This window comes from Rhyacophila brunnea, unplaced genomic scaffold, assembly GCF_057557595.1.
Source record: "Rhyacophila brunnea isolate RB1 unplaced genomic scaffold, BYU_Rbru_1.0 scaffold_2, whole genome shotgun sequence".
NCBI classification, from domain to species: Eukaryota; Metazoa; Arthropoda; class Insecta; order Trichoptera; family Rhyacophilidae; genus Rhyacophila; species Rhyacophila brunnea.
In genome coordinates, this window is record NW_028232859.1 from 16,468,858 (window position 1) to 16,587,477 (window position 118,620).

Below are 118,620 nucleotides of genomic sequence, written 5' to 3' on the forward strand. Positions count from 1 at the left end.
TTGCATGTGGTAGATACAAATAATGTCATTTGATTAATATTTAAAAGAATATGTATTTCAGGCAGATGAATACTTTTTGAATGTGACAGCCCTGAAGGTTTACTGTGGAAAAACATCTCTGCAAATCGATGCTACTAAGTCTGCTGGTTAGACAATAAAATTACTATAAACATGAAGTTCGATAGTTTTGACAGAAAATGTCATAGTTAGAGTGATACCGGCAAGAGAAAATGATGCAATAGGCTTCATCTTCATGGAAAAGCAGTCGAAAATAATAACGATAATTAAGTTTACCCAACGTAATTTATGCGCAGTAGAAATAATCACAATCTGCGCAATTTTAAGGTTAAGTTGTTCCACTATATAACATGGCATTCCATTTTGTCATAAAACTTGCCTCGATTAGCAATTTACTTAAATATTTTTTGAGTTATAACTTAAGAATATAACAGTTGCAGGTGTTCCCAGAATACTTAGTCCAGCAAGTAAATATTTTACTGAAGTCCTCTTACGCACCAAGCACTTTCATCGTATCTTTCTCATACGAATATTTCATTTTACCCAACCAGTGGCTTGTTGGGCCAATAGCCCCACCAAACTAGGGGTTTTGTGGTTGTGATAAATTTTATTTTTGCACTCATCTTGGGACCCAGATCTTTTATTTAAGCCATCAAACACCAAGAGGTTTCCGCAAAAAACAATACAGAATTATACATATTATATTTATTATGTCCCCACAGTGCCAGAATGCATATCTGTGGCTATGGGCGCAGGCTCGAACTTGCAAAAATCGATGTTTTATTTAAAGTATGGATGTAATAGGTTGGGTGAATGGCTAAAAACCATTCCTCGTAAAAAGTCTAATAAGATAACCTCCACTACCCAGGGGCAAAAATAGTAATCTACTTATACCCAATAGTACGGATTAGGTACAAACTTGTTGAATTCGGCATTAAATATATTTTAAATATTCTTGTTGAGACCTGACTCTTGAAGGTATTTTCTCTTTTCCTTTCATATCAGAAGCTATTGAGATTGCAATTCAAGAAGGCATAGTGACAACACCAGCTGGAAAAATTATCCGCGGCCAATAACTAAGAAATTGATTTGTCATAGAGAATGTGAAAATAAGTAGAGATGACGATATATCCATTAACAATGAAAATACCAATTATAATAATTTATCTGACTTTTGGAATTTGACAAGTTGGAAATGGTATTTGAAGTACCTATTTGCGGAAAATATTAAATGTATCACAAATTTAAAATAATAAATAAAACAATGTGCTCATTAGAAAAAAAACAATTTATTTTAATCTCCCATCTTCATATTTGGACATAACATTACCTAGGCTTATTTAAAATAGTCTACACAGGGGGAGGGCAGTCTCAAACAATTTGAAATATTACCCGGAGGAAATGTCACCACTCCATTCGGCGACAGCCATTTTTACTGACAACAAAAATGTCAAACGCAATCATAATTCACGATTCCTTTGCCATTTTTTTTCGTAAAGAAATTAAGTAAAACGATTGAGGAATGTTCAACATTCAATTCTAATGTGTCGTGTTGAATCATTTAGAGCTTTATTACTTTTACACAAAATGCTAAAAAGACACTAGAATAATTATTTTTCATAACACGAAAGAAAAATTGCATTGGAAATATTGATGTAAAATTATTGGAATTGTAATAATGACCATAGACCAAAATAAATGCTGGGTCATCCATAAAGCTATCACCAGTAAAAAAATACCAGGAGGCTATTCAAATCATTTTATGTGAATAAATATTACTATTACGAGTTATAATATTATTACAACATTCATTCTCACAGAAAATACTGGCAAAAAATAATGCAAGAAGGAGGACACGACCTTGTCACAATTAAAATTGCACTCGTACCTTCGAAATTTGAAATTTAAAGAAAATATATAATAGTCTGTAATGATTGCAAGAATTTTTAAATGAATTTGAAATGAAATGATAACATTACGTAATTTGAATACGGAAGGGTGGTGAATTCATTATGTATTAAAATAATTTCATGGGAAGAATAAAAACAATAACAATCAAAATTGACGTATTTAGCATATCACTCGCTCACACACACGCCACGCACACACACTTCAGTTTCTGAGATAAAGTCTTTTAAACGGCGGGACAATTCGATCGCCACCGCCAAATCCAAACAGAACACTTCCGCACCGAGAACCCACAAACACTGACAAAACTATGCATCGGTTACTTGCCAATTATATTTTTATCACTACACCATATTATGTACTTAAACTCGGATAATCTCATAATATTTTTCAACAATATTATATTAACAAACTAAATCACCTGACATAAACAAAGTTTACATACAATTCACATGAGTTGTCTGAAAATTAATAAATAAGTTATACAAAATATACAAATACAAGAGAGCATAATTCGATTACGATTTTATAAATCCATAATTTTCAATTGAGTGATTAGAGTTAGTAGATAAAATGTGAAATTAAAATAGTTTGCATCACCGAGACATTTCAAAATACATTGTACGTAAATAATAAATATAATAGCGAAGCAAGTAACCCGGAAAGACTAACGAATAATTGACTAAATAAATAATCTAGCGCGGGTGCGGGTGCTCATAACCGGTTCTCCATGCGGACGAATCCTTTGTACGATAAGTGTTCAAACGGCAGTCCATTGGAAAGTGTTCGAAGGAAGTTACAGCTCGTCTTTCATGTCTTCATCCTCGTCCGAGCCTCCGGCCGGAGGAGGGGCTCCTCCTTGGCCTTGGTACAGTTTTGAAATGATGGGTTGAACGACATCTTCCAGTTGCTTCTTCTGTTTCTTGTATTCCTCCGCATCTGTGTCTTGATTTTCTTCTAACCATTTGATCGAAGCATCTATCGCTTCCTCCATCGTACTCTTGTCATCTTCGGAAACCTGAACAGAGGAATAGTGTATTTAGTATTTTTTAAAGTGATAGCACAAACAGGGGCAAATCAATTCAAGTAACATGGCAGAGTAGTTGATGATGGAATCAAAAAATGTGTCAAGATTTTTAATATGTAGATCGTTATTTCAAACATCTATTAAATTTTCTAATTTCGAAAAGTATCAAGATTAATATAATTAAAGCGAAACAAAAATTCAAATTCATTACTAAAGCGGACACGGTTGCCAGTATAACGCATAAATACATAATCAAATGAAAAGAAATGAAATTCAGTCAGAAAACACAACACTATAATGCTGTTTAATAGAACCTTTATTAGGCTATTAGGCTAAGCTATATTCACAGAATAAAATGTATCTACAATAAAGTTAGGTCATTTGTAAAGAATAAGAGTAAAAAAAATGTACCTAACCCATATTCAGCTGATATGTTAAATGTAAATAATATTTCTTAAAAACAGCTGAATATACATAACATCTCACTATACTCAATCGGGTTTAGTTTGGCAATTAGCTGGAATAAACATGCTGCCCTGCTTTAATAATTCCCTCACGCAATGGCTAATAAGCATTTCGTCGTTTCCATTGCAAAATTGTATATCTGCAAAATCTCAAGTTTACAGGGGAGCATAAAAACAGTTTAAAAAATGTATGGCTCTTAAATCAATTCAAAAAAGGTTTTCATTGTTGCATGTGTTGTAAAGGCGATTTTTGCGGTTTTAATTATACAAAAATGTAAAAAATGCATATTTTGCGGATATATAATTTTACAATGGAAATGATTATTTATTACAGTAACACCGTGGTGAGTAATATCATCATTGGCGGGTATTTCATTTTAATGGCTTTTATTTTTAATTTACAGTGCAGTTGTGTGTTCTAATAATATCATCAATGAAGAAAAAAAAGTTCATGAAATCATAGGTAAACTGAAGAGAAGATGTTAAATAAAAGATAGGGACAGCATGTCCGATTTAGCCAGCTGATTTTGGATAGGATAGACATAGAATTAATATTATTGAGTGAGAAGTTTTCTGACCGAGTTTCACATTTCATCATCAGCCATGTGCTGCATGAAATAAAAACAGTCATGTCAGTCACACGATAAAACACATGACTTGTTCATGCACTATTGTCACACACTCCAAAGAAGTTTCCCAACAGATTTATATTAACGAGAAATGGTAGTTAGCCATCTGTCTTAGAATCTATACCAGGCAATTAAATAGATAAATTAATGAAGTTAATCTATATATGCAGAAGTAAACTGTATAATTAAGTAAATAAACATACCTTAGCTCCGAGCTTTTCTTTATCCTGAAGTTGGTTCTTGAGTGAATAGGCATAGCTTTCCAACTCATTGCGAGCCTCGACTCTCTCCTTCAATTTCTTGTCATCATCGGCAAACCTTTCGGCATCCTTGATCATTCTCTCAATGTCATCGGGCGTCAGTCTGTTCTGGTCGTTGGTGATGACAATCTTTTCCCTGTTTCCGGTGCCCTTGTCTTCAGCAGATACCTAACAAGTAAACGTTGCAACATTTGAAACTGTGTTCTTGAATTTGTACTGTTCATTTAGTAAATACACGTACGATATGAGAAATTGCCGAATTACTGATGATTATTGATATTACCTGAAGGATACCATTGGCATCGATCTCGAATGTGACTTCAATTTGTGGAATTCCTCGTGGCGCTGGAGGGATTCCTGTCAAGTCGAACTTTCCTAACAAGTGGTTGTCCTTTGTCATGGGACGCTCGCCTTCATATACCTGAATTAGGAAAAAAAACATTGAATTTGAAAACAGGAGATCATTAAAGGAATAATGTATATGAAGTCATAAATGTAAATTTATCATGTGCAGTTAGCATTAGAAGTATTCATCAATTATGATAAATAAATAAGGGTCTCACCTGAATGGTGACAGTGTGCTGGTTATCACTGGCCGTCGAGAAGATCTGTGACTTCTTGGTTGGGATGACGGTGTTTCTGGGAATGAGTTTGGTCATCACTCCTCCGACGGTTTCAATACCCATGGTTAGAGGGTTCACATCCAATAAGACAATAGCGTCGGTATCTTGCTCGCCTGTAATTAAAATTATATTTGAATATACGCAATTCAACTTATATGAAATCAATTTATATGAAAGATTTGACAGAGCCAATTTCAAGAAAATAATTTCAGTGGTCTCTTTTTAGTTATTGAATAATATACTGACCGCTCAAAACTCCCGCCTGGACGGCCGCTCCATAAGCAACAGCCTCATCGGGGTTGATTCCTCGAGATGGTTCCTTTCCGCCGAACAATTCTTTCACAAGTTGCTGCACTTTAGGGATACGGGTGGACCCTCCTACCAAGACGATCTCATCAACGTCCTTTTTGTTCATGTCAGCATCTTCCAGCACTTTCTGCACGGGTTTCATGGTGGACCTGAAGAGGTCCATGTTGAGCTCTTCGAACTTGGCCCGAGTGAGGGTTTCGGAGAAGTCATCGCCTTCGAAGAAGGATTCAATCTCGATTCTGACCTGGTGACTGGCGGAAAGGGCGCGCTTTGCCTTTTCCACTTCTCTCCTGAGTTTCTGAACGGCGCGGTTGTCTTTCCTGATGTCTTTGCCCTTCTTCTTCTTGTAAAGCTTGATGAAGTGGTCCATGACTCGCTGATCGAAGTCCTCTCCTCCCAAATGAGTGTCGCCGTTAGTCGCCACCACCTCGAAAACTCCGTTATCGATGGTCAAAAGGGAGACGTCGAAGGTACCGCCACCTGGAAAATTCATCATTAGATTATTAACTAATATTTATATATATTAACAAGAATTTAATAATTGTACCATTAAAAGCAAGATAATATATTTGGTTTTTTAGTGGGAATTCAAATTGAATTATGAAAATATTTTAATAAGCGAGATGTTTAAATTACCGAGATCAAAAACTAGAACGTTCTTCTCTCCATCTTTCTTGTCCAATCCGTAAGCAATGGCTGCGGCGGTGGGTTCATTGATGATCCTCATGACATTCAGTCCGGCGATGACTCCCGCGTCCTTAGTGGCCTGTCGCTGAGCATCATTGAAGTAGGCAGGCACTGTCACTACGGCGTGAGTCACTTTCTTTCCCAGGTAAGCCTCCGCTGTCTCCTTCATCTTTCCCAACACCATGGCGGAGATTTCTTCGGGGGCGAAGATTTTATCACCCTGTCCTGTAGCCACTTCCACGTGAGGTTTGCTGTTCTTTTCGACAACCTGAAATAAGATACACAAATGAGTCATTTTGCTTTATTATTTAATTTCATCATTTCCCAAGAGTTTCATAATAAGATAGAGCTGTATGAAATTTTAGTAGGTATTAAAATAGCATCTTTGGAATGTTTTTATTGTGGTAATCTAAGCAAAATTAATATTTTATATGTTGGCAGATTGTAATTGAAACAAGACAGCTCGTTTATACCTATGTTTTCACTTTTTGATACAAACAACATGCACTTGTCATATTATGCCATATAAAGGTAAAACAACATGAACTTCATAAATTGAGCATAACAATACATATTATTGATTTGTGGGATCAACTGTTTCAGTGAACCTAAAATTGTATTGAAATTTAGTTGAAATGTTTACGACAAATGGATTCACAATCCAAAATGAATTTTGGTTAATTGAAACTGTAAACCATGAGAGGTTTTTTCGTTACATTAAATTGGCAAAAGGTTAGTCTTAATTGCTCAATACATGTAATTTATAAACTTGAAGAGGGTAACTGATGTTGATAATACCTTGAAAGGGAAGAATTTCACATCATGCTGAACGGCAGCATCTGACCATTCTCTGCCGATAAGCCGCTTCGCATCGAAGACTGTGTTCTCGGGATTGGTGGTCAGTTGGTTCTTGGCAGCGTCTCCAATGAGGCGCTCGCCTTCCGCCGTGAAAGCTACATACGATGGTGTGATTCTGTTACCTTGGTCATTGGCGATAATTTCAACTCGTCCATTCTTGTACACTCCAACACTGAAAAAATTTATGTCACAATGAGCCAATACTGAAAAGACCTTTTTAGAATATTGAATTTCAGGCCATATAATCTTGCTTGATTGATTCGTATTTATACACTTAATTGTCTGCAAATTGACACATTAAGTTTTAACAGTTTCCAAATTGCAAGAAAATTTTGACATGCGCAATATAATTTATAAAAATCAAATTGAAATGAGAGGCTCATTACAAATGAGCAGTTATGAGAGTGGGAAAAATGTTTGTTGCCAGGTAGCCATTTACTTTGACAGCTAAGATAGGTACGTCACATGAAGGTAGATAGTATGTAAAAGACGTCATTTCGGTATAAGAAACTAATTAATACTTTTAATACGTTATTAGACGAAATTCTTTCAGCCAACAAATACATGTGTGTAATGGAATAATAAGTAAGTAGCGAGGGGTTATTTAACAACGTACATATTGATTTGATGTATGAAAATGGGTTTTTACCATGAATATGTTGTTCCGAGATCGATTCCGACTACTGTGCCGAGATCCTTGTCCTTTTCCTTTTTTTCTTCGGCGAAAACTGCCACTGCTAAAAAGCAGAATGCTCCCAGTATGCACAATCTCATTTTGACGGGTCTGTCACTTTTCAAAATGAAAATCTATACAATCTGAAAATAATTGGAAAGGTAAGCTTAATGAAAAGTAATATGAGAGAATAAGCTAGTGGCGACGGAGAAATTATAAGTTTAAAAAATAGTTATTAAAAGCATACAATCGCAAAAGGCTACGAATCCACGACTGATGACGTATTCATTTTCGAAATAGATTTTTTACGTGTAACTTCAGAATTTCTTTATAATTTCTAATAATGTGAGTGAGTCTTCATGAAGTGTCCGTGAAATTAATAGAAAACATGACTTATTAGCGGTAGATTTGATATTTGGATGACATGGCACACTTGATCCGGCATATCAGCCTCCATGCCGTCTTTCAAATATCACTGGAAATATGAATAATGACCAACAAATCTTACATATTCAAGCACAACACTGCAGTCAACAGTTAATAAGTGACTTTTTGACATTTACCTGTGTATTTTAATGCGAATCGCGTACAGAAACACCTTTTAAAAGACAATGTCACTCATGCTATGTCTTACTCGGATATTGAAAGAAAACTGACTGTTCCGCGATGCCGCTGCACATTATTTAGCGCTAGTGAAGATCGTGGATCGTTTTGATTGGTGTAACGAAAAATGACTATTCGAATGAATATTTTTTATTGGTCCAAATTCTTCGAGTTGGCTCAACACCATTGGCCCACGTTCGATTCCAGACATTTCTTTGCGATTTCTCATAATTTTTGTACAAAGAAAACTAGCGCGGGATTTAAAACACAAAATTTGATGAAAATTTCATCCTATTCAACGAAACAATAATAAAAAATACGCCCAATATATATAATAAAACATTAACAATATAGTAATCGATTAATATAAGAAAATTACAATTAATTTCAATAACTAACAATATTATTTTCCTTCAGTGAAAGCGAACATTTCTTTGAAACATTGAATATGGCAGAGCAGTCAAGTTGTATTACGGATAACGGGACATTTCAAAACTATTGGGCGTAATCAGGTCAGTGTTGAGTGTTCATCATCATCAGACTATAAAATGTCGTCATGGGCGGCTGGTTAGACGAAAATAAAGGTACCTATATACTAATTATAATGTATAATAGATATATGAAGAAAAGTTAATCCTTAGTTAAAATTGTACAGATACTATAGATCTATTTCAAGATATTCCAAAAATATATTTTCCATTACTGCTATTCCAGACACAGCATATTGTACTACGAAGATATTTTGCAAAATATTCAAGGGGTTGGAATATACTATAGATATAGGAACGGGAAACAGAAAAAATATCACTTGGTGGTGCCTATACATTTAAGGTCCTCGGACTAAATTCCTATATAATATCGTTTCCCTCCACCACCCACCATATCTGCACACCCGTTATGTGAACCCATACCGTGGCGTAACGAACGTCAAGTGCCCTTCAAAGTTGTGCTGATAGTGTCCTAGGAGCAACTTTCCGAGACCTTGGTTTAGCGTGCACATGAGTCATATTATGATTTAATATTATTATGGCCAAACCTCGATAATAGGAGAATTTTTAGTTCGCCGTATCAAGACAACCTTCCAGTTAAGAACCAATAACCTGAAACCAATGTGTCTATCTCTATGTACTACTTGATATTTGGAAAAAAAATGTTTTTTCGCCGTCGGGAGGCTAATATTTTCGGATTTCAAAAAATCACTCCATATTGCATAAAACTTTTCTAGTTAGGGACAAGAGCCCATATCTAAGGGGTACTCTCTTGGCATTCGCTCAGCCCATAGACTAATATTATACTTAGCTCAGCCTATAGTTTTTTTTTTTTTTTTTTAATTAATTACACTTTTGAATCCACTTTAGTATCCAGATATTCATTCAAGCTATCAAATTACGTTCATAGGTTTTTGCATAATTTCAAATGGATACCTATATCCTATACGGTGGCATCCCTAGGCAAATTGCCGCCCATAAGCAGACTTAAAATGCACTCCTTTTCGTTTTTAGTTTCGTTAGGTAGGTACCTACTTACCTATTTTATTATTTTCAGCTATCTAAAACATACAATTAATACACTAAACATATTTAAATTGGCATACACACTTCATGGACCCTACATCCTGAAGCGGGCCCCTATCGCTACCCACATATCGCTAAGTTTAAAGGCAGTTTGATGCTCTACAGTGGCGTTCTCCAAATGGTGTGAGAGGCAGATTTTTTAACACGTCACAACAACCAAAAATTGCATCGCATAACCATACCTATATTTTAAAATGGTAATAAACCTGAAAAAACTTTTTACAACTTATTAGAGAAAATTAATTACGATGTGTGTTTATCTCTTTTATCTGGTCGACCGCCACGCCGCCCCTCCCCCCTCTGCCCAGGACCCTAGGCTAGAGCCCTGTCAGCCCCCCCCCCCCTAGTGAAGACCATGCACACCATAATATTATTATAACTACTGAAAATTAGATCAGTTCCACGAAACCTACTCTAAAACAGAGATGGTTTTAGTTACGTGGAGGTCTGTGTAGCACTGAGTTTGCGGTATTCCCCCATTACTTATATTATATTGTATTACAATGGGTACAATAGGTAAAAAAAAATATTAGGATTTTATTTGCTTCGATTATTTTTAAACGCTGTTGATCCTTTCTAATAAGGCGACGGCATCGTCTGCTTTAAAGAAAAAACGCCACTGCTTTTAAGAGATGTAAAATTTGTCTTTATCCCTTCTTTCGTCGCCTTTTATAATGTGCTGCCCCTATGCAACGCATGACTTGCCTACGACGTCACTGTGTATATTAATTTTAAAAATTAGTTACCTGGTCATAAATAATTGTGCTCAATAAAAATTACAACCGTTTCCGAAACACAGGCCAATCTTTGGTTTCAGAAGTGAAAGTATTTTTCATGGATTTGTCAATATCTATGAAATCTTGCATGATGTACTTTTTTATTATTCTAGCTGTTTCTTTAGAAAGCAACAAACTGTGAATTGAGTAAACAGTTTTACTAACGAAACAGAAAAAAATAATTTTATCTAAACGGCACAACAATAATCTTGTTGTTATTAACGTTTTTTAAACTATGGCCTGCTATATTATAATAGCAGCCGTATCATTATGACAAAACCAGCTTCAAGCTAAGAAAAAATAAGTATATATTAGGTACCTACTTGCTTATCCCTCCACCACGTCTCCAAATCTCGTTATTTGGATGTATACTGTCGCGTAACGAACGTTAGGAGTGTCTCATGAGCAACTTATTGATATATCAAGATATTGGTTCAGCTAGGTGTGCGTGATTCCTATTAAGCATAAAGCCCATTGACGCAGCGAGTGCGGCGCTCGCGCAAAATTTCTACAAGTGGCGCGTAAATCATCAAAAATACAACGTAATCAAATACGCCAGCGCCCACTGGACTTGACGATGCCTTGCGCCCCGCTTGCCGCATGAGTCACCGTTTTTCGCTTCTCGGCGATACGATTTAATGAAAATACAAAGAAGTCCATTCATTGAACACGGCTACCAAAATTACGCTGCTCGAGGCGTCGTCGATCGACGGGAGAAAAGCAATTATTTAATAACAGGGAACTCTTTGTTCCGTGTCCTATATTTCGCTGGTTGAATAATGTCGTCGTAAATATTTATTACAAGTCCCGAAATAATATAATATTTTTATTGCTTTGTTATGAGAGACGCTGTAAAAATAATTATTTTGTGCTGCTTATTACATAGGTGAAGGGTAATGCGCAGCGAGAGACGTGTGATTATGGTTATGAATAAACACTTAATACGCCGACTTCGCCCGCTCGACGCGTTCTATGGGCACCATCGCTTAGGGTCAACCCTTGACGAGAAAAAACCTTCTCGCATAACGTAAGCCGCCGCATTTTTTTTGAAATCTGAGAAATTTTCCCTTGAAGAAACCATGTCGTAATGACCAACTGAGGGTCGAATTGACTTGAAAAGCCTTTTTAACCGACATGAAGACACTCCCAGAGGATGAGATCGCCATCCAGCAGTTCGCCACGTCATGGCTTGGTTGCAAAACCACTGTGACTGGTTAATAACTGAGAAGTCAAATGGTCTGGAGTAAATTTCATCATCTACATGCACTACTGGACGAAAACATTTTCTTGGCTACGTGTTAAAACTGTGAACTAATCCTCAACCGCAATTCCGTTATAAGCTCCTCACATTTAGTAAACAGCGCCTGGAAGCGTAGCCAAGATGTTTTCGTACAGTACTATAATATATTTGGAAAAAAACAAAGGATGTCCTGCAGATGCCGTCATGAGATTTTATAACTTTTTTATAGACCAAACCAAACCTAATATAATCTTAGTTTGTGATAATGATGCATCAAAATGTATGAGAATTTAAAATTAACATTACCGAATCGAAAAGCCTATGCGCCGAGAGAAAAAGGTATTTATTATTATAATTGTCTACATGGAATAAACTGTTTTCGTAATATATATATATATATATATATATATATATATATAAGCTCATGACGGCATCTGCGCCACAATTAGGTACCAAAACAAATGCGTCTGTCTGTCCTTGAAAGAGGCCTCTCTGCCACTCGTGATGGGGGATCATACGCCATCGAGCGCACCAGGGGAGGGGCTCTATGTTAGAACTTGCGAGTGCAAGCTTCCCGGTCGAGATGACGTCATATGACATCATTATGACGTACTACCGGAGTGATAATAGCACTCGAGAATATTACGCTACTCCGACAGCGGCGCTATTCATTGTCACCATACACATATAGGTGTATCATAATAATATTTTCTATGGTTATTCTGTGCGCGGTCGGCATGCCTCGAGCGTGACGACACAATTACGTCATCTCGTCTGGTGCCACACGTCGTCTCGTGTGGCACCAGACGACATGACGTAATTGTGACGTCAGCCAATACATGCCGCCCGCTTGAGCGTGTATTGGCTGACGTCACAATTACGTCATGTCGTCTCGTGTGGCACCAGACGACATGACGTAATTGTGACGTCAGCCAATACATGCCGCCCGCTCGAGCGTGTATTGGCTGACGTCACAATTACGTCATGTCGTCTGGTGCCACACGAGACGATAGTTAGGAAATCGGGCTGCTGGAGGTAGCGTTATTGCGACACATCTGCCATGTGAATCTGAATGTGCAAGTCTAACATGAGCCCTCCACCAATGACAGGAACGCGTCTGTGGATGATTTTCCATTGCGAAGAACTTGGTACTTATTACACATGTTCCTCAATTAGTTTAAAATTCTTGATCAGCTCCTCAGAAATTAGCTATCATTACAAGATAGATGATTCTGGTGGGTCCCAGATTCTTCTAATAACTCTCTCCACTTGTTACTGTCCAAAAAAGTTTCAAGTCAATAATACCTATAGGTATAGTGCGAAATCTTTACGGTGATAGGCGGCGGTTGGAGAACTACATCCTCTCCTCTCGCGTTTCACCACTTACAATACTTCGAAATCGAAAACCATAGACAAGATACAACACGAAAGATTTCGCAGTCTATCTTGTTTGTTGTTTGGATGTTTTTTCATTTCATGACATCTCTAGTTGTCCTTAGGGGCAATCCATATATGACATCACGCTCTAGGGGGGTGAGGATGTCTGATATTTATAATGAGATGATTTGTGACGAAGGGGGGGAGGTCAAAAATGTGACGTAATTTACAGGGGATAAAAGGTTATGGGACGATGGGGGGGGTTAAATATAGCCAAAATCGTATGACGTCAGATTATGTTGGCGGCCCCGTATGTAAATCAGCTGGTTTTCAATTCGGTAGTGTACAACTGTACATCAAGCAAACTTTGGCCTATCAGGAATTTGTCACTAGAAAATAAAGTCAACTAAGTACCTCTTGTTATTCTCATCATGGCATTATTTTATGTAATCCACATGTAGGATGTAGGTAATAGTCAGTGACGTCCCGTGGGGGTAGGAAGGTCATGCGTTGCATAGGGGTGGCACATTATAATGGGTGGCGAATGAAGAAACATATACAAACATTACAACTTTTAAGAGCAGTGGCGTTTTTCCGTGAAGTATACGATGCTGCCACATCATTATAAAGTAGGTACCTAACCTATCGACATCTTAGTTTAAAAATTCCTAACAAGACAATTATTATTGTATTGTTATACATATTGTAATGGCGATTTATTGCACAAACAACACTTTCACAAGGGTGCCTCCAAACCTGTCAGCGCCACAGACCTCCACATACCTAAAACCACCACTGCTCGAGTGTGTATATCAATTTAAAGATTTTTTGTGTATCTATCCGTGAGCCAAAAATAAATAACCATGTAGGTACCTAATGAATTTGCAGACAATTTAAAACTAAAAATGAAAGGATACGGCATTCTAAGTCAAACTAAGGGCAGCACTTTGCCTAGGGATGTCACTGGTAATAGTGTTACAGGCTCATTTTGTTGTTTATTCGGATTTTAAATATCGATCAATTTTTGGCCTTCAGTTTTATTTTTACCTATTATATTTTATTACCCACGGTGGCTAAACTGAAAAGCCCGTTAATCTTAGGTTTAATGTCGAGGCCAGCACCAATATTTCGAGATGGTTTTGCTGCGGCTGAGCAGATAAAATTCAAGTTATGTTTTAAAATGTATTTGGTCTAGTGCAGCGATGGCAAATACGTGGCACCCGCGCCTAACTTTGCACGCTAGAAGTTTTCGACGGCACGCCAACAAAATAAATTCCTTATATTTTTTAATAGGTATTCAAAACATTTATAACGGAAAAATATAAATTCAAAGGGAAATCATGTTAATGTATATTGTGGCAACACTGGACAGTTGATGTTACAGTAGGACACCAGAGTGCCACACTCGATTTCTGTGGATGGGTGCGATACCCGAGAGATGCAGGTTCGATTCCTGCGGGGGTGTCTTACTTTTTTCAAAAAGATTTTTGCTATTGGTTATAATATATTTTTTCAAAAGTGTTTTCAAAATTAGTGTGTTAAATATTTCCTTATTTTCTTTCATTTCATGTGTATCATTTTTTTTATATATTCAATAAACAATATACAGTCGAACTTGGTCGAACGAGGAAGATGGGACTGACTGAATTTGCTCGTTATAAGAGTTACTCATTATATCAGAGAATAGGTATTTTTAAATGAGCGGTCACATAACACAAAAAGTTGCAATTCAAACAAAAATAAACAATTAGTATTTATTTACACACCCATTACACACATATTACATTTTTCTGTCAATCCACTTTTTTTATAAAATTGATTCTTGTTTCATGGTTTTCACTCTCATTGTTCTTAAATTTCCCCTCAAAGCACTCAACCCTTTAAAGGCCGGCCACACGCTCATGCTTCACTACAGTATTGCCTGCGCAAACCGGTTTGCGCAGGCAAACCCGTGCGTGTGGACGGCAAAACTGTACACCGCGCAAACCAAAAACTTGCTTGAAATTTTAACTGCGCAAACCGAGTTTAACAAGCCGCGCTCAGTTCGTCGACGGTTACGGTCTTTTTTCATTCATACTTATTTGTTTTCGTTGGATTAAGAATACCTAATATTACACATATTATTGTTGGTACGTTTTTTAAATTCATTAAACTCTGCCTAAACAAAATCACAATAGATAAAAAAAAATATTATATCTATAAAATATTCATATTTATGTATGATTTAATTGCAAAATTTTAGATATTTTATAGATAGACTAGTATTTTTTGACTATTATCTATTATGGCTTGGTTTTCGCAAGGTTTAATTGAATTTTTAAAACTAACCAACACCATCTGTAAATTGTAGTCTTATGTCAATGAAAACAAATACGTATGACTGACCAAGTTTAGTGTGCACCATTTATGACGGATCTTAACAGCGTACTTCCACCCTTTGCCACTAGTCAGTGACGTCCCTAGACAAAATGTCGACACTGGGCAGCGCCAAAATCTCGCCCCATTTTTTCTACAGTATTTTGTGCCATCCGTGCACGGTGTCGTTTCTTGTCACCATGGACGTCGAAGGGCAGCGGAAGTAAACTAGACATCGCGAACTCGACAAAAAATACAGTCATTAATTAATACATTTTGTTTCCAGCCAGTGAGCTGAATTTATTAATGGAAAGATATTTTCGTTATTACAAAGTTTAAGTAGCTATTTCTATATATACGAAATGATTCTCCTCGATTTGCCGCCCTTCGAGAAACTGTTGCCCCCAAGCAACGCTCTATCTGCATACCTCCATGGGACGTCACTGTTCTTATTCCAATAATTGTTGAATATTTCTAATGCGGTGGTATTTAGTTATTCATGGTGGGGTTTATTGGCTTAAGATACTTTTAAAAATTTGCCGAGAAAAATCAATGAAATACATATTTCTTTTTATTTAGATTTTTTATGTAAATCATATGATTTTCAGTTTTTTATTAATTATTTTGATTTATTAATAAAGCAATAATATTATCCACCGCTGTATATTCGAAAATTAATATATCGATTCAGCGAACAGTCATACTCGCGCTCCGATACTAGTAAATAATTCCGATACAATTCCGCCACTTTTCTCCGTCACTGTATTCCGCTACCTTGCTCCGCCACCCTCGCCGATTCGATTATAATACGATCCTGCGACCTTCGTTGAAACGATTTCGCCATTTTCGCCGTTTCAACCTGCCACCTATAGACACTGCATCACCGTTATTATCGCCCATCCGGAGGATTCCTGACGAACTTCTGCCGCCACTAATAGTATTTTTTAAGATTCGACGGCCGAATGATTTAGAACTCTTCTGAAGCCTTCATAGCGGGAAACAGACCCGTAGCACAGCGCAAATAATCACATTCAGTTATTGTTACCGGTATTTGTGCACCAGTTCGTCAAAGCAAGCCAAGATGAGCAGGATCCCCTCGCTCGCTGGTTTGCTGAACCCGGACTATTTTATAAAGTCTCTTTGTTTTCTGTCCATCTCATTTAGCTAGTCGCCACACCGGGCCCCCCTAAGCCCGGGCACCCAGGCTAAAGCCCTATCAGCCCCCCACTTGTGGGGGCCATGACGTAGTGTATGTAGGTAACTGCAATTACATTTATTACTAATATTATCATATCGTTACAGGTTGAACCAGATGCTCATAGAGACATGGTGATAAAAAAAATTAACTCTTTGCAAAGCTCATACCGCAAAGAAATGAAAAAGGTGAAAGAATCTGAAAGATCAGGCGCTGGCACTGACGACATATATACACCATCGTTGTGGTACTTTAACCTGAAATGATATAATTAAAAACCTATACATTTTCAACCGAAAATAATGAGTAGGTAGCTAATTACTATTTTATTTTTGGACTATAATTTTGGTTCGCGTACTATACTATATACACGTATCAAAAATTTACTCTAATAGTAAAAAAAGTCGCCTTTCGCAAGTTTACTTCAAGATTATTAAAAGTGTAAAATACTTATGTGGTTGTGGAATACCTACAAATTTTTGATTATAGTTTGTCGATATTAAATACTTCGAGTAGATGTAGGTAGGTACTCAACAATACGCTGAATACTAATTTTTACCTCGCGGAACAACATTTGGGAAACTCTATGGGTAAGAGGACCCGCCAACGATCTTGGCCTGGGGGCCCCGCTTCAGGATGTGGGGGCCATGGCCTACCCCCCACGGGACGTCACTGCCACTAGTATATATTATATTTAAGCAAAAAATGCTGATTTATATGCGAGTGTATGTTTCTTCTAAATAGCCATTGTTTGGTCCACTTGGATCGGGAAGATTATTTCTTTTATTAACCAATAAACAATAGAAAAGCGCTTGTGACAAAAACAAATCGTCACTTGACACGACATTGCTGCGATTCCGAAAAACAGTGTTTTCACGACGACGACTTCTGTTGTAACGTAATGAGGTTTGCGCAGTTTTACTTGTGCCGTGTGGCCAAGCGAGAGTGTTCCGTCTTTTTTGCACAGGCAAGACCGCGCAGGCAAGTCGCTGCCGTGTAGCCGGCGCATTAAAAGACTCTTGGGTGTTTATTATGCATTGTCCAGAGTAAGCATAATTATGTAGAACATAAAAAATCTGAAAATGATCGTAAATATCCCCGAAACAAGCAAGGCATTAACAAATTACAAAAGAAGTTGTTTATTGTAATGAACGCTGGTAGGTACCTACTGACTTCACAAACCTTGCATTTTTTACATGCAATTTCAACCATATTATGCGTGGATACTTTTTCAATATTGTCGGTGAAAACACCAATTAGGTAGGTACTTAGACACTTAACTAGTGCCGTAAACGTAATCCGTTCCCGGCGGCATCGGTCTTCGGTCGGATTTTATTGCTTAGGGTCGAAAATGTTTTTAAACGATCGACACATTAACAGTTTTAAGAAAATTTTTGACGATATTTTAGCTTGGTATACCCGATAAGTGGCTCGTTATAAAAGTGAATAAATGTATGGAGAAAATCATAAACTAAAATGTCAACGAATGTTTTCTCATTACATCCGAGATCTCTCTATGCCTGTGATTGTAATAACCGTGTTCGACTGCAGTTACCAATGTACCTAATTATTTTTTTTTATATTCAATAAATATGATTTAGATTATATCATGTGTATACCTAAAAAGGAATGGAAATAAGGTATTAAAAAAGGTACAAAAAAAGGCGGAGGGGGGTACCAATATTTCGAGGACCGGATTTGACTCGCAGGCCGTAGTTTGCCGACCTCTGGTAGATTGAAATGAAGAATCAATAAAATAAATACGCAGTGAATATAATATCAACATATTCTTTATTAAGTTAATCTCCATATCACCAAGTATAAATTATTGTATATTACATTTTAAAAAAAAACCAAAAAGACAACAAATAAATACCAACACTTAATAATCAAATATAAAAATTGTGTGCCTACCAAAGATGTTAACACCCTCCCTCCTTCTATAGGGTTCACCTCTATAGAAGGAGGTCTCTATAGACGAAATAATAATAAGATAATCAATGAAAACCTCATTATCCACACATAATATTTAGTATGAAATTCAAATAAATATTATTGTCAAGTGTGTCCCATTTGTTAATTTTCATTTACCTAAAGGGGCCCGTAAACGAGTCGCAATTGTGCTGTCCGCATAGTGCCGTTAATAGTTCCGAAAAACACGAAAATAGTAGTCAATGCTGCCGACTTTATCCATCTATTGCCCATAATTGCCGGCTGCACGGTTAGTCAATATATCGATTATCGAACGCAACCGAAAATACGGCAGTAGTGCCCAAAAAAACATATTTCCTTCTCGTTCTGCTCCATTGTTGTTTATCTCAAATCACTTGCACGCACAAAATATATGGCCTCACTTGCCCGGCACTGATGTAGGGTCATACATTACCCAGCAACAGTATTGTCTGATATGGTGCCGGGTAACTTTTTCTCCATTTTTTTGGCAATACATAGTGCTGGCAATGTGAAATTTTTGATGCTCGTTTACGGACCCTGATGTGTTCATTGTATTATTTATTATGGTAATGACTTAAGCCATATAAAGGCTCAGATTCACAGAAACAATATATAATGGTCTGTAGGAAAGTAAATTAATTTTATTGTTTTAAAAAGTAATACGATTTCCATGTATGAACGTATTTTCTTGAATAGTCGCAGCATGAGGAATAGAGATCATTCCGTCTCATTTAAAATTTTTATACTAAAGCCTACGATAATGGTGTTCCAACTGAAATACCCATCGACTTAAAAAACAATCTGTGGAATTTAATAAAATTTATATTTTCATTTAGTAAAATGTGCACGGGGCTGATGAGTTTATAATAATAACAGTTCAATTATAAAAAAAAGTTGTCATTGATTCCCCGTTACATTGATTAAAAACGGTTAGAAAAAATAGTATAACAATAGTTTTATCATAAATTACATTTCTTAGATGGTAATAGCAAAAACTATCACATTTTCAAAATAAATGCCTTTAAAAAAATACTTCACTAGTTACAGTAGGTACTCCTTATTTTCCAACACTAAATTGGTATTTTTGCAGTGTTATTTAGAGAGATGATTATATAAGAAGCTAATTTATTAATTGCCTAACTATTTATGTAAAAGTAATTACGTACAACTAATTGACCCCAAAATTAAGTAATAGATACCAGAATTTGAAAATAAAAACAATTATTATAGAGTTTTATCTTCATTTAACCATTGTAAAATTTGAGGCGTGAAGTAGGTAATTATGCAGTCTGCTCCTAAAATCAGAAGAATGTATATATATATATATTATATATTTCACAATGAGGTTGAATTGTATTTTTTTATCAACCAACAATAATAAACATATTCTTTGTAGATAAAGATGTATTCATTGTATCTATCTTTGATATTTGATTAATGTAGGTATACAATCTGTAATTGCCAGTAAATTGTCATTGGGACACCAAATCATATTTGCTGGTAAACTTTACCCAATGCTGTATCAACACGTCCTCGAATTTTAAAATGTATAACATTTAAACAAAGTGAACTTATTTACAAATTACGTGTATTTGTTTTAATCATAAACTCATTTTATATTGATTACTATATTGTTTTAGTATTTTTAAATGAGAAAAAACTATAACATTGGTAGGTAGCTACTTAAAATGTATTGTACAGATAAAAGTTAAACATTATTATTAAAACACATGTTATTACATAATAGTGTTTTATAAGTCAGTTTAAGGTGAATGCGCCACCTATCAGCAGAGGCATCTAGCGGTATAATATAAAGCTTGCAATTTGTGACATTTTGTTATTAATTTACATTTTAAACTGTTTTAATTAATAATATGTATCAAAAACCATTAAATAGAAAAATATATTTTATTTAAAGTTGAAGATAAATCAATTAAAAAAATGTTATTAAATGTAAATTCTTTAAAGGATCTCATCTTATTATTACATACTTACTTAATCTGGCGCTACAAACCATACGGGTCCACAGTCAACTGTCCTCTGGCAATCTCTAGCCCGAGCTCTCTCTCTCCAGTTAGTCACGCTCGGCCTCTGTGTCCCCCTTGATGTAATCCTCTCATCTCCTCAGAAGGGCGGCCCGGGGGCCGAGTGCCTACGAGGGTTCCTTCATAAAATTTATGGAGAGCTTTAGATTGCACCCTCATGGAATTGACACTGGGCTTAAATTGTTCAGAGTTCAGCATTCGGACGGATGCGCCATCTTTGGTTTTCCTTAACCGGTTAAGGTATTTTTTGGAGAATTTTATTAATACTTGGATAGCCTTCTCTTGTTTCTCTGTTAGGCTCCAGGTTTCACACCCATACAGAGTGATTGGTTTCACGGTCACGTTGAATACCCGGAATTTTATCTTTATCGAATAGTTTGGACTGAATAGACTCTTCAGTGCGAAGAACGCTGCAATTCCACTCTTAAATATGCTGGTAAGAATGTTGAGTTGCCCACCAAAATGTTTTCTGGGTGTCTATTCTTCCTCGGGTGTCTACTATTAAGTGCTTGGTCTACGTTGGTGGTCAACGTTAACCTTTCGCCGCTTCCTCAAGAGGAGTATCTTATTAATACATATTATTTTATGGTCATGTATATTATTAAAATTTTGTTTAATAACTTTTCTTTAATTTATTGTAAAGATTTTTGACTCTTAATTTTAATTTTTTTATATTTATTTAAAAAAAAAAACAGATTTTTTTCGAAAATATAAATACTTAACTTGAAATACTTTTTATTTTAAATTATCAAAAAAATCCCAAATTGCAAGCTTTCATATAATAGATATATTCGATTTTCTTTTTATTATACACATTATGTTGTGACAAGATGTACAATAAAATCGACCGTGTATAAAAAATTTGAAAAATATTATATTCATTCAATAATACATAGTTGGAAAGACTGGTGCTACAGCTCAGGTCCACGGCCAACTACACAACCGTCAACTGTTCTCCAGGCATTGCAGACCTGAATATTCTTTCTCTATCCACAGTCCGTCACACTCAAACTTTTCGCACCCTCCTTGTCTACCTATATGCTTCAGGAGCAGCCCGGGTGTTGAATGCATACTGAAGATCCCTCAAAAACCTTGTATTTATTTAATTAAATGATATGTAACAAGAGTTTCAAAATTCAAATTTACCCGCTCGCCTGAAAGATACCAACACTTCATTGAGCATAGTTTTGAGAGCATCTCCTTCACCCATCTTAGATAACATCGCATACTCTCCAGAAACCTGTAAAAAAAAAATATATATATATACAGTGAAACCCCGATTCTACGATTTTCAAGGGACCCTAGGAAAAACGATAAATGCGGAATAAGAATATAATTTTAAAAAAAAACTCGTTTTTCCCCTGGATTTTTTTCGATGTCTTGAATTATTTTCAGTTTTTCAGCTAGAGTTCTAGTTTTCTTCACGGGGTGCATTTTAGTTGCGACTTCGTGTCGATATAAAAATTCGTGATACGAGATGTGAGGCAAGCCTGAGCGCCGACCGACCTGTGCAAACAAAGCGACGCTACTGAAAGGTCTGTATGTATCATAAACAATTCTACGAAAGCGAAATGAAAATTATTCAACAAAAATGGTCAATCGGGATAATATTTGTGGCGGGACCATAATATTTAGACGACAGATCGAGGAAAACAATAAATCGGGAACGGTTAATGCGGGATTATTTAACATTATTCTTATGGGTGTTTGGCGGGACTTTCAAAAATGAACGATCCGTGCGGGAAAACGATTTATGCGAGAACGGTAGATCGGAGTTTCACTGTATACAGAGTTTATATAATATAAATATATTATATAAACACTGTTTATCACAATGTTTTTGTTTACAGGCAGACGTATCTTGGTCTGGACTTGTACTGTATTATGGGCAAATTGAAAGATCTTTACAAAATACTTTTTTAAAATCATAAAATTATAAATTTTCATTTTATAATGCACGCAAATTTAAATAGGTAAGTACACAATGTACAAAAAATACGCAATCGAGGTGAATACACCACCTACTAGAGGTACCTAACAAAAAATATGAAGCTTACAAATTCAGACATTTTTTGATAGCTTACATTTTAAAGTGTTTTAATAATTAATAAATACATAGGTATACAAAAATATTAAAAAAGATAAATATTTTTTATTTAAAGTCAAAGATCAACTTACATTAAAAAAAACATAAAATGCGAATTTGTTAAAGATCCCATCTTATTATAATATATTATCAACATCAGAAAGATGTCCCTCTGAGTTTTTCAATCATTCAAGCTATGGCTTTCAGTTTTCGCAAAGATTGGAATACTCGATTAAAAGAAGATTCTAATATGGAATTTCAAAGCCAGTAAAGGCTGGTTCGACAAGTTTAAACTGAGGTATGTATTCTTTACATAATATTAAATTTATTCGAGGAACTGCAAATGCTGATAAAGATGCTGCGAATGAATTTATTTCCTAATTATCCAAAATATTTTTTAATGCATTTTTTGACATTTTTTTTACATTGCTCTATTTTTGTACATTCAAATTCGTACACATTTTCAGGAACCAATTATGTACGAAAATCAAGGACCACCTTTATGTGGTTTTTTTGTGATTGTTTTACTACTGTATTTGATAACCTAGTGGTATGTTGTAGAGATGTATGTAATATAATTTATAAGGTTTACCTGATATACAAACAATGGATAACTGGGATGCCTCTCTTTGGTCTGTTTGACAATGTCTAAATATGGTAAGCCCGGTTTAACCATCAACATGTCTGCACCTTCTTCCACATCTCGGTCCTGTACAAATTTTCATTTATTTATTTATGAACACATAAAAGACAAATTGATAAAAGTTCTAGTACATAGTTATCCTGCAATTCTTTCTATACCAAATTTGTAGAAAATTATAATAAATTTCCAATACAAATTTTTCAAAAACTACGGTAGACTTGTTTATTAATTTTACATTAAATATGTTCAATGGTTATATGTACGGTAATTAAAAAAAAACTGTACAATGGTTTGTTCATATGAGCCAAAATTGATTTTTCATTAATAAAATTCGAACAAACGACACTGGTCATCTGTTACTACCACAGTATTTTTGTTTTCTAACTGACAATTCAATTTCAGGTTTCATTGATGTGTTTGATAATCTTTGGTTAGAAATAAATCATAAGTGTGTCTAATTTAATTATTGTATAGATATATATGTATGAGATAGCTTTTTGCAATTTCGAGAATAATATCATCATTCGTCATTACTTCATTGTAAAATTGTAGACACTATCGGTGAATTCTGAATTCAAATTGATACATTTTTTATGTCAAATAATGCGTCAATGACATTGAGCTACTTTACAAGCTGCTTGTTGACGAATTTACTTGCCCAGTGTCATCATCGAACAAGCTAACAAGTAGATTATAAACAATTTATCGAGAAAAGTTGAAAGCCGGTCAACTTTACGCGCTACACGCTGGCGTGTGGGCCTACTGCGTCTGCGCAGTAGAGCGATGGTAGAGACCTGCCGGTAAAGAAACGAACTACTCAATACGTCTTGTCATATTAGTACCAAAGGTGACGGTTTCAACTCCCTAGCTTGTTGGCTTCTGAGCGAGTGGAAAGTTTTGTGTGTCATCATAGCTGACTCACCCACTTTTAAATTCTCCAACACGCAGCTTGTAAAGTAGCTCAATGTCATTGATGCTTAATTGAAATAATGACTTCAGACAATTTTGTTGTTTTGTTACCAAGGTTACCGAGTGTTAAAAGAATATAAAATGAAGGAGATACATAAATTTAAATTTTGATAATGTATGGGAAACTTCAAATGTTCATATCTTGTGAATTAAGCCACACAAACACTTTAAAATAGATGAGTTGATCCAAATTTTAGCCAAGGAATCTCTAGTAAAAATTTATCACTTTCCAACTGAAACAATATTGTAATACACACACAAAAATATAATATGGATCTTGGGGCACAAGTTATATTGAATTTTCACAAATCTATAGTTTACAATATCAATCTGTTTAATGTACTCACCGCAGCTCTCGCAGCTAACCCAGAGCTCCCGGGAGGTAGTTGATAACATTTCCTATCACCAAATGCCGGAGATGCCTTGGCTGCTTCACGGAATGGTCCGTACATTGCCGATGCAAACTTGCATGAGTAAGAGAGAACTGAAACCTAGAAGTTACATCAATCGGTAGTAATATAACAATGCATGCAATTGAAATCGCCAGAAAAACAATGAGGTCACCTCACGTGTACCGCACTGCATCGGCACTCGCATGATCCATCATTGAATTTACAGAGATAGTGATCGTTCAAAATATTCTCCAGAATGACGAAACCATAGACTAAATTTGTCATCGTGACAGTATGAAAGTACGCAACATGCAACATAATGTATTTGGCGTATTAGCCTATCGAAATTTTCATATAGCAACATGTTTCCAGAACATTTTTTGTGTGGTGGGATCGGTAACCGTAGAAATCTTAATATTTTGTGTTTGAAGCATTGAACACTTTTTTTGGAAATAAAATGCAAATGGCGGCCTGCTGTTAAAAAATCAATTTGTAGAAATAATAAAAAATGTAGATACCTACTTATCCACATACCTTATTGTGGATTCCTTCCTTTGTTAAATATCGCTTGATGGCGCTGATTCGGTTGTCCATCATATCGGAAGGTGCCACTATATGTGCACCTGCAATTAATAAGAATGATCTATCATGATTGAATAAGGTTAAAATCATAATAACGCATACAGCACAATTGAACTGATAACCAACTGATAAGAAATAAAAATATATATAAAGTTTAGACTAGGTAGCTAATTAACCCTTTTACCCCATCAAGCCTAAATATCAGCCCACCCTACTAACGCTAAGTGGGATCAAATCATCGTCCCCACACTTGTGAAATCAAATTATAGCGTGTTCAAATTTTTGTGTATTCTGTTCGCCTAGTGTGGAAAGAGGAGGAGTTCATCCATTTACATTGTATTAGCCATGACTAATGTAAGTTACGATGGTCGGCAGTATTTATAATATGTGTCAAAGCAAACCTTTGCTTGTATTGAATGGTTGTAAAAAATAATTACATCACTCAATTGTTACAAAACAACTTTACAGATTTCTTTTGGTTATTGTATATTTCATATCGAAACATAATATTAGGATTATGACTGTTACAAACAAACAATGCCAACTCTTCTTTTGACATTCAATTCTTGCAAAAATATTTTCATTTCCTTATCAGTACCTTGACACTGCACTGTAATATTTTGTAGAATTCTCTTGTGGTTTCGAGAATGGGATTATTCTTGAACATCTTGATACCATACAATTATATTTTTGCCCATCGTCTTTAAAAAATTCTATTTCATAGAAAAATAATAAAATGTTCATTATTTTTTATTATTACGTTTTTTTTAGCCCGTATTCTTACTTGTCCGGTACAAATCTTGCAATCGATTTTTAACTAACTTCCCGACTAGCTAGACATTTGAAACTTTTAGAATATATCAGAACACGATGCCAATGCATTTTTTTAATACTTTTAGCTATCTTTAAGTAGAATTGAATTCATTTTCAGTTAATTCTGTTTTGTATGAAAAGTTATTTCGACACCATTATTGGTTCTAAATAAAAATAAAAAATAAATCAATTAAATTTACCTAGCTTTTCAGAAAAGATTAGTATGTACTTAAGTTGTTTTTAGATTAGTTTAGTATTTAACACACCTGCACAAAATGAATATTAATATTTCAATAATGCAAGTTGTGAACATTTCAATAAATCAACACGACTTAGAGGGCAATTAATAGTCATTAACAACAGAAATCTGCGAAGATGTCAGTTGCGTATGTGTGCGCGGGAGAAAATGCAACATTGTTGTTGGGTTAAAATTTAAGTGTACAATGACATACCTATGTCAATATTGAAAATGCTAGACACACTAGTTTTAATACCTTTTAATTACCCATTGAAGGTTTGGGAAGTTATTTTAGGATAAACTATAACAAGAATTTGTAATAACAGATATTGTTATAATTAACTATTTCTTTTATTCAACAAATAATTCACGAGATTTTAAGAATGTATCATTCTAATTATTGAAAATACATAATTTTGAAAAACACTTTCTGAGAGAGTATATTATAACCAATAGAAAAAATCTTTTTTGAAAAAAGTATGCCACACCAACGGCGAATCGAACCTCGTATCTCCCGGGTTTACGCCCCATCCGTCGCATTTTACCATTATGCTATGGCGTGACATACTAATTGCGACAAATTTAACTATTTGTCAATATTAATACCTACTCATCAGCGCTCTTCCAAATCAAGCTACTTTGGCAATCGATTTTTGTTTCTTAAATCAAAGTAGGTATCTATTACTTCGATTACTAACCGACGTTGTGGATTTCTCCAATATTTTTTTATATATTATTATATATAATATTTTTATATATTAGCTTGATTTGGAAGAGCGCTGATGAGTAGGTATTAAAATTGACCAATAGTTAAAATTTGTCGCAATTAGTATGTCACGCCGTAGCATATTGGTAAAATGCGACGGATGAGGCGTAAACCCGGGGGATACGGGGTTCGATTACTTTTACTTACTTTTTTCAAAAAAGAATTTTTCTATTGGTTATAATATACTCTCTCAGAAAGTGTTTTTCAAAATTATGTATTTTTAGATATTATTATGTTGGCATTGTTATACTAGTATCATTATTTACAGTATTATAAAAAGTAATTTTTCAAAAAATTACCAGCTTTGGCATAGGCAAGGGCGACCTCAGCAATCCTTTCCATAGATAAGATATGATCGATGGTGCCATCTTGTTTGAGAATTCCACAATGGCCATGGGATGTATAAGGGCAGAGACAGACGTCACAAGCGATCAGGAGGTCAGGAAACAGCTTCCTCAGAAGAGGAACAGCTTTCACAACCGGGTTGGTAGGGGCGTCTGCCATTGAACCTGTTGAATCCTGCAAAAATCAATTAATTTATTGTGTTAGGATATCTCAGTAGTTTTGATAAGAGATACTCAATGCCTATGATGGTTTTTACTCAATTTTTGAATACCTATGGAGTCACATTATTTTATTCGATCATGTTTTTAAAAACGTTAGTTAAATTGCAAGTAATCCAGTTTGAAGTTCTGCTTAAACACAAAAAAAATCATCTCAGTACAGAGGAACCGCAAACTATAATTTTTTCGCACATTCTCTTGCGAAAAAATCCTCAAATTATTTTGAATTATATCTGAAAGCGCGATGCAGAGCTGCTAATTAGGCACATCATAGTTAGACGTATATATGTAGTCTACTTTAAGTAACGGTACATATCTCCTATTGTTATATGTACACACCTTACCTATTTTCACAAGGTAGCCTCTGGAACGTATCCCACTAAAACCTCCAGAATGTCTTCAAATACTATTAACATTGAATGCACATTATAAACATAAATGTATATATAATACAGATGTAACTATTTCAAATAAGATATTCTTTAACACGTATTTAAGTTTATTCCATATTTCTCCTCACTCCACAATTGTAATTTTGTTGTATTGTTTGTTATTTGATTCAACAGTACCATTCAGACACAACAGAACTTGTTAACGATCCATACTTTTATAATGGGACAATATAGTAGTATGGTAAACATACTTTTCCCTCCACCACCCGCCATGTTTCCACACCCGTTATGCAGGCATAACGAACATTAGGTGCCCTTCAAAGTTGTGCTGAGAGTGTCCCAAGAGCAACTTCCTAGAACCTCGGTTGGCGTGCACTAGAGTGTGCATGATTAGTATGGTACACAAGCAAAGATGTTGAAGAAAACCTTCTTCTGTATAGCCTAAATGGATGAAAATAAAAATGATGAAAACAAGGACCACCACTCCAAGAATGAAATTAGCTATAAGTAAATTTCGCAATTTTTCCAAACAGATATAAAAAGGCGAATATTTTGCCAACATTCTGTAAACCTAAATGAAGATTTTTAATATCTTTTCAGGTTGCATAGTTTTATCCATTCAACTGATTTTTTTTATGAATTTAGTGTCTTTAAAAGAAAATTATTCTTTATTGAAAAACCAAGACAGGAAATAAGTGCACCATTTAGAAAGTTTATTTTGAAGAATTAGTCCAAAAATTCAAGAATAAAGCAATAACATACTTTTAGGAGATCAGTATTAAAATAAAAATTTAAAAAAAATACAAATTAATTAACCAATAACTAAAATAATTGGTACAAGTCGGTTTACAGCAAGCCAGGCGGATACCGCGGCAATTTTCATACACGACTTTGGCAAAATTCATGAATTCAAACCTAACTTAGTACATAGGTTATCTTCAAAATTTGTTTCCCGCTGGCTTCCTGTAAACTGACAAGAACCAAATAATCATATTATTTTATGTTTTCACATTTTTATATGTATTTTAATAATATTAATTTCATTGAAGGACCTGAAGGCCTGAAGATGCCAAAAGTCAATCCCTGGGTCACTGAAACCAACCTTTATGCAAGTTTAGTGTATAATAATATATTCAGAAGAAAAACTTTATTAATAGTACCACTAGTATATCTTTTTTTTACTTGTGTAAGTAGGCAGGTAAACCTTCTGTTGTTGCAAATATGTCAGCAGTTATCTGAAAAACCGTATTTTGCATTCGTATTTTTTAAACTTACTTACATTTATAACAATATACGATATGCCGATGATACTGTGCAGATTGCTGATAGTTTAAAGAGTTTACATCAACTGGTAGAAAAGGTTAATGAGGTCAGTAATTCTTATGGTTTAAGAATGAACCTCAAGAAAACAAAACTTTTACTAGTATCAAAAGCAGCGACACCAGACACCAACACAAATTTTGTCATTAACAGCGAACCAATCGAACGTGTGACCCATTATAAATATTTAGGTACATGGGTCAATGAGAAATGGGATCAGTCTCAGGAAATAAAAACTAGAATTAAGATCGCAAGGAGCGCCTTTCTCAAAATGAGACGCCTCCTTAGCAATCGAGATATTAACCTAGGTCTGAGACTGCGTATGGTACGTTGTTATGTGCTCTCAATTCTTTTCTATGGTATGGAAGTATGGACGCTAAACCAAGAGATGTCACGGAGACTTGAAGCTTTCGAGATGTGGCTGTATAGACGCATCCTCAAAATTCCTTGGACTGACCGGGTGACAAATGTTGAAGTTTTCAATCGAATGGGGAAGGACCGAGATGTTCTACGTAGTACCAAAACCAGGAAACTACAATACCTCGGCCACATTATGAGAGGACAAAAATACAGCATTCCCCAACTTGTCATTCAAGGAAAGATCAATGGGAAGCGTAGCAGAGGATGGCGCCGCATTTCGTGGCTTAAGAACCTCCGTGATTGGTACGAGTGCAGCTCCACCAAACTGTTCCGGGTAGCAGACGACAAAAATAAGATCGCCTTGATGGTGGCCGACCTTCGCTAGGGGATGGCACAATAAGAAGAAGACATTTATATCTTCATGTAAAATAAATCAGTGAATATTACACTAAACTTTATACGGGGTTAAAATTAATTTTTATTATTTTATGTTTTATAAAAAGTGTTCGCATCAAAATCAAAAACAAAAATTGGCATCTGTAAATCTAAGTTTTGGCCGGTCAGCAATTTTAATAGAAAAACTGAAATGTCATTTTGACATTTAATGCAGATGGTAGCGACTTGCCTGCGCGGTATAGACTTTTGCAGCGCTTTTCGGTATGCGTGCTTCAGTTTTCCCGTCCATACACACGGGCTTCCCGATACAAACCGGTTTGCGCAGGTAAGTTTGTCGTAAAGCATGAGCGTTTAGTCACATATATTGATTTCTATAGTAACGCATGATTATGACAATTTAATTGCTAGGACCCCCTTAGCAACTAATGATAGTGTACACAAGTCATTTATACCCAACAATCTAATTATGAATTAAGTGATAAGTTATATATTATTATGAAAAAAAATTAATCATATCAATATCTTATTCAGAATTCTAAATGTTATTCACCCATTTTAATAATAAAATATGATAGTAAGTTATTATATTAATGCTCGATGAAAACAAACCAACTCAGAACCAACGACACCATATACCTAATTATTGTATGTTGTATACATATAAGTTGTGGAACCTTGGTTATATTATCAGGAACACCAAAAAGAAGAACTGACTTGAGGCCAATGTCCACCAGAGATTTGAGTGCCTTCTTTAGCTGGTTGATGCCATAACGGTAAACATTTGACATGCTACCAATCGGCTGCAATGCATCATCATCATCTCTGGAATAAAGATTACCAAAAATTATGTTATATTGATAGTACTTATTATGGTGGATGTATGTGGCAGCGAAGAACTAGGGACCTATAAGAGTGGAATGAGCTAGGGGAGGCCTTTCATCAGGCAGTGGATCGACCGCGGCTGATTATGTTGATGATATTATGCTTTATCAGGAAAAGGCATGCATGAATAAATGAACGGTGAAATTTTTGAACAATGGTTAGTATGGAAAACATTTATTCCTGTGAACTTGTTTATTGTTTCCATTTTTCAGACTTATTACATCCCCAATTAATCTGGATAATCAAGGTTATTCTGTATATATTCGTCTTGGACCATCCTTTTTTGTTTTGGCGGAATCTCGGGAAACACTTGGCTCATACTAGAGATCATAATCGAGAATTCTTGTTTCAAGAAACCTAGTAAGAAAAAAATCATAAACTTTTATGAATTGTCGTGGATGCACTAATATGGCTCACAGAAGCCTGGTTGTGAATTACTGTGTTTCGGTGGATACGTATCTAAATAAAGTTATAAAATTGAAAGCTTACGTGATGAATATTGGGTACATCAGGTTATGTGGAGCAATGTCAATATTGGGTTGTTGCAAATGACGGAGTGTTGGATGAAAGAAACCACTCTGCAGAACATGACATGATTTAAATGACATCTAAAAAAAATAATTAATAATTAATTAGGTAAGTACTTACTATTTAGAGTAATTCACCCTATACAAATTTTTTGATACAGTTCGGTTATGAGAAATACATCGGAAAACACATTTTGAAAATAGTCGATATACTGAATTATTTGTTAGGTTAACCTAACCAACCCAACCTAACCTAAACTAACAAATAATCCAGTATATCGGGTATTTTAAAAATGTGTTTTCCGCTGTATTCCTCATAACCGAACTGTACCAATTTTTTTGTCAAGTTTTAGGATAAGTACTTACTTACTGTATAACAATATGTGTTGAGTCATTCAGTTGAATATTAACTCGGAACTGCTAGTTATAAGTAAATTAGTAATATAATCATTTTATAATCTACCTAATCAATTAATTAGGTGTTCAATTATTCAATTTGTATAACTCTCGAGTAATTAGATTCAGCTAATAACTACTAACTGTCAACATGTATTTATAATTTACATGTAATTGTAATGATATAATTCTTACATACAAATATATTGATTACCAAAAACACAACTAATCCAGCTCATTATACAAACACTCGACTTGCATTTAGTGTTGAATTAAATCATTATGTGCACATTTTTCATTGATAAATTTATTTAAAAAAAAAGCATTGAAACCTCACTAATAAGAGGTTAAATTCGATTGGGATTATATAAAACAATTCACTCACTTTAGATATATTTAGTTCGTACACAAACTAAATATATAAGACGGCGGTAAAACTTTTACACTACACTTTTCATTGTTTTTTTTAATGTAATGAAAGTTAATGAGCACGATCTCCCGTAAAGTTATTTCCTTGTTTTGACATTTGATCTTTTTGGTTGAGCGAGCGCCGTCAGGTCAAAATGTCGCCAGTCATTTATTTACTTTGACGTTAACCGATTCATAATAATTTGTTAAAAATAATCTAATTTGTGTAGAAAAACGGTGATCAAGAATTTGATAAAAAGTATATAAAAATTTATTATACAAATTTCATGTAGATTTTACGTTTCCTATAATAAATTCAAGGTTTTATTACTGGTAACATCCATATAAGGGTCTCACTACCGGAAACTATAGGAAGCAAGACTGGATTCAAAAATCCAGTTACGTAATTCATTCAAACTGTCTGTTTAATGCTAATGAATAATTGAATGATTGGAAATTATAAAGGAGACACTCTAATGATTGATACTATCAGACTTTATTTGCGATGAAAAAAATGATAAAAATACACAATTTTATAGTTTTTTTTACTATGATAGGTCAATAGAAAGTGAACGTACCTACATATTCATTAAAATAAACGTTAAATGCGGTATGATATTATAATAATACGTATTCCACAGTACCTATTTAATATAGCTGCGGGTCTATTAATATATTATAACAATTATAATACCTCAATACATAATGTCTTGTGTATAGAATAGACCCGCTGGACTGGTTAAGTCCGTCTAGCAGTGGACTGTCGTCTTGCTAAAAGATTATAATTATTCATTTTCTTCAATATCACGTTAAGTGGCTAATAGTTTTTTTTTTTGAAAAAGGTCGTGAGAGCAATAATTGGTTCCTGTTTATTTGATGCTTTTGAACTTCACTTATATTGTAAGAGTGGCGCTTATGCATTTGATCGACGTTTTAGACGTCGATTTTGAATGGTTTAGAGGCATTTCTGCTTATGTTCGAGCTTTGTATAGCACAGAGAGTAAGAAACGGGTCATTAATCAATCGTCATCTCAACAAATATAAGGTATGAATAGTGGCGGTTTTGCTTTCATATCCCTCAATATTGTCATATGATAAAATTGTAGACAGGTACGGCATAACTTAACATTGTTTAATTAGGGTTAGCGCCCGCGATGGGTAGGTGGTAGGATGAAACTTTACAGTTTAGAGCAATCCCGCGTCTACGTTTCTTATTTTGGGAACTTTTATAAAAAAGGTCAATTACTGGTACATGGTCAACTACCGGTACATTTACCTTCAAGTATGTAGGTGTTTATAATATGTATTTTCACTGCATATATTATGCTATCTAAAAATGTACTTTATAAAGTAGGTTTGTTTTGTCTATTTTTGTCCATCTACATTTTCTTCTGTATATACCAGATAAGTTGGGAATGCAAACGCTAATCGCCATCACACGACAGTCTTGGATCTATTAACTTACTATTTGGGGAAGCCAATGTATTTAAAAAATACAAAGCCTCTTGAATGTCCTTAAATATTACCAATAATTTTTAATGTGCGGTACTTTTGCATGACAAAATTGAATGCATATTTATAATACAGACGTACATTTTGAAGATAACGCATGTATTATTCTTTGACACGAGCTCAAGTGTGCCTATCGCATATTTCTCCACACTCAAGAATCGTACAGTATTACAACTACACCCGGTAGGATATGCACTTTTGTGTTTCCTGCGGGTCTATTCTATACACAAGGCGACTATCAACTGCTAAAGTGATAGTATGTATTTATTACATATTTGTATTGAGGTATTATAATTGTTACAATAAGTTAGCCGCCTAAACAGTAAAAACTGTCTATCTCGCTCTAAATTTTATCACAGCCAAGAGAAGTGCTGTTAATATAGCACTTATTGCAACAATTACAACCTTACAACTTATTGTAATTGTTACAATACGTGCTAATACTTTGATACAAACCTACCCTAAGTTTGATAATATTTATCACTTTATAAGTATTAATGCCCATTAATACTTATACATTATAGGTATTAATACCCACTGGTACCTACATATTATATCGTAAGTATAATGTAGTTTTTAAATTATGTTTATATTTTTACGCACATAGTGTAGGTACCTATAGCTATGGTTTTTATTTTAATATATTTACATAGATAGATTCAATTATTTTTTAAGCGGTTCATTATCTAACCCTGTTTGAGAGGATTACTCTCTCGGCTTCGTTGTCCATATCCATGCTGGGTCGTCGGTTTTTGTCCGAGGCTGCTGTGATGGTGTTATGTTAATAGGTTCTTTTTAAAGAGGTAAGGTGATTATTCCAGCGCTCCCGAGGCCTGTACCACGAGGGCCCTGAAGGTAGGCTCGACCGGATGTTTCTATCAAGGATTTTCTTCCCTCAGCCAGAAGGCCAATTTTACGGCGCCGGTAACTCACCTTTCGCCCCCTGCTATTAACAAACCCTTATGCTGCATTGCCCGGAGGTCGCCGCGAGGAGGCCAGCAGATGTGACTTGCTGGCAGTTTGACATTTCCAAACTTTTGCTATGAACACATTTACTGTCGTCAATGTGCCAAGTTGGGGTCAACCAACCGTTGACCACCAATGTTGTAATTATGTCTGTCCTAAATATTTAAACATGCAATATAGGTAGGTACATTTTTTTAATCTAACGGTTTAAACAGGAAACCACTAACCGGGTAGTATTTTCCCTCCAAGGTACCACATCGCCGTTACATTTATTAGTCTGATTCTTCAACAACATCGAATAAAATATAATTGGTAGGTAGGTATCTAATCTTCGTTTTTGAACCATGAAAAATCATCAAATCCAAGATTTTTTTCCATTAATGAAAAGCAAATTGTGTTTTAAATTTTTATCAATAATTTTAATTAGTTATAGTAATGCTAAGATAACATCGGTACCAGTGGCGCATCCAGGATTTAATATTGGGGGGGGCCCAAGGAGGAGAATGTAAATTAGTCCCATAGGCTCTTTTTCTTCTTCACAGCCTAATTTCTCATTTATCGGTCTTTTGTCTATTGCACTCGGTGTACCTACACCATGGTCCCCACATCCTAAAACGGGCCCTCAGGCTAGGATATTTGGTGGCCCCCCTACCTACCGCTAAGATTAAAGGCAGTATGAAACACTAAATTAACGTTTTCCAAATTGTGTTTTAGTTCAAATTAAGGGTACCTACTTATACAGTGAATTATTGGCGTTTTTTAATACATCTACTTTAATAATGGAGCTGTCGAGTATCGACACATAATAATCAAAAAATATATTGCACAATTATATAAGTAATTGAAAATGTTCATGGCCATGAAGTATAATAGCGCCGCAGGCGACTTTTTTTACTATTAAAGCTAATTTATGATGTGTTTATCTCACTTATCTGGTCAACCCGACACGCCGGGCCCCCCGGCTAGAGCTCTGTCAGCCCTCCCAAGCTATGACCTACACCACTCCGGAATTCGGGTGGACACGGAGAATTTTTTTGACAGTTCCATTAGGGATTGGGTTTCTAAAAAAACCCGGCATTCTCGAAATTTTTGTGTTAGAAATTAAAATCTAAGAAATTTTTCTATAAAGGTGCTGGTGAATTACATTCTGATAATTTTTATTTTGGGGGGTGCCAGGGCCCCCTGCCCCCCCCCTGGGTGCGCCACTGATCGGTACTAATAATTAAGAACGATACCCATTCTCACTATACATCTATAAAATTTGGTAATCAACATAGATACATAATAAACATCATAATCTTAATTATTATATTATGACATTTCATCTTAAAGCTGTGTAGTTATGTTACAATATAGCGGACCTCGAAGTTTGGTTTTTGTTTTTTGTCTCAAAAGACCTCCATCACAAAAACAATATGGAGCACTATAAAATTACCAAAACTATTTAATGCAACATGCGCATTGATGTATTTGATTTTTTTTAATATCCGCGAAATATTAATCGAGGTTGAAAACACTGTTCTACACAATGTTTTGTATTTGAAATTAAATAAGAATTTAAGTACCTAATCTTGTATTTTTTTTAATAACACACGATTTTAATTATGAAGTAATTCTCATTTTTATATTTAACTCAAAATCAATGAAATTGTATAATTATAAAGGAAGGCTCAGGCTGTTAAGATCCGACATAAAATAGTGCACAATATAAGATAATAAAACGAAAATTAGGTAGGTACATATCGACCAAAAAAAACAAAAATTCCATCAATATTTTATAGGCATAAGACAGTGGGAGATGTCGGAATTGTTGTATGTGTAATTATGTAACTCAGTTTTGTTTTGATAAATTAAGTCTCGATTTAGAACTATGAGCTAATTTAAACGCCAATAAAAGATACCCTCTCCCCACCTATGGCGTAACGTCACATGTGGACGACCCCTTATTCATTGAAATAATGTTGTCATTTAGCACTACTAAAATTCATGCCAGAGGAGTCTTTCACACATAAGTGGAATAGATGCTAACCATTAGGGTCTCAAGAAGTGAACTATGAATATTGTTGAATCGTTTCTTGCGAGTTGTATCAATTTTAACAAGGTCAATTTTTTTTTATGACAAAAATTTTGGTAGACGTCGCATCGCAGAAGAGGCAAGACCCTCAACAGTACCAGGACACAGCCCGCCAGCACCCGTCTCCCCCCCAACATCGCTAATAGGTATGTTTCCATCAGCATTTCATTGTGATTGATTGACTTTGTGTTGAAATATAATTAATGTTTACTGAAATTTCAATTTTTTGCCAGTTGCACCCGGCTATATTGCATGGAAGTGTTGTGGCGGCAAGGGTGCCAAATAGGTATCACAGGAAGCTCGAAGATCTGCGTGCATAACTTCAAGTGAAATAAAAAGAATAATAGAAGAACTGCCCGAGGAAAGCAAAGACATTGGGTGGATGCCTGTGCCGAAAATGAGAGGTGGTCTGAGGAAAGAATGCATGCCGAAATCCTAAAATTATAGTCGTATGTAGCTATATATTTTAAATAGCTCTACAATTAATTGAAAATCTTAACCTCATGAGGTTTCTTAACATACTTTATATTCCGAGAAATGTTTGTTAAGCCATTATCTAAACCAGTGGTCTCCAAATTCAATAAGGATGTGAGCAATTTTCAGAAATTTAAATTGTCTGGCGAGCTACTTATACATGTTACTTCTTTATAATTTTTAACCATACATTACTTCAAATAAATTAGGACACGGGACTTCCAATAAAACATAAAATGCGTACCTACTTTTATTATTTATTTTTATAAACAAAATAATTATTGAAAAATATCTTGAAATAAGTGAGTAAAAGTAAAAATAATTAGTGAAAAGGATGGCATTCACCATCCTCCACAATTTTTTCAATTCTCGGTGAGTACCTTGTCACTCCCACCTGAATGCAATTATCAAGATGTACATCTGTTTCTATATTTACTTTTAACCACCTTCATAGTGGAAAATTGTTCATAATTGAAAAGTTGGTTCACATAAGTAGGTATAACAAAACAATGCTTTCATTTTGAGCGCAATTCTGGTAGCTCGCGAGCGACTTAACACTCACCTGAAAAAACAATATGTAAATATGCAAGATGCGGGTCTCGAACCCGCGATCCATAAGCGGACATGTCATTCACCTATCGTGGGTAATTTATATTATTTTGCAGGATCCAGTTGGTGTCTTCATTTAAGTACTTATCTCAGTGGACACTATATTATGTTTTGTTGAGGACCTGTAGATCAATAATGATCTTTTTGTAAATTGCATCAAGAACCAAAAAAAATAAAGACATAATATTGGATAGAAGCAGTCATAATCAAAGGGTAAGAGGAGGTAGTAAGAAATACAAAAAATGATTTCTTTTCAGAGTCTGGTATATTTTCATCTCTTTCTATAATAATTGCAGATTCAAACATGTGAACAATGATTTTTAAAACACATTCTGTTTTAATAATTAGTTATAAATTAATGAATAACATTTTTGAGCATTTTATTTGGGATATTTCATTAGGTATAATAATATTTACACTCGAGACTATACATACATAAATAAATATTTCACATTCTTACGCTTATTGCTTTGTATTAAAAAATAATGCTTCCGCTAAAATCTAGCTTTGATAATGTACAAAACCTAAGGTGAGGTTAAAGTGTCAATGTACTAAAACTGGACCCAATACCTTTCCCTACAAAAGTTTTTATTTACTAAGCCCAATATAATCTATCTATACCTACCATTATATATTTTGAATTGTTAACAACTTTACTGTGTCATGTCAAGTTACTAATTAGAAAGTCATAATATTATGCAATGTAGGTACTAAAAATCAGAAACAATTTGATGAATATAACATTATTAAGAAAGTGTTTGCGTCAGTCACAGTTTTAGTTCTCATTGACACTTCCAAATATACATCTGTTTCAGTACAAAAAATCTAAACATAATTATTTTACACAATCAGTCGTGTTGAATATACAAGCACATAATAATCTTTGCTATAAATATCATTCTTTTAATACAATTGTAATAGTTTTATTACGAATGTGGCAGTACGAGAGCTGAAAGTCAATTTACATACTATGTACCAAGTTGTAAAAGAATTAAAACATAGCATGTCAATTATTGAAGTTTATAGGAATTAACATCATTAGATTTCAGTATATTCAAATACAGCGTAAAAAAATCAATTCTTCAGTCCAGTGGTGCCCAACCCCCTCTGATTAAAAAACAATAAACCCTCTGACCCTGCCACTGATGTATATTATATATCCCTAAGAAGTTAAGTAATGGATGTTATTGAACTATCATGTGATAAAATATGATCACATTTGAAACTTCCTATTGATGTGCATTGAGTTTTTCCACGGTTAATTAAATACACACATAATTACTATTTAATGGATCCTAAATCAAACCTGCTTTGGCTCATTGCCCGACAGCAAACAAGCTAATAGATCATGTAAACCTCATAAACCCCATAGATCCCCTTTTTTTCAGAAGACAGTAGAAACTGTAAAATTTTCATTTTAAATAGATGTATGAAATTCATAAAACGTAAATAATGAACAAACTCTACAAAATGAAAATGATAAGACTTGTTATGGATCTAATCTATTTATAAGTTTTACAAGATAACCCGGTGTTAGGTTACTATTAAAAAAATATTTTTATCTATAATATAAATCTTAAAATGATATTTTTGTGACTTTAGCAAAACCTAGTTTATGCCGACCCCCATATGACATTAAATTCATTGAATAACTGTTGTATCGTACATTTTTTATGATACTGAAGGATATAATATAATAATATGACATGAAATGTTTACGTTGCAATATTCAACTCTCGTTCAACTCTCAATGCTATAAGGAAATATCATCAAGATCCATTCAGTTTAGCCACAATGTAAATTAAAATATAATGCGTAACAGTACTCTTTTGCGGCAGGCACCAAGCACTCGAGGGTCGACCATCCTAAGCAAGCCTTTAATGGTAAAATGAGTAATGGCGAATGAGTGAATGCAATTAATTGATGATTAGTTACATATTATCTACTTAATTCTGTATCTCGGTACCTGGCACCTGCGACTGACGGTGCACTGAGGAGCACTTTAGGACTTACACGTAACATAATATACATTAAGTTTTTGCTGCCAACTTAATTGACTATTTTTTTTTTAAATCTTAGTACCCTAGAAATTATTATTTGTAACTATTTAATATGCACGCATGGCACCGAATACCTTAAACTTTGCAGTAAATTCAATTAGAAAAATTGATATATTATATTGCATGCAAGTGCAATTATCAATGAAGATCGATCATTGAAATGCAAAGAGTATAACTGTGTATGAAATATTATATTATGCTAATAAAGTTTTGATTGAAAGTTTACACTATGAAAAGATGGCTATTGTCACTATGAAATTATTCATGTATTGAAAAAATAGTACTCGATATTCATTATTTGGGCATACATTTGTAAAATAACTGATGACAGCAGAGTTTGCTAGTACATTAGTGATATTAAATACAATATTCTTATTTCTTACACAATGAAAAGCATTTTCAAAGTAATATTATTTATATTATCTAGCAAAGCACTCGAAGCTCTTCATAATAATTGTGTAATTTAACATGAAAAAGAATTCACACAAACAGACAAGGCATTCTGAACACATTGATTGCATTAAATTTTATTTACTAGACTTATAACAATCATACAAGTAAATATTATGTATTATTTTGCAAAAATAATATATTCAGACATAAAACTGTATGGGAAAAAAAATAATCTTGTCAGACTTGTTTAGACGGGTGCTTTCTGCTTTCCACACTTTATGTTCTTTGGATCATATTCACAGAGAAAATCTTGACACCCTATTTTTTTTAAATGTATAAAAATTTTGCGTATTTTTACAGGAAGCAATAAAGGATTAAATCTTAAACTTTTTGCACCCCCCTCTGAACTAGTTCGCGCCCCAGGTTGGAAACCGCTGGACTCTATACGATATTGGAATAGATGGACTATGTGTAGTTTACACTGCAAAAAGTTTGAACTCGGAAATGTAAAATGTAGTACATATAATTAATTGATTAAGTCTGATACTCCAACATTTCTATATAATATAATTTATTTAATACTTTTATAAACCAAATAATAAATGTTAAAAAATGTTTACCATAACATAAAACAATGAAAATGGATATGAATAGCTTTGAACAAATGGGATAAAAATTATAAATTATCATATTATAATTAGCTGATTGTTTTAACAGCATAATATTACTATGTAAAGAGGATTAATATACTTAATATAAAATGTACCACTTCCTAAAGCTTCTGATGAATCTAATGTAAGAAGACAATAGGTAAAGAAGAATTTTAAACAAAGTTATGCTTTTCCTTCTCGCCAGAGATTTTTCAAAAATACGAAAAAAATGGGAAATATAAATGACAAACATAAATTTGCGCAATTTAATTTGTGATTGAAATCAATGACAGACACGTAAGAAATTAAAATTTATAATATTTATGCAGTGTTGTCGATAAAATATATCACTGAAATTAAAATAGACAATGTTAACCCATTCTCTGCGTCCAACGCAACTGGTGGGTTACCCATCAGCTGGCCATTAGATATAATTAGCATGTTATTTAAATGTGGTAATTAAATATTAATTAAAAGGTCCGCAGCGAATGGATTAATAAATAATATTGGATTATTTTTTCAGTTAGATAATCTTTTAATAATATTATGCTTTGATTTTTTTGTAAAAATATAAATGGAAAATAATATATAATAACAAAATTAATTCACAGATGTCAATTTACTATAATATTGTGATCGAGATAAAATAACCTAAAAATATAATCACAAGAGTAGAAGCCTCGCCTCGCACACTCGAAAAGTTAAAATAAAAACATTCCAGGATGATATTGCACTGATTTTATAATGCATCGATTATTAACTAATATTCAAAATATATTTTCTTAATTAAAAATAATTTATGTCGGCGATACATTTGTATCTACTTAAAAGTTCTATTTTTATATGGCAACAAAAAAGTGCAAATTATGGCAACAAAGTACGACTAAAATGTCCCATCAGACTAATAATTACGGGAAACTCCTGTAGCGAATGATACTAATCCGCAGGTATAATGGAGGCATATAATCAACAAAATATTTTAACGTAGAGTCAAACCATCTGCATAGTTCTCGCATGTATAATGTAGGTAATAATTGAAAGAACTTATGTTAACCACGCCCCTAATCGAGAGCTTAATGTGAAATATGTAGTTGCACTAGATATATCAAATCAAAAAGTTTTTTTTTTTTTGGGTGACCAACAGAAGAAAAGAATTCATTTAAAATGTAAATATTCACACAACCGCTAAGTATGTATGTGAAAATAGTATTTTTTTTCATACATAAAAGTAAACATTTTTTTGTCAAAAATATGTAATCGTTATAATAAGAAACACCGACATTAAGTATTCAGTACGGGTTTAATTATAATGGAATGGCAATAAAAGTTCCCAATATTATCGATTAACACTTCCAAATACACTGTTTATTGAAAATATTATTTTTAGAATTTCAATCTTCAAGTACAATTCAATATACAGGTGCACAGCGTTACTGTCCGCGACCTGCGTAAATACATATGCCTCGTATAGAGTGATAATGACCACAAACAATCAAAAGATCAATTCAGAATGATAAAAGCACTTTGGGAGCTACTTACATAATATTTGGATACCAATATTTTAAGCGTCAACCGTACTTCTTTTACATAAACTATTTTTTATGTCTCATCGCATGAATATGTGTTGTAAATTTTCAAAATCTGCCAACTCAATATCATATTTATTAGTAACCGAATTTTGAAATTGTATATTTCAATCCTGGGTCTGGCAAGTACACATATTGTTTTTCAATTTGTGTATGAGTCAGAGTATGAACCTAATAGGTTGAGCAAGTGGCTTCTGATTTCTCGTAAAAACAAAATCTGTTAATACAAACCCCTGCTCTGTGGAGGCCCATATAATCTTATTAGGATCGGACATGGTCAAAGAATATTTCACTTTCAACATTAACGGTAAAGGCAATATGACAGACAAATTGACGCCTGAAAATGGCTGCTCGATCCAAATTAGGATGATTTGGAAACTTACAAATCATATAACAGTTGACTTATGATTGTTACATTAATAACCGCAAGCACAAAACCAAGTATCGATAAATATTTAGCTGTACATTTACAGCAATCGTATTACATGTTCAGGTTTATGAAATTAGCTATCGATACAAGACATTTTTGGCAATCTAGTGAGTTTCATTGTATTTTTTTTAACTTGAGTGAAAACCATAAAACCAATAATAATGGTATACATTATACAACTTACGTAGGTAATTGAAATGTGCACATTCAATGATGAATGCATAATGGATGCAGTTTGTGACAATACAATAATAATAAACTACTGCACTATTCACAAAGGATACAATTAACTTAACTAACCAACAAAAAAATGTGATCGAATGGGAAAGAAAGTAGTCTACAACATAAAAACGTCAACTAGACTCGACTCATCCATGAAATATGCGAAAAAGTAATAAAAACAAAGCTATTGTTGCGATAGCACAACAATCCATTTATAATCCAATTTATAGTAAAAAAAATTATGATAATTAAACAAATATTTTAAGAATTTGTCAAATTGTTGTTGTGTGTGGCTTTATGTATATGTGTGTGCGTTATTAATGTATCACCATCAGACTTTTATTACAAACAATACAGTCACAAGAAGCATTCTAGCTGTCTAATAAAAATTCTGGTAGAAGATAAGCTTCAGTTAGTTTTAAAAGTAGAAAAATGTTTAGCCCGTATGGGAACATTAAATCACTAAAAGCGAAGAAGGCTCCCCCATTCGATTCGTCTGTAGAATGCATCGAAGCTGAAAGAGAGACTCGTTAGAAGGACTCATATCTCGCGTGACAAGACAAGGCTTCGGCGAGTCTCCGTGCAGATGCGACGGTCTCTTTTCACTGACGGCGGCACATTCCAAGGGGTCAGGTAGACGGCGGTCATCGACTTTGACTAAGTGCGGGTGAAAGTGAGGTTAGGTGGGTCTAGCGGGCAGGGGGGACGCGGGGAGGCTCCACGATTCCGCACCGCGCCTCGGTGGCGGCATCGGGGCTGCGCTGCCGTACCTGAACACATTAAATCATCAATAATCGATATAGACTATTCAACATTTTATTTCATTAGGATATTAATTAGCCAACTTTACATGTTGTGATTCATTAGAATTGGTATATTTAGATGGAATGGAGAGATAGGCAGTATTGCTGCTTGACCATATAATATACAAAACAAAAAAGAAAGCTTTTTACATATTTATGGGAAGATAGCGAATGTTGGAAATATAAGTCACAAATTTATACAAAGATATAACACATATCTGCATAACAAATTTTGAAAGGAACGACTGAAAATATGTAGGTACCTTCATAATTTTAATGACAAAAATATTAAACTTTTTCAGTTGATGGTTTTTTTTACTAGTAAATCATTTGCGATTTTCTCTAATTTAATTATTTTCGAGTCTGACTATTTTTTTCATTTTAACAATCTAACAATCTAGGGTACATTTTTAAATTGAAGTGGTGCAGTACCATTGAGTAACAAATAGGGCTAGAGACAGGATATTGTCCGGCTATATATGTGGCCATTTTCTATGTGTGATACGGACAAGATACAAAGTAGAACCTCAATTATTATCCGGGATAGTCATCATCCTGGATTGATTTAGTTGTACGACACAATATAATATTGCATAAAGTTTCTGTACAAAATATTTTATATAAGTATCTAAATTTATTGATAAACTGAATTTTGTTTTCAAACACACCAGTATGATTTGTGAGTAAAAACAATAAATTAGGAACTCATTCGGATGTCAATATAAACAAGCGCTTATTTAAAACTGCATAAATGAAATGAAGCGATTAATAAGCAAGAAAGACATTGTGAAATTTTTGCAAATTGCTTCAAGCATTTAACAATTTCAGTGCAGCCAATATAAAATGAACAGACAAGTTTAAGGATAACATTTAGTCATGCATGGTGGCAATATTGACTACAGTACACATCATTTCTCCAGCTGCCCTATTCTATGAATTATGTTTAGTGTTAACACGAATAAAAACACTTTCAGGCGCATAAATAAACAATTAATTAAATAATTATTATAAATATAATAAATAATTATTGTGACCATTCACATTATATTTGCTTCATTGCATGTGGTTTTTGAATTATCATTGTATATTCTTCCTCCATTCATTGACATTTCGGGCTTGTTGCAGAGCCCATTCCTAAGAGACAATCGTCACTGTTCTGGCAGAAAACACTAATTCGAAAAAATTACATATTGAGTTAGTACCAAAATGTTCCTTATTTCAAACTTTACCGTTTGGAAACCTTCTTAATAAATAAACAGTCTTTATTTTGAAGTCATCCTTTTTACGATTACTTAATAAACTCACATGATAGACCATTATTTCAAACATTTTTACAACTTCAAAGTCAAATTACTCAAAACTAGTATTCTCCAGTTAGTGTGTTCTGCCAGAACAGAGACGCAATGTAGTGAAGCATACTGTTCTAAATACGTCAAATAGTGTTCGGTTTAGCTGACACTGAACGTTACTCAGAGTAAACAATTCGTAAATTGGAACCACAGATGCCAGATAGGAGATTGAATTTTGCTGAAAGAGCTGGAAGCCACGACGTTTTCAAATGTAGTTGTCGACCTATTATTATTGTCAGGGTTTCGGTATATTTCAGGCTCTCCTTGACTAATCCCTTCAACCAACTTCGTGTTATTAGTAAATACGACTGCTAGAATAAGGTTGCAGGACTAGATAATATGTATACTTACATACAAAATTGTGTTTATTAAGTGTTTTTTTGTAGTATTTCTAAACCCAGAACGTCTCTACCTACCCATCACATTTATATCGACACTCCATCACAGAAAATATCAACCATTGTAAATATACAATAGAGATAAACCATTGTTGTGACATTTCCATGACAAATCCATTCATTCGGAAGGTTTATATCTGACAAATACTGATTATTACTTCTGGATATTGATTGCTAATTACAAACTGGAATCAATCAATACACAAATTTAATTATCTATGAAGAGGCATAAAGTGGTTTACAAAATAAATCAATGCATTGGTGCCAAGTATTTTCATATAAGTATTTAGATTCTTTGTGAATAGTAGTGAAATTATGTGCTCATTGATAAAAAAAATTACCGTATTAGCCCGAACATAATGCAGTCTAAGCTTGAATGAGGATTGATAGGACAAATTAATAAATAATTGGGAAAGAATACTACCCTATCCAGGTTGGTAGCAATGGTACAATTCTTGATACTATTTTTCAGAGATGCTGGACTAATTTTCTGCCAGGTGGTCACAATTCATTCCCCTGGAATTAATGGTTTTTCTAACTTCTGACAGATTTGATTTCTCTGCTCCACCATCACTTTGAAGATTATATCCTAACTTCTTCGATGCATTTATTGATTTGAAATTTTGTCGATCCTTTCTTCACCGCGTCATAAATATTCACTATCAATATATTTTTTTATTATGTCTGTCACTCATTTCTCCATAGTTCATAAATAAAACAGACAATAGGTATTGTTTTTCACTTAAGAGCCAGAATATAATGCGAATGCTTTTAATAGACCAATATTCTAGTTAAAAAAACATTGTGTTATATTCAGGCTAATACGGTATATTACTTACATCAAAACAAAGAAGACTGCACAGGTCGTTTCAATTCTACTCCAATATCTACTAAATTTTAATAAAGAAGTGAGAGTTACCTAAATCCGGGAACAAAGTTATGAGAGCAGTCCTGCAACCTCTTGCCCACGTCTGCCGTCAGCGAGTCGCAGTCGGAATGCGCGATGCGCCTGGGAAAGCGACAAGCGCGGCCTGAGGCGGACGAAACAGATCCGATATGCTGCGATCCCACGGACCCTGCTGAGCGATTGGGGGACGCCGACCTGTTCGCGCCTGAGTTGTTGGCACCCAAATGCAATTTTACATACGATGTGAACCTTCTCTTTACAATGCCGGCGATCGAATTCAACCAGCCTGCGTTTTTTAATCGATTGCAATTTGTTTTGTCGTAGTCGCACGGTCGCGCAGCGTTGCGGCGGCAGACGGTAGCGGGACAGAACAGAACACAGTTCAAAGTTTATTATCGATCCATAATAAGATAGCACAAGTACCAGAGGATATTGACACAAAAAAAGAAAATATATTTAATGAACGATGCGACAAAACAGATTACAGTTACGAAAAAAAAAATTGAGAGAAATATGCACAGACGGAAATTATTGGTGCATAAAATGTGTGATAAAATTGTTTCATATAATATTACGTAGTACCACAATTTTGATACATGCAAATTCATTAAATTACATACGTACAAAAGCAAGCAGAATAAAATAAAAGAACAAATAAAACAACACAAACACAAAGCCGATGGGTGTACAACAATGATAAATATTTTATAAATACAAGGCAAGCATTTTTAAAAGGTGCAAAAGAAGAGATGTACAATAAATAAAGTGAGTACGTTTGTGTTCAATTGAAATGAGTCCGTACAAAACAACCGTAATAACAAAAAGAAGAAATGAAATTGTGATACAAATCGTGAGCGTTGGGGGAGTTGGCGTGTCCGTAGTCCCATAGACAAGCGAGTGTCGTAGCGGCCGCGCGCCACAAGCGAGCGTGTGAGTGTTGCCGCAGCACAGAGCGAGCGTCCCACAGAGTGAAGTGGTGTGGCGGGCGGGAGGGTCAATTGGTGACGTGTGCAGGGAGCGAGATACACACAGAGAAGATAGCGAGGGAAGGGGGGGAGTGCAAACAAAACATACACACGTTAGGAATATTTCAAATTGCAATACACTGATGAGATGATATGCGGTACACACACGGAGGATGTGACATAATAACAGTTGCATATTTTGTTTTCCTTCTTTACATAAACTAAAGCAATAGGCATGTTTAAAGTTTTTATTAAAATTAATTTCGTATACAATGGAGTTCAAGAGACAATCGAATGCCTGCTTAATAAAACAAAAAACTTTATTATATCACGCTCTGGCCGGGATGAAATGTTAGACAACTAATGAGTCCTATGATTGAATAGCTGTATGCAGATATATAAATAATATACATACACCACATCCATTTAAACTTAACTTAAATCCTATTACAGTAGAATCTTGATTGTCCAGTTTCCATTACGATTATCAGTTTCATATGACCACCAGAAAAAAGTAACAATAAATGATGACATTGTTGTCAAGACAAGATTGTCACAAAAAAGTACTTAAATGATTTTATTACTACCATAATCCACAACTATTTTGGATAATCAAGGTTCTACTGTACATGAATTACATCATATTATAACCTCCATGACATAATAATTTTTAACTAACATGACTATTAAATATTTTTTTTATACAAGATCTCTAAGATTTTTTAATGGATTTTTCAAATAAGCATGTTTCTGAGGGTGTTTCAAGTAATGTAAAGGGTTATCCAAGATCTGGTACGAATTTGTTTTATAAAGCACACATGTTGTTAACTTTTTGCGAATATATTTATTTCAATCAATAATATGGTCTTTGCAATTACACGAGGAACACAGTATCATCAAATTACCTCCCATGGTCATCTTGCAGCTAACAATCCGCTTATGTCATTTTTTCATGACTTTTCAGACATTTCGGGCTCCGTTTCAGCCATAATGTTACGGATGTTGTCCTTAAAGCGTCAAGAGTTTGTGGATTGATGGCATTCGCATAACCCCATAAAAAGAAATCTAATGGTGTCAAATCGCACCATCTTGATGGCAAATTTAAGTTGCCAAGTCTTTAACAGCCATCGAATTTTTCACGCTATAAAACCAGTGTTTCACGAGCTGTATGGCATATGGTCCCATCCTGTTGGAGCCATGTTTTCCAAATCGAAATCTTCCTATTCCGGCCACAAAAAATCAGTTATCATTTGCCAATAGCGGACGCTGTTGACTATAACAGTTGCTTTTTCATCATTTTTGAAGAAGTACTAGTACTACATACCAAAAACCGCACCAACAAGTAACTTTCATAGCATGTAATGGCCTCTCATAAATCACATGTGGGTTTTCCTCGCCCCAAATACCTAGGGCAGTTTTGCTTATTAACGTGCCCATTGAGGTGAAATGAAAATGTGCCTCATCACCAAGGAAAATATCATCGCTTGACTGCTTTCCAAAGATCCAATCCGTGAATCTGCGACTCTACCCGTGGTCTGTGGGTTTTAGTTCTTGCGTGAGCTGGATCTAATACAGGTGTAGGTCATTGCAAAATTCACCATAAAGAGCCGTATGAGGCAAAACACAAACAAAACACGATCCAGAAGACTACCAGTCTCTTAAAATCAGTTAATTAGCTTACGAATACAGCCTTCAGTTACGCAATGACTTCTACCAAATTCTGACTTAAATTTTCACAGTACGGCCATCAAAGATTTGCCATTTTCGTAGTATGGTTGTACGATTTTTATGCATTGTGCGGTGGAGAAACGATCCATTCTTTTAATTAAATGATAGACTTTCAACTGATATGTCAAAAAAAATGCACAAAATATTTGACAGGTTACAAATGACAGGACTGTGAAATTCGTACCACGAGTTGGATAACCCTGAATTTTCAATATTTTATTTGCAACTATCAATAAAAAATATTTTTCACAATTGCTGTTACAAGAAGTGAAAATAAATTATAACGAAAATGTAGTAATTTCGATGAGAATACAGTCGAACTCGGTTATTACGATCTCGGATGTAATGAGGAAACATTTGTTGACATTTTAGTTTATTATTTTCTCCATACATTTATACACTGTCACAACGAGCAACTTATCAGATATACCGAGCTAAAATATTGTCAAAATTTTTCTTAAAACTGTCAATGTGTCCATCGTTTAAAAACATTTCGACCCTAAGCAATAAAATCCGACCGGACAGGATGCCGCCGAGATCGCATAACGTTTATGACACTAGTCAAGTGTCTAAGTACCTACCTAATTGGTGTTTTTGCCGACAATATTGAAAAAGTATCCACGCATACGGTTGAAATAAGTAAAAAATCCAAGGTTTGTGAAGTCAGTCGGTACATACCAGTGTTTATTACAATAAACAACTTCTTTTGTAGTTTATGAATGCCATGCTTGTTTCTGGGAAAAGTTCTAATTGTGTATTTTTGTTTGAATTGCGACTTTTTGTGATATGTGACCGGTCATTTAAAAATACCTATTCTCTGATATAACGAGTAACGCTTATAACGAGCAAATTCAGTCGGTCCTATCTTCTTCGTAATAACCAAGTTCGACTGTATATTTATTCTCATGAAGCATGAAAAATAAATATTGCAATATCTGAAAAAGCTTCTGGATGAAAGATATAGTGTAATCTGTAATATTTCACAGGTAACACATTTGACAGGAGTGACAGCCTCATAATGTCATACTATTTAATTGTACTGAACGAAATGCTTAAAGCAACGAGTTTTCGAAAGCACTATGAATAGACTAAAAAGCATATTATATTGCACTATCACATGGATTTACTGGCAATAAACTAGGCATAAATATTATTACATATCATAATAACGTAGAAACATCAGAACTAGTTCAATGGCCCACTGTGTCTTTTGTACAAATTGGAACGAATAAATAATGTGATCTCACTCTCATGAAACTATGTCAGAAAGAAATGACAAATGCAAATGTGGAAACATTAAATATATGAAAGTTCACATTCGTCCACTTACTTGTAGATTCCAAATCAAAGATTCCTCATCGCGGATATGTCACCGATTGTGAGACTTAAAACTTTATTAAGATAGTCACCATAGACACTTTATCGATATGTAAAATACACAATTTAATATGTTCATACTATGTAAACAAAGCTCATAATATTCCCTTATAAACAAATATAATATATGTTTTTTAAAAAGTATTGAACTGATGAGCATTTAATCATTCAAAATACCGACCGTCACCTTTTTATTGTCAATAATAATTTCCATATAATAACATGCATCAGACCATTTTATACTAAATTTTGAAAGAAAAAAAGGAGGATTTTGAAGAGCTGTATGTATGTTCATAGTTCAAACTGATCCAATAAATGTTTAAGTTTGTTTGTTTAACTATCTACCGAGTGTGGGTGTCAAATAATAAATCAATAGTGAGTAATATTGAATTCAGCTGTTAACTGAGACATTTTAGAATTTGATATATAACCTTTGGCCTTAAAATAACGGATGAAGCTAATTAATGATAATTTCAATAATGTATGTCCGATATAAGTCATATTTTCAAAATTGTGTGGACAATTTATTTATACTATAAAGCAGATAAATATCAGTAACCGGAATGATTATTATGTATTTGGAAATTAGTATTGAACAAGCCGTATAGACTCATTCGAGCTGCATTATTATTAACAAGAGGCATAGAGAGAATGTTCAGAGCGTAGGAGGAAATACTGATTTAAAAAATAAAGCAATACCTTGTTCATCCTTATCTTTGGAGTGACTTTTCCCGTGCCGGTGTTGGGGTGGACCGACTCGACCATTTCCATCCCTCTCACACGCTTCTCCATCGGCATCATCCGTTTTATCTCTTTCCCTAGGGTGGTGACTGTAGGCACCTTTATGGTTTTTTTTCTCTTGCATTTTCAATTCGAACCTTTCCCTGGCGGTGCTCAAGCTTTCCTTGTCACAGTTGTCTTCTCTGTCACTTCTCTGAGAGTCTCCGTTGGTTTCCGCTTTTCTTTCTCTTTCTCTCCTAAGTTGGCTGCTTTCTTTCTGTGATCTGAGTTCAAAACGTTCTCTGAGTCCTATGGGTTCCGCTTCTGAGGCATCATTGTCTCTATCACTCCTGTGAATGTCCCCGTTGCGTTCGCTTTTCCTTTCCCGTTCTCTTCTGTGATGGCCGTGGAACCTCTCTCTGGCAGCGGGGGGCAGCGATTCTCTGTCACTCTCCAGCGAAGGCATCGAGCAATCATTGTCTCGACTGTCTTGGGAGTGCCTGTCGTGACGGCGATGAGGTTTGATAAGATCAGGTCGAACGTCTCTCTCCGACAGAGAAGAACCCCCTTCCATATCTGCAGGTGTTCTGTCTCTCTCTCGCCTCTCCCTCGATAGTGGGCGATCGGCAGGAGATGCTAAATGATAAAGAATATCATTGAAACTATGTTTTATGTCAGCTAAAATCATAAAACTTAAGTAGATTATTATGATTAGATTTTTGTCAATAAACTGAAAACAAAAGTGTAAATAGAAACTTACGCGGTATATCAACACGACTGAGACTTGCGTCCCGATCTCGATTGAGACGACGGGGAGGTTCAGGAGAGCGGCCAACACTTGCTTCCCTGCTTAAGCTGCAACACAGGACAGACTGATATATTTTTCGTGAAGGAAATGTTTGAAATATTTGCTATACGCATGTGTATGTATGTAATATTTTTCGCCCCCAAAATTATTTTTATACAAAATACAACCAGTAATTATGATCCAAATTCGAGATTCTTTCATTTTGAATACTATATATTCGTCTCGCTAGACAATAAATCCAATTGATGCAATTTTCTAAGTCTCGAACAGCCGAAAAACACAGATTATTCGACATAACATTATCTTAGAATGCAATGCGGTAACCTGTTTGCAGTAAATAAAGATATTTAAACGTATTACCATTTATTATAATATAAATAATATCATCATCTTCTACAAACAGTTTACCGTATTATAGCACCCGAAGTTTGAGCAATAACTAGCACTACGATCGAAGTAGTTTCGTGTCACGACCTGACTATTATAGTGAACCATGCGTCAATAGTAATTTGAAGAATAACATGGATTGTAAACAAAAATCGATTTTTAACATTCAATATCTTTTATGTGTCAATTTGGTTAAAAATATGCTCAATTCAATTGTAAGATCTTTCAGCACATCTATTCTATACACAAGACTGCTATTGGTGGTTATCAAAGGTAGTTTATCATATTTATGTATTGAGGTATCATAATTGTTAAAATAAATTAGCCGTCAAAACTGTCTATCTCGCTCTATAAGTTGACACAGCCAACAGAGGTGCTGTTAAAACAGCACTTATTGTAACAATTATAATACCTCAATACATAAATATGATAAACTACCTTTGATAGCTGCCGATAGCAGCCTTGTGTATAGAATAGATACGCAGGAGTGTATAAATTGAGTGGAAGTGTTAAAAAATCATCAGCGAGATTAGTATGTACAGTAAAACCTCGTTAATACGAATTCCATGGGACCGAAAATCGAAAAAAAATTCGAATTACGAAATATAAAATGTATGGGGGGAAAATACTAAGTTTAAGTTATTAGTAATGTAGGTAGGTATTTACCACCATATTGTGTTGAGTTAGAATTATAAAAAAACGAAATATTTTTTTTTCAATTTGCCAACAATTGTTTGGCATTGGTTCTCTAGTAAAAGTATGTGAAAATCCAACAAACAATCAACAATTAAATACCTACCACCCTGAAATATGTGAGTTATTGTTTTTCTTTTGAGTGGAAGTCAGTTGTGCCACTGATGTGCTAATAGGTCATAAAATGTCAGTATTATTTTTATTACCTTCATAAAATAAACCATTTATGATGTTTTAAAAAAAGTCTGTCACAATTTTCAATGACTGGCTCCTGAAATAGTGTACTTTATTACGATTTATTAAATATTTTTATATGCCAGGACTCTGAAGTTATTTCAAATTAAAGGTATGGTTTTATATGAAAATAATATTCAAGGGATTTATTTTTCGCGAAAATTTCGATATATGGCGAATTTTGAATTATCCGTGTTCTTATTAACGAGGTTTTAATGTAATCCTAAATCTCTTAGCGTACTATTCAGGGTTATTCTACAATTATTTGTAAGAAAATAACCCTTAATAATTCAAATCCCAGAAAATTTTGAATCAAGTGTTAGAGTTATTTTAATGTCTGTTACTTATAATTTCTAAATAAATATATTACGATGTAAAAATACAGTCGAACTTGGTTATTTCGAGGAAGATGAGACTGACTCAATTTACTCGTTATAAGCGTTACTAGTTATATCACAGAATAGGTATTTTTAAATGACCCGTCACATAACACAAAAAGTCGCAATTCAAACAAAAATACACAATTAGAATTTTTCCCCGAAACAAGCATGGCATGCATAAACTACAAAAGAAGTTGTTTATTGTAATGAACGCTGGTAGGTACCTACAGACTTCACAAACCTTGGATTTTTTACATGCAATTTCAACCATATGCATGGATACTTTTTCAATCTTGTCGACGAAAACAACAATTAGGTAGGTACTTAGACACTTAACTAGTGTCATAACCGTAATCCGATCCCGGCAGCATCCTGTCCGGTTGGATTTTATTGCTTAGGATCGAAATGTTTTTAAATGATTGACACATTAATAGTTTTAAGAAAATTTTTGACGATATTTTAGCTTGGTATACCCGATAAGTAGCTCATTAAAAAAGTGAATAATCGTATGGAGAAAATCATAAACTAAAATGTCAACGAATGTTTCCTCATTACATCTGAGATCTCGCTATATCCGTGAGTTCGACTGTATGTATCAACAATTAATATTCCTCTCACCTGGAGTGATGTGGACTTCCATCCCGAACATCTCTTCTACTCCTCCGCTGACTTTGCTGATGGTAGAACCTCTGCAAGACTATTGGACTAGTGTTACCTTGTACCTGCACCTGCTTATATAAACATAACTTTTCAATCATCGGCACTACAGCAATGATTCCAGAATCAATAACCCCTCACTCTTAGATAGTGAGTACCAGTGGCGAAGGAAGGAGGTAGGCTGTTAAGATCTGACATTAATAGTGCATACTCTTTGTCAGTAATACTTATTTATTTTCATTGAACTAAGAATACATATTATTACAGATAATAGTCAAAAAAATATTCGATTATTCTATAACATATCTAAAATTATGCCAATAAACCGTACATAATTTTAGATATTTTATGGATAGAAGAATATTTTTTATCGATCATGATTTGGCTTCAGCAGGGCTTAATGAATTAAAAAAAACTAATCAACACCATTTTTGTAATATCGACTGCTTAATTTGCAAGCCGGCTTACTCCATTTGGGGAAATTGTTCAAGAAGGAGAAAAAACTTAATAATTTAACTATTGAGCGAAAATTTTGATTTGACAAAACGTTATTGACATTTGGGAAATTACCTGTATATTTTATATTTTTAATAAAACATGATGCGAGTTACTTAAATCTTTATTGGATTAGTTTTATGAAACGATTGTATCTCTTATAGTAGATAAATACCTCTTACTTTTAACGGAACCCATCTTGTTCTATATAAGTACATTAGGTATCTTTAGCAATTTGTACACTGTATGAATAATGATTATTATGAAACTGCACTTTGTGAAATAGTATTAAGATTTATTAGCTTATCACTAGAATTAATGAATTAATAATTTTCTATACCTATTATAAATAACCGACATCATTTCGCGTTTAATCAACACGCACAGGATAATGAAATATTAATTTTCCAGAAATGCGGTAGGTAGCAAAATAATTTTTATCTTCACTGATTTAAATTGGAGCACACATAAATCAAAATATCTTACCGACATTGTATTATATTTCTTACCCATTTTAAATTTAGAAAATAATGAATTCTATCATTTTTAGTTTAACAGGCATTTTACATAGGAGATTGCTAAATATGATACTTAACATAATTTGTGAACAGTAAGCTGCAGCGTCTATAATAACAAACCATAATTCAAATCTGTAATTGCTCTCTACTCAGACCAATATGATGTCATTTTACTCGGTCGGCGCACGATATTCTGGAAGTTACGCATGGCGAAAACGATTAGCACGGTTTAAGTTGTTTTATAATGGCTTTAGTTCATACTAAGCTTTGGGTTCATTTTAAGTAAACTAAATATATGGCCAGGGCGCAAATGATTTCAATGAGGATGACGTATATAGTGCATAGGGCAATATGGGCACATCGGTGTATGGTTTGCATTACAATAAGTGGGCGATAATATTAAAAACCTATTAAGAAAAAATATGATTTACGATGTTTCATAGCAATGCAAGCAGTGCAGTGCACTTGTATGTTAGACCAGCCGCCGCTGTTTAGGAGTTTGAAATTTTGTGTGAGCATAGAAAACATGCTTTTAACAAAATGCCAAAATCTCATTTTTGATCAAAAGTGGAGTTAGCTGGTTTGCAGATTAAGCAGTCAATATGTATTCTTATTTCAATGAAAACAAATGAGTATGACTGTCAAAGTTTACTGTGTACTATTTATGTCGAATCTTAACAGCCTACCTCCACTCCTCACCACAATACTCAAATTTTATCGCCGTTGAAAATTGATCAAAGGACAATAATTAATTGCTATAAGTAAAGTTATTTATGTTGACAGCTGTTTCGGCCTATAAAGCCGTAGTCAGAACAATCCAAACATAAATAAAACTACAAAATTAAACAGCAACCGGTTTCACGGATAATATCATGTGAAAATGAGGGTGCGTATTCCATTAAAAACCTATGTGCCATGCCCTTTGCACGTTTGCCGTGTTCTCATTTTATTTTATTAAAAAAAATATAAGATACAAAAAAGGAGTGATTATGGATTGAGGGAGAGGAGGTAAATGGGATTATTGAACATGTCTGATCCTATAGGTCTCCACAGGGTGGAGATTTTATTAACAGATGGGACACTAGAAAAGTTGTAGTGGCATGCGATGACTTTTGCTAATAGGGATGCTGTTGGAAAAATACATATGTATCAAAACAAATTAACATGCTTACCTGATGATGTTGATGTGCGGAGTCATTATTCCGCCATCTGTCTCTGTCTCTCTCCTCTCTTTCTCTAGATGCGGCGGTGTGGAAGGCCCGTCTCGCCACAGGTTGGGGGGACCAAAGTGCGGGAGAGTGTATCTTGTCGGGACCCCTTTGCATAGCATTTACATACATAATATTATTGATAGGATATGAATGGGTAAAATAACTTTTAAGCTGTGAAGAATTTAAAGGAACCCAAATAAAGTTTTGTGAATAATATTATCATGTTTGTATGAATATGCATTAAATACGTTGATAGATAAACTACACAATTCAGTTAATACTGATTTCAATGAAATTATAAAAATCTAGAGACATGAAAAAGTCTAAATTTGATAGTCACCTCGTGTGCGAGTATGGCGGATAGTGGCGGCCATCACCGTACGCCTCCAAGCTCGCAGGTTGAGAACAGCTGCCTCCAGGATTGTGGTGGTAGGCGGGTCCAGTTGTCTGCCCTGACACGGTCGGGGGAAAATATCGGGAGACTGAGCACACGGCGGTAGAAGTGAAATAGCTGGTGGGAGCATCCGTCCTGAAGCGTGGTGGAGAAAACCCGGTCTCAGGTACGTTCTCGTAAGCCTCTGTCCCACCCCGGAAGACGGAAGCGATGGGTCTCCGGGGATGCGATTCGCCTTCGCAGTCGCGGGGACGGCACGGTGAGAAAAAGTGCCTACGGTGAACCTCAGGAGAGCCGTACGGATGGAAGCCACCTGAGGAGAACTCCCCCGAGTCGGGACCGCGAGACGAGGGGCGGCGTGATTCAAAACCTCCACCAGAGAAGGGCTGGTTTCTCGGTTCCAAATTGGCGAAGGGACCCTTGGGGGAGCCGGCGGCGAACCTGTCGAAGCGGTGGGGGCGCTCATGAGGGTCGCGGTCGGGGTCGGCAGACGCATTGCTGAAAGATCTGCCCCGGAAGCGGTCGGCCGGAGAGTCGGCGGCAAGAGGGACGAGGCCACCGCGGTCGGATGCATTTCCCCCGGCGAACACATAGTGTCGGTGTACGTCCCGCCGATGAGGCTTGTCGATGGGCCGGAAGCGTCCGCCCTTTTCGCTCGCTTCTTCCCAGCGCTTCGCGTCTGACAAGTTCTCCGAAGAAGCTACCGTCACATCGTCAATGTTCATGGAGCCGAATGAACCGCTGTCACAGTCATCCGTGGGGATTTCAGTTTTCGCATGATTGATTTCGTTGGCGTGGTCTTCAATGTTTCTTTTATTGAATTTATCCAAAATGACAGTGGGCGGTGATTTTGGTAAAACGGTGAGGCTGTGTTCAGGAGTTTCCGGCGTCATGGCGGGCGTTTCGGGCTGGGGGTCTGGTGATTTTTTCGGGTGTGTTTCGGCAACGGTCGGCGGTTTCTCCCGATCGCCGACCGGGGTCGAGGGGCTTGCGAGCCGCGCGTCGGAGCCATTGAAGAGCGGCGGAGAAATAGGCGAGGGCGGCTGATGATGAAACAGGTCGACAGATTCAGGCGGCACTCGGTGGCGTCTGGGTACCGGCGATGTCGCCGACCTGCAAGCCAAACATTTTGTGTCCGTTCCGCCATTCCAAATTTAAAAAAGTAAATATAGCAAAGTTAACCCTAGCAACTGGGGGAACATGATGAAATTGAATTTAAATTCTAAATACAGGAGGACCTCGACTTTCGCACATAATTGGTTCCTGAAAAGGTGTGCGAATGTTGAATGTTCGAAAGTAGAGGGTAGTAAAAAAAATTAAACTGTGTGTATTTTGAAATATATATTTATCAAGTAAATATAAGATGTTTAAGAGACATGTTTAAGTGGGGTTTGCGGGTGTTTCCCTTAAAAAGTTATCAAGAGTTAACTCTTTGCCACTCTTCTTTTTCTTATTTTAAATAAAATATTTTAAATGGTAAATCTACAATATTGCTTAACTGCTGGCACGAAATGTAAAGTGAACCAATCTTTTAATATTAACGCAGTAAACCCAGGCTTTTTTATTTGATTACTGGAAGCAATTCTTTATCCTTCTTTTTCAATGCTCTGGGATTTTCTGGTTGGTAAATTAACATTGGCATCAATTTTAAATCACCAGCCAAGTTTCCACCAAGAAGCAATGTCAATCGGTTTTTAGAAGGTTTATGCCCAGGGGCAAGTGATTCTTCCTTAGATAAGAATGTACGACTAGGCATTTTTTCCAAAATAAACCTGTGTCATCTACATTAAATATTTGGCTAGAGGATTATTCTCCATCTTCAATAATTTTGGATAATGAGGAAATAAATTCTTTTGCAGCATATTTATCCGCATCAACCGATTCTCCAGTGAATTTAATATAAACCAACCGTTACTTGCTTGAAAAATCGTGTTAGAATCTTCTTTTTCTAGCCTTCCAATCTTTGTACAAACTAAGAGCCTTCGCTTGAATAATTGAAATATTCAGAGGGACATCTTTTTGATGTTGGTCGTCGATCCATGATAACAAAATATTTTTCCATTTCATCCATAACTATGCCGTGTCTTTTGGAAACAACCTTTAAAGATAATGTATTTCCACAATTTTGAACGTATTCCTTAATTTTATTTTTAAAAATTGAACATATCGTAGCAGACCTGTTTGTATCATACGAACGTCCGATTGAAGCAAAAGATTCACCGCAATTAGAACGTCATGTGAAGTTTATAAGTCCTTGATTTCTTTTTGTTCGTATCAACACTGCAGTTTTTCCGTTTCTCACTCATGTTTATAAATTTTTAGGGTGAAATATTTCAAATGAAGAAAATTAGCAAAACGCACAACATGACACGCCCGCACGCGCTCCTGCGCAAGACTATATCAGCTATTCTAGCTAGCTCACAAGCAAAGTGACGGGTGCGAGCAGGATGCAAGTGACGCAAGAAATGCACTTGCTTGTGAGCGAGCGAGAAGGGGATATCTTAACCCCACGGCCAGCGCGACGTTTTGAAAAAACGATTTTTTTTTGAAATGTGCGAAATAGCGAATTGTGCGAAAGTCGAACGTTCGTAAGTCGAGGTCCGCCTGTAGATGAGAGTTGTATGCTGTCAAGAATTAGATTAACACGGGTTTGTAATACTGTTTCCTGTGGAATAGTACAAAACTGACACTATTAAATTAGAATTTAAAAATATTAAATATGGAAATTAAAAGATAATTTCATAATCAATTGAACTGACATAGTAGAATTGTGTTTTAATAATTGAAACATTGACTCATGCTAATCACCAATTAGGTAAGTACATAAATACATACAACTGCTAGGGTAACATTTACATACCTACTATTAGAATAATGTTCTGAATAGCATGAAACATCTTTCACTGTTTTTTATATTGGTGAAGTAATTATGTATCAATTTCGCATCGAAAGGAAACATACGACCATTGCATAAATCCCGTCTAGCTTTATACATAATAACTACACGCTAACTTTTAAATGGATTTTTTCAAATGACTATATGAATGAAAATATTAATATGTAATTCTTCACTCAATAATAATTATAAATTTATGTATCAAAAATAACACATTCATTAGACTTTCAACACTTGACTGTAAAATAAATTCAATCAACATACTATAATCATTAGTCGTAATTATTGCCATTGTGAGATACTATCAAATTTAACACATACAAATCCGGATTACAAAACTTAACACCATGCAGATTTTAAAGGACAAAGGTCCAACACATAAGACACGGAATAATTATAATGAAACTTACAATTGAACAAAAAGACGTCACACCACAATCAAGATATAAACTCAAATACAACACAGGATACTATATAATTTCATTAATGTTACATGCAGATTTATGTCTTGCCTTGCAATGACGACCCACTACTGGCAATAAAATATTAATGTATAGTCCTCATTTATGATAACGTTAATGTTTTAAACTGTATTTCCTTTAATCCGGTTAAATATGGGGAATTATTTTAATGAAACCTTTTGTCCACGAAATGGTTATTATTTAGCAGTGGCGAAGAGTGCCCGTTTGTGGGAAGTAATTGATGATAAACAGAAAAAAACTGTCACACATGACTTGAAGTTGAATTTTGAATCTTCAATCTTACTTACTACCTACATGTGGCATTTTAACATTAAATAATGTATTATTTATTTACTAATATAAATAATTAGTATACTTTTATTCATAATATAAATCAAATATATTTAACAGTATGGGGAACTCGCAGTAATCCAGATTCCATTGAAATTAGAAATATGATAAGAGTCACTGTGCGTAATTTAAATATGCCAACAAATAAATGTTGATTTGCATTGTTTCTATGACCAAACACATTTTTTATAAAAAGTTTATAGTCAAGGTAAATATTAAATATTTGATTGTTTTGAATCTTCGCCACTGGTATTTTTTTCATTAAGCGCTAAATAATCTCTTAGTAAGGAGTCCTCACCACTGTTATTTATTTACTTGCGATATTTATTTACTTCATTCGGTTGATATCAAGTTGTTACTTTCTGAATAAGAATGTTAAATAAAAATATTTTCAGTAGACCTACATGCAAAAATCACCAAATTTAATGAATTTAATTATTTTTTACCGATAGAATGTTATTACCTATGAATACTGAATTTAATATATATTATATACTGTAATTAAACAAATGTATAACTTCATTATTATGATTCTAATAATAAATGTCTTTAATATTTCGTGAGTGCAGAACTACAAAGTTCTAAGTATTTATTTTTGGAGAAACAAAATTAATAACGACGCAGTTTAGAATACTGCTTCATTGTTAGGTTTGTTTTGTAAAAAAAAAAAAACTTGGAACCTTTTAGTGTAAGGATCGTAATTTCAATAATGTTTCCGTGTCTACTTTTATCTTCTCAGTAGAAATATATTATCACTATTATTATTCTTTAAGTGATCCATGTTGTCCATATGTTGTGGGTTCACATACCGTAGACTTAATGGCTTGAGTGAATGGCTAACAACCAATCCTAGTTACTTCCACACGCTGAAAGTATTTATCCTGTTTTGGTATGGAAATACTGATTTCTCTTTTTCTTAAATATTACTAGTTAGAATTAAATTTTCTCCGTTGTCGCGTTATATTGTTATCTCAACTAAATCATTTTTACTCAGATTCATATACTTGGCTGTTTATTAAGGGCTCACATGTCTTGTAAAGGACAAAAATTAAGAATTTGGGGTATCATGGGGTATGGGGAGGAATGAAATATTAATGGGAACTGGTCTTCCTTACCGGGTGTGGTTTAACAAGGTATGGATTTCAAGTGTGGAAAAATATGTTATTTTCAATAGTTATGACTGTCTCATAATACGCATTAAAGTTTTTCACGTAAACGAGAAGCGCATTCAATATTTGAGAACAATCGGAGTGCTGTCTGTCCCTTGGTTTTATGACCTAAAGAAATAAAGCGAAAACTGGTTCAAAACTTTGGTCTATGGCAACTGTCTTTCACATTTCTATATTATTGATCTGTTCTATGTGTATGGGGTATTTTTTTACTATAAAACATTATTTATATATTATAAATATTAAATTTATATTGCACAGATCGACAAAAAAAAATTTAAAAGGGTACAATAACCACAGATATCTGATGTACCAAAATATGATATTCTTAATTTCAAAGGATGACATTTAAAATTACCCTTTTATGATACATTGTGTATCATTATATTATGTTAATTTGTAGGACATGAAATGAGAGGGCATAACTATAACATAACTATATTATCTTTACCACAAAATTTACAGATTGTTAGGACTTTTTCGACCTCTACAGGGCATGCGAGGGCCTTAATTATAATGGGCCTATCTTTTTAACCTATTAGAATATTTTCATTCAGTACACGACACCTAATTGGTGCATAGTTGGTTGACACAGTAAGCATGGGCCATAATGAATAACGTCAGTGCAGCAACATTTCACATAATACTGATAATAATACTTCTTGTCAAGGGCAGAATTATTGCTCATGATAGTTCAACCAAATAGCACTCATTGCTAACTCGATGGCTGCACAAATATTTTTAGAGTAGATTTTGATTATTTTACGCTCTGCTCTGCCTGCTATATTGGTGCACCAAAACATCTGAGGTATTGATTGTAGACTGAAGGGTGAATTTAGTGATACGTTACTGCCGAGTCATATAATTACAGTATAGTGTGTTAAGTCTATAACAAGACATTAGTAGAGTTGTGAAAAAGGTGTGAGGCATGCATACCTACCGCTGATGTGCGGAAGGCGAGACGGGGGAAGCGGCGTTATTGAGGGAGGCGAGCCACTGGTCTACCCGGACGTCTGACTCGGACGCCCTCTGCATGAAAGGATCAGCCAGCAGCGCAGCATACTTCGGCCGGTGCCGATAGTTCTTGATCAGACTGTCAACAGGTAATCATTGTGACAACTCAACACTTACTCAAATTATTGTTGAGTGTAGGTTACCTATCTACTATCTATGTTTGATGTGGACTTACCAAGAGTGAACAAAGTTTTTGAAATCCAGAGAGAATATTTGATTTTCTGGTAACTTGGGAGGTTCTTCAGCAATTACCTGTAACAGGTTGAAGATTTAAGAATCGTGCCAATTTCAAACAATCACAATTTTATTCAATGCAAAACTGGGAAGTATATCAAAATATAAGATAGATAATCTATAAAACAGGTTGATTGGTCGATCGATGCCATATTCATAATTTGACAACATCGAGTTTATTCATTTTAATAAAATAATTGAATATATTTTTCAGTAGGTATATATGTTTTCCTTTTACAGTTAGTTAATAAAGCTGGTGCTATATAATAGACCTCCATCTAACCACATGACCGGCGTCCCATCTGAGTCTTCGCGCCCTCATGATATGTACTATTTATATTGGGCGTAAATTGTTCACAGAACTCAGCATTCATACGTATGCGACACCTATAGCTTTATATAACCGGTCCAAGTATTCTTCGAAGAATTTTGTTTTCAAATACATGGATAGCCTTCTCTTGTTTCTCTATTAGGCTCCAGCGGGTCTATTCTATACACAAGGCGACTATCGACCGCCAAAGTGATAAAGTAATAGTTTTTTTTTTTTTTTTTGTGATTTTACCGAGGCTTTGACTGCGACTCGCTGTCATATCGCCTCTTCTCTTCTAGAAGGGGATCCGTCGATCAGGTCCTCACTCCTATTCTGTTAAATAACTTTACAATTTTGCCTAGCTCTTCCGTCTTACCCACCGCCAGGACACCCTTCAATTCGTCGACATTCTCATAGATATCTGCAATTCGCAGCTGTACTCTGTGAATTTCATATTTGGGGCATTGCAGTGCTATATGTACAATGTCCTCTAAAATATGACATTCATCGCAGAGCTGCGATTCGCTTCTTCCCATGAGGACATCAAATTTTTTGCCCATGGTGTGCCCTGTTCTTAGCCTCAGTATTAACTTAAGCTCATTCCTCGTCAAAGAAGACTCTACAAACCAGGGCACCTCTCGTGGTGATGGTAGAATTGACTTACTCCATTTCCCCTTTTCTAATGATGCCCTATGGTGAAAATCTATCCACATACTAAGGCACATTTTTTTTATAGCCTCATTCCAGTCCAGGTTTTCTGGTATCCACTGATGTGGTACCCCTGAATGGCTGGCTTCCTTTGCCAGATCATCTGCCCTTTCATTTCCCTCAATGCCCATGTGCGATGGGATCCATTGAAGGCATAGATCTCCTCCTCTATTTTTCTTGGCGTCGATCTGGTCAAGGATGTGGTATGCTATGGTTTTACTGTTATGTGAGCGAGTTGCTGCGGCAAGATGTTGTAAAGCGCTTTTGGAGTCTGTTAAAATGACAGCGGATTGCGCCAAGAAATCATCGCTTAAAGTGTATTTAATTGCTTCGTTTATCGCGATGAGTTCCGCCGTCATTATTGGTATTGCTGGGTTTAGCTTCCAGCTCTTGTTTATACCTACTTCTGGTATCACAAGAGCTGCTCCTGCTCTATTCTGATCTTTGGATCCATCTGTATAAAGGTGGCTCCATCCTGCGTACCTCTCTGTCAGCATTTTTTCGACACACTCTCTTGCTTTATTGGATACTATGCTCCGTTTTGGTTTGTCTATTCCTTTGACCTCTAGTTGGATAACAGAGCTGAGGTCGTAGGTACCAACTGGCCTCCTCAGCGAATACATACCTAGGCATGATAAAGTAATAGTATTTATTACATATTTGTATTGAGGTATTATAATTGTTATAATAAGTTAGCCTTCTAAACAATCAAAACTGTCTATCTCGCTCTAAATTTTATCACAGCCAAGAGAGGTGCTGTTAAAATATAGCACTAATTGCAACAATTACAACCAACTTATTGTAATTGTTACAATAAGTGCTAATACTTTGATACAAACCTACCCTAAGTTTGATAATATTTACCACTTTAGCGGTCGATAAGTATAGAATAGACCCACAGGTTTCACATACGGAGTGATTGGTTTCACAGTTACGTTGTATACAATTTAGTCTTTTTGGACAGTTTAACTTGAACCTGAATAGACTCTTTAGGGCGAAGAAAGCTGCATTTCTACTCTGCAGTCTGCTGTAGAGTTCGAGGTTCATCTCATTCTTTTGGGAGATGTTGGCTCCTGAATACTTGCTTTCAAATATCGAGTCACCCACCAAAATTTTTACTGGGTGTGTATTATTCCTTGACACTCTTTAGTACTTGGTCTTTTTAATAACCTTTAGATTCATTTCGCTGCATCCTCCCGAGGAGTGAAAATATACCGTATATGAGCACCGCTAGATCATCCGCATACCCTAATACTTTGTGGGCTTCTCTTATAGCTGTCTCTATAAGTGTCAAAATTAAAAAGATAAGGTGATAAGTAGTCGCACTGCACCAGTCCAGTTGTGACCTCAAAAGATTTCGATACATTAACCTGTATATGTATCCTGTGTCTGGATTCCTCCGTGCACACTCTCATCATATCTATCAGCTTCCTTGAGATTTGGAATTCTTTCGATGTGTTCCAAAGAGCTTCTCTATGCAGTCATATATATGCAGTCATATATATGCAGTTTTAAAATCCATGAACAGGCAGTGAACATTTTGGTTGTATTCCCACGTCTTTTCCAGTATCTGTCGCAGCGTGAAAATTTGATCAATAGTGTTGCGGTTTTGTCTGAATTTACAGTGATAGTGCCCAAGGATATTTTCCGCGTAAGGCAATAACCACTCTAAAATAATGTTTGAAACCACTTTATATGCAGTTGGTAGAAGACATATGCCACGGCAGTTTGTCTCCATTCTTGAAGATTGGACAAAACATGGACTCCTATCACTCATTTGGTATACTTTCCTCTTCCCAAATTTGCTAAAGTAACTCTAGCAGATTTTAATTTTCTGATATTTTCCTTTTAGAAAAAACTATACTAGAAAGTGAAATTGTATGTAATGCTGCAATCTGATATAATCCCAAAAGTTTTATGTAAACTATTTCAATCCCATTCATTTAAAATTAAAAAGAGATTATGGTCACCGAGATACCGTTTAAATTTTTTTTTTTTTTTTAAATAATCATCATGATCACAAGATATGCACCAAAGTTATGGTAATTTTAACACTTTGGAGACAATCAGCGCCAATTTAAGGATTATAAATTTAATTTTTCAAGAACTATACAAATTTTATAACAAAACAGTGGTAAGTAGTAGTTATAGTAGAATTTTGTCAAAATTTACTGCAAAATGACATCTGGCTGTTGGTTTTTTTTTCATTTATTTTTTTCTCTTTTTAAAACTGTCTTAAATGGATTAAGTTAAATGAATTCAAGTACTGAAAAAAAGTTGATGTAGAATTTCTAATAGCGTAATAAAACATCACAAATCATAATATTGTTAAAATATAGATGAAACAATATAATATGTAAACTCACCTTTGTTAAGATATCGAATTCGTTTTGGCAATTTCTATATGGAAATATGCCCGTCGCTAATTCAACAAGTGAAATTCCCAACGACCAAACATCAGCTCTTATATCATAGTCAGGCTTCTGCGGGTCAGGCGGGTCTATTCGCTCTGGCTGGAAATTAAAAAAAAAAAAAATCGATCCAAATACCTAAAAATACCTATTCTGATGCTACACCTTCCTTTTCCGATCATGTCAATTCCTAATAAGACCATATGGGCCTCCGCAGAGTGGAGGTTTGTATTAACAGATTTTATTTTAACGAGAAATGGATGTCAGCCACTTGCTCAACCTATTAGGTCCATACTCTGACTGATACACAAATTGAAAAACAATATGAGTACTAGGTAGACCCAGGATACGAGCTTTTTTATTCATTATAAATTATATCGGGGGCATTCAAGAGACAATCGACAGGTTGCTAACAATTCGTCTTGTATTAAAAAGATTATGTGCAATGTCATGTTCTCATCCTGATTATTCATTGATCAGCGATGGACACAACATAGAGCATGTTAATAGTTTTAGATATCTGACGGGGGGCACTTTGCAAAGAGAGTTAGATCTCCGAATGGGAATGGCTGGAGCAGCATTCAACACTGACTTTAAAAGGAATGAGGAGATAAGTATAATCATTAACCTTAGTAAACTTTTTTTTAGTTTCACTTTTATATAATTAATCTTTGTCTCCGAAAACAGATGCTTTCGGCGGGTACTAGATGTGCGATGGTATTACTTTAAAAGTAACCCAGAGATAAGAGAATAAACTGTGAAGCCTCTCATCACATACGTTTGACCAGACTCGGCTCGAATGCCTCCGGAGAGTCTCAACCTAATTTGCCTTTTCTTAAAGTCAACTGGATTCCGCTGTTCTGGAGGGCTGTAGAATACCATCTACAATGTATATGGCGGAGTTGCAGGATGCTGGTATGACCTGGGAAAATGCAAGACGACTGCCGAGCGACAGGGAATCTAGTAAGCGCAACGTCATTTCCATATTGAAGGTGCTAAGCATTAAGCAAGGGTAAAGGACATTTTGGTGATAATTAAATGAAATCAAATATGCGTTATTCGGTTATGATAGGGTATTTTGTGAAAAATATAATATGACAACACCAATAAAATATTTTTTATTAAATTGCTCTTAGTACAGCTAAGGAGAGATACTACCTACTATAAATACTGATAAATATTACAGTAAGATTTAACGAAATCCGAATCAGGAATCTTTCCCGGTTTTGTGCCAGAGCGAACCAGTCCGCGGATATGGCCGGGCGTACAGTGCCGGCCATACAAAAAATGCAGACTTTTTCGCCAATGCCAGTCTCGGGCGTTTGTTTTGAATAATTTAAAATTCGGAAGAATACTGGTCCAATAATGAGACATTTAGCATATGATTGGTAAGTGATAAACTTTCAATATATTAAAAAAAAATAAAAAATAATAAGGTTTATTTTTGCTAAAAAATTCGCAGCCTCTCACTTGCCGCCATACAAAACCCCCTCCAGGCCAATCCCCGAATGAAGCACTGCAAAACACGTCACCGAACCGCTTCAACTGAAGCATGTAAAATTTTTAGTTTTACAGGAGATATTGTGTGTATAGAGCTTCGAATGAAATGGATAGACGATACATAAGTGCGAGTGAGAAAGCATTCAGCATGGTTATACCTCATGTCCATGCGTTGGAGTAAGATAGAAAGTAAACATGTCATGACGGAACTCATGAAGTTTCATGGAAATCAAATAACATTTTTATCCATTTTGGTAATGACTATTTAATCAGTACTTACCGTTAACGTTGCATAATTAAACCATTCATTGTTGAAGTACGTAGCCAATTAATCTTAAAACAAGCTAGTTACGTCTCCAATATAAAAATATTACAACACGGAAATTCCGTTATATTTTGCAAACAAACATGTGTGTTTCTGTATTACAAAATCACAATAAATATTTAAATGGGAATTTAAACACAAAATAATACTTTCAGCGGTAATAGTTATGTAAAAGATAGAAAAAAATAGATTAACAGCCTCTTCAATACTACGTACGAATTTCTGACGTTTAATATGTCAAACGGAGAGTTGCTAGCGCCTCTACCGCCAAAGCATGTATACTTCAATTGCATACTGCAGGCGACACTACCGGTTGACTTTTAATATAATTCGTTGAAGTAGGCTTGCGCTTACGTTGCGCAACCGGTCATAGTGCTTCATTCGTGAATTGGTATCATGGCACTTAATGGCCATTGTATAAAACTAAAAAAAGTACATTTGTTTAAAAAGATATCTCACCGCCATGTATGCAGCACATCCGGCGCTTCTTGTCTTGGCTTTGGAGTCGACGAGCCGCCCGCTGATGCCAAAGTCACACAACTTGATAACTCCACGCTCGTCCACCAAAATGTTTGACGGCTTCACGTCTCTATGGATCACTCCGTGCACTTCTTTTAAGTATGAAAGGGCTTTCACTGTCTGCAAACAAAGCAGTGTGAGACGCTGAACAAGAAATACAATTAAATTGGTCTCTGGAATACTGTCCGGGACCAGAAGACAATTTGTTTCCGTCCATGGAGTGGATGTTATATTAACACCATTTTATGGGGATTGGTTGCTAGTCATTCACCCAATACTCTGGGTCAAACATACATTAAAAAAAAGTGTATAATTTCAGTTCTTCATATCCAAAAATTGTATGTTTATTATGTTTGTATAAAAAAACATAGAAACGTCATGCCAAATATGATATGTGATAGTTGAAGTTATGAAAGTTGAAAGTTATGCATGAATTCACTCACCGCGACTGTCACTTTCCCTAATATGTCTTCGGGTATGGGTCCTCGGAGTTTCTTAAGTATCTTGTCGAAGCAAGAAGCCATGAGCTCCATACAGATCCACACATCGGCTTCTGTGATGAAGCACCCCAAATAGCGAACAATGTACGGACATCCGTGAGAATGCAGCACCACGTCCAAATCCATTAAGATCCGTTTATTCTCATCAGAATTTCCACTGCGACGCATTTGCTGTAATTCCACAATAGTAGCACAAAACTTAAATCAATTATTGAAATTGATAAAAAATATTATTCTATCTATAGATTGTCTAAAATTATGCAATTAAATCATACATAAATTTAGATATCCAAGATATCCAAGATATACAAGAATAGATATTTTTGATCTTATGTCGTTGTTTGTTTTAGGCAAAACATGAAAATGAAGAGACTGCTGCTTCAATGCATAGAATCCTAGAGGGGCATCCAATAAGGTGGGTAATGTACGCATCCCCTGTGAGCAAGGGAAGACTTGGACGGTTGAAGTGGGTCACAAGGAATACAAGGATGCTCGGCTAAAGCAACTGAATCGTCCAGGATGGAGTATCAATATTTATCCCAGGGACTTCAACAAGTTTCACAAAAAATGACTATTTATTTTGAAGTATTATTTGACCGATTAATACAACACCTTCACAGCAGACTCGGATTACAACCGGCTCTGTAAACCGACGACCCAGCATGGAAATGGACAATGAAACCGGAAGTGTAATCCTCTCTAACAACTCGAGCATGTGCATTGGGACATATAATGTTCACACCCTGCGTACCCCCGGAAAGGACTTACACGCCACACGCATCATGCAAACATAATATGGTGTGGATATCCTATGGCTGAGGGAAGTGGGCTGGAAAGGAGTCGGGAGAAAGTTGATTGAGGGTTACTCTATTGTCTACTCAGGTCAGGAGCAATATCATCGCCAGGGAGTGGCAATATTGATGTCAAAGAGAGCGGCCCGTTGCCTCGGGAACCAATCTCGGAGAGACTGATAAGTGCCTCCTTCAAGACGCCTGGTAGCTCCTTGACGGTCTTTCAGTGCTACGCCCCCACTGACGATGCCACAAATACACGTGGACCTCTCCTGATGGACGCACTAGGATGCAGATTGACCACTTCTTGTACAGCTTAGAGCACCGAAAGGAACTTCTCGACGTGTGCACTTATAGAGGCGCCGATATCCATAGCGATCATGAGTTACTCATTGGAAACATCTGAGTAAAACTCAGACGCCAGGCGAGGCCTCCAAAGCGCGAACAAATTGACGTTGAGAAGCTCCGATGCCACAGAATTTGGATCGACTTCGAAATTGCTGTACGCGATAGTGTAGAACGTATCTACGAGCGGCACACATCTGAATTCGACCACATTGAGGCGGATTGGAGCCTCATAAAGAGTGTGATTGAGTCGTCAGCCCGTACCGTCCTTGGTACCAGAAGGAGTGAGCAGCCAAAGTAGATGTCTGACGGAACGTGGGATGAAGTTGGAAAACCTTGATAGACGAGGAGACAGACCCCGGCCGAACCGAGGACCGCCGGACTGACTACCAGACCCAAGACAGGGTAGTCAAATGATCTATGTGGTTGGACAAGCGCAATTTTATGAACCGGCAGAGGAGGTAGCAAGCAGAAATGACACAAGGAAACTCTTCCGAATCACCCATGAAGTCTGTGGTAGGCGACCACCGACTCCCGGAGCCATTCGTGGCCCCAGTGGAGCAATAGAGTCTGATGCAGAATGTGTCAAGAAGATTTGGAAGAATCATTTCTGCAGAGTGCTGAACCGCCCATCTCCTTTGGATGCCTTCGACATATCTGCGGAAGCTTTACTTTTGGACATTCCCCGAGCGAACGACATTTTCGATTGCCCGCCCACACGTAAAATCGGCTGTGAAAAGGCTCAAGAACGGAAAGGCACCGGGGGAGACGGGATTCATCCTGAAGTACAGCCTGAGCGCAATCCTGCACCCTATGTTTCATCTGATGACAAAGGTGTGAGAAGAAGAGCGTTGTCCTCCTGAAGAGAATAAGTGACCCAATAATGCACGTCCTCAGAAAAAACCAAGCCGGGTTTCTGCCTGGTCGAGCGTGTGCAGACCAAATCCACAACCTTCGATGTCTTTTCCAGCAGAGTCATGAGCTGAATAGTCCGGTGGCTTGCTGCTTTGTGGATTATGAGAAGGCTTTCGACAGTCCGCACCACCCCTCCCTCTGGAGGATACTGGGAGCATACGGGATTCCTCCCAAGATCATTGCCATAATCAAATGCCTGCACGAGCATAGCGAATTCTGTGTCAGAATTGGAGACACTGTTACAGAATGGTTCGGGGTCACGACCGGAGTCAGACAGGGTTGTGTCCTTGCACCGTTGCTCTTCATACTACGGAAGTTAATACCACCCGACCGAGGCATACCTGTTACCCCCACGGTGAAGCTATGCGACCTGGAATACGCTGATGACGCTGTCCCATTCGACAACTCAATCGAGGGCATTCAAGAGACATTCGACAGGTTGCATAACAACTCATCTCGTGTTGGTATGGAAATCAACGGGAAGAAAATCAACATTTTGTGTAATAGCACCTGTCCTGATTCAGATTTCCCTCTGATTAGCGACGGACAAAACATCGAGAGCGTCGACAGCTTCAAGTACCTGGGGGTACACATCACGGGATATGGCATTTTGCAGAAAGAGCTCGCTATCCGAATGGGAATGGCTGGAGCAACATTCAACTCGTTGCGGAATGTCTGGGACTCACGATTGTACTCGGTCAAAACCAAATGCTGTCTATTTGACGCTTGCATTCTGACGGTGCTGCTTTATGGTAGCGAATCATGGCACCTTACGAAGGCTCAGAGCCTATTTACGAAAACAGATGTTTGCGACGGATACTGGGTGTGCGGTGATATGACTTTAGGAGCAACAAGGAGGTAAGAGAACGCACCAAGCAGCCTCTCATCACGCTCAGAATGAAGAGGCAACATTGGACCTGGCTCGGCCACGTGCTGCGGATGCCAGAAGAGAACCTCAACCTGGCTTGCCTGTTCTTCAAGCCGACCGGATTCGTTTTGATTTCAGATTTGTCAATTAGTCACCTGTCATATAACAATAAGTCATACAGCAGCATCTTGTCAGCGTGTTGGAACATAATTTTTTACACATTACACATGCCCGCTGGTGCTGAATAACAATGAATTCAAAGGTTGGTCTTACTCGCTGGTCACCAGTGACCCCATGGCGTTCGATGTATTAATATTCAACTAACAATTACCTTGACAGCTATAACATCCCCGGAGGGTTTGTATAACATTTTAACAACATGTCCACAGGTCCCGTTGCCGAGCTCCCCCAGCTGTTCCAAGTCTTTGATGTGAAGCTGATACTGTTTGCTGTCGATGGTGAGGATGCCGCTCAGTTTTATGGCCCGAAGCTGGTTTTCAGTTTCAACGGAGTCTTTGGAGCGCGGTTGGTAGGCAGGAACTTGGAGGTCGAGTTGATGCCGTAACCGGGGTTTATTTGACATCGCCACTGTTACAGACAAAATATTTTATGAAAAAAAACAACAGAAACATAACTTTCTCATATATATTGGGAGCAAACAGTTCTACACATAATACAGACCTTGATTATAGGGATTTCGTTTTGATCAGAAGTTTTGTTTGATTAAGTGAAGTGAAGTGAATTATTTTTGAAAAAATGTTAATAAAAATATTTATTCTGGTTCTACTGTATATCATAGCCGTTCAAAAACTTACTTTGAGTTTGGAATATACTTATTAAACTTGGATTTTTTAGTGGTTGAATTGGTTTCCATAAAAAAAATGTTCGATGCATTCATTGGCATCACTGAAGCATGGTAAACGAGAAGGTATTACATATTGATATTTGTAATTGTTTGTATGAAAATATTCTAAATTATAAAAGTTTATTTGTATAAAAAAACTTGTTTTATTCTTGTAATACTAGTGCAACAAGTTTTTATCTCAGTATAGCACAGGGGTAGTCAACCTTTTTATACCTACCGCCCACTTTTGTATTTCTGTTAGTAGTAAAATTTTCTAATCGCCCACCAGTTCCACAGTAATCGTGATTTATAAAGAAAATAATCATAATGAAAATCTTTTTAAAACCCCTACCGCCCACCATGAAAACTGGAACGCCCACTAGTGGGCGGTAGGGACCAAGTTGACTACCCCTGGAGCCCTAGCGAATAAATATCAAAACACAAAATGATGATGCTAAGTAATCATTAGCCTTAGTAAATAATTTTTCATACTGAGATAGCACATGACGTGCTAATGTGTTAGGGCCATTAAGGTATCATAATTCTTTTATTGATCCCTTCCATTCTGTGAGTAAGAAGCGAGAGAAGAATATAATACCTGTGACATGGATCTAAATAAATGTGTGAACAACTTGCATGTGAAATTACTTTTTAGAGGGAGTTTGAATCCAGGTTTTGCCATTTTTCATTAAAAACATTTTATAATTAATTATCACATTTGTGTCCAATCAGTAATGTTTGGCGAAGTATGATAAAAAGAAATATGCATTTGAAAATGACGGATGTTGATACTGAACAATACAATGACTTCAACTGATTGATAGAAAACAGGCAGACCTTTGGGAAATACCAACATTAATGATTGGGTGGAATTTGACTACATATATTCAGATAAAATGAACAAATTGAAAATTAAAATTGACACAAGAGTCTTGAAAATATTTTACCAAAATAAAATCCATAGAAGCTTTTTAATACACATTAAGAAGTAATATTATTCTATTTACCAATAATTCATTATCAAATAAATAAGACAAGGCAATACATTCATTTGTGCATTTGATAGCAAAACATTTTGACAAAAGAAAAGTAGGTTTAATACTTTGATACAATAGAAATAGACTACGGCTGATGAGCATTGATGGGCTATGGCGGCCGGTAAATTTTGCTCAAAACTGTTAGACTTTAGTTTACAAACCAAAATTAATGTTATGTCTCACATATTTAGGCACAATGTCACTAAGTTAAAAAAATGAGACAGTTTTATTTGGTTAATTTTTTTTTGTTGGCCATTTCGACGATACGGTACCTACACTGTCAGTATACTTACTGAAACTCAATTCTAGACTTGGACAGGGTGGCTAATATTATTGGGTTATCAATATCAAACTTTTTGATCATAAGATATCTAAGCAGGTATGAGCGACTATCTGTAGCTATACGTAAATATATATAAATGTAAATAGACACCTATATACAGCGATGCGTGTTCGTAAACAGTTTCAGTTAGATAATTGAATTTCCACAGTTGAACAGTAGCAATGATTGGTTGGGTGGTTCTTTTCTGTGAAGTTGGCGAGAGATTAATCATGCTAATTACCCACTAACGAAAGTAGTCCCTTGTTTTGGTTATCATTCATTTGAACACTGAGTGAGATTATTTTTTTAGAATTTTGGTTTCCACATGAAAATAATGTTGGTATAAATGTATTTATGTACCCCTAATGGCAGGAATAACCTAAATGAGAGTTGACATTTGCTTCAGAGAATTGAAAATTATCTTAAATTATAGCAATATTTGACAGGTTTGATTAAATTATTGCATCAAAATAGCGAATGACATTTCCAGGGGTTAGCAATCACAAAGTATTGACACTGTTGGCAGGAAAGATAAATAGCATGCATTAAGGTTTAGGAAACCTTTAGAATAGTCGCAATATGTAAATAAAATACCAGGTTAGGAAATAAATCCACTTTTCCTTCGATAAAGATAATAAAGAAGCCACCGTAATGTTCTAAATAAATTCAAGGTGACCTGCAACAACTCGACGGTATGTTGATTGGAAGCAAAAATCAACCAAAATAGATTTAAAATATACAAAACATCATATTTTATAGTCAAACCGGACAAATACATTGTATTTACAAATTGTAAAATAGCTGTCAAACGAAGAGTAAATGTTGAGGGCGACGGAAAACGTACTTGGCCTAGGCGGTCCGCTAGTAGCGGCCCTCGGGGAGGCATTCCTGCCTACATTATTCGATAATGTATCCTCTCTGCCTCTCGATTCATTTTCTGCTTTTAATTTTTCTTCCAGGCTCTGAATTTTACTTCCGATCGACTTGTTCGACATCTTGTGAACTGGCTCTTTTGTACAGTTCGGTTCGCACTTCGCTCAGTGGGCGCACAAAATTTATTTACAGTATTCATAGCCTTCAAAATTGGACTGTGCTGGTGCTGCTATTATCGGACCACCGCATAACACAGACACACTAAAAACTCCAATATGATGTCACAGACTAAAACAACAATATCCTTTCTAGATATTTTATAAATAATTTTCAAAATTCACAAATCTAAGCCTGATTTTTTTTGACAGATTGATGCAATTTCAAAAAAATTCAGAAATCCAAAATATAATGACCACTAGCCTGACAATGCCAAAAAATGTACAATAATAATTCTTAAATTTACATTTATAGAATAATAAAAATAGGTAGGTAGAGTTAGGTAAATTTATATTCCGAATTAATTTCTATAACAAATAAATAAGAGATGTCTTAATTCCATCGAAAAAAGGATTCAATTATTTGAAAATGTATCTAGGTACCTAATTTAAAAAGGGGTCTCGGTGTTTCTCAAATTCTCCGTTATTTTTTTTCTGAGAAACAAAAAATCTATACATTTTCAACAGCTGACAACGCGTACTATATTTTTCCCCAAATACTATAATTTTGGAGGCTCTGTAATATATTCCTACTTCAAAAAGATGGCAACACTGCCAGTGTATAGTACGTAAAATAGGTATAGTACGCCCAAAATATTATAATTTTGAATATCGGAAAAAATGTGTAAAAAGTACTATTTCCGTTTGATAAATTGGTACAAATTACTATAATTTCGTAATATAAGAAGATTTGGAGACCTTGTTCAAAAAATTGTTCGAAAAACTTAAAAAAATCCCTTGACTTTGGTTAAAAATGAAGTTTCGTAACTTCTTCGGTAAGCATTTTTGGACGGAAGAGGTACCAAAATAAAAAGAGGTCTCGGAGTTTCTCAAATTCTCCGTTATTATTTTTTTCTGATGAACAAAAAATCTATACATTTTCAACAGAACGCATACTATATTTTTTCCCCAAATACTATAATTTTGGAGGCTCTGTACTATAACTCCACTTTGAAAAGATGGCAACACTGCCTGGAGCAAGTTTTATGCCGGGTCCACACTGGCAACATGTCGCACGACAACCTCGTTAAATTTTACGATAATTATCATAATTGCTTAAGAAATTTACGATAGGTAATTATAATCATACTTATCGTAAAATTTAATGAGGTTGTTGCGCAACATGTTGCCAGTGTGGACCCGGCATTAGGTCTCGGAGCGGTGCAGCTAAAAAAATGGTCTGCCTCAACCCTCTTATTTTTTTTTTTTCAATTTATCTTTATATTACAATTACACTTGCTGATTTAATGAGTATAAATATCTCTAAACATATTTTATCTTTCTGATTTCTCAGTCAACATAATAAAGTCTTTTCAAAACTTATTATTTGGTAAGATTGTTTTTGTAACAACCAGTCTGTACTGTGTCACTGATCAAGCGAGCGTGTTAGTCGATTTTGGGGCGGTACATTTATGTCAGACATTAAATTCAATAACATCCCTAGACAAAATGCCGCCCCTGGGCAGCGCCAAAATATCATCCCATTATTTTATACAGTGTTTTGTATCAACTGTGCATGTGTCGTTTCTGGTCACCATGGACGTCGAAGGGAAACGGAAGTAAACTAGTCATCTCGAACTCGACAAAAAATTTAAGTCCTGTTAAACCTTTTATGTTAAGTAATACATTTTGTTTCCAGCCAGTTAGCTGAATTTTTTAATGGAAAGATATCTTCGTTATTACTAAGTATAGGTAGCTATTTCTATAGATACAAAATGATTCTCCTCGATTTGCCGCCGATTTCGAGTAACTACCGCCCCCAAGCGACGCTCAATCTGCCTACCCCCACGGGATGTCACTGATTAAATTAATACTTACCTAGTAAAAATATATTTTCATAAATAGAAATCATAGCTTTGGTAATAATACATGGATCATATGGTTTATATATGGTCATAATACGGTTTCAGTAGTCTATGAATCTCTGGATGGCCTCAGAGTACAACATAGTAATGTTAATTAGTTACTATTTCACATCAAGTGATTGTGCATCTATAATAAATTTGTAGTAAGGGATGGTGTGATGAGGGGTAGGTAATGAATAGAATCAGAAGGTTTTGATGCGTATGAAAGTAGCCCCAAATTTATTATCCCTTAACAACAAAATACAAATTACAGTTTGTTACAATGCGAAGTTTACAAATAAGATTTACGAAGATTGTGTTTGTAATGAAAACCACTTTACGTTGAAGCGAGAAGCGTGTGATTAGTCTGAACGATTTGAAGATACTATATCTTGTCGTATTGTGACATTGGTTTTTATAGCAAAGGTAGACAAAGGAATATCAGACACGGCGTAGGTTGATTGACCGCTGTCAGTTCCCACACCGTTGATTATTTCTCAGAAATTTGTCTGCGAAATTTGACTATGACACAAATGTTTTTATTTAAATAATGGATTTCTCACGACAATGTAGAAGAAATGCACCATTTACTTGTTAATTCTTGTAATACGACGAATGAAACCCGACACGTAAGCATTCCTTCGGCCTGCGGGAAATGCTCATATGTCAGTTCGCACGGACGAGTTTACTGATTGTAAAATATTTATATTGTTTTAAATTTTAGGTTTGCAATGCACTTTAAGATTAGTTATTAAGATGTACTTATTTCTAGGTTTTCTTAACTGTAACTTAACTACTATTGACACATTGCACTTGTCTGCGGACTTCCTTCCACCCTCAAATTATTACAAACTGTATATTATTATAGTTGCTACGAAAATAATAACATTTTATACATAATTTCCACAGAATATATTCCATTGTTAGGAATTAAATGATTATAACCAAATGACATAAAAATAAGGAAAATGGGTGAGGCTGTCGGAAGGCATATTTTATTATTCTTGAGTGTGAAGAAAATGAAATACAGTTAAACACGTGTTGAAGAATTTGTTATTTTCAATAGTCACGTTTATATGTAACAAAATGTGCATTCAAGTTTGTCACGTAAATGAAACGTGTGGCGATATTTGAAGGACTTTGTATTCCTTGCGTTTTATGGCCTGACCGTTATTAAGTAATAAATCAAATTTGACGTCAAAGCCATGGTCTATGGTGACTAGCTTTCGCATTGCTATCTTATCAATCTGTTATATGATTATAACTTTCGATAAAAAGCAGTTAAGTACTTGAATTTTGTTTCACACCGTAATATATAAATAAACATAGATATTGCTCCTAACTCATTTTTTAAATTAGGTCGCCTATACCCGTTTAGTCTTCAGCGCCTTATTTATTATTGTACCTACTATAATAATTGTTTTATTAGCATTTCGTTACAAATATTAATGTAAGCTTAATTCAAATGTAACCATAAAAGAAACCAATAAATAAAGAGACAGACATGGGTAGGTATTCGAATGTTAATAGGCTGGCATGTCGCAAGTGCATAAGTGTCGAACAAATGCAATTGTAGACTTTTCACGGGATCCCAATCTATGGGTCGCCGGATTTAACCCAACCCAACCAAACCCAAAGGCTCAACCAACAAAATTGACATTTTGTGTTAGTGTTGGGGAAAGTATTTCTCTTATCCATAATTATGACATATTTTATTTTCTGGATTATCCGTTGATACTAATTTGACCGAGATACTAATTTTAAATAGTTCCAACTGCATCGTTTATTTTATAAGTTGGTGTTATACGTTGAATTCACACACGTTAGAATGCAAATTAACACTATCACACAACATTTATTTTAACTAATATTTTTAGCGAATTTTGAAGCTGGTTACCGAGTTGCAATTTCAACCATCGCATCATCTTAAGTTAAAATTACATTGATTCATATTGTACTGAAAAATCTATTTTCGGTGCGTTTTCTTTACTCTAATAAAAAGATTTTTTTACAATAATTTATCGGGTGATTACTTACTTACACATTACTTCTATAAAATGGGGTCACAACTTGAAAAAGCTTGGGAATGTGTGTAAGAGGTTCTCAAGAAGTGATAAACTAGAGAGCCGCCCTAAGACCCGCTCAATCGACTAACTCAAGTTTAGCAGAAGTGGTAGTGACTGAGACGAGTGTATGAGATAAGGGAACCCTTCACTCAGAAGTCAATCGGCCTCAGCTGACAATGATAGTTATCAGTATAGACTAAAAGGACTACGAAGGCGATAGCTATATAACCATGACCTAATTAATAAATATGGGAATAAGAATGTGAATGGTAAGATGTCATTTCGGTACCAATGTACGGAGTGGGTGTTTCTATGTATATTCGCAAAAAACAAAGCTCAAAAAATTTAAAGCTTTCGGAATGTGGGTGTACAGGCGCATGCTCCGTGTCAGCTTCTTGAAAATATCTTCATTTACCAAATATGAAGGGTACGAAACACCTTATTTAAAAATGAAATCAATTCGGCGTTGTTTTTGATTTGACAAATTGTTATCGACCTTTGGAAAATTACCTGTATACTTTATATTTTTAATAAAACATGTTGCGAGTTACTTAAATCTTTATTGGGTTAGTTTTGAGAAACGATTGTATCTCTTAAAGTAGATAAATACCTCTTACTTTTAACGGAATCCATCTTATTCTATATAAGTACATTAATGATCTTTAGCAATGTGTACACTGTATGAAACTGCACTTTGTGAAATAGTATTAAGATTTATTAGCTTATCACTAGAATTCATGAATTAATAATTTTCTATACCTATTATAAATAACCGACATCATTTCGCGTTTCATCAACACAGGATAATGAAATATTAATTTTCCAGAAATGCGGTAGGTAGCAAAATTATTTTTATCTTCACTGATTTAAATTGGAGCACACATAAATCAAAATATCTTACCGACATTGTATTATATTTCTTACCCATTTTAAATTTAGAAAATAATGAATTCTACCGTTTTTAGTTTAACAGGCATTTTACATAGGAGATTGCTAAATATGATACTAAACATAATTTGACCGTGAACAGTAAGCTGCAGCGTCTATAATAACAAACCATAATTCAAACCTGTAATTGCTCTCTACTCAGACCAATATGATGTCATTTTACCCGGTCGGCGCACGATATTCTGGAAGTTACGCATGGCGAAAACGATTAGCACGGTTTAAGTTGTTTTATAATGGCTTTAGTTCATACTAAGCTTTGGGTTCATTTTTAGGTAAACTAAATATATTGCCGGGGCGCAAATGATTTCAGTGAAGATGACGTATACGGTGCATAGTGCCTGTATTATCGCCTATTGGCAATATGGACACATCGGTTTATTGTTTGCATTACAATAAGTGAGCGATAATATTAGAAACCTATGAAGAAAAAATATGATATAGGATGTTGAACGATGTTTCATAGTAATGCATGCAGTGCAGTGCACTTGTATGATGTTAGACCAGCCGCCGCTGGTACGAAGTATCATTTGATATGGAGTGGCAGGGAAAATAATAACACGATAGTTATCCGTAAGACAATATTTATTAAAACATCAAATAACATGACAATCAGCATTTTTTTTAAATCTACTTTTGTTTTTTTGATTTTTTATTTTTTGAGGCAGCATTTTTAATGGGCGATTTACCATTAGTTTCCATGGAAATACTTTTTATATTTTTTTTAAACCTTTTTTTCTTGGGTCCATTGTTTGTAAGACTGGTTTCCAATTTATTATCATCCTCATCCATTGTAACGGACACATAAGGCTTGCAGCTCCTGTTAATTTCTTCAGAAAGTGCACCTGCCAGTTCAGTTTGAACTGAAATATCTTCATGCTTTCTCTTGTTGTTTTCGGATTCTACAACGATTTCATTTGCGATGGGTTCCTTTTTAATATCACCGGAAGATTTCACTAATGTCAAACAAGTGATTCTACAGCCGGTGCTCAGGGAACATTTTTCTTTCAATGACATTTTGCGAGATTTGTATTTCCACACTTTAATATGACCAGAGCTAGAAACAGTGAATATATAACCGTCATTATACGCGATTCCTTTTACTCTCTGAGTGTGAGCGGGGAAGTTGGCCGTCTGTCCAGATTCAATGTCGAAAATCATCACTTCGCCGTTTTCTAAACCGGCAGCTGTGACAGTCTCCGTAATCCAAACCATACAGACAGCTTTACTGGGGCATTTCAACACATGTTTTACTGCGGCATTCGATATCGACCAAACGCTTATATCGTTGTATCCGGTGAGAGAAAAGTGTTGACCTTCGGGACCCCACATGACTGCCAAAGGATTAGCGGCTCCTTTGCTGGCCAGATTGATGGCATAAGCTTGCCGACCTTTAATTAAATTCCACGTACGCAATGTGTGATCATTTCCAATCGTTAAGGCGAGCTTACTGCTGGGATGGATTGCAATGCATGTAACAGCCGATCCTGAAACAAATATTAATAACTATGGTTCCATTGACTTTTTTGGGGTAAATTATTTTTTGGAAAAGTAATAACATGTTCGTAGATGCTTGTTAGAGGTGCTGAACTACCCTCGAGCATTGTCAATGCAGAAATCACTGAAGACCATGTGATCAGTGTACGTAAAAACTATTAATAGAAAGAGAATGATGGCAATTATTTCAGTACCCTACATCAGTACTACGCAACCTACTCTCACCCACGGCAAACCAATGGTCTTCCAAAAATTACATGGCACACCACAAGTAAAAAAAATTACATCAACATTAAGTACATTAATACGTCTTTTATTGTGTCAACTGTCAATTCATGGTGGAACTGCATTGTATTCTTGATTAATTTAATAAAACGCAAAATTTTTAGTACTTACATATTCCACTTTTATTATTTAATAAATTTGGACCGGTTTCGTCCGCCTTAAAGGGACATTTTCAACTGAGGCGGACGAAACCGGTCCAAATTTATTAAATAATAAAAGTGGAATAAGTACTAAAAATTTTGTGTTTTATAAAATTAATCAATAATTAATATATGTTTTTATTTGATAAATATTTAAATATACATAACATATGAGGAAGAACTAAATGTACATATTTCCATGTATTTGTATGATCAATATAATGTATTTACTTATTCAATCAATATAACATAATTATTATACAATACTAACTAATTAATGTGATACCCGCTGGTCTTTTCTATACACAAGGCTGGTTTCGGTCCCTTACGACAGCTAAATAAGGTAGGAAAGTATCGAATTATTAACACCTATTGTAACAATTACAATAAGTTAACCGTCTGAACTGTTAAAGCTGTCTATCTCAGTCTAAAATTTATCACAGGGAAAAAAGGTGCTGTTAAAACATGGCACTTATTGTAACAATTATAACTAAATTATTGTAATTGTTACAATAAGTGTTAATAATTCGATACTTTCCTACCCTATTTAGTTGCCGTAGTGGACCGAAAGCAGCCTTGTGTATAGAATAGACCCGCTGAGCTTGTTTCAATGAACATAAAAGTTTTATATTTGGCTTGATATTTGAAGGACCAATACGAAGTTCTTGGTCAAGACCCTTCAAGCAAGACTCCTTATCATTTTTAATAAATTAGAACTTGAGTTGAAAAACTTTGCTCACATAGATATGTCATAGAAAATGGGAGAAGAACTGCGATAGCCTTGTCGTAAATTCGAGGATATTCTTTATTAACTGATATCTAGAAAACATCCAATGGAACATTGGCGACGTTCAGTCTTAGCGTCCCGCCGTTCCTTAAATTCAAGAAATTCCTCTCGAATTTGTAGGGATTCTATAGAATTTATGGCATTTGGTGCAAAAGGATTTCGAATCCAGTCGAATTGATTGTATGAAAGTAATGATGAAATATCTTTTTCAGCAAAGTTAAATGTTTTTGAGCCAGATCCATAATTAATTGCTTGTTTTCAATCGTGGTCTTGTAGGTCCTTTGGTAGATTTGTAGAGAAACTTGTCTTAACTCCTTCTGCCAAAGTTCCAGTTTATTTTTAAATCCTAATTTATCGGAGCATGTCAATATATTTTCACTCCGACCTTGCATTTTTATTAAATTCATTCAGGTTCTCAAATATACTATCAGCCATATACGCAACTTTGACTATTAAGTAAGTATTGTAGAATATACAAAATTAGAGGCAATGCACCGCGGCACACCTAGCATAGTTTCGCGGCGCCACGGCACACCGGTTGCGGAGCACTGCCCTACATGATAGTAAAACCCACCCAAATAAGTAAACAGATTTTATTTTCTTCTATGAGTACATACCAGTGGCAAGGGGTGGAGGTAGATAGACATAAATAGTGCACACTAAGGTTTGTCAGTCATTCTTTTTTGTTTTCATTGAACTAAGAATACAATTTGCGGATGGTGCTGGTTAGTTTTTAAAATTCAATAAACCCTGCCTTAATCCAAACCATAACAGTTTAGGTATAATATGGTTGATCCGACAAAATAGTGCACACTTTTTCAGTCATTCTTATTTGTTTTCGTTGAATTAAGAATACATATATTATTACAGATGGTGTTGATTAGTTTTTAAATTCATTTAGACCTACCTAAACTAAACCATAATTGATAAAATATATTCTTTTATCTATAAAATTTCTAATATCATTTCTAATGTATTGTTTAATCACATAATTTTAGATATTTTATAGATAAACGAATATTTTTTTACTATTATCTACTATGGTTTGGATAAGGCAGGGTTTGATTGAATTTTAAAAACCACCAAACACAATGTACACATTGTAGTCTTAGTTCAATGAAAACAAATACGTTTGACCGACAAAGTTTAGTATGCACTATTTATGTCGGAACTTAAGAGCCTACGCCACCCTTCGCCACTGGTACATACTAATGGAAATTTAGTTTATATGGTTGTCGTTTTTTGACACAAACGAAGCAAAACAATCTATTGTAACATTGAAATTATTAGGTTGTGTTGGGTTTTGGTTTGTATAGAATGGTTTTAGGACCATTTTCCAACTTTTTTTCTTACAGTGTACTGTAAAGTTACAGTAAATCCTCGACTTACGTATTTTTAAATTATTTTTTAGTATTTATTAAAATGTATTTTTGTTATTTGGTTGCATTTTGTTTTTATGCAATTCATACATTTAGAAAGTATTACCTACGGAACACATTTAGGCAGGCAGTTAGAGCTAGTGATGGACAGAATGGCAAATCGTTAACCCAATTCTGGAAAGAGTATAACCTTTATAAAGCTGTTAAAAATATTGGTGATAATGGTGAGTGAAATTCCAATATGTACGATGAGTAACGTATGGAATAAGCTCATTCCCCAATTGATCGAGGATAATATTATGAAAACTAAAGAAGTTGACAATGTTATTTGCGAACTAGTCAAAATTACCAATGAACTGAACCCAAAAAAAAAAGAAAAGGGCTACAAGGTAAACAATACTAGACCAGTATGTACTTAATAAGTGGTTTGTAATGTCTTTTATTGAAAATGTCCCTCTGAGGCGGACGAAAGTGGTCCTAATTTATTGATTAAAAGTGGAATAAGTACTACAAAAAAGTTGCATTTTATTAAATCAAACAACAAGTAGTTTGTAGTTAAAAATACGGTAAAGATACAGTACTCAATATTATCAAAAAAAAAAATGGCCTGATTACATTTTAAAATCGAAATGAATTTTTTTTAGATGAATTTACTAATACACGTTTTAATAGTAGCAAATGCAATAATGGCTGATGGCGGTAGGTACCGTATCGTTTTTGTGTAGTGGTGAAACCTATGAACAAACTAAAACTCAACACAACCTATTGTGACTGTCTTTAAGTTTAGAATCTAAAAGCTCATAGCGTCCGCCATTGTTGTATTTGCTTCTGCTATCGACAAATTGAATCGAATCATGTTTTTTATTGGTAAGGAATAAATTAATACATTGCAGAAATTTATCTGGCATAGGTTTATTTCGATATCTATATTTAAAAATGTGAACTTCGAATCATTTTATAAGTTTCTTAAAGATATGGAGACAATATTAAAATTGTATAATTTATTAATTTGACTCATTTTCCCATAGTGCTTAGTTCAATTTTGATTTAATAATTATTATTAACAGTGATATGGATACCTTTATGAGCTTTAGCCCAGTGTTTCTCAATTTTCCAGTTTCCAATCTGCGTAACTGTTAATGCCCCATCGGCACTGGCACTGATAATGTGAGTGCCTCCGCCTGCGAATGCCACAGTATTGACGGTGCCATCATGGTGCATCAGTACACGGCTCTCAGTTCGTGTTTTCATATCGTGAATGATTATTTTATCATCTGCGCCCCCCGACGCTAAATGGCGCCCCATCGACGATACACTCCTCACAGAACCTGTGTGTGCATGTGTGGCAAAACTTTGAACTAGCTGTATTTCATCTCCCTAAAAAAAATGATATGTTCATATCAGTTGACATTATAATATGTTAATAGATATTCGGCTGATGACAAATAATTTACTACTAGACATCTTCACAATCTACAGTATACCATACCCAATAATGTCACGTTCATGGGAAACTTATTTGATATGTACCAATATTGAAAATAAATTTAGTTTTAGATTGTGACTGATTGTTAGTTTTTTTGGCGCAATATTGATTTACATTATATTTATGTGAAAACTATATAGGTAAGTAGTTATGATTTAAAAATTGCACCACAATCAATACCTACTTTTAACTGACAACATTAGAGGTTAAAATAAATAAATATATGGGGTAATTTTACCGTTTTTTCTATTTTATAGCCCAAAAGAAATTCTTCATAGGTTCCCACAACAATCTCTATGCCGTCTGACATTGTGTTTGTTGTGAATAATATACTTCAGTTGAGTTATAAAAAGTAAAATTGATTAAATCGAATCGCACGCGGCATTTGGCTTTGACACTTCGAAAAGTATATTAGTCTATGACATGCGAACATGACAGCAGCAAATCATAGATACTTTTCATAGAGCCAGTGTTTGAGTGCTGCCATCTATTCGTCACGCACGTGGTCCATGATATTGTATTTCGGCAAATAAAAAATATTATAGTAGGTACCTATATAATAAGAATAATGATCGACTATTGGCGTGCCGAGCAATTTTTCATAAGGAAAAATTAAAAAAAAATATTTTTAAGAATTCTGTTAAGAAAGTTAGAAAATTGCAATTGAGTTCTTGAGATTCTATCTTTCTAGCCTAGTTCCTAGCCTTTTTATATCTTTTATTCCTTGAATAATTTTTTCTATGCTCAAAGAGATCGTGGAAGCATTTTAACCACGCTTTCTTCATATCACATACTTCCATTTTTCCATTTGAGGCAAAATAGTAATCAGCTGTTTGTATTGTGGTCTCAAGCATTGTAAATCAATCAAAATCAGAGATTCACGAGACGGCTTCTCCCGCCGCTTGATGAGGTCAGTGCGATAATATTATTTGTGACGCATAAAGCCTAAGGATCGACCTACCTATAAAATTATTTATGTTACACCGAATGTGCGAAATTGACTATTACATGAAATGGGCTAAATTTTGGCTAATTCATGTAATAGTCAAGCCTGTTGCCTTATTCATGAATAAGGTAACTTTTCTGCCGAGTACATGAAGTCGCCAGGGCATGGAATTCTTAAACTGTCAACATGACAGCAGAAAAAGTAAATATAATACGGATGATTTTATTAGTTATAATTGGACATAATATAATATTATTAGGTTAGGTTGGCTTAGGTTAGGTTAGATTAGGTTTTGAAATTCTGAATTATTCAACTGAATGTCCATTTTGAGGTTAGCTAACAAGTGTCAACAATACAATCGACCATTGCATGTACGATACCCAAGCACGAATCAAATCGCGAAAATACCTTTAAATAAAATTCATCCGTTATCATATTATAGTTCTAGTTTTTTTGCGCATAGTAAATGGACATGAACGTCATTTTAGTTATTGATTGGTATATTTTTATATTATAATCAATGACATTTGACACAAATTTGGTTAGTTGCAAAAAATACCACCGGAGCGCGACCACCTATTTCGACCATAGACAATATACGTATATTTTGACCAATCGACGAGCATTTCACACATTTAGTTTAGTTGCAAAAAATACCACCGTAGCGCTAGTATCTAATTTGTCCAAGACATGAAGTAGGCAGAAAAATTACTGCCAATTTCACGCACTCTCCAGATATTTTGTCTAATTCATGAATAAGACAACGGGCTTGCATTTTTCATGATTTAGGCAAAATTTTGCCCATTTCATGTAATATTCAATTTCGCACATTCGGCGTAACATATACATTCATTTTACAGACGTAATAATTATTCTTGAAATTAATTTGTAGTATTTGTATGCTATTTTTCTACAATGCGATCTGTCATTCACGCATTACGTTGTTTACGTTTGCGTTTTATCGATAGGTAAATATTATTCGTAAAGGGAAAGGAAAAGTAAAGTACAGCGAGACGTGACTGCCCCCAGATAACCATTAACCGGTAAATAGTTTGTTTTTTCAATTTGTTCTTTTATAGCGGACATCACCGTGTTTGTAAGTAGGTACGGGTACTTACTCATTTTTGATACAATCTGAAATAAAATAGATATGCGACGGGACGGCCTCATATAATGTCAAGTCAACAATGATTTTTACTTTTTACACGCAGGGCCGGTTTCAGCAAGTGCGAGACTGCGAGATTCAATTATTTTTCCCTCATTATTCTCATATTACTCTCATTACCATTATATTACCAAGACGACTTCTACAGTATTGCCTTTTTTTGTTAAGATTTTCTATGCCTCACGATAGTACCAGTGGTGGCTCCTCTAATGCCGTGGGTGAGAAAAGGTTGCGGAGCACTGCAATATACGATAGCATCATCATCATCATCAGCCGGGGTCAATCCACTGCTGGATGAAGGCCTCCCCAAGCTTTCTCCAACTCTCTCGGTCCTGTGTCGTTCGCTGCCACGTATTTCCGCCGAACTTTACCAGTTCGTCAATCCAGCGGCTTTTAGGGCAACCCTGTGGCCGTTTCGTACCCCTTGGGTACCATTGGATGACGGAATTTGTCCAGCTGCCGTCTTTCGGCGAGCAATGTGCCCCACCCATCTCCATTTCAGCTGTTTGGTAACGTCTATTACATCGCGTATTCTTGTCTGCTTCCTAACCAATTCGTTTCTCTTACGGTCCTTTCGCGTGATGCCCAACATGCACCTCTCCATGCCTCGCTGTGTGACTCTTAGCCTTTGGACATCTCTCGTGTTGAGGGTCCACGTCTCGCAGCCATACGTGAGCACGGGTAGCACACATTGGTTGAACACCCTACGCTTAAGACATAATGGTAGGTCACTCTTGAAGATACTATTCAGACGTCCGAAAGCACTCCATCCCAGCTTTGTTCTTCGAGCAATTTCATCGTGCATGCTTCCGTCTATGGATACCTGCTGTCCGAGATAGACGTAGCTGCTGACTTGCTGCAGTTGGGTGCCAGAAATACAGATAATCGCTGGGTACGAAAAACAGTTCCTCATCACTTTTGTCTTTGAGACATTTATCTTTAGACCGACCGTTTGACTGACATCCGCGAGTTCTTGCATTCTACCGTGGAGGTCTTTCGGGTCTTGTGAAAGTATAACAATATCATCTGCAAAGCGCAGGTGACTGAGGTGATCTCCATTAATTGGAACACTTTTTTCCTCCCAATCAAGTTTCCTAAATAAGTCCTCAAGAGTAGCGGTGAATAGTTCAGGTGAAATGGTATCACCTTGCCGGACACCTTTGTTAATGGGGAATTTACACGACCGTTTGTGGAGTTTCATGCATGCTGTGGCATCACTGTATATACTGTTCAATATGTTTATGTAGCGTCTGGAAATTCCTTGGTTGCTAAGGGCGTCTATAATTGAGAATTTTTTGATGGAATCAAACGCCTTTTCATAGTCTATAAAACCAAGATATAATGGCAGTTTGTATTCCTGGTAGCGCTCTATGATTTCCCTGACGACCTGTATATGATCCATAGTACTGTAGCCTCTTCTGAATCCGGCTTGCTCTCTTGGTTGGTTCTCGTCTAGAACTGTCGGTTTGAGAGTATTTTCGTGAAAACCTTATACAGAATTGACAGTAGACTAATTGGTCGATAGTTTTTCAGATCTTCAGTGTCTCCTTTCTTATGGAGAATAATAATGGAGGCATTTTTCCATGACTCTAGGATGTTCTCTTCGTGCAGACAAGACGTGAACAGACGTGTGAGCACTTCGCTCACCGTCCTCCCGGCCCGTTTGAGAACATCGATAGTCAGCCCATATTCTCCCGGGGCTTTCCCACTCTTCATGCGCATTATAGCATATTCCACCTCTGTGGTAGTAACCTCGGGAAGAGGGTCTCCATATTCTCCGTACACCGGAAGATCTGAATTGATGTCAGTATCATCTTTGTATAGAGCGCTGTAAAACTTTACAACAGTGTCCAGTAGATGATCCCAGTTACGCACGATACTTCCATCTTGCGCTTTTAGTGTCGTGATCTGCCATCTCCCTATTGACAGATGCTGCTTGTTCTTATGTAAGCTCCTTCCTGACGCAACAATTGATTCTACAAGGTTCATATTGAACTTACGAAGATCTTCTCGTATGTTTTTACGTAGAGTTTTGCACAGCGTGGAGTACTCGAGATCATTTGCAACTTGTTGCTCGCTTTTCGTACTCCTACGCAGCTTCATAAGATCCAACGTTTCCGTTGAAAGTTTGCTTACTCGTTCAACCACAGCAGCAACTGTCTCTTCCGAAGATTCTATAATGATTTTTGTTATTGCCTCGGTGTTTTGTAGGGAGATGGGATCATTTTCAGCCTGGAAAGCCGCTAGCCTGTTCTCCAGCTCTTGTTGGAATTCGACTCTGCTTCTCAAGCCTCTGCGGACTCTGGGCTTCTGCATCAGTTTGGATCTCTCACGTTTGATGTTAAATCGTACTTTACACCTTACCATTCGGTGGTCGCTGCCAGTATTAAATCTGTTAATGACTGTGCAGTCTAGAAAAATATCCTTCTTGTCGGTGAGGATGTAGTCGATTTCGTGGGCAAATGGTTGGCTAGGGCCTCAATGAAATGCACTAATGCCAATAGGTACATTTCTATAAAGTGTTGAGACGCTACTCTACAGATGGCCAACAAATCCTATCTCTAGCCTCCACGCGGCGTCCCCTGCGCAATGCAGATGTGGTGTGTCTTGACGTGATAGTATAACTCATCTGTAGCTAATAGAGAAGGGTGAAAGGCCAAACTCTGGCGCCTTAAAACGAGATACCCCTTGGCTACGGGAAGGAAAACCCAGACAGAAAACCACACACCAACCCGTTTGGACAGCGTGGTGTGTTATGTCCAAATACCCCCATGGAACAAGAACAAAAACAAAAATCTCGGCCCTTATTTTCCGGAGGCAAACCTGACACTGATCACGGCAGCAATCAGCAAGGGAAGGCAGAGGGTGCTAAGATTCCCGGAAAGACGGTAACGGCTGCCTACAGATGACCATTGCCACATATAACGCGAGAACATTATCCAGCAACGTTCTAGAGCTCGAAGAAGAACTCGAAAAAATCCATTGGGATGTTGTCGGGCTCAGCGAGGTAAGACGACAAGGAGACGATATCGCCAATCTCCACAGCGGACATGTACTCTGTTATAATGGGACTAAGACCGAACGCACAAGCGGTGTCGGATTTTTAATCCACAGACTCTGGAAAGATCGCATAGTTGAATTTGATTTCTCCTCAGATAGAGTAGCAAGTTTAACACTTCAGCTCAGCAAAAGATACCAGATTCTGCTTTTGCAAGTTTATGCGCCCACTCAAAACTCATCTGATAAAGAAGTGGAGGAGGTATATGAAGAAATCAGTACGTTGAAAAATAAACGGATTTGACACTTCACTATCATCATGGGGGACTTTAATGCACGAATCGGATCTCAACACCAGGATGATGTAGCGGTCGGGCACTTCGGACATGGCACCAGGGATGGCCGAGGAGACATGTTAGTGGAGTTTGCGGAAAACCACAATCTCTACATCATGAACTCATTCTTCAAAAAGAAGCCTTCCCGAAAATGGACGTGGCGAAGCCCAGCAAAACGAAACATCGAAATATACGATATAAATATAAAACAGATAAAATATTATAATTTTGAAAAACTACATATCGGAAAAAATACGTAAAGAGTACTAAAAATTCGACAATTCCGTGCTATAAATTAGTGCAAAGTAATATAATTTTGCCATAAGAACATTTGGAGTACCTGGATAAAACATTGCTCGAAAAATGTAAAGAAATGCCTTGACTTTAGTTTGAAATTTCTTGAATAATTCGTTGATCAGTGTTTTGGTCGGAAGAGGTAGCTACCTAAATAAAAAAGGGTCTCGAAATTCCTCAAATTCTATTTTTTTTGTGAGAAGCAAAAATCCTATACAGACAATGCGTACTATAATTTTGAAAATCGTACTATAATTTCATATAAAAGTACTATAATTTTGCATTTGCCATTTCGCAATCGAGTGGTCTTCGAAAATTTGGAAATCTGCGGCCCGCCACGAAATATCTTTCCTAAAAAAAACAAGCCGACTATGAAAAATTAATTGGGAACCTGCGGCCCGCGAAGAAATATTTTTCCTAAAAAAAACAAGCCGACTATGAAAAATCGGGAACCTGCGGCCCGCGAAGAAATATTTATTCTAAAAAAAACGAGCCGACCATGAAAAATTGGGAAAATTTTCATTTTCAACAGATGACAACGCGTATTATATTTTATCCCCAAATACTATAATTTTGGAGGCTCTGTACTATAATTCCACTTTCAAAATATGGCAACACTGGGTCTATGGCACTAAAATATACTTGTCTATGGATTAGTTATGGGAGACGGGAGTATAATTATTATAATATAGTTTATTAATCTATATACTCTATGGGTTAGTGTTTTGTTTTCAATGTTTTCATTTTATGCTGAAGTTTAAACCTTTCGTTTTTGTTGTCATTTTGTAATTCCAACGCATGTTTACGTAATATATAGCATAGCAAGTATTATAGTTCTTGTTATATCAACCACAACCTCTGATTGGACTATACTCAACCAGTCTATGACTCAACCTTACTAAGGATATGATGGAAAAGGACAGTCAAAACGATGCAGAACAGTCGGCGATGTCTAAGCGTGGGTCTCATGATGCCGTAATTCCTTCGCTTCCACCGAAAACAGCCGATGGTGAGACGGATAAAACAAAAGCTTCCCCATCTAAGCCGAAAGGGAAGAAAAGGAAAAGTAAAGTTCAGCGTGACGTGACTGCCCCCAGACAACCATTAACCGGTAAATAGTTTGTTTTTTCAAATTGTTCTTTTATAGCGGACATCACCGTGTTTGTAAGTACGGGTACTTACTCATTTTCGATACAATCTGAAATAAAATAGATATGCGACGGGACGGCCTCATATAATGTCAAGTCGACAATGATTTTTACTTTTTACAAGCAGGGCCGGTTTCAGCAAGTGCGAGACTGCGAGATTCAATTATTTTTCCCTCATTATTCTCATATTACTCTCATTACCATTATATTACCAAGACGACTTCTACAGTATTGCCTTTTTTTGTTAAGATTTTCTATGCCTCACGATAGTACCAGTGGTGGCTCCTCTAATACTATGGAAGTGCAACGCACTGCCTGCATTTTTAAGACATCGCTCAACTTTTCGTTGTTATTCATATGAAGCTTACTTAAGAATACTTCGCGAAGAACATGTAGCATATCGACCCTTAATCGGCAGAACAACGTAAGCGACAATTCATAAATTTTAGAGAAGGTTTTTTTTTTAATTATTTCCGTAATTAGTTCCAAAAATGAATTCTGTTAATGTGGTTAATAATAATCGGTTACTGCCTATACGGAAATTATAAAACAATTGCATTAGTGCTTTTAGTTTTCGAGATAGTGGCGGTAACGCTGTTTTGCTTATGTCTATGACGCGATAGTTTTTCCAGGCATGTCGCTTACGCTATTTGGCGTAGTCGTTTTTATTTATAAATTTCATGCTAATTATCATGACAGGGCATTACTAATTAAGTATTAAAATAAATAACATAAGTACACATTTATTTTACGAAAGGGGGCGTTGTGAAATAAATTAAAAATACTTTGACTTTTTAAATTAATATTTTTGCTTGTAGATACTTAATCACATATAGGTAAAATAAAAATAAATGATTGGTATTTTTAAGGTTTCGCTTATATTATTAATATTATCAGGTATTGTTATTTTTCAAAATGAAATAGGTACGTATCTACTCGTACATAATTAAATATGGGGACCTACTAATTATGATAAAATAAAATTGTAATCAACTATTCAGTTTTACAAAAAAAATATTGTCCCACATTTTTTAAGCAGTAATCGCTGTATTATCCTCATTCACATCTTCCTGATCGGATTCCGGTAAAGTATCTTCCACTGATAATCCATGTGGCAGTTTCATAAACTCATCCGTCATCTCTGAGGGATATTACATTTAACACAGAGACTTTTAAGATCGTTATACTCGATCTCCGATATTGGTGATTTAGCACTATACAGCAAGGATGGCTGCGCTTAAAGCATCACAGCACTTGATCGGGATCTGATGACATTTTCTAGGTCTAACAGTTTAGTCCTACTGTCACCAGAGTAGGTACAATATTTGGTAAGTTTTTTAAATTATGCCTTTCGTAATTCACCAAATTTAATTTTGAACTTTGAAGGAATACAAGTAGCAGCGAAAGATTTCCAGTCACGGAATTCTGCATATGACATGATGACCTAGCGTTGGAAATGATGGTGGGTCATTCTGATAGTGCCCAAACTACTCTGAATATAAATGACTCAATTGTCGCATGAATGGAATCGACCGGCATCGTAGTACGACCAGTGGGTCTATTCTATACTTATCGACCGCTAAAGTGATAGATATTATCAAACTTAGGGTAGGTTTATATAAAAGTGTTAGTACTTATTGCAACAATTACAATCAACGTATTATAATTGTTACAAAAAGTGCTAATTCTATAATACAAACCTACCCTAAGTTTGATAATATTTATCACTTTATCACTTTAGCGGTCGATAAATACAGAATAGACCCACTGGTAATAGGAAATGTATTTCTATCAATTCAATGAAAGTTGAATTTTTCATAAAATAAGATAGCATACCCAGTGTTGCCCGGTTCTTATTCTGAGCAATCACAGTATAATAATTCCTTGATTTTTTCCCGCTTTGTCAGTCCTGTCCAAAGATTTGTGCATGATTGCGGAGATCTCATTACTGCCACGTTTACCATCAGTTTCACCCCATTAAAAGCAATATCCATTATTTGTTCCACTTTCGTAGATACTTTCATTATAGTATGCGTATTTCGACTAGGGAGTGTTTAGCACCTTCTCGAGGTCAAAACTTGCGCACAAAACGTCATTGTGATTTTTACTTTTGGCCAGATCATTAAAGAACATCTCCTTGCATTTATCCTTTACGGTAAGGGGACATTTGTAAGTATCCGTTTCAATTAGCCGAAGTCTCTCGTCACCAGACATATTTGTCTAGTCTTTGTCTATTTATCACTTGATAATAGTGTTCTCGCAAAAAGAACACTATTATCTTTTTTGGTAGATGAAAACCCAAGTTGAACTTACTGTCTATTAAATACGTTTCTGAAAACATTCCGAATCACGACATTAGTGGATTCATTCAAAGAATCCAAATTTTCAGTATAAATTTTATATACATTTTTAACATTTCAAAAATCTACAGGAAGATACTATTCTTCGTAGATTATTCCGACAGTAGTGAGATGGAACGGCGGGTAATTATTGTTTAATAAACTCTATTACCAGGTTTATTTTATCTCAGCCAGTTTTACTGGACGGCGCGAGCTTTGCTCCCAAATCGGTTTTCGCACAACTCACTACCAGACGGACCACCGAATAAACCGTACCGTAGCTTACACTATCAAATAACGTTGGTTACGTTGTTTTGCTCTACTTTATAATGCGATACAAGTTAAAACGCTAAAAGGCACAGACCCTAAAAAAATGTCACGCGATTGAGATCGGGCTCTAATATTTTTGTCACTTACGCGCTAGGTGATATTGAACAGTTCTCAATTTAAAACGCAATTTACCAAAAAGTGTCGCTTACGTTGTTCTGCCGATTAAGGTTCGATATTATGAACAATACTACATTCTCGCTTTCACTTTGTGCGCATTGCAATGACATTAATATGGACCAAGCATCTAGAAAATAAAATGACACTCACTTTGTGTCGGGTCTGCCGGATGGCGAAATTCATATTTTAATATCGGTATCCTACGCTCAAATGAACATTCTGCTTGCAAGCGGTCTGGCGACACCGCTGGGTCTGCCCATACAAAATTTCTGACTGTCAGGTTTCGACTCCACCGTTATTATTGTGTTAAAATCTACTAAACACTCCAAGAAAGATGGGATATCACTTTGCATGTGTTAGTATTATTTATTATTTATAAAATGCCATTTTAAGATATTGATGAATGTTTATTCAACGCAATTGAATGACAGGAACCATTGGACAGTCAGTCGCCTGTGATTCGCTGGGCTCACTTGCGTCTAATCTCCGAGAAGTCGTAAGTAACCGAGAATCTGTTTCTAACGCAATGAGTCATGACACTAATACGCCATTACAATAAAGGTTATATTACTATAAATTCTCGAAGCTTGTATCGCATAATGGAAACGGATACGTCAATGGTCACGTGACATCTACCCATACATCTGTGAATGACTTTCATGCACAATTTCTCGTGCGCGCCGGGTATGAAGTGAGTCGTCCATTTAATATGTCATTGGCGCATTGTGATCCAAATACGATTGTCAGTTTGCATAGGATTACTGTGAGGTCATTGTATAACTACTTAAACGGTGGTCGTATGTCCTGTAGTGGCGTGTTGTGTAGCATTTTTTGCACAGTTTAGATCGGCCCACTAAATTGGGCTCTAGAAACAAAACCGCCAGATTCTGTGTTATAACAATGTTGGTGAGTTAATAAAAATGTCTTATATCTCTTTTATATTTACAATTTCTGTAAAATGTATTATGAAATGTCATATATTATTAGTATATTATAAACAATATTTATAAATACATTTTTCAGAAATTGTATCTATAAGAAAGATATGAGACATTTTTAATGAATCGCCAACATTTTACGAAAATACAAACTGCCGCATTTGTTTCTAAGCCACTCAAATACATTCAATATAATAAAAAAAAACACAACAGCAATATATGAGTAGTACGTCTTAGCTGAAGATTAAATAATAACGATAATATAAGAGAAAAATACTTTTAATGACATAAATAAAAACATTAGAAAAAAGTTTGAATGAAGGTTGATTTACAATATAAATATTACCCACGTAATGCTAGTTCATTCTATAATTCACGTAAATTAATAATAATGTGAAAGATTTAAAAAATAAAAATAGTGCTTTGCACTTTTAACAAAGTAATTTACTATGACCTCATCCGTTTTACGATGGTTTCATATTTGGCTGACTAATTGCATGAAGCAGAAAGCCATAAACCGTTACATTTATATTTCTTTATTGATATTAAATCACTCTAGATGTTCATTAACCCTCTATTATAAGAAACAGCAATCTCATATAATATAAGTAAACACTAAATACAATATTGATTCTTCGCAATTTTATAAATGAAAATGTGAGTAGTATTTGTACATGAATTTTAAGCCATCCCGTGCGTCCAACGCAATTGGTGTGTTGCCATTAGATACTATTAGCATGTTAATTAAATGAATGAATGGGTTAAAAAAATCCACATAGTACAATACAGGTATCCATTAAGGGCCGTATGTATGAGATTCCCAAATTCTTTATAAGCTATTTAACCGATTTTCCACCATATAGCGTATAGCACTGTTTGTGACGTAAGCAATCTGACGTCACACGTCATTCAAAATGGCTGCTTCATCTGTCACTTTCAAATGTCATTTTAATAATGCATTCATTACAACAAACGTTTGATTGAGGCCCTCGTTCATTTTGTAGACTCTGTAAAACATTTGCGAGCTTTAAAAACAGTTCCTAGTCGTGCTGTCTACAAAATACGTATAATTTTGATCCATTTTGTCTATAATGTAGATAGTAGGTAGCTGATACAATGCTCTCGTATTTCGCTTACATCAAAAAATGCAGTATATATCATGGAGAGATAAGATGGATTTACGTAAGATTACGATAAAATACCTCCGCTAAACGACCGCAAAGATAGGTACCTACTGCTGTTTCTGGCATTAAAATATGCAATTGGAAGAATTGGAAGCATTCTTTCAAAATATTATGGTACCTACCTACCTAGTTACTTGTAAGATAACTTTAGCAAGTCTCAAACACACTGGTAACATCAATAGTGTCGTACGGTGATTGGAATAAATGATAATATTATACAGAGATCATTATTCACAATTTGGTATATTAATTTATGTTGTGAACGTCTTAAATTAATAATTTGTAATATTCACTACATACAATAAATAAAATTTGAATACTGAGTTATTAGTCTATATTTTCACAATAACTTAATATTTATAATGCTCTCTAAAATTTTAACATTTATATTATATTGTATAAAATAATATGTTTACATAAATAACTATAACTTTGTTTTACCCTCGTAAAAATAAATAAAATATAATATTTGCGATCTCCGCGTACATAATATTATTACATTATTAATAATAAATGAATTTGTATTTTATAACAAGCAACACCAGCCGCAGTTGTATCGCGCGGTGTATTCTACTTAACGTTACCAACATCTAACGTCACCCGAGAACTTTCGGCGAGTCGAAATTCCAACAGTTTTACAAAAACACGGGAGTGGGGGTCGCTGGCACTTTGAACCTGGCACACATCTGGCAGGTCGAAAACTGTCCGTCTAAGGGCGCAGCAGATTATCTACCAAAGATAACTGTATGGCCGCCCGAATCACCCAAAATTGAACTAGGGTTTCACATGTTTATTTCAAAGAAGTATCGCATGATAATTCTATCAATTTTTCCTTTTAATAGTAAGTAGTCAATCCAAATTCATCTTTTGTTCATCGACAAATGGATTCTGTTGTATGCCGTTTTATGAACTATGCACTTGCAAACTGAAAACCAGTGGTTACGTTTCTGTTAAACTTTTCGCGCTTCCCAGTTAGGAAATCGCTGCTTTATAGTATACAGTGGAACCCATATTTTACTTGGTCGGAATTCACGTTTTTCTGCTTTTTGCGTATAGTTTCTGCAATCCAATTTCATTTTAGTACATTTGAAACCCAGTTTTACATTTTTATTTCCTGCAAAATTTACATCTGAAATATTCAAAATTAAATTAAAATTAAAATTCAATTTGCATAGCAATTATTAAAATGTATTCCACATACACATGCACAGGCGAGTTTTTATTATTATAAACGTGACTGCAGTGACTAAGGCCATTGTTAAAATGCGGTAGTAATCCATTACTATTTCCGGTCAAGACAGCGAAGACTACAAAACGCAACTATTAATAATTACAGCAGAGACCAACCTATAATGGGTCTAGGACGATTTGGCACCGGACAACTGGACGCCACGGAATTCGAAAATAAATAGACGTTCGGTACTTATAGGTACTTTGAAGAAAAATATTCAATATTATTATTTATATTTCAATGATTATTTATGATTTAATAGTTGGTGAGAATGTAAATATGCAGACGTAAATAATGATTTAATCGTGCATATGTTTAAGTTCCAATGAAAAATGAGTTTTTTATTTTATATAAAGCCTTAGGCATGGTAATTCTCAATCCACGATAAAGAATACATTATGTTAAGAGTAAAATGAATTCAAACTACTAAGTAGTAGATAGAAACTGATTAAAATACCTCGTCTACGCGTGTCTACGACAGTGCGGCGTCCAATTGTCCGGAGGCCAGTCGTCCCATTCCCCCTATAATTATTAATGGTTGCTTTGCTAGTTTGTAATAGATTTTTTACTTATTTTACCTACAGATTTTTGTGCTCAACAATACTGAATTTGTCAATCCTCTTGCTATAATATGGTTGATCAATATTGATTCTAGTGTTGACGTAATTTTAGGTTATGTTAGATACTTGAACGAGAGACGTGATGCGCTGCGGGCAGCCAATCCTAGGCTTGGATTTGCCGAAGTGACGAGGCGCTTGGCCAGCGATTGGGGTCGACTCCCTGCGCAAGAGAAGCAACAGTATCTTGATGCAGCTGAGCAAGACCGAGAGAGGTAACTGAGCTTTTACTTATAGTACATTGAAGAAACAAAGTTTCTATACTTCCATTTTTGAGTGAATGCTTAGGCTTGTTTAATACTTATTGGCCCACATCTCTTCTATAGTAGTAACGTAGAAGATTGTCAAAGAAAGCCATTTTCAATTGATTTTGAGACTAAATACACACGTTGATAATGTGTACCTACGCATATTCAAAAAAATAATAATATTCTGTTGAATTATAGGAAAGTTTACAAAATTTCCACAAATAATACTGAAATGGTTTTAAAAAAATTCGTTTGTAAAGTAGGTGTTTGAGAAAAAATCACTTTATCTTTACTCTACATTCAGAATACATACATGAAAATTTATCTTTATATGCAATACATTAGCGTGAAGTTTGATAGTTTTGACAAAAAATAAGACGAGAGTGACACTGAACGAGAGAAAGCGATGTAATAGGGTACACGTATATACAGTCGGCAATAACAACCGTAACTATAATCACATTCTCTATGTAATTCGTGTGCACTAGAAGAAATAGCATTCGTTTAATTATTCCAATATATGTAATAATATCTTGATTTTGAAATAATTTACTTATAGAGTGGCCGTTTTTTTGACCTTTTAAAGAGTGCCAGAATCCTGTATCTGGCAAAAACCATGTTAGTTTAATATTTGTGTTTGATCCGGAGCAAGGACCCAAAGTCTTAATATGTATATTCACCTTGTGTTCGCCCGTATTCTCTGCTTGGAAGCGAAAATGACAGTTCATATCCTGTTTTAAGAGAAACTTCTGGAACTCGATGTTCAGAATGATTAGTATTAGACCTGATTTATATGGTCTTATCTTTCTGACTTGAATTCAATGAACATTCAATGAACATTGAATAATGTGATGTTAATAATAATTCATTTGCATATATAAGAATAATAGACAGCAATCTAAAATATGTGATTAAATAATTTTTAATGAAATGTGTAGATACATAGGTGAGTGGTCGGCGTACAAAGAGACAGAAGCGTACCGGGTGTTCCGCCAGCAACAGCTGGATCAGCGGAAAGACTCTTCAGCTTCCATGCCCACATCCACCACCTCCGCCGCCAAGAAGGCCAGAGCTAATTCTTCCACTACACACACCAACAATAAGACGCCTGCTGATTCCAATGCTGGTAGGCATTCCTTCATTCATCCCGATTAAATGTCAAACTGACCTAACCCTTTAATAAGAAAAAAATAATTTAATATCTCCATAGAGCTGCATAATGCGTCAGAAAGTTAGAATCTATGTATATGATAAATAGTCATATGAGAGGAAGAACATCACATTTTATTTATGGTACATCTCATTGCAGTGGTCTGCAGTAGTGTAAGCTACACCGATTTAATATATTCCATAGTGTTACAATATACAAATATTGAAACCTATAAGCAAAAAAATGCCAACTTTTAATAGTTTTTTCCCCCATTTTTTAGTGTCCAACCCATCTGATAGCTCGCCTCCGCCGACCGCAACCAATGGTGTTGCCGCAGCAGTCGCGCAATCTCATTTGAAAGAAAATGTTGCAACCCACCCCACTGCCATTGCCACCGCACAGCCCCGATTACATCCGCTTTCGGCCAATTCAATTCTTACTCCGCCCACTCATGCCCATAAAACATCCCTCACTCCTGCTGTAAGTATTATCAATACTCTTAAAAATACTAGTTTTAAAAAGAAAAGTCCGCTGACACCAGTGGCGAGGGATGGAGGTAGGCTGTTCAGATTCGACATAAATAGTGCTCACTAAATGTTGTCAGTCATACTTATCTGTTTTCATTAAAATAAGAAAACAATTTGAAACCGTGTTCTTATTAATGAGGTTTTACTCTACCTACTTTTTGTTTTCATTGAATTAAGAATACGTCATATGACATGGTGTTGGTTAGTTTTTTAAAATTCATTAAGCCCTGCCTAAACTAAACCATAGTTGATAAAAAATATTCATCTATATAAAATAACTAAAATTATGTATGGAATAATGGCATAATTGTAGATATTTTATAGATTTTGACTATTATCTTCTTCTTCTTCTTCTTTGGCCATATCCGCCCCTTAACTGGAGCATATGGACACCACGCGGCGCCTCCAAGAATCCCTGTCGCTCGCCAGTCTTCTTTCTCTGTTCCAGGTCAAACCAGCATCCCGTAGCTCCGCTGTATACACTCTGTAGATTGTATTTAGCGGCCTTCCAGGTCGCCGGAATCCGGTCGGCTTGAGGAACAGGCAAGCCAGGTTAAAGTTCGCTTCTGGCATCCGCAGCATGTGGCCGAGCCAGGTCCAACGTCGCCTCTTCACTTTCAGCGTGATGAGAGGCTGCTTGGTGCGTTCTCTTATCTCCTCGTTGCTCCTAAAGTCATACCACCGCACACCCAGTATTCGTCGCAAACATCTGTTTTCGAAGCTCAGTATACGGTTGCTCTGAGCCTTCGTAAGGTGCCATGATTCGGTACCGTAAAGCAGCACCGTCAGAATGCAAGCGTCGAATAGGCGGCATTTGGTTTTGACCGAGTACAATCGTGAGTCCCAGACATTTCGCATCGAGTTGAATGTTGCTCCAGCCATTCCCATTCGGATAGCGAGGTCTTTCTGCAAAATGCCATCTCCCGTGATGTGTACCCCCAGGTACTTGAAGCTGCCGACGTTCTCGATGTTTTGTCCATCGCTAATCAGAGGGAAATCTGGATCAGGACAGGTGCTATTACACAAGACATTGGTTTTCTTCGCGTTGATTTTCAAACCAACGCGAGAGGAGTTGTTATGCAACCTGTCGATTGTCTCTTGAATGCCCTCTATTGAGTTGTCGAATAGGACAGCATCATCGGTGTATTCCAGGTCGCATAGCTTCACCGTGGGGGTAACAGGTATGCCTCGGTCGGGTGGTATTGACTTCCGTAGTATGAAGTCAAAGAGAATGATAAAGAGAAACGGTGCAAGGACACAACCCTGTCTGACTCCGGTCGTGACCCCGAACCATTCCGTGACAGTGTCTCCGATTCTGACACAGCATTCGCTATTCTCGTGCAGGCTTTTGATTATGGCAATGATTTTGGGAGGGATCCCGTATGCTCCCAGTATCATCCAGAGGGAGTGGCGGTGCGGACTGTCGAAAGCCTTCTCATAATCCACAAAGCAGCAAGCCATCGGACTCTTCAGCTCATGGCTCTGTTGGAGAAGACATCGAAGGTTGTGGATTTGGTCTGCACACGCTCGACCAGGTAGAAACCCGGCTTGGTTTTTCCTGAGGACGTGCATTATTCGATCCCTTATTCTCATCAAAATGATGTTTGCCAAAATCTTTCCCGGAACACTGAGTAGCGTAATGCCTCGGTAATTGTCTCAGCTTAGAGGGTCACCTTTTTAAGAAGTGTGATGATTTCACCGTTCACCCAATCCCTTGGGCAGATGAACCATAGGGTGCAGGATTGCGCTCAAGCTGTACTTGAGGAATTCAGGATGAATCCCGTCTCCCCCCGGTGCCTTTCCGTTCTTGAGCCTTTTCACAGCCGATTTTATCTCGGTGTGCGTGGGCGAGTAATCGGAAATGTCGGTCGCTCGGGGAATGTCCAAAAGTAAAGCTTCCGCAGATATGTCAAAGGGATCCAAAGGGGGTGGGCGGTTCAGCATTCCGCAGAAATGATTCTTCCATATCTTCTTGACGCATTCTGCGTCAGACTCTATTGCTCCACTGGGACCACGAATGGCTCCGGGAGTCGGTGGTCGCCTGCCGCAGACTTCACGGGTGATTCGGAAGAGTATCCTGGTGTCATTTCTGCTTGCTGCCTCCTCTGCCGCTTCAATTTGCCAGTTCATGGACTATTATCTACCATGATATTAAATTTAGATGTTTACTTAGAAAAAAATAGTATTATGGCATTACAGCGATTGGTCAATATGCCAAAGGCCAACTTTTCTATGGCTTGGATAGGGCAGGGTTTAATTGAATTTTGAATCACTATGATATATACATTGTAGTCTTAATTCAATGAAAACAAATACGTTTGACTGACAAAGTTTAGTGTGCACTATTAATGTCGGATCTTAACAGCCTACCTCCACTCTTTGCCACTGGCTGACACTATGTCGCTATAGAATTGGTTTGTCGAATATCCGTTTTTGTCGAAATCAACCTTTTAATGTAGAATGATTTTTTGTATCTAAATGGACCAGAACCATCCTTTTCTTTAAATTGCTTTGTAATAAAAACAGCATTCATATGCTGTAAAAACAACAATTTAAATACCTCCATGTATTTAAATATAGGATAATGTAATTTGTTTTTCATCTACTGAACATTTTACATTTGGTCTATTCGACAAACCAATCAATCCTACAGCGACGACTATTTGAATCATGCTGACTTGAGGCAATCTAGCATACTCTGAATAACAGCTTTAAATCTTTAGAATTTTAAATGGCAATGCGATACTTCATTAAGTTCTACTTTTTAATTAAATTATATATGATTTTTCCAGTCAGGGGCGTTGAGTGTCCAGTGCTTGGCTGGCCTGCCGGATGGCGGGCGTGGCATGCCTGACCCCAACCAAAGAGAGACCGACATTCCCATCTTCACCGAAAAGTTTTTGCAGCATAATAAGTTAAGGGAGGCAGAACTTCGACAGCTGCGGAAAGCTAACACTGATTATGAACAGCAGGTGGCATTTTAATTGCATTTTTTAATTATTTCCTATAATATATATTCATACTGAATTTGGTTATTATCTCTATTTTGCATGGAGAGGTTTATAAAGCATTATAAAGGAAAGGAAAATAGGATTGAGCCATTCCAATTATCAATTAATTGAAACAAAAGAGTCCATTGACGTAATATATACATACCCACCACTATTCATCGTCTTGAAGCAGAAATGAATTTGATAGTATAGTTCCTTAGTACTGGCAAAATTGTAATGTATTTAACCTTTCAGGGAGTACCTTTATTAGTACTGGTCATGCTATGGGGAGTGAGTTTTTTTTGCATGAATATTATTTTTTTTTTTAAATCAAATCAGTGTAATATGAAGATAGAAATGTTTTAAAAATAGTAAAAAAAAAAAAACTCACGTTTTAAAGGTTTTATCGTAAAAAAACCGGTTGCGTATTCCAGGTGTAACCAACCATAGATTGACACCAAAACATTTGAATTTTTTTCACAATAACTGTTTATAACTTAACACTATTATCAAACTTAAAATAAAATGGTGATTCGATAATGGCATTATTTGTCTAGTATATTTTTACGGATTTTTTTTAAACCAAGCTCATTAAAATAACGGTGGCCAGAAAAACATACATTTCTTCTTCCGCCGTGCCGTCTTCACCCACTTTTTAATTTTCGACTTCGCAGATGATTTCTGGGACGCAGCCGTGGCATAAATATTTGTTTCAGAAACTATTGTGTTGACAATATATTCCGTAAAAAAGAGCTGAAAAAGGTCCAGCTCAAGGTAACCCCTTCTACATTTATATTCCCTTTTATACCGGACTGAAAATCACCAAAATCGTTAGGTGTTGGAGTGAAGGTTGAGTTATTCCAGGTCCTTGGTTCTTCCCGCCTGTATTTAGCACTTGGTTGGATGTCTGGATCCTCGTCATCAGAAGAAGAAGATTCATAAAATTCCATCGATATATCATCAATGTTCTTGATGTTCTCCTCTTCATTGTCACTGTTCATCAAAATTTCGTCAATGTCTTTGCCTCTTTGGAAATCCATTTTAGGAATATAGATCGACACAAATAAATCACGGCAATAAAAACACCACTAAGTCCCTATATCAAATGTCAACACAGAAAAACATCTAAAAATCGCGGAAAAAGTATGAGAAAACTCAATATAAAAACTTCCAAACGCATTAAAATACCGTAAAACACAGTAAAACATCTAAAAATCGCGGAAAAAGTATTAGAAAACACAATATAAAAACATCAATTCACAATAAAATATGGTTATAAACTTCGAAAAATTGCGAGAAAAGTATAAAAACACAATATAAAAACTTCAAATCACAATAGAATACGGTTAAAAACTTCTAAAAATCGCGGGAATAGTATGAGAAAACACAATATAAAAACTTCAAATCACAATAAAATACGGTTATAAACTTCGAAAAATTGCGAGAAAGGTATAAAAACACAATATAAAAACTTCAAATCACAATAGAATACGGTTAAAAACTTCGAAAAATCGCGAGAAAAGTATAAAAACACAATATAAAAACTTGAGATCGCATTAAAATATCGTAAAACACAGTAAAACTTCTAAAAATCGCGGGAATAGTATGAGAAAACACAATATAAAAACTTCAAATCACAATAGAATACGGTTAAAAACTTCGAAAAATCCCGATAAAAGTATTAAAACACAATACAAAAACTTCCAAACGCATTAAAATACCGTAAAACACGGTAAAACTTCTAAAAATCGCATGAAAAGTATGATAAATCGCGCGCGCGGAAATCGATTGTTTGCGATTTATGTACTTGTCCGAACTGGTAGGTATGACGTCATATTGATGTCACGTGACATACGAAAAAGTAGAATTCTGCAGTTTGTAAAGTTGAAATTTGTTTTGAAATGGTATAAAAATACACCCAAGTGACCATAGATGGTGTTGCAATTCATACTTGAAGCATAGACACACCAATAAACCCATACTACTAGAAAACGTACATGTACGTCCATACTCCTGCATGCAAAAATCGCGCCGACGTACATGTACGTCCATACTCCCGGAAAGGTTAATACTATAATTATTTTCTAACATGTCACTTGTATGATATGTCGTATTCAGGCAGTCAATTATCGGGAAGTTAATTGTCAGATGAGATTTTTTTAACATGACCGTCTTGACAGCAACCTGTCAAATGACGTCAGAATATTTTTGACATGTCATACTTGATTACAAATACATCTGATTAGAATCTCCAATTGGATAAAAAAAAGTCAAATTGGAGATTCTAATCAGACGTATTTTGAATCAAGTATGACGCAATGCCATATGTTAATTATTATTATTGTAGAAAACCGCCTTGATTATGGAATTGCTCCGAGATGAATATAGGTTATTTTGGAGCAATAAATAAAATAACAGAAACATTATTACCGTGTTAACTATTTAGAATAGCCCTGCTAAATCTAAATGTATTAGTACCAATTATCCACTAACCGACCGAGCCAATATAATTAGGCATTAAACTTGACATAAATACAATAACACAATCAAATTATAAAGTAGTCATGTGAATTTTTTTTCTGTATAGAATGCAATCCTTCAAAAGCACATGGAGAACATGCGGGGGGCGGTAGAGAGAGCTCGGATGGAATCAGCCGGACAGTGTGGTCGCACTTCATTAATGCGGACACACCTCAACACCCTGATCGACAAACTGGCTAGAGGACTTTCACATGTGCCTATACCTGGCAAGTCGCTTTTTATTTGCTTACCACCCACATGTAATTGCTTGTGCTGTAATTGGAAACATCCACACTTCACAAAATACTTTTAATCAAATTGTTTTTTTATTCAAATACACAAGATTTAAGAAGTTAGTATCCGTTATTGAACATACATAATATTCCATGCTACATCTGGGATTCCTCTGATATTTTTGTTATTGGTCAGTGATATAAGTGATATCTTCAAAGGCGTTCATGTTCTTCTTTTCGCTGATGTGTGGATAGTACACAAGTCTTTATCTTCCCACAGTCAGATATTTTTCATTTGACGTGGTTGAAGTGTAAAGTGAAATCGTTCATTTAAATAGTACTGTGTGGAGGATATATGGCTATCATGTTCATAACTCGATTATGCAGTTATGTCTGTAGCCGGCTTTATATATTTATCCTGTGCGCCCCCTTTGGAATACATTTTTTATTTATTAAATGAATCCTGACACTGGTTAGTAAGTAAGGTAATTAATACTTTACTTTAAAATACAAAAGCCGACTGTTAAAATTTACACAATTTGTGAAGCACTTCAAGGAGGTGTAAAAAAAATACTACATAGTTAATTTTGTTGCAATATTTGGGACGTACGTAGCCTGGTTGGTAGAGCACATTGATGCGAACCCAGTGGGCGCAGGTTTGAATCCCGCTTGGCAACTGGTGTAGTATATAGTATTTATATGAAAAATATCATTCGAACTGTCAAATCTCACTGCAATAAAAATGGCTAAAAAAGTCCTTATTTTTTAAACATAAAAAATTACAAGATTAATTATAAGATCAATCGATAGGGCATATCATTCTCTACAGTTCATCCTTACAATCTATATTTTTAAAATTAATATTAAGCCTTTGTGCAAGTTGTGGTGCAAGAGCTGTTTTGTCCAAATTTGAAAACACATCTTTGTCATGTACATATTTTAAAAAGTTACCTATTTAAAAAAAAATACAAATAAGTGCAGAAGTGTACTTACTATGTACTTTTTTAAAGAAATAAATGTGCTTAGAGTATACGTTTTATAACTTTGCACTCTTTACTATACTGATATGCCTCTTTGCCTGATTACCTCACGTAAAATTAGATCAAATATTTACTTGTATTACTAATATGTAGTAATAAATAAATAGATGGATAATATGTAAAAAAAATATTTTTAGAAAATATTACATCATTTTCATCTTAGAGCCGGAGTGAAAAGTTATAAAATATAAAGCATAATAATATGTAAAGCATACTCTACCTAGTAACTACTTTTAACAGTGTTTGGGAAAAACATGTTTTTGATGCGAGAGGAAACAACTAACCCAATCGCCTTAATAGATTTTTGTTTTTATGAAAAATGGATGTTAGCCACTTACTCAATCTATTAGGTCCGTATTCTGGTCCAAACACACATTGAAAAACAACACGTGATTTTTTTGCCACATTTTTCAAATTTAGGTTCCATGTATCGTCATTTATTTTATGTGTTTGGGCTTCTGTACAAAGTGTACGATTTATTGTTGTATCTCCGTCTCCACCCAGACTTTTGATGGATCCGAAGATGCATCAAATGAACCAAGCACTCTTTTCATGTCTGACATGCATATTACTCGTTTATTAATTAATATCTGTAAACACTTCTTTCAATATTGTTAAGGTCAAGACTGACCCTGAATTGGGATTCCAAATTTTATTTGGAGCCTAACCTTTTAAAAATGTAAATGTTCGACAGCTCATTTGTTGATTATTTTTCAGGAGGACCTGCCGGTGCTACAAAGCAGAACGTCGAACACTATATGGAGTTGCTGAGAGGACTGGCTTCAGAAAACAAAAGCCACTCCACCGTCAAACAAGCCAGGGACTTCCTTAACAGAATGGATATGCCAGCATGAGGATAATAATAGGTTAATTGAACTAATTCCCAATAGTCAATAATCACTTCTCGATTTTGAAAAATCATGGGTAGTATGTACATATATCCTTATTGTCGATGCTTATTGAATGTTAACTATTGATGACTAAGTTAGGATATCATCGTCATCACTCAACTTTGATCTACTAAAATTACTCTCTTTCCTGACATGTCCATTTCATTCTCTTCTCATTATGAAAAATGATTTTGATTGCGAGAGTAATATGGGTAGCTTGGTTTTCGATATTCAATGAAATTGTTAACTCTGTGATACTCTACCTACATTATATGAAATTTGGTATACTTACCATGTCATGTACTCAGTGAGGCGAATAATTATCAAAATCTGCCATACATTAAAATCATACACTTCCACAAATCATACTTTCAAATTGCTCACAATAGCAGTTACTTTGACACAAATGAAACGAAAGGGGCCTCCGAAGAGTTAAAACTGGTCACAAAGTCATTAAATTGTATTGAAATTTAAAAAAAAGATGCGCATTTCTCACAAACGTACATACATTTATGTATAAGTCACATTCATTAAATAACTTACCAACTTATGTACTGAAAATCCGCCCTTTCCACTGATGGTCGATCCAAGATATACAAACTCGTCGACTGTTTCGAGGTTTTGGAGTGTACTTGGTGTTGGTAGAAGGTTGGCCCGATCAACAACCATTAACTTGGTCTTATTCCTATTAATAAGGAATTTGCGACTCTCTTCCTCTACCCGGTGTAGCAGCTCTGTGAGTTCTCTTTCATCAGCAGCGATTAGTGTGGTATCATCTGCGAATCTTAAGTTGTTTATTTTCTGGCCACCAATTGTTATTCCGCCTTGCCAATGATCTAGGGCTCTTCGCATTATATGCTCTCCATATATATTGAACATGTTGTGAACGTCTTAAATTTATATTTTGTAATGTTCACTATATGCTTAATAAATGTTATCATAATATTATTGTAAGAAAAAGGCATAATTTTAATATAACTACATATATAATTTGTGAATTTTTCGAAAATTGCTCGAGGTGCGAATCCATCTGTCGTCTGTGCCCATGGATCTCTATTACCATTATTTATTTCAGACGGTGAAGGTGCGAATCCGTCTGTTGTCTGTGCCCATGGGACTCTATTACCATTATTCATTTCAGACGGTGGAGGTGCGAACCTGTCAGTCGTATGTGCCCTTGATACAAGCGGTGGTGGTATCGTTCAAACTTTGATATGAATCGCAAGGATTTGGTGAAATTACATGCGTTTCAAGGTAATTCAATACCCATCGTAGCGAGTCTCGATTACTATTATTTATTTCCGTTAATCCGTCAGTCGTCTGTGCCCATGGGACTATTATTACCATTATTTATTTCAGGCAGTGGAGGTGCAAACCCGTCAGTCGTCTGTGCCCTTGCAAACAGATTAACAAACTCTGTCCCTGTGTACGATCTTTGGAGTTCTCTAGTTCTAGTTGGTTCATGGATAGGAGTATCGTGGGATGCTGGAGGGATTCAAGCGGTGGTGATATCGTTAGAACTTTGATATGAATCGCAAGGATTTGGTGAAATTACATGCGTTTCAAGGTATTTCGATACCCGTCTTAGCGAGTCTGTTTGTCCTTCAGAGATTTTTTGGTCGGAAACTGGAAAGACAGAAACATTTACATAGGTCATTGAAACACTTCACTGAGAAAAAAATACAACAAATATGTAGTTTTTTTTAAATTAATATAGGTACTATGATTTGCGTACCTTTTATTTTTTTTGCCATTTCATTATCCAATCGGTGTGCTTCTGTCTGGAACTGATAAGGTTTGTTATGGAAAATTTATCGTTATCCGGATGGTCTTCATCTCCAATTAGTCCGGATGATCAAGATTCTCCTGTCACTTTATATTATTGTCATTTTAATTCAATTTAATGTTATTTAACTGAATTAGCCTAGACCAGGGGTTGGCAAACCGCGGCTCGCGAGCCACATGCGGCTCTTTGCCAAATTCCCAATTCACATTTTTTAAAAAAAAGGTATAATTGTTGTCGTTTTAAATCCACCCATTGCAAAAGTCGACAAATTAAGTTTTTTTTCAATTTAATATTAACACGAGTACTTTTGTAATAGATTTTTTTTGGTGGATTTAACAAGCAAAGAGTTATGTAGCTCCACATTTGTAGGTCTTGCCACCAAAATTGAGGGTTTGGAGAGAGAAAAATGTAATTTAATTTCACAACACAGCGTAGTGCTCTAAAAGATCTTCATAAAAAGGTAGATACTACGATTTTTAATAAATCGTATAGCTTTCCGAACTCATATTCGAGTCTACATAATATGTATGTGAACAATCATTTTCAAACATAAACAATATAAATAGCATTTAGTGAAGCCAAATAACCGATGAGAATTTGGAGTCACGCCTAAAATTGAAAACTACAAGTTATATACCAAACATACAGACACTCTCCAAAGAAATGCAAGGAAGGTCATTGTTCATATTAGTTTTAAGGAATGCGTGAAAATTGTATGTAACTCATTTTCTGTAAAAGTTATATTTATAATTTCAACAATAAAAAAACTTATATTTCCGTTAGTTTTATTCGCAAAAATCTTCTTCACTTGATAAATAAACAATAACATTCACTGAAATAAATCATAATTATAAAAATATATGTATGGCTCTCGAAAAAAAATTTGACCGTTATACTCGTTACACATGATACTCATATTTTACTCTTTTGGTCCAAGAGTTTGCCCACCCCTGGCCTAGATTACTGGAATATGATTTGTAATGTTAATAAATATTTGAGATTTATTGATTTAGTGTTTTATTTATTAGCAATTCCTATTTATTGATGGGATACTTATCAGTCAGCCCATTTCACCATTGTATATCTGTGAGCGAAAGGAAGATGGCGATAAGTCTTAAATCACTACTTTTCAGGACAGTCAAAAGAGGATTAATTTTTAGACCATTTTGTATGGGAACTTCAATGTTTCTGTATGGAATTTAGCAATTCAGAGGTGTTGATTTGACTTATCCTTTTTCTCATTGTGCATAGGTATGTGTATCATTGTTCATTTGCCATGTTTAACTCATTTTTTGATTTTTAAGACTTATCACCCTCTTCCTTTCGCCCATAGATATATCAGTCTACTTTTTATTTTCGTGTAATTCTGAATAATTAGCCGCCATCTCGTTTAATTCATCTGTCATGGCGAATTCTTTGCCTCAATTTACGATCAAATGTGACTTCAACGCCATCTAAAGGCATCTACCATGAATTTCTAAAAATGTGTTACTAAAAACTTTCGTCGATCGCAACCAGATGGCAATAAAATATAAAATAAAATATTGTGTGTCGCCACATATTAAAAATCATAAGCTTGATAAAAATGCATTTAAATTTATTATATATTTACTTACCTATGTAAAAATATTTACAATTAATATTTTCCCTATAAAATATTTACAATTCTAACATATCTATTTGATTTGATTTAAAGTGTTTATGATTTTTACATTTTGTTTACCGTAGTTTTTTTTACAGTGGCAATACAAGGGTATCCTGTCCAGTCAATGAACCAGATTTTTTTACGTTGTCAATACGAATTAATATAAATATTTTTCTACAGTAAAATTCATTTATAGTAGTAAATGAACATTTAAGTACAAATGTTTATAAGATTGAGTTTAATCTTGTACAATTGACAATTACATCGAATTTCTACTAGAGGTGGAATAAAAGAATGATATGAAATGAATAGCAAAACAAATGCCATTCGAATTATTATTAAACAAAATAAGGAATATACAGTTGTACTTGGTTATTACTAGGAAGGTTGCACCGGCTGAATGTGCTCGTTATAAGCGGTACTCGTTATATCAGAGAATAGGTATTTTTATTGTCGGCGAAAACAACAATTAAACACTTAACTAGTGTCATAAACGTAATCTGTCCCCGGCGGCATCCTGTCCGATCGGATTTTATTGCTTAGGGTCGAAATGTCTGTAAACGATTAACACATTACCAGTATTTTAGCTCGGTATATCCGATAAGTATCTCGTTATAACAGTGAATAAAAATGTACGGAGAAAATCATATACCAAATGTCAACGACTGTTTCCTCATTACATCCGAGATCTCGCTATGTCCGAGATTGTAATAACCGAGTTCGACTGTAGTTATAATTATGACAATGTCGATATTATATAGACATCCCAATTCATTTCGTTTCAACCATGTCCGATCCTAATGGGTTCATATGGGCCTCCACAGAGTGGACGGTTTGTATTAACTAACTAACTATATCTGAGATAAGAATAAAGTAAGACACGCAACGAATTGAATAAAAAAGAAGTTGGAGGTAAGAAAAAACGTAAATAAACATGCGAACAAATCTTGATAAGCAAACCCAAGGACAAAATAAGTGACAAATTAAAAAAAAAATTGTAAAACGTAAGAAAAAAATTTAGAATTTGAAGTAAGTGCACCACTGATTACATAATATTCTAAGAAAAAGACAGAACGTTATTTCTTTGAAAAAATCTAATGTCGATTTTAAAGAACAGTGCAAGATAATAGTTTTATTTATTTTACCTATAAATGTGTAAGTGAAATGGATTTGGAGATATAAAAAGAAACCTTATTGGCCCAGTGGTTTCTAGGTGTGGACTTTTGTAATTCCCTGAAGATCTCGAATAAATAATTAAAAATTATCAACACCTATACCATATTCCTAGGTATCTACTATGATTGAAAAGTAGATCTTAATTTTTTGTATTTATGATTGCTTCATAAAAAAAACAATATTTACGACTTTATGATGTAGCAGATAAATGAGCAACTAAATAGTGATCCAAATATTATGAAAAGTTCAACTATCAAAGCATCACGGCATAAAATTAGTAATACCACGGTTATACACAATTTATTGTACCTACCTATTGTTATAATTTTCTTAGTTCATTAATCGTTTTTAATTTAATTTATTTTCAAATTCACCTCTTATGTGTTCATTCACTGAATTGTTTACCCTATATTTTATGGAGACTAATAATAACTTCTATTTTCTACATACTAAATTATCAACCTCCACTTTTTGACAGGACGGCATACAGTTATATAGGCACGTAGATAATAATTTTAAGGCCGTAGACAGGAATGAACGTTTGATGGCCCAAATATAGTACAATAGTATGTATGTAATTAAAATTAGGGTACAAGTCGGTTATCCTGGATACAGCGGCAAAGACATTTTGAAAATAGCCTATATACTGGATTATTTGTTAGGATTACCTAATCTAACTTAAACTAACCCAAACTAACAAATAATCCAGTATATCGGCTATTTTCAAAATGTGTTTGCCGCTGTATCCAGGATAAACATATAGAACAAAAGTTAGTGAAGTGGAAGTTTGTCGAGGCTGTTTTGATCGGGTTAATTTGTCTTTGAATAATATTGTGACTAGAAATTTTAACAATTCTTATTATTTTTAACATTGTATATTGTTCATAATTTTCGCGACTACCACGTGAATAGACGATTTTTTTTTTACTTATAACATTTTAAACACTTAACATAAATATGGATAAATTGTACAGTTACTAGACAAAGATTAAATTTGATGTGTGTCAGAAGTATCTTAGGCATTTTCGCTCGTATGCTTTCTTTATATTATTATGAAACTATATTTATTTTAAAATCGCTTTATAAAAGGTAGGTACGTCAAAACAGTAATAAATATCTGAAATAATTACACAACACTATTTCAGAAAGTGGAGGTTGATATATGTAGTCCATTGACATATGCTCCAATATCGCAAACAAAAATTATTGACAGCAGAATTAACACAGTTTTTGTCTTCGTACCTGGCGAACCTTTATTTTCAATGTATGTGTGTGTGTATGTATTTTTTAATCTATGCAAGTACTGTTTCAAAAATAGTTCGATTTATTTCCGCGTTAGCAGCATATGTCGATAAAGTCTTGTCAAATATTCATTTTATTTACAATCGATTCGTTAATATACAAAAATACAAGATTAAATTTAAATATCTAGCCTAAAAATTATTAAATAATATTTTTAATAGAAATGCTAATCGTTTTTTGCGATAAATTAAGTCTGAACCGAGATGTTTCGATTTTAATTGCATGCTTTCTAACCTCTAAATCGATGTTTTTTAAATTTGAAAAAAAAGATATAAGGATATAATAAATTCCAATTAACGTTTAGCATTTCCCTAGGTAATAGATTTACGTACATTTTTATCGTAATTTTGATAATAAATCTTATGTCATTCATTCTTACCACCCGATAGAAATGTACCGAATTTGACACGTATTTTTGGTATATAGAACTCCACGATACATCTTAATTTTTTATTTTATTTTTCTCATTACTTTTGAATATATATTTACCGATTAATAAACTTTTCAAAACCATCAGTTATCGAACCAGTTCCGGTGATATATAATGATTTGGATATAACCGTCATGTATCCATCACGGATGATTCGGACAATCTTCCAGCATTGACAGGTGAGCACAATTATTGTGTAGATGAAGACATTCAGAGCTGTTGGACGAAAAAATTGAAGACATTCGAAAACGACCGGGCCAAAACCATCAGTTATCGAACCTGTTCCGGTGATATATAATGATTTGGATATAACCATCACAGATGATACGGACAAACTACCATCTTTAGTCGTTGAGTACAATTGTGTAGACAAAGACATGCAGAGCTATATGCCTTCTGGCAGACGCATCGTCGACATTGGATACCTGTTTAAACACATGAAACAAGTCTTTGTCATCCGTTAAAATGCACTGGAGGAAAAATGGTCCTAAAAAGTGAAACAAGAGACGGTATTAGGTCAACATTTCATTTTGAATGCAGGTGTTGTGAGAAAACAGCGTCAATATTAACTGAACCCCAAACGTTTGAACCCCAAATATTGTGACAAAGGATATCATGTATGGCAGGAAGAATGAACGCACTGCTATTGCCTTATATGAAGCAAAAAACATAATCACTGTTATGCCTTGTGGTCTTTTTGTAAGAAAGGAATTTCCATTTTTAGGAGCAAGCCCCGACGGTTTGATTGGGGAAAATGGATTGATTGAGGTTAAATGTCTTCGATTCCAAACTAATTTTAGAGGCGGCATTACAAAACAATATGTTATGTTTAACTATTGTGAACTCCGTACTTCACCTTAAAGAATCACATAATTACTGGTATCAAATACAGGGACAGTTAGTTGTACATTGCGAAGAAGGACTACTGTGATTTAATTCGCCGACAGTGGAATCGAAATCATACAACTTTTTCCAGATCCACATTTTGAGGCATGTGTTCTACCGCGTTTGATAAGTTTTTAAGTTTTTATAATGATTCCTTTCTTCCAGAATTAGCTGATAGCCGTATCCAACGGGGTATGAGAATTCGCGAACCTGAGTTTATATTAAAGTATTTGCAAACTAAAGCGAAGAAAATAAAAATATAATTAATGTTGACTTCTGATATAATTCTCGCTATAAATATGTCATAGTAGTTTTCCTTGACATTGCAGGTGCGTTTGAGTGCGTCTTGGCCTCTTATACTTCAAAAGCTTCGGCTGAAGAGACTACCAGGAAATTTGTTCGTGCCAATTCACAAACAGATCGATCAAATTTTGCATATCCATAAAAGTGTTAGACTTACAAACTCTCTCTTTCAGTGGGCAGCGTAGTGCGCTGTTGGCAATCAGAAAGCCTACTGATCAACTTCAACGGACGCGCTTCCGGTCCTGGCCGGCATTCTTCCACTTGACCTGCACATACAGGTCAGCGGTGCGTCAACGAAGCTCCTCAAAGGCGAGGAGGCCGTTGTTGGTGACTTTCACCTTGCCCCGCCTTCTCGGCTTGTTACTGAAAAAGTAACCACGTCGAAGCTGACTATACGTCTATTGACGCTTGACGCGGCATGGAAGACCTGGCAGCGACGGTGGAATGAATCAACCAAGGGCCGGCACACATTTTTGTTTTTTGCAGACATTAAATTGCGATTGGAGATAACCAAATATCTGACTCCTGACCATCACACCAGTTAATTTGTGACTGGACATGGTGGTTCGGTGGCAAGCTCTTTGAGCATGGACTTGTAAGCCGTCCGACATGTCCATGCTGAGGGGTAATTCAGGATGCCAACCACATGCTCTGGTAATGTCTTAGAATGTGCTCCGAACGGGAGGAGATGCTCAGGTCACTCCAACCAGCTGATCGGGCCATCCGACTTGGTTGCTACTAAGGCTAATTATCTTGCATTTAAAAAATTTGCGGCGTCTTACTGCGGGCGTGAAGATCTCTTCACATAATTTTTGCTGTTCGTATGATTAGCTTCATTATTTTTATTATATATACACTAGAATCATTTTTATTTTAATAATTTCCTTGTGCTCTTCTCTCCCCGGCACTTTGCATTAGAAAGTAACTTCTTTAAACTCAGTCAGAGCTCACTTTGAGCGTAGCAACCTTAGTCTTGGGTATCTTCTCCTAGGGCATATCCGGCCTAAAACTGAACTAGATGCTTCACATCCAATGTAGGGCCACGTGATGGCTCGATTAATACTGAGTGTGGTGCATGGCAGTTTGGTACTGCGGTACTGGTTTTTGTTTGGAGGGATTAACTTCAATAATATTGACTTTGGAATTACAGTCGAACTCGGAAGCAATATAATCCGACCGGGCAAACCGATGCCGCCGGGATCGGATTACGTTTATGACACTATGTCTATATACCTAATTGGTGTTTACGCCGACAACAGTAGGCTAGGCACCTACCAGCGCCGGCGACTCAGCACTTCATTACAATAAACAACTTCTTTTGTGGCTGTTTATGAATGCCATGCTTGTTTCGGGGATTTTACGATGTTTTCAGATTTTTTATGTTCTATGCTTATAACGATATAACGAGTAATGCTTATAATGAACAAATTCAGTCGGCCTCATCTTCCTCGTAATAACCAAGTTCGACAAGTATCTCATAATTATTATTATATTCACAATGCTATACAAT

General features: G+C 35.4%; 5 protein-coding genes across 11 annotated transcripts; 1 reads left to right on the top strand and 4 right to left on the bottom strand.

Moving 5' to 3' along the window:
* Positions 1–1,288: 1,288 nt before the first annotated feature.
* On the bottom strand, positions 1,289–32,375 carry Hsc70-3 (heat shock protein 70 cognate 3). The gene is made up of 16 exons (XM_085947524.1): positions 32,285–32,375; positions 31,466–31,584; positions 30,769–30,916; positions 27,363–27,582; positions 25,199–25,287; positions 24,620–24,763; positions 23,253–23,369; positions 21,721–21,814; positions 7,433–7,535; positions 6,724–6,955; positions 5,875–6,193; positions 5,176–5,718; positions 4,870–5,042; positions 4,590–4,727; positions 4,250–4,474; positions 1,289–2,944 (listed from the first exon to the last, which is right to left on the bottom strand). Exons 2-16 carry the CDS (start codon positions 31,582–31,584, stop codon positions 2,723–2,725), a joined length of 2,886 nt encoding a protein of 961 aa, XP_085803650.1. The 5' UTR covers positions 32,285–32,375; the 3' UTR covers positions 1,289–2,722.
* A 9,801-nt stretch (positions 32,376–42,176) lies between these two features.
* Positions 42,177–75,919, bottom strand: LOC147071958 (uncharacterized). Of its 6 annotated transcripts, none has more exons than XM_085947528.1 (14): positions 75,672–75,919; positions 72,956–73,212; positions 69,649–69,876; positions 69,146–69,325; positions 66,817–66,963; positions 63,374–63,450; positions 63,125–63,277; positions 57,254–58,420; positions 56,875–57,019; positions 54,651–54,760; positions 52,291–52,385; positions 51,510–52,166; positions 46,753–46,945; positions 42,177–44,053 (listed from the first exon to the last, which is right to left on the bottom strand). In XM_085947528.1, the coding sequence occupies exons 1-14, from the start codon at positions 75,820–75,822 to the stop codon at positions 43,963–43,965; spliced, it is 3,651 nt and encodes a 1,216-aa protein (XP_085803654.1). In that variant the 5' UTR covers positions 75,823–75,919; the 3' UTR covers positions 42,177–43,962. The 6 variants fall into 6 exon arrangements, with proteins under 6 accessions (XP_085803654.1, XP_085803652.1, XP_085803653.1 ...); XM_085947526.1 differs by having other exon boundaries at positions 46,753–47,026; XM_085947527.1 differs by having other exon boundaries at positions 54,651–54,763.
* Positions 75,920–81,337: 5,418 nt separating this feature from the next.
* Positions 81,338–86,754, bottom strand: LOC147071959 (p21-activated protein kinase-interacting protein 1-like). Its single transcript, XM_085947537.1, has 3 exons — positions 86,583–86,754; positions 85,938–86,235; positions 81,338–82,257 (listed from the first exon to the last, which is right to left on the bottom strand). The coding sequence occupies exons 1-3, from the start codon at positions 86,652–86,654 to the stop codon at positions 81,401–81,403; spliced, it is 1,227 nt and encodes a 408-aa protein (XP_085803663.1). The 5' UTR covers positions 86,655–86,754; the 3' UTR covers positions 81,338–81,400.
* Positions 86,755–88,509: 1,755 nt separating this feature from the next.
* On the bottom strand, positions 88,510–90,822 carry LOC147071960 (uncharacterized). Its single transcript, XM_085946520.1, has 2 exons — positions 90,208–90,822; positions 88,510–88,524 (listed from the first exon to the last, which is right to left on the bottom strand). Exons 1-2 carry the CDS (start codon positions 90,820–90,822, stop codon positions 88,510–88,512), a joined length of 630 nt encoding a protein of 209 aa, XP_085802646.1.
* Positions 90,823–92,721: 1,899 nt separating this feature from the next.
* Positions 92,722–112,377, top strand: LOC147071961 (high mobility group protein 20A-like). Of its 2 annotated transcripts, XR_015070697.1 has the most exons (9): positions 92,722–93,192; positions 100,041–100,200; positions 101,172–101,359; positions 101,664–101,863; positions 104,703–104,882; positions 107,488–107,647; positions 109,411–109,559; positions 110,725–110,837; positions 110,943–112,377. XR_015070697.1 is itself a non-coding variant. In XM_085947538.1 (8 exons), the coding sequence occupies exons 1-7, from the start codon at positions 92,988–92,990 to the stop codon at positions 109,545–109,547; spliced, it is 1,230 nt and encodes a 409-aa protein (XP_085803664.1). In that variant the 5' UTR covers positions 92,722–92,987; the 3' UTR covers positions 109,548–109,559; positions 110,943–112,377. The 2 variants fall into 2 exon arrangements, 1 of the variants encoding a protein (XP_085803664.1); XM_085947538.1 differs by lacking the exon at positions 110,725–110,837.
* The last annotated feature ends 6,243 nt before the right edge of the window (positions 112,378–118,620 follow it).

Coding starts and splice junctions, on each gene's coding strand:
- LOC147071961 (XM_085947538.1), top strand. CDS start 92,988: ATGATGGAAAAGGACAGTCAAAACGATGCAGAACAGTCGGCGATGTCT. Junction 104,883..107,487: donor ACACTGATTATGAACAGCAG/GTGGCATTTTAA, acceptor TTTTCTGTATAG/AATGCAATCCTTCAAAAGCA. Junction 107,648..109,410: donor TTCACATGTGCCTATACCTG/GCAAGTCGCTTT, acceptor ATTATTTTTCAG/GAGGACCTGCCGGTGCTACA.
- LOC147071960 (XM_085946520.1), bottom strand. CDS start 90,822: ATGGTAAGGTGTAAAGTACGATTTAACATCAAACGTGAGAGATCCAAA.
- LOC147071958 (XM_085947525.1), bottom strand. CDS start 75,822: ATGTCGAACAAGTCGATCGGAAGTAAAATTCAGAGCCTGGAAGAAAAA. Junction 69,326..69,648: donor TAGGGAAAGTGACAGTCGCG/GTGAGTGAATTC, acceptor CTTTGTTTGCAG/ACAGTGAAAGCCCTTTCATA. Junction 66,964..69,145: donor GATGTGCTGCATACATGGCG/GTGAGATATCTT, acceptor TTTAATTTCCAG/CCAGAGCGAATAGACCCGCC.
- LOC147071959 (XM_085947537.1), bottom strand. CDS start 86,654: ATGTCAGACGGCATAGAGATTGTTGTGGGAACCTATGAAGAATTTCTT. Junction 86,236..86,582: donor GCTATAAAATAGAAAAAACG/GTAAAATTACCC, acceptor CATTTTTTTTAG/GGAGATGAAATACAGCTAGT. Junction 82,258..85,937: donor CTGGGCTAAAGCTCATAAAG/GTATCCATATCA, acceptor TATTTGTTTCAG/GATCGGCTGTTACATGCATT.
- Hsc70-3 (XM_085947524.1), bottom strand. CDS start 31,584: ATGTCATTTAAATCATGTCATGTTCTGCAGAGTGGTTTCTTTCATCCA. Junction 30,917..31,465: donor ATGTACCCAATATTCATCAC/GTAAGCTTTCAA, acceptor TCTTTATTCCAG/AGATGATGATGATGCATTGC. Junction 4,728..4,869: donor AGCACACTGTCACCATTCAG/GTGAGACCCTTA, acceptor TTCCTAATTCAG/GTATATGAAGGCGAGCGTCC.